Raw genomic sequence first — 135,907 nt, 5'->3', positions numbered from 1 at the left:
ATGCTAAACACATCTAATAAACAGTTATATTCATGAGTTTTCCTTTTCAAGCAAGTAGGGTTCAGTGAACAAATAATATATTTTAAAAACTAATATAAGTTGTAAAACATAATTTACATAAAACAATTTATGGTAGCTCAAAATATAATAAAACTCACCTCAAAATTGATCATTTACTCTTACTTCTGACTTCAGCTCACTCTCTCATATATCCATCGATTGTTAGTCTTGTGATTTTATTACTGTGCAACTCACCTATTTATAAGTAAGAAGACCATTACTATGCAGCACTATACTGCAGTATGCAGCACACCACATGGCACCATACTTCCTATGTGGTTTCTTAAAAACTATTTGCACAAGTTTCACTATGGCCCAAAAAAATACTATTTTTTTTTTCCTTTCAAAGATTAAGTAAATATATTTTGAATGTCACATATATAGCATTCTTTAAAATGATAATAATAAATATATCATGGATGGCATGCCCCAAACAGAATGCTGTAATCATAAAAGATGTATAAATATAATTAATCTCGCTATATATATGTAAAAATTATTAGAGTGTTAATTGTATTTGCATGTGGAGTTCATCCTTCATATGTTGTTTTACTATTGGTTGGTGATATCATATATCAATAATGACGTAATATCCACTATTATACGAAATTTTTATTCAAATTTTGTAAAAATTTGATTTATCTTACCATTATATAATTTATTTTATGACTTAAAATATGAATTTTTTTACATTATCCATGATACACTAGTTACTCGCAATACTTTCATTTCGATTTTACTCGAAATTAATTATAAAATTTTATGTGAAATACTTTTATAACAATTTATTTAATTTTTTGTACTTAATATTAATTTAAAAATTATTATTATCTTTTTATTGTTAATTATGAAAAAAAAATTATAATTATAATTAATAAATGTCTTTCTTGATTTAATTTTTTTTTACTCCACTACTATTTAGCATAATTATATTTAATGCATGTTGCTTTTGGTGCCGGGGAGAGAGAGGAGGGGGTCCACTCTTTTAAGTAGAGAGAGAGAGAGAGGTCTACAGTCTTTTGAGTCCTAACACTAACACTCACTTATAAATATCACAATCTCACTTCTCTTACTTCCAAGTTCCAAGTTCCAAGTTCCAAGTTTAAGCTACCTATACTAAGAAGCTTTCTTTCTCTTTGATATCATAGTTTTCTGTACTGTAGCTTTCCATGGAGTTCCACCTCCCACCTATCCTTGCATTTCTTTCTGTGAGTTTCTCAACTCCCAAATCCTCGTAACATATAAAGCATTTTCTTGGGATTTTGTTTTGTACCCTCCTCCCCTCGCGCGCTCTCTCTCTGTCAATATGTATATATATATATATGTAATTTTTTTTTTCTTTTGCAATTTTGAGCGGTTTAATAAACAAAGATGGGTAGAATTTGAAAATAGTTTATGCTGTATTTGGTTAGGAGATTTAGAAATGAATTTAGAAAGGAAGAAGAAAAAGATGCGTGAAACTAAATGAAATATATGTATATTTTATTTATATATCTATCTTTTCCTTTTTTCTTTTCAAATCTTTTCGCAAATCTCCTAACTAAATACAATTAGAATATTTTCAAAAGCACTTAAAATCGTTGCTAGATATGAAATTTTACAGTTAGAAATTTGAGGAGCATTCTTGAAAAATAGAAAAAGCGTGAGGAAGTTTCGTCTGTTATGTTGTGTGCTTTTAATAATTGAATATATATATGTTGTATATCTATTTTGGATAAATTACATTTTACTTCTTATAGTTTATCTTTTGTGGCAATTTAGTTGTTGTTTATTAATTTTACTTTTGAATTTTTTATATTATATCAATTTAATCTAATTGATAACGCTGTTTACAAATTGAACTAAAATTAAATTGCAAAAATAATTCATTCACACTCCTCAACTAAATGAGGAGTTTGTGTCCAATTTAAAATGGTCTATCTCTTTTAAATGGTGCATTATGCCTTTTATTTTTGTCCAATTTCTTATTAAATGTTATTAATTTAAACTAAACCATCACAAATATGAAAAATTAAAAAGTAAAATTAATACAATTGAATCTATATGGACTAAATTGATATAAGAGACAAATTACAGAAACCACGGATATAATTTGTCCATGTATTTATGTCTCAACAAATGTTGTTTAACTTTTCTTTACTTTAGTTTATGTTTTTGAAAACAAAAAATAATGAAAAGTTTGAAAACAATCATCATTCATATCGTTTCCATTTTTGTATAAAAATAAAGAAAATTTAGTGAAACATTCCTCTCTAACTTTGAGGTCCAAGATGTTTTTTTTATTAACTAAGGTTCCTTGATGAAATTTCTATGTGATCATACCAGAGAAATTTCAAAATTTCTTTATGAAAATTAAAATTTTTCTTTACCGAGATCGAAATTTCTCTGAGTCCAGCGAAATTTCTCTGAGTCGAATGTTTTTTGTGAAAATATTGAAGGACCTTAACTATTATGAAAATATTGTATGTTCTTTATCTTATAAAATATAAATAACATGGATCTTAAAAAAAGATCCCCTAACAATAATTTATCAAAATTTGAAAATAATTTTTTTATTGCTTCCTAAAAACAATTATTTTATATTAAAAAAATCCTTAAGATAGTCTTCAAAAAATAATTCACCTAATAAATAAGTATTTATGTAAGTTAATGCAATTTTTTTGGTATTCAAAGTGAGAAGCTAATTAATAAGATTTTTATTTTTTTTATACAGTTAATGTTGGTGGTAAGTCATGCAACTCTATCTCCTGAAGCATACTGGAACTCGGTTCTGCCAAACTCTCCTATGCCTAAGGTTGTCAAGGATCTTTTACACCCTGGTTAGTCTTCCATTCCAGGCAGTAATGATTTAAAATTTTTTGAGATTGTAGATTAAATATTAAAATGAGATTTTATTTTACTAAAATCTTTGTAAAAATGAAGGCTAAAATAATATATCTATATATAGAAGAGGCTCTTTGGTTACCATGGCTTGTATTTTGACCTGTTTCTTCCACATTTGCCCATAGTTGTCTTTACTACTTGACTTTTTTTTATTGTTCATATAAGGTTTGTTTTGGAATTGGCCCATGTGAGTTGGGCCCAGCAACGCCTACCCATCTATGTACCTTTGTATTATTTATCTATTTAATATAAATTTTGACAAATTATATTTTAACCCCTCAACTATTATTTTAATATCTTAAACTAAAAATTATATCACTAATTAACTCTATCTATTTTTTATTTTTTTTTCAATTTAAACCTTTAACCAAAAGTACCCATCATTTTTTTAAAAAAAATATGAAATAAGTTAATTAAAAATTTAAAAACTCGTAAATAATTTTTTAAAAATCAAACTAAACAAATTGATAATATCATTTAAGGTATTCCATTTAGAATGTATGTGCAAGTGATACATTTAAAAAATTTTAAAAATTAATTAAAAAAAAATTATTTAAAATAAATAAAAATTCGAACAAAAATGTACACATGAATTTGTTCTCATTTGTTTTTAGTGATTTTTTTAATAGTTTAGTCCTTTAATTTTTATTTTTTAGATGTATTATAATCTTAAAAGTTTAAAAAAAATTGAATAAAGTACAAAAACATTTATTAAACAAATGAAATTCCGTCTAAAAATAATTTTAAAAAAATCGAACCACACAAAGTAATTTGTTAGAAGATTTGCATTTTGAAAATTTAAATTAATCACAATAATAGTCCACACCTTGCATAGGTCTAAAAATAATTTAATAAAATCCAAACCAAATGAAAGTGTAATGTTAATACCACATGATCATTGGTGTGTTATATCACCATTCGATTATCCCATCCTAATCAAACTTAATAAAATAAAATAAAAAGTCCACTCATTTGAGCTAAATCTTTGGCTCATCTATTTATTCCATAATTGTACCTTACAATAGAAATAAAAAATTCTATCATTTATTTTATCTAATTTTGTAAGAAAATAATCTTATTTTTGGAGAAAAAATTCAGGTAGTGGAATGGAATGAGATGCAACAAAACGAGGTGCAAGGGAATGAAATGATTATTCTTTTATCTTTTTTATAGAATTATTATTATTTCTTTTATAATGCAATTTTTATTATTTTTTGGAGTGTATAAAACATAAAATAAATTTTTTTTAAAAATTATCATATTGTTCCATTTTATTTAGTAAAAGTTTGGAAAGTTGCTAAATAAGCAGCGTATTTGTTACAAGTTGTCACATCATTTCTCTATTTTTCTTCACATCTTTACGTAAAAAGTCAATAAGTTAAAAAATAAGCAAATCCCAAACATCCACTAATCAATAAAACATTGAAATCAAAGGCCATAGTAGCTAGGGGTGCAGTTTGGGCGGGCTCAACTTAAGCAACTCGAGCCTAGCCCGAAATTTTTTAGGATTTGAACAAAATATTTTTAAATTTGGTACGAGTTTTGACAAAAATTCAAAAGCCTGAATTAAATTTGGTCATGCTTAAATAAAGATATCAAACAACCCGAAACCCGAATTAAATATATAAAAATAGTGAATATACATATAAATTATTAACCATTAGATGATTTTAAAATAATTTAGATTCTTAGATCATATTGAATATACATTATATATATATATATATATAAGTAATACAATACAAATTTTTATTTATTTATTTTTTCTGACTCATAAATTGTAAAGACCCTCATAATGGCATCTCTATTACATTATAAAAATTATTTGTTTTGATGTTATTAATTATTTTATAAGAATAAAAAAAATTGTAAATAGTCTAATTTTAACGAATTAATTAACTTAGATGCAGTAAAATAATAAAATAAAAAATTGAAATTTATGTACAATTCGAGTAATTTGGATAATTCGGATTTAACTCAGGTCGGGATTGGTCAGACAATCTCGAATTACAATTCGGACTTGGCGAGTCTGGACAGCTGTCAACACAACTTGACTTGAGTTTGAACAATCTCTCAATCTACCTCAATCTATCCAAGTTGCACCGCTAATAATAACCCGTGCCTTACACGGCCTTTCATACTAGTACATATACATATAAATTTTCTCGAGAAGCCTTGGACTAGGGCTGAGTGGCCTAATTAATGTTGAGCAAACTCTGGCTATAGACTCCTTTCCTCTTTGTCATTTTATTTTTTTAACTTGGTAACTTTCAACAGTATTTGCTTCCATGTAAAACAAGGGGCAATTGTGAAGGAGGCAGTTGCTCACCAGTTCATGCCGTTGTTTGAGTTCTATTTCACTGATTCGAATAATTTATTTTGATAAATATTTTATGTATTTTATTCATATAAAATATTAAATCGATCCGTTAATCGTAACATATGTAATTTATCACGTTTATCAAAAAAAAAAAAACAAAAAAAACAAGAAAGTGATGATTTGGTGGTCAAGATGCAAGAGTGACTCTTTAGCAGACAAGAGGTCAAGGGTCCAAATTTCACTACTGGCTATTGGGGTGCAAGACTCACGGTCATTAATTTTTGAATCACTAACTCTTTGCTATTATACTTTGACGGTATTAAGGTCACGCGCTGACTTACCTTGTTTTGAGCATTGTTTGTGAATTTTTTGAGTTTATATGTCCTTATTTCTCTGAAATTGGGATTACTGATGTGTATTTAGCACAACAATGACTGTTGTACCTTAATTTAAAGTGTATTATTGGTTTATTTTTATGATCTGAACCGTTCATTTTGAAGGATTTGTTGAGCACTTCATGCTTATCAAAAAACATATTAATCGGATATCAATAACTAATGATCGATAACCAAAAAATAAATAATAAGTTTTTCTTTTGAGAAATAGCATAAAATACGTAATTCGATCATACAGTTATTGATATCCGATTAATATGATTTTTGGTATGCATAAAGTACTCAATAAACCTTACGAAATGAACGATTCAGATCATAAAAATAAGTTCATAATGCACCTCAAATTGAAGCACAACAGTCACTGTTGTGCCTTAGACACAGTAGTGATCCCATTTCCTATTTGTCTTATTGATAAATAGAGATTTTTATAATCACGCTAAAAGATAATTAATTGTCATGCATTGATTTGTCCACTAATTTTTTTACTCAAACAAACAGCAGGGAATCATTAATTGAACGGTGATTGGGCATAGTTAATTTCATCTCAATTTTCACCTAAATAAGAAGAGAACGAAAAAAAAAAAAAAAACAAACAAACAAAGATAGATGAAAAACATATGAGCCACTACCTCCTCCTTCTCCACTCCATCCTCCAATCCTCACAACTTGTTTCTCCACTAAAGAAGTATGTAATGACATCGATGACAATTAATTAAATGACACTACTAAATAAATTCTTTTGACCACAACACTGCCAACAACCCTTCATTTAAATCATGGAGAGAACAAAGAGGTAGGAAAGAGATGAGAGAAATAGATAGAAAGGAAAGAAAACATCACAAACCTCATAATTTTATCTTCTTAATTTGTCGATGCAGGGAAAGGAAAGCCCGTCTATGGCGGCGTAATCAGCGCTGGCCAAGTCAATTACGGTTTCAGTGCTACTGAGGATCAACTCCATTATAATCCCAACGTCGTTCGTTTCTTCTTGGAAAATGACTTGAAAAAATACACACAAATGACATTGCAGTTCACTAAAACCACCACGTCAACTACTTTCTTGCCTCGCCAGGTTGCCGAGAAAATACCCTTTTCATCCAAGAAAATGCCACAAATTCTTGACTACTTCTCGGTGAAACCCAACTCCAAGGAAGCCAAGGCAATCAAGCAAACAATCAAAGAATGCGAAGAGCCTGGAATCAAAGGAGAAGCGAAATATTGCGCGACTTCACTAGAGTCCATGATTGATTTCTGCTGTACCAGGCTTGGGAAAAGTATCCAAGCAATCTCCACAGAAGTCAAAAAAGAAAGCCCTTTGCAAACATACACTATTGAAGGAGTGAAGAAGATGGCAAGCGATGCAGCCGTAGTGTGCCATAAGCAAGACTACGCGCACACGGTGTTTTATTGCCACACGACACAAACCACAATAAAGGCGTACAAGGTTTCGATGGTAGGCGTCGATGGAACGAAAGCAGAAGCAGTTGCAGTGTGCCATACCGACACATCGGATTGGAATCCGAAACACTTGGCCTTTCAACTGCTCAAGGTCAAGCCAGGGACTGTTCCAATTTGCCATTTCCTTCCTGAGGATCATATAGTTTGGGTTCATAACTAAGATTGATCTTTGCAAAAAAGAGTCATCACTACTTGTTTAATTAGTTTTTTATATGTTTGTTTTGGTTGTTTGGATTGTCATCATAGTCTGAAAAACTCTACTCAGACATATATGTCGTCTTTACATGTCTGTATGTACTATAACAACTCTCCCACCCACAGATGCATATGCATATGAGCTTGACATAAAGGTGGCTTGTTTTTCAGTAATAATAGATATGTTGTCCCTGCTGTTTAGCACTACTTAAACTACTCCAAAATGTAATAAATGCTATGCGTTCAAAATTTATATCTTGATAATTATTCTGAAATTGAGGTATGTATAGCCGATTTAGTGATGCTGCTGCGCGGATTGCGCAGCAGCAACTGTTGTGCGTCAAAATGGGCCCATTTCGGGGCCCATTTTGATAATCCAAACCGTTCATATTTTAGAATATATCAAGTAGAACATGCCTGCAAAAAATCAAGTTAATTGGATATCGTTTACTCATTCATCTACACACATTTGTATCTATAAAAATAAGGGTCCTGTTACGTTTCATGAAAACTGTCATGAAAACCATCTGCACCGTTGGATCATGAGACACATACCTGATCTAACGGTGCAGATGATTTTCATGACAGTTTTCATGAAAATTCTTCATGAAACCTAGCATTTCCCTAAAAATAAATAATAACTGTAAATTAAAGCATTAAAATGAATACAAATGTAAGTGGATGAATAGGTAAACGATGTCCGATTAACTTAATTTTTTTCAGGCATGTTCTAGTTAATGTATTCTAAAATGTGAACGGTTCGGATTATCAAAATAGGTCCTAAAATCGACCTATTTTGACGCACAACAGTTGCTGCTGCGCAATCCGCGCAGCAGCATCACTAAATCCATGTATAGCATATTTAAAGTTGGTATGATATGAATTATATATGTGACAATAAAAATGTACCTCATTGATATAAATTTTTAGATACCTTTTTGGATTTTTTTTTTTTTTGTTGATTATGTAGCATTATCATGCTTAAGTGCTAATAATTATAGGTAGCCTATATTTCTTTGGGATATTTATCAATAAATCTCATCTCACAAAAAAGTATTCCAATAGTACAAGTTTTTTTTTAGTGATCTGTTAAGTCCTATTAGTGGAGACTTTCTTTTTGTGTGGTCTTATTTTTTATTTTGATAGTATTTTGGTAGACAACTATACAATTTTATTACTGTGACAGGTAAAATATAATACTCCAATGTGACAGATATTAATGTGACACTCCAATGATGTGACACTCAAAAAAAATTAAAAATTCATTAATATACTCTTCCTAAATGTGACAACGTGACGGGTATAATGTAACATTCCAAAACTTAAAAAATAAATAAAAAAAATCTTTAGTATACTTTTTCTAAATATGACAACGTAAAACATGACAACATAACGGGTTTGATGTGCCCTATAAAAAGAGAGGACTCATGTATATTCCAAGTCTTGCTTGTTTCTTACAGTATCATCTTTCGAAGTTTCAAGCAATTCTGCCACCAAGCTTGGAAATATACATGCCCTTATGGTTCTTACCATATACACTAAGTTGATGTAAAAAGTTGTCACGTCTGTTGGTTTTCCCAAGGACGAAGTGATCTGGAGAGGAGAAGAAATTAGGGAGCATGTTCGTAGATTTACTGACTACTAACTTTTTGATGGCAGTTAAATTATATTGTGCAGGAATATTGCTTGAAATACACAACTTTGTATTTAGTTCCATTGCATAATCACAGACTAATTGCACGAGCCTAAAGCAAATAGAACTCTAATGCTGTGTTTGGTTGGAAGATTTAGGGAGGGATTTGGAAAGGGAAACGGAAAAGGTAGGTGAAATGTGAATAAAATATGCCTATATTTCACCTAGTTTCACACACTTTTTCCCTTTTCTTTTCCAAATACCTCTCCAAATCCCCTAACCAAACACAGCATAAACATATTCTAAATGTTAAAAAGGGACTCGTATTTTTTTTCAAAACGTTGATGCAAATGGCTCTCAAAAGATTGCTGTGCACACTACGTAAAATTCTTATTATTTACATTGCAGATAAATCAAGTGCCATCCATGCCCCCCGTTTAGCAAAAAACTTTAGAAACACATTTGCCCTGCTGGTTGTGTATTGCTTGGAAGGTTGCATGATATTTTGTAGTGTGTAAATCATTCCAGCAATGCTGGCAACTCAATTCAGCCAGTTTTGGATCTTCCCTGCATCCTTGTGGTGTAGTAGGCAAACTTATGTTCATGATAAAAGTTATTCAACATGGAAGTGTGTGCTATATAGTTGATTGCGTTGTTTTATTTATTTATTTGTTTGTTTTTCCTTGTGTTTTTGGCAAGGAAAAACAAACAAATTATGTTTTGTTTGATACATGTTTTCATTGCATTGGTATTGCAATAGTCTATTTGTTGAAATTATGTTTTGTAGTGTGTGCTATTAGTTTCTTGCATTGGTATTGCAATAGTCTATTTGTTGAAATTATGTTTTGTTTCTTACATGTTTTCTTTGTAACATAATTGCTGGAGAGAAGCAAATGGTTTAAGCCACTTGTGAGTGGTCCTTACTCCCTCATATTATATTTTTGTTTTATTATTTCTGTATAATATTTGCTTATGAAATTTGATGTGTTTCAGTTGTTATTATTATTTTCCTGTCCTACATTTTCTAGTAATTAAGAATTTAGTCTCATTTAAAATTTTGACATTAGCTCTCCATTGTGCCATGAATATACATTCTCTATCTTCTCTTTGGCTTCTCCCCAGTTTTTCAAAAAAATCTGACCGAATAGTCCATGTAATGAGATTGTGCCATGCAGCCTTTTTCTCATTTCACGGCTCAGATCATGCTTCAACTCATACAGCTTAAAACATTGTCGTTTGGTCCCATATACAAAACTAACGAAATCCCCTTCTTCCCATTTCGTACCCTTTCCAGTGAGCATGCCCGCCTCCCACCTCCGCTGCCACCCACCCCCGCGACCCCAAAGAAGAACGAAATTCAAGTTTGAGATGGGTGTCCATCCACTTTTCTGGGGTGCATCTAGAGACACCCTACAAATAAGGATGGCTCACTTCTTTCCTAACCATAATTAATTGTTCAAAACCTCTAAGATTGTAGACCTATCTAGAAGCTTTCCATTATATTCATATCTAGGTTTTTTTTTTTTTTTTTTATCACAATTTTTTGGTTAGCTCCAGCATCTATAGCAAAATTTCTGTACTTATGCTAACTTGTAGGAATTAAAGTCGATTTATGCCATTGTTAGTTTATTTTATATTGTGAGCATGTGGTTGTGATTTTTTACCATTTTGTTGTTTTTTAAATCAGTGTAGTGCTGGAAGCACCAGCCAATGTGTTCATATTTTTCTGTGATAATGCTGACATATACTGCAATCTGTCCCTCTCCTTTTTTATATCAAAGACAAAATTGATAATAGTATCCTTTTTCAACCATTGAGAGGGAGGGCTCTGGATACAACCATTGAGGCTGTAAATATAGCATTTTCTTTTTTCTTTCTGTCGCGATTCAGCCTTGGGAGGAAAGAATGAAGCGTGCACATGAGCAAGGAACACTTGTCCACCTTTCAAATTTGGATCCAGAATATACTTCAGGAGAAGTGGAGGTAATGTCCATATTATTTGGCAAGATCGATATATTCTGCATGACTCCTGTGTCAGTTTTCTTTTGCAATTTTTATAGCACATCTAGATTTCTACAATGCTTCAATCTAGGGTGGGTGATTTTATCATCATTATTATTATAATCATATAGTTGGTGTTCTTTTGAAATTTATGGCTACATACTATCCCTAGTTACAGGATAATTCAGACTTTCGTCGGTATGACATCAAGAGAGAGACTCAGAATTTTTTTCAAAGGCTTAGGGCACATTTGACAATGTTGTTAGAAACAATGTTTGGTTAGCTATTTTGTTGCTGCAATGCAAGTGCAAAGGGGCAATAGTTGCCAAAAATTGTGGAAAAAAGGCATGTTCACTTGTTTATTAAACATCCAAATACACAGATGAACAGAGACATGCGTGACTGGTCGATCGTCACTTCAAATCCCATTACGCCAAGGGACAAGGCTTAGTGCGCAATGCAAATTTATGTGTTTTTTTTCGAAACACTCGATCAAGAAACTTCCAATATAATGTGGAAATGCATTCAGATCTGTTTCAAAGATCTAAGAGCATGTGTTTCATAAAGCTTTTGAAAACTTATGAATGCACTAGGTTTCTCCCTCTCAATCAAAAGATGCTGGAACTCATGTTTCCTCTAAAAAGAAAACCTAAACCAAAATCTAATTGGATTGAAATCCATATGATCGTCTTCAAGTGTGCTTAGCAGGATCTCCGATTTGGTCTTCAGGCTAAAATGCGCTTCAGGTGGTGGTTGTAGAACCTCTGCAGAAGACGAATTATCACCTTTGCTCTAGTGGACTTTAAGCACACTTTGAGCAGAACTTACACGTCTTTGTACAACACCCTTGTAGTGTGCTTGAGCAATCCCTAGAACTTGGTTTTCTAGCTTGTTTTTCATTTATTTGCAACACTACAATAACAAGACAATGTAGAACAATGCTTTGAACACCATTGTTTCCACTTAAAAAACAAATGCTTTTAGCTTATGCCGTGCTCTAGTTTTTCGGGTAAAATTTCTATGGTGAAGAGCCTGGTCAAGGTGGCCCTATTAAAGAGAACATTTCAGGACTTCAAAGCTCATGTGATGGTGATCTCGTCCTTAGTTGTAGAGCAATAGATCAAATGGAATTGGCAGGTAATCAGGGCTTCGTAAGAGATGATGGATGGTACTCCTACCATAGTTCTAAATCGCGGTATCGGGTAACGTAACGGTATCGATCGCGGAGTATCGGTATTAGTAGTATCGACCAGTATATATCGGGTATCAGGCGTCGCGGCTGTGAAATTTCAAAAATCATTAGCAATCCCTCTAAAACTCAATTTTATGCATTTTTTGACTCTTTTAACCTTAATTTATCACATTTTAATCAAAATTTTGATATGTAAAGGCACTTTTGACTCATTTTAAACTAAATGATATGTATTTATTTTGGTCTCAAGCTTTTATTTGGCATATATGTTAAACTTTTAATATAAAATTGATGTGGAAATATTTTTTTACTTAATAATATATATAAAAAATTATGTGCATTTAAAATATATTGAGTTTCTGAACTTATATATTGTGCATTTAAAAACAATTGCTCTTGAGTTCTATGCCGATAAAGTTAAGGTACTAATACAATACTAACCTCCACCTCTCATCATAATGTTAGATAATTTTTCAAAGAAAATGATTAAATGGGAAAAATATGATTCAGAATTTGGTGCACATAATGTTAGACTTTGCAAAGAAACTAATCAACACATAGGAGACTGAAATAGAAAAACAAATATAAAGGTTAATAGGGATCTGCAGAGCTTTGCTTCAATATATATAAATGCTCCTAATATATATATATATAAATATTTGAAGAATCATAAATATATATTAAAATATATCTCATTGCCATCCCATACCATAATATAAATAAAAAATAACCACAGAAAAAAAAAAAAAACAAAAAACAAAAAACAAATTATAAACTGAACACAACAACTTAACAAGCAAAACCATAACTTATTCAACCAAAAGAAAAAACAAAGCATGACAAATACAAACAGAGCACGAGAGAACAAACCTTCAACGAAGAAGCTTGAAATCGGTGATGGGTTTGGGTTTGCTTTGCTCAATTATTTTTGCAGGTGCTTTGCTCCATTTTCAGCTGTACCGGACTGTATCGAAACTATATCGCTCACGTATCGGATTCAGGCCGATACGTATCAAGAATCGACCGCTACAGACGCGAAATTCATTCTCACTAGTATACCGGTGAGTATTCGACTCGGCACTCCAATTTTCCGGTACGAACCGGCCGGTACGGTACGAACCGGCCGGTACGGCACGTACCGGCCGATATTTAGAACCTTGACTCGTACTCTAACTTTAGTTGCGATCTCTAAGCGGGATTTTCAGTCATCTATCCCTTTCTTTCCCTAGCAAGTGAAGAACAAGTGTTGAGCAAGTGAAGTGCCCCATAAGGTATAAGGGCGAGCTATATGTATAAATTTTGTGAGTAGCCATTGAACCAAACGTTCCAAGTCAATCCAATTTGCCTCTTGTATAGGTTGGGCGCTTTAACCATTCAGCCATTGATGCAAAGAAACTCAGCAAGTGAACTAGATTTTGGTATTCCTTTTCGACCTTCTATTTCTTTCGTTAAAGGAGATTCGAGAAAAGATGGAATAGGAGGATGTACTTTTAGAATGAACAATATACGGGTTGAGAAGAGGGAGTTAGCGAAGTTAGACAAGATTGGAATGGGCATAGGAACATGAATTAACGTACCAGATTGGCTAATGCTCCCAGGTTGATGCGATGTATTCCACCAGTAAACTAAAGACTTGATTATTCGTATATTGATCGGTCCAACACGGATTGAAATAAAAGTCGATTCAGCCTATTTTATGCATTTTGAGGTGAATACCAATTACGTAGAGCAAACGACCTAACTTTTTTTTGGTTTAACTAGTAAAGCATGCATTTTCAAATTTGAAGTTGAATAAGTTGCAAATAAGTGGAAAGAAACTACAACAAGTTGGGCCTTGAGTGATGAAATTTTTTTGTCTTCAAAGAGCTAATTTCGTCACTATAGATATTTGTGAGGAAATATTTTCGTCACCGGTTTCGTCATTGAATGTTTATCACTAAAAACCAACGTGACGAAAAATAATTTCGTCACCAATGAAATTACTTCAGCGACGAAATTTTTTGTCACCAATAAAATAACATTTTGTCGCCAAAAATTCTCATTTTCGTCACCAAATAGTTTTTCAATACCATATTTATAACTTTAGTTGACGAATAAATTTGTCACGTATGTTGATCATTGATGAGGAAATAATTTCGTCACAATAAGATGTAAAGATGACGAAATTTTTTGTCTTTAAAAGTCATAATTTTGTCACCAATAAAACAATATTTTGTCGCCAAAAATTCTCATTTTCGTCACCAAATAGTTATTCAGTACCATATTTATAACTTTAGTTGACGAATAAATTTGTCACGCATGTTGATCATTGATGAGGAAATAATTTCGTCACAATAAGATGTAAAGGTGACGAAATTTTTCGTCTTCAAAAGTCATACATAGGTGACGAAATATATTTCATCACAAATATATATATACGTGACGAAATTTTTAGTCACCAAACAACAAAATAAATAAAAACTTTCATATATTAACTGCAGTAAATTTTGTCACAAAAAAAGTTTATTGGTGACGAATAATCACTTTGTCATAATAACAAGTACAAATGACGAAACAAATTCATCACTAAACTTGTTCCATATTTTATATTCAATTTAAATTATTATTTCACAAATATCCCTGCTCATATCCCAATAGCTTTTTAATTGTACTAAGAAATCCAGTAGCTATTATACAGCACTCCACAAAAAAATTCACTAAATAATTTATTTTATAAATCAAAATATATCCATCAAACAACCTTAATAATAATCCATTAAGTATCACAAAAAAACCATCAAAGTAAATCCCAAAATAAACTAACGTGGAGTCCACCAAAAAAAATCAACACTCAATCTTAATTTGCAACTACAACTAAGCATCAGTTTAGGAAAAAAATTCAACAGTTGATCTTCATTTGCAAGTATGCTTCCGAACGTCATCAAAACCAACCTACAAAAAAAATAAACAAGGCAAACATTAGCAAAGAATGTATATATATAAAGTTTATTATAATAGCAAAGTTTTATTATAAACTTAAAGCCAAATATCAGAAACTTAACAAATATACAGAACTGTTCTCAAGATCACAAGCTTGAAGTTATTTGAATAGAAATTAACAGAGATTAACTAAAAAGATGAATACCATGCTCATTCCCACCCATGGGCTTTGCAATGATCACCTTAACATGGCAATTCACTGTATCCCTAGAATTATGCTCGGATCAAAAACTGGCTGTGACCCACGGACAGCAGCCAAACCAGTTATAACACTACAACATCTCATGGTAAGAACCAAAGCATGCAGTCAATGAGAATGGGAAGGAACAAATATTGTGGCTGCTGCACAAATGGGATTTAAAAAAATTTTGAAGAGAGAGAGAGAAAGCAACAACCTACAATGCAAAAAATGGAAAACTGGACCATTAGCTTGGTGAGTTGTGACAGCAATGACCAAAATGGATGTAGATAATAAGCTTATTATTTTTAACATTAGCATTAAAATGATCTCATGTACACAGACTAGATGCTTGTATTGGTCTCTCATCATGAACACCAATAGTTGACTTGCAACTATCATACACACCAGAGTGAGCAGATCTCCTATATGCACCTGCAGTAGCTGAAGATATAGCAGAGGCATCAGATGTAGTAGGTGCAGCTGATATAGATGCAGCTAATATAGATGTTGATGAAGCTAGATGATCAACTAAAGCTGGATGAACTTGAGCTAATGTTGATGAAGCTAGATGATCAACTGAAGCTGAAGCTTTATCAGGCCCCTTCAAGCTGAAAGGTGGGAGACCAACTAAAAGCTTGGATTGAAGAAAAAGAAAACGAGACACAGGAAGAGATTTGGTAAAAATATATGACACTTGATCAGAAGAAGACACATGACGAATAAGAAGTTGCTTAGCTGAAACTTTTTCGCGCACAAAATGATAATCGATCTCGATATGCTTTGTCCGAGCATGAAACACAAGATTAGCAGCAAGAGAAAGAGCAGACAAGTTATCACACCAAAGCACAGGAACAGAAGAATGGCATATATGCATATCTTTAAGAAGCATGTGAAGCCAAGCAACTTCAGCACTTGCAAGAGCCATAGCCCTGTATTTGGCTTCAGTAGAAGATATAGCAAAGGCATCAAATGTAGTAGGTGCAGCTGATATAGATGTTGATGAAGCTAGATGATCAACTGAAGATGGATAAAATTGAGCTGATGTTGATGAAGCTAGATGATCAACTGAAGCTGAAGCTTTATCAAAGGTTCCTAACCCTAGCAAGGTAGGGAACTACCGTCCTAAATAATAAAACTTGTGTGGAGCTAGTGAGACTTGTGGGTTGAGTGATGTTGAGCATATAAATATTTTTTTTTTCTAATGTTTGTTATACAAATTGGCAAGCTGATACATATTATGAGGAAATTTTTTGTTTGGTGGGTTGAGATGAATGTGAGCATATATTTTCTTGAGTGTTTTATGTGTGATTTGAGAGTGTGGATTGAGTGGCTAAGGACTATACTGTGTTTGTTCTCAACGTATTTTGTTCTTTCCTTTTGGTCCTAACTGATGGTTGTTATACTACTTAAAATGGGTCTCTCATGTGTTTAACACCCCCATAGCTCTCGTTATGTGGTGGTTGAACATATGTAATCCTATGTTTGAGTTGGTGTATCTGCTGCTTGGGTTTGCTGAAACTGGGCAGTGGTTGGTTCTAGTATACCTACTGCTATTATTGAGGTTCTATGCACCTTTAGCTGAGCTATACTGTAGGGCAGATGCAACTGTGCTATGGTCTAAAATCTGGGACTATTATAGTGAGCTATTTGTTACTGCTGTACATATTGCTACTGTTTGATTGGTTGGATCTGCAAATCCTGATGGAGCCATGTAGTTGGTTGATGCTGCCGTAGTTGGTGTATCTGGTTGCTATTGGCTACTACTGTTACTATTGGTATTACTGCCTTTTCTATTGGAAAATTTTGCTACAGCTAGAATGTTGTTTATTTTTGTCTTGTACAGTTGGTTATTTGTTGGAGTTTTCGGATGCTCCTCCTAAAGCAAAGGCAGATAGGTGTCTTAGATACAAGTATTGTAGTTCAATATCTGGCTTCATTGTGCAGCCAGTATTATTTCACATCTGATTAACTATTTTCCCTTGAATCAAAGGCTTAATCCAAAATCTCTAAAGAGCATTGTACGTAAAATTCTCTCTTCTCAAACACAACAATATATTATTTGATTAAATATTTGTCCTTAAAACTTCTGACACCCCCTTCATGAAGTTCTCTTTTGACATAATTGAGATCCTACATCTATATCTTAAACTTCCACCTCACCACAAATCTCCAGCAGGACAAATACATCAAGGCATGAATTCATTTTTCATGCAACTTGTCCAAGGGTTCAAATATGAGGAATAGGAGCTCAATTATGCGCTAAATTGATGGTCCTTAGTCAACATAAATTTTTACCAAAAAAAAAAGTAAAATCACAATTGATCTAGCAGGCGTATAAACGTCTGACGTTGGAGTGCTATCAGTCTGAAGGGAAAAAAATTTGAAATTCATAGAGGTGTGTTTGATTTACTTACCAATCAAAAAGCCTGGAGTATATTGTCTTTGCCAGGGCATCACGACTTGTGACAGCTGAAGCTGGATCTAGTGGTTTTGTAATATTTCCATCTGGAGTTACTATCACACGCTTGCAAAGTGAGTCTTCAAGTGCTTTCTCATCACACCTGGATATAAGCATATTAAGATGATATAAGTATATAGTTGAAGTCTTGAAGATGTACCAAACAGTATTTAATAGGTCAAGTTGATTAGTGTTCTGACATGAGTAGCTCTGCAGCTGTTTGAAGATGGTAGTGTGCTTTCTCATCTTTCAGTTTTGAAGAATTTGTTTCATTCCTTTTGACGAAGTCAATGTTTCCAAGATGAAGTATTGCAGCTACCACACGGAATATAGCATCCTACAAAAAAAATTAAAATAAAATTCATTATATTAATTTGGATTCATAAAATGGCTCATTTCAATAATTTTCTCTGTTTTTGCACAGTGGATACACACACATACACACACACGCATCTGCTCGTCCTCGCTGACTCCTACAATATCCATGGCATTTCTGGTCTCCAGATATTCCCTTGCATCATCCACATTTGCCACTTCATAACAATTGGTTTGATTTAGATAGTGGTATGTTTTTGGGTCTCCTAGTTTGAATTTCTTTGCATCCTGGAATAAAATATTACTGTTAGCTCACTATATATGGTTATTGTGCGTCATGCCAGCAGTGATTTAGATTCGATTGCATAAGCTCACTTCAGGTGGGGCTGCACAGAGCATGTAAAAGCAGTGGTAGTTCCTCTCTGGGTCAGAGACTTGGCAAACACGCGATCTTTCAAGAAGATATGTTCGAACTGCAGCTCTAGAGATCTTCCCATGCTTGTCGAATTGGATCTCTACAAATTTACCAAAACGACTGGTACAACCATTCAGTCATGTAAATTTTCTTGTAAGTCAAACCATAGAAGTAGATAGAATGAAAAATAGGATATATTTGAAGGAAAAAAAGCATCCAAATTATCTTAGGATATATTTGGAGGAGCAATTAATCATAGAATGGAAACAAATTAGTTACCTCATTTCTAGCAATTGCTTTCTCCGTAGCTTCACATAATCCCTTTGTATCCTGACCACAACATTGCAAAGTCAGCAACATTTGGACTCACCACAGATCCCTGTCATAAAAGAAATATAATCACAATGCTCCTTATTGCAGGGCCTCACTGTCCCGGCATAAGCACAGTTAGTCTACACAACCATCTAGATGAGATGTAATATCAGTAAAATAAGCATTTTTCTTGCTTTCACATACCACCAACAAGGGAACAGAATATTTGCAGAGCAAGCACATAACATTAATTATCATACAACAGGAGAAGTAACAGTGTGTAGGATTCTATTATTTTGATTTCTTCTATCACTTTTTCTCTATGCATTTTTTGAGAGAAAGATTGGGGAAAGAATACACTACAGTGAGAAAAGCAGGTACCATAACAGATAGAGACAGCAATGGCATAAACATTTTTAGAAGTGGAACCAAACTATTTGAATATGGAAAACAGAATAGCACAAAAGCAAAGCAGTATTAGTATAAAGATGTTACAAAAGAATTTAAGAAATACCTCAATTTGCCATCCATAAACCACAAATACATCCAAAGAATAACCATCAGTAGTTGAGAACACGTGTGCCTCACGGATGTTAAGTCCTTTGTTAGAAAGCAAAGCAGAAAGCTAGAACAAAATGGGACAGAGTTAGAAGCCAACAGTTGTGCAAAAAATAAAAAAAGAACAAAAAGAAAAGATAAGTCTACCAAATGGATGCAAGACTTCTGCTTTCTCTTTTCTTTTTTTTTTCCTTTCAAATTTTCATTTGATTGCTTACTTCATTCAGGACGTAACTGCATCTTCAAAATGGGAGGACTGCAAACAACTCGTTGAAGATAGACAAGAGACATGGTATTACTTGTCAAATATTGAAATGTGAATTTAAGTCATTAGAAGAAAATCTAGAACTTGTTCACATCTCTTTCTATATATGTATATATTATTTCTCTTCTTTCAGGAAATTAAAATTGTTGTATAGCCTTAATGGTTTTGTGTTACTTTACATTTCCACAAGAATTCAAACCAGCATTAGTGACATGTACAGACACCTGTTCACCTGAATTTAGTGTTCATGTGTTTGGCACCTATTTAGATATATGGAATCCTGCACCCTGTACTTTCTTTTGAAACATTCAGAAGAATGTACATTTGGTGCCACTATTTCCATTTATTAGGAATTTGCTGCAGCAATACTATTCCTCTCCTTGTACTTTGATCATTCCTGATGCTTTAATGGACCCATGTCCTTTTTTGTTGGTTATGTACAGATGGATGGGGGAAATGATTGACAGTAATGTGTTCTTATTTATCTACCAAAACAACCCGACCATAAACAATCATGCTTGGTAGCAACTACATGTTATGACTTGCTAAGATGCCACATTCTGTGTCTGATGCCCTGTATCCATGTTAAAATGTAACAATTGTGTATATATCAAGAAATTGCACCCAAAAATTAGTTTAATATTGTAGATCAAAGTATTTGCAAGCCTACCCTTTTATTATTATTATTATTATTATTATTATTTTGAACTCCCACAAACTTCTATGAAATAATTTTCTCTCTGCTCTGTTTTTTGTCATGAACTAGCATTATCACATGCCCTTGTGCAAGTTCAATGTGGAAGAGAGCTTCTTCAGGGAGATCTTTGAGAAATACAAAACAGAACTGAAAGAGAAGGCAAAGGAGAAGGAACGAAAGCGAAGGGATGACAAGGTATCCAAAGATTTCTGTCTAATTGTAGTTAAGATTTTTCTTCTCATAAATTATGAGCCTTAGCATTTTTTTTTTCCATTTTCGGCATAGCATTTTGGCACTGTAGATACTAACATTTACTTAAAACTATTTTTGCATGTTTGCGTGAGGCGCAGTTGTGTATAATTCAGTTTTCCATACAGAATCTGATATTATTCAAGTATTTTGCCATTATGACTACAATTCTTTGTTAGAATATGGCAATATGCTCAGTAAAAGTTGTGTTTTGTACCTATTCCTGTGCTACTTCAGTTCGCTTTGTCAAACACAATATTCTAATGTAGAGGTGGGGTGAGGCTTTAACGTTGTGGTGCAAGTGTCTGTTCCTTATATGGATCAAATTTTTTGCTTAAGCCGAGAATTTTAGTCATGCATGATTGATGCTGAAGCAATCTTCCTTGAGGAGAAAAAAGTAGTGCTTATTGTTCATACTGCAGTACTGTTCACAGAATTGCAGCAATTTCTGCTCACATGCACTGTAGCAATACTGTAGCCCAACATTTGATTATCATTGCATCCTCAGCAGCAATACTATTGATCTCCATTCAACAAAGCCTTGTCCCTACTGCTTAGGTCGGCTTCATGAATCCTGTTTCACCATAGTTTGAGCTCATTTTGTAAATTACATTACCAAGAAGTCTCTGAAATTTCTTGACAGTGCACCATACGATGTTAATTGGTTGGTTTGTTTTTAAAAAAATGTTCAACAGTAGATTTGATTGGGGTAATACCATTCCGAGCCTTTTGTTTCAGACATTTTCTTGGTATTGATTCTAATGGTTGCACCTACTTTGCTTGCAATTATTTTCATGTTCTAATATTCCTCAAGAAGTGAAATCTTGGTAATGAAACCACTTCAAACAAACCCATTTCAGAAATGAAAGACAAAATTAAACTGAATGGGTAGAATAAACAACCAGAAAGCAAGAGTTCACAGTTGGGTAAATAGAAGAAGGGGTAGAGAGAGAGAGAGAGAGACCGAGAGTGGGAGCGAGAGAGCAAGAGAGTGAAAGGGAGCGAGCAAGAGAGTGAACCTGTTAGCATCGGTGGCGGTGCTGATTTGCGGCGTATGGGGACCAACGGTGCTGAGGATGCGCAGTCGTGAGGCTTGCAAAGAATTTTAACCTTGAAATAGATGTTGCAAGACAAGGTGACAACATAAATGACAAGCTCCACTGTAATTAAGTGACATTCAACAAACCAATTACATGACTGAAGCAAGTCTATTGCATGCATCTCAGGTGAGGCCAAAGAATAAACAGTTGGATTTTAAACTATTGAGCATAATGGTAAAAGATATATATAATCAGAATTTCAAGTTCCATAGATAAGTACCTCTTCCCCCAACAGTTTGACCTGCTTCCCTGCAATGGTGCAATTTTGTATGAGCAAAACAAGAAAATAATGGGCTAAATTCTAATCACCAAAACTGTATGCGATTGTCATAAAGGTGTATTAAATCAGAATAGGCAAAGTTCAAATAATCTGGACACTAACATGGGCATAGTGATTGTGTCAAAAATTGTGTACTGCTATATGAAAAATAAGTGTACATTGATAAAATAACTGGTAATAATAAGATTGCCAGGCTTGAAGTTAGCTTCTGTTACCAAACAAATTTAAAAGTAAAATCACTTACCGGGTTGGTGATTGCCGACCAACCTGAGATAGAAGAGTTTGCTGTAAAGTCAATCGTTGATAAAATAGAGAAAACAGAAGTTAAGAAAGAGATGGAATGAAGAAATAAAGAAACAACCCAACAATCGAAAATTAAACATTTTAGAAAATTCATTTTAGAAAGATGGTTTTAGAAAATTAATCATTTTACAGATGATAATGAGAATAGAACAACACTCACAAACTAAATCCACAATCGAAGCAGTTTTTTTAATTAAAAAAAAAAACCCCTAACTTTAAGCTAATTCCAACAACCCAACACGCAACGCAACACATGAAAAAAATATTGAAACTCCAATACAAAACCCTAGGACAAACAATCACATTAATCGCGAATTTCGATCGCTAAATGATGGGGAAAAAATTGAAAAAATTAAAAATTCACCTCGAGTTTTTGCAAGGCGACCGACTCAGACGCGCCGGTGATGCTCATGAAGGTCTCGATTGCTTCTTGATTGGGTCTCACCCGAAGTCCACAAATTTGCAGAGAGATTGAGAAAGGGTCTTGATTGTATTCTCCAAACTGATTTGTGTGTTTTTTCAGAGAGAGAGAACAAAAGAGGGGTTTACCTATCCTAGAAAAAAAGAGGAAATTTTGAGAGGTACCATCGCCTCCTCCTCTTTTAGAGGCAGATCACCAAAAAATAAATAAATATATAAAAATATTTTTTTGTTTTTTTTTTCAAAATTAAAATTAATTTGAGAACTATAAAAATTAAAAATATATTTTTAAAATTTTTAAAATTATTTATGACTTCATAAAAGAAAAAATTATACAAAAATAATAAGTATTTTTTTTATTTTTCATCAATTTTTTTTTTTAGTTTTCAAAAAAAAAAAATTCCAAACAAGTTTCTGCAAATAAAACCAAACATATTAAAATTGATAATCTAACATTCTTTAGAAAAGTTTAAATTATCTCAAATTAGCCATCTTAACTTACGAGTGTGTTTGGCTTGGTGAGTTCATTTTGTGATCTAATTCGATGATCACTTTAATTTTACAATTCAATAATTAGAATATTTAAAATTCTTTGAAAGTCATAATAAAAACACAAATCACTAAATCACATTATTTCACTAGCAAAACTTTTACCGACGAATAGTGTTATCGTCGCTAAATGTTTAACTTTTTGCCCACGCCAACTTGTCATTGCCAAAAGTAAGCACACTAATAGCGACACTTATTGTGTTGCTAAAAAATAAGCCTCGTAGCTAAAAAATTTTAAATTTTGGCGCTAGTCAATAATTTTGGCGCCTAGTGAATGTTATACTTTTTTAGCGACGGTAGCAAATTGCGTTGGTAAAGATCTACTTTTGCCAACGAAATTGATCACTGCGTCGCTAAAATATAGTTTTGCCTGTGAGAAATTGACGTCATCGCCAAAAGTAGTCGCCAAAAGTGCAATTTCTTGTAGTGGCAAGACTATGTTTGGTGTTTAGTCACTCTGTTTTGGTGTATGTACCTGTAATACAGATAAATAAAAAAATAATAATACTAAAATTAAGCATAAACGGTGAGAGAGGGCGAGAGCAAATGTTTGGTCTTTGGTCAGTCTGTCTGGTGTATGTACCTGTAATACATATAAATAAAAAATTAATAATACTAAAATCAAATTTTTCAAAAGAAAAATTTTAAATTATTGGTGCCGAAAATATATTCTTCACTAATAATTTTATAATTAGTGACAAATTATTTTTCTTGCCAAAAGTCTCAAAATTTTGGTCCCCACCCAAAAAAATTAGAGAGAAAACCTTTGGTGATGAAATTTAATTTTTCCTCACCCAAAATGAAGTATTTATTAACGAAAGTAAATTTCGTCACCTATTATTTTTACTTTTTTATTATATGTGACAAAATTTTATAATTCGTCACGGATTATTCTTATTTAGTGACGAAATTTATTTTCTTCACTACTTTTTGTCACCGTAGGTTACTTAGAGAGCTAATTAACTTGTGTTTTGTTTTTAAAGAGAGAGAGAAAGAGGGGAGATGAAAACTGATAAACAAAAAATGAGGAGGGGGGAGGGAAAGTTAGTAGTATATATTTTTTTTATTACTGCCCAATATTTCAAAACTTTCCATTCAAAATTAGTGACAAAATAATTTCCTCACTAAAAAGTCTCAAATTATTAAAAATTATCAGTGACAAAAATATATTTATCACTAAATGGTCTTAAAATATTTAAAATCAATTTTTTCAAAAAATATATATATATAAAATTATTGGTGACGAAAATATATTCCTCACTAATAATTTTATAATTTGTGACAAATTTTTTTTCTCACCAAAAGTGTCAAAATTTTGGCGCCACCGAAAAAAATTAGTGGGAAAACCTTCGGTGACGAAACTTAATTTTTTCTCACCTAAAAAGAAGTATTTGTTGATGAAAATAAATTTCGTCACCTATTATTTTTATTTTTTTATTATATGTGACAAAATTTTATAATTCGTCACGAATAATTCTTATTTAGTGACGAAATTTATTTTCTTCACTACTTTTCGTCAGCATAGATTACTTACCTAAAACTAGAAAAATAGAGAAATAATTGAATACTACTCGAAGCGACGCGGACGGCACTGTCGATTGCTCGGAGAAGAACGAGGGAAACGTCGGTAGCGGCACTGAAGGAGGAGAACGAGGTGAATGAGGAAAAGGGGCATTGTGTTTTGCGAGAGAGGGATGGGAGGAAAACTGATGAACAAAAAAAACAAAAAAACGAAAGAAAAAAATGGGTTTTGAAGGGAGGGGGGGTTGGGCGAAATTAGCAGTCTACTTTTTTTTTTATTACCATTTCAATTTGTCAAAATTTTTCCTCTAAAATTAGTGACGAAATAATTTTCTCACTAAAAGGTCTCAAAATATTAAAAATTATTAGTGAGAATTCTCACCAAATGATCTTAAAATATTTAAAATTAAGTTTCTCAAAAAGAAAATATATAAAATTATTTGTGACAAAAATATATTCCTCACTAATAAATATATAATTGGTGACAAAAATTTTTATCACCAAAAGTCTCAAAATTTTGGCGCTACTAAAAAAAATTAGCAGGAAAACCTTCGGTGACGAAATTTAATTTTTCCTCACCTAGAAAGAAGTATTTATTGACGAAAATAAATTTCGTCACCTATTATTTTTATTTTTTTATTATATGTGACAAAATTTTGTAATTCCTCACGGATTATTCTTATTTAGTGACGAAATTTATTTTCTTCACTACTTTTCGTCACAATAGATTACTTTTGTTGTAGTCACAAAGTGTATGAATAATGCAATTATTTGGGGAAGATTTTGTTTCATGCATGTTTATAGTTATTAGCAATGTTACGTGGACTTGGGTACACGACAAATTATTTCTTTCCTAGTATACCTCTTTTATTTTCTAAGGTAAAATGGTGTTCACAAGGTGCCATAGAGTATTTCATGCATACTATGTGGTTTTATGCCTCCCTTTGTGGTCAACTCAAATTACTAAATATGTTTCTTAGGTTACTGTTCAACTAAACATGTCGGGCACACATCTTATACCCTTACTCAAATGTCAAGTGTCCGACACGTGTACTTCATACGTTTAGAACAAGCCATGTAACAAAAGTTATTAGAGGGCCTACTTCTATATATGAATATAATGACCACTGGCAATTCTCATTAAGAACTTACAATGAGTTCTTACACTGGAAGCACAAAGAAGCTTCTAGAGCTAATTTTATACTGTAGGAGAGGGTTCAAGAAAAGAGTTGGAAAATTCGAAGATCTTCGAAGATCCTTGAAGAACAACTTCGAATTCTCTAGAATATGATGAGAGGCTTAGATTCTTCAATGGTCTCAACTCAAGAACACAAAAGTAAAGGAGATGATGGAGATAAGAGATTGGGTGAAGAAGAAGGCAAAATGGCTAGAGAATAGAATAATGGCAAGGCTCTCCCATGGATCTCCCACTTTCACTCTCAAGGTTGATAATGGAGAAGGGAAATTAGTTCTTTCCCAAGAGTTAAAAATCTCCAAAATCCATCCCTTGTAAAGCTATGGGTGGGTGCTAGTTATAGGCACCTCATGATGTAGGATGGAACCCATGTGCAAGGCACATGGGGGATATTCTCTCTAACCACCTTGTCCGAGGAGGTGACTTCTCCGAGGATGAGAAAACCCCGAAGAGGAGATCAATCCCTCGGCGAACCCTTCTTCTTAGCCACACCTAACCAATGATCCCCAATCATCCCAAAGGGTCAGGGGTAGTCCCAGAGAACGTCCTGCCGCAAAGTATTGCCGAGTCTCATGGACCCCCCGAGGTCGTGCCACCTCGACCCGGGTATAGGCTAGTTTAACCGAAGAGTGAATTTGTCTCCACTCACCGTCCTCGGGATCGGGTCCTTTGTTCGAACTCCATTACGCCCATGGTTCTGGTGCGTAGATCCCGGAAAGCTCCGAGCCCGCAAGTGTTCTGGGATTCATTAACGGAGCGACTTCTAGATTGCGTCTGAATCCGTTCGAAGCCAAGTGTTTCGGACCTCTAGGTTCGTGGATCCAAACCCTTTTGAGTCCGAGTGCCTCGGATCTCTAGGCGTTCTTAATTCCCTTTCGAGTCCGGGCTTGAGTAAGTCTCTAGGTTCGTGGATCCGAACCCTTTCGAGGCTTAGAGCCATTCAGCCCGTTTGACGGCGATAAATTCGGGCCCATCAATCTTGGACTTGCGATAAATTCAGGCCCACTAATCTTGGGCTATTGGGCCTAAATAATTTAGTGGGCTCAAATTAGCCCCTCTTGCATATTTTCTAAGGTAAAATGGTGTTCACAAGGTGCCATAGAGTATTTCATGCATACTATGTGGTTTTATGCCTCCTTTTGTGGTCAACTCAAATTACTAAATATGTTTCTTAGGTTACTGTTCAACTAAACATGTCGGGCACACATCTTATACCCTTACTCAAATGTCAAGTGTCCGACACGTGTACTTTATACGTTTAGAACAAGCCATGTAACAAAAGTTATTAGAGGGCCTACTTCTATATATGAATATAATGACCACTGGCAATTCTCATTAAGAACTTACAATGAGTTCTTACACTGGAAGCACAAAGAAGCTTCTAGAGCTAATTTTATACTACCTTCAAGCTTGAGAATAACAAAAACCGTGGTATGGAACCAAATGTGGCTTGTGGGACATAGATTTAACACAAAGCTGATGGATTATTTGCACTTAAGAAGTTGATTATTTTGAGGACTCTTTATGTGTATATATATATATTCAGATAAGAACTTTTTATTTTGATTTCCAACAAAGGATAGTAACACAGTTCAACTAATTTCTCTCATATGCACATAACATATATATACATAGATACATACATATACGGACATAAATAAAAGTTGCCTACTTAAATGTTTGACCTGTGGAGCTAATTTTCATAAGTGAAGTGACACCTCTGTGAGCTTGCAATTGCTTGGGTAGAACTCGAGTGGCTGTTGTTGCTTGAGTGATTAAACAGAGTTGGATTCAGTGGAATGCTATAGATTAAGCAATTTAACAGACCCATTCTTCGAATTTGGGTTTTGACTGTAGTTGTGGCGGATTTGGTGGATTTAGTGGAGGCCTGTGCTTCAATGGGTGGGTGATGTGGTCCATCTGTGACGGTGGGCTATGGAGGAAAGCGAGTTGGGAGGTAACCGTCTTTTCTCTCTCATTATTTATGCTATGTTGTTGGGAGGTGGAGGTAATCGCCATGGAGGTTCACAGTGGTGGTGGGTGGCTGTGGAATAGGTTCTTCATCTCTCTTCTAGTTGGTGTTTAAGCCCCTCTTCCTCCACCACTATCTTCACCACCACCACCACCACCACCATAGTCACCATTACATTTGGCGGTAGGCTGAGAACAGAGATGAGAGGGGGGAAAGGGAAAGAAAAAGAAAAAGAAATCTTTTTGCCAAACAAGGGCAATATAGTAATTTTGTTATTTTGTTAACTGATGGGGGAGGTTAGTGGTATTTTAGATAATAAAGGGGTGACATTGTGATTTCAAAAAAAATCAAGGGGTGTTAGTGTAATTTACCCTAAATATAATTTAAATGCTTGACTAAATAATTAAATTGAAATCATTTTTTAATGATGAGTAAAAAAAAAGAGAGAAATAAAGCTGTTTTGAGTAGTAAAATTTTATCGACTCTCTAATGTGTTCAATATTTATGCACCCCTAAGTTCACATGACAAGCACTGTTATTATACATAAGAAAACTTTATGAACGCAAGTGCTAGAATTATTACAAACATACAATTTGCAGAGATCTTGAATAAAGCAAATCACTTCATGAAACTCAATTTAACAACGTTTAAGTAACAATCAAGTTGTTCATTATACGGAATAATGTTCATGCTCAAACCTATCTGGCACCAAGCAAAGAGGGAATAGGTGATTTGAAAGAAAAGAAAACAGCCGCAGCAGTAGCAGGAAAAAAAGGGCACCAGCAGTAGAGGAAGAAAGCGGCGGCAGAGTAGAAATCAACAATGATAAAGAAGATGTAGAGGAGAAGTAGGAAACAAGAATCAGCAAAGAATAAAGAAGTGAGGATGGAGCAGAGAGGAAAGGTGCAGCTGTAGCAGCAGCGGCAGAGGAAAGGGCAGCCTGCCAAGGAGAAAAAGACGCAGAAAAGAAGAGTGGAAAGGGAAGAAAAGAGACTAGCTATCCGGGGTCTGTTTTGCAAATCAGTTTCTCCCTCCAAAAACGTATTAACGAAACCTTAATTCCTTTGCGTAGGTGTCACAATCCTAGTTGATCATGTGTTTGGTCACTTTAGTGGTCACATGACTAGCAGGTGGGGACAATTACTAAATACATAATTTTTATATATTTATTGTACGTCGTATATAAGGATAAATAATTAACACTAAGGGGTTGGCCTAGTGACAAGGTCTTTGGGAGTGTGATCCCTCCGAGATTCAAAGATCGAAACTTCAAAAGTGCTAACAATTCTTTGGGGTTATCGGACTAGGAGAAAATTCTTAAATTAACCGTGATGCACTTGTGGAAAATTCCTTGTCGAGCACCTATGCACACTTGGAGATTAGTCGGGTTTTGATTTGGACACCCCGGTGTCAATACAATATATATATATATATATATAAAGATAGATAATTATTGTAAATCATATATATGAATATCTAAGTCAAAGGTATAATTTTTGAAGTTTAAAGGAGGAGAATAAGTATACTTCACATTGTTTCTGTTTTATTATTGAATTCTAAGTCATTTTATTTAAACTTGTAATGTGGTTCATGTGTGTTTAAGTGTTGAGAAGTTTTCGGTGAGTGTGGTATCAGTGTTGAACTCAACACGTTACCTTCTTAGAAGTGTATGTTCTTCTTAGAGAGCTTTGTTGCATTTTAGTCCCCAATCTTTAAATTTTGTTGCATTTTTTTTTTTAAATTCTAAAAATACTCTATGTTTCATTATTGATTTTGAACAACATTGACATTAGGGACTAAATTGTGACGGATTGTATACTTTGAGGACCAAAATAAAAAATTAAAAGACGGAGGTTTCTGGCATCAACGCCATTCAAAATCATTAGCAAGAGGGTATTTTTGGATTTTTACATGAAGCCTCAACAAAATCAAAAGGGCCAAATACTCTTGTAGTCCCCAAAGTATGTATTTTGTTTCATTTTGGTGCTTTGTTACATTTTGGTCCCTAATCTATTAACTTGGTTGTATTTTTGTGCAAAATTTTGAAAAATACCCCTTGTCCTGTAATGGATTTGAATGGCACGGACATTAGATACTACAAATCGCATATTTTGGGGACCAAAGTGGAAAAACTAACATATTAAGGAATATAGTGTCACAAGTAGCATACTTTGAGGACCATTAGTGTAATTAGCCTCTAAAAAGTACGTAATGAAATTATTTTATGTTGATACTATTGTTGAATTTTAAAATTTAAGATTTTTGGATAAATATTGTTAAAATTCAAAATTTAATACTTGCATTCTACTAAAGCCACGTTTGTTTCTCAAGATAGGACAAGGGGTATAAATAATACCACGGCCCTCATATTTTTTTTATATAAAAAAGACAAAGATTATTGAGATTATAGTACCAAAGTTTTAAAAGCCTTTATTAAGGCTCGCCTTGAGCCAAGGCTAAGGTAAAACATATTGAAACTTTGATTTTTAGGTGATACTCCCAAAAAGCTTGCACATTACAGTTTGAGGCGTGTGCTTTAGCCATGCCTTGTATGCCTTTTGCACATAAACATTTGAGAAGTACGTATATGGGGAGCTTGTCTTGGGCTATTGCTAAGCATAGTCTAATACATTGTTAATTAAAAAATCAAGTCAATGGCCAACAATGAAAATCCTTCAAGTTAGGGATCGTGTGAGAAGCTCAATAACTTGAGCCAACAATGTTGCTTTCACTTTTGAGGACAATGAGGGCAAGCTTGCCTATAGTAGTTTTTTTTATTTCCTTAGTAAAGTATTTATGCATTTATATTTAAATTTAACATTTTTTTTACAATTTCAAAATATTTTATTTATTTTATTGAACATAAAACTTTATTGTTTAAAATTCTTACGTTTCGATGCCTCATGGCTTGTGCCTTGCCTCATTAGGGATAAAATGCCTTGTGTCACACATTATCCTTTAAAATCTTTGAGAAACATCATTAGATCATTATATAGTTGCACGAAATAGGAGTGGAAGTGTGGGAGTGTGGCCACTTAAAAGAGTCATAGTTTGGGAGCGCTTATGTATTATTTTTATTGATAATAATTTTAATTTATCTATATAAATTATTTTTTAATTTTTAATTGACATATATATATGTTATAAATAAATAAAGTATAGCAAATAAGGAATAGCAAAAATTTTGGTTTAAAAAAAATAACAAATGAAATAACAAATAAAAATTATAAAAATTATTTTAAGCATAAAATAAATGATATTATATATGATAGATTACTGGTTATTAAAAAATAAAAAATAAATTATATTAGATACGATAAATGATAGATGTAAAGGAAAATATAAATATTGATTTTCGAAGAGATGAACTTCTCTCCCCCCTCCCCTCTAAAAAAAATAGATTTATTTTATTTATTTTCTTAAAAAAATAAAATAAAATAATTTTGTTAAAATACCTCATTTCCCTAATTTCTTTTCTCCTACCTAAAACCCTAGCCTCTCTTCTCTTTCGGAGAGAAGAAGAAGACAAAAACAGAGATCTGAGAGAAAGAAGAAGAAGGCAAAGAGGGAGAAATCGAAAGAGAGAAGAAGACAGAGAGATCGAGAGTGAGAATGCGAGATTGTGATCGCGATCGCGATCGCTTCCTTCTTGGACAGATTCGTGTTTTTCTCGTATTAGAACTGTGATTCTTCCTCAGAATCATGATTCTTTCTCAAGTTCGTCTTCATCTTCCACGATTCATGTTGCTAAGGATTATTGTACTATGTTTGGTCAAAGTGGTATAAAGAATGAGAAGATAATCTGGAGGAAGGTTTTAGGTATATCAAGGGATTGTCATTTAAGTTATCTGATATTGCCATGATTAATAATCCTATGTTTGTGGCATTAGTCCTATCTGGCCAAACAAACCTAGAATTGGTAATCTGAAAGAGACTAAACCAGACATGGTGGGCCTCGTGTATTTTTGTTCAATTCCCCTCTCTTATCCCACGAAACACATGCACCCTTATTGTTACTTAAAATTATGATCATTTTCTTGCATTTTTAGCTTTGGATTGTAGCTTACTTGCAAATTTGAGTACTCGTGTGTTTGTAAAACAACACCTAAGACAATTGGTAAAGAACTTGCTTAAAGGTGGAGATTTAGCCCTCTTGAAAGGGTCCCAACGAAGCTTAAGCTATAATCTATATTGAATATTTTATTGAGAAACATCACACGATTTTGGCTAGACAGCTGAAAGGGTGGTTCATGATCCTATAGCTTTATATGCATCTAGTGGAAGAGTATGAATCCCGTTGTTAATTTAGATATGGGTTGACGGATCCTTAACTTTATTAAATTGCATTAGTTAAGTTGGGAAAAGTCAAGGTGGAGTAAATTGGAGGCACATCTACCCTCTTGAAGTGTTCTTCAAAGATTATGCAAGGTGGGAGGGTTTTACCTTCTGGGATGATGTTATTTGTATATTCACCTTTTCATTTGCAAAACCTTTTGCTTTGTTTGTTTATACCTTCTTTGATTAAAGGATTTCTACTCATTGCCCTTTGGCACATTATAATTTGTTTCTTAGCAAAAACGCGAGAAAAATGTTTGATCTATTTTTGTAGACAAGGTTGCAAACTTTTGTAATTCCTTGAATATATGGTATATCTTTGATCACAACAATTTAGCGTGTTATCTTTCAGGATATTATTTGGCACGTTTTTTAAGGAATATTGCACAGCGAAAATGATACAACGCACTGCAATTTCTACTCCGCACTCTGGTATGGAATAAATTGAAGATCTTGTTCATTAATAGGGTCTGTTTCGTAATGTTTATGTTTACAGTTTTCTGTTTATATTTATAAAATAAAATAAAAACTATAAATAAAAACTCTTTTGATGAAATTTACTAAATTTTTGTAATCACACAAAAAATTTGATTTCAGTTGCTTAGGAAAAAAAAAAAGTTTTCATTCCTTCTTCAATCTCCTATTCCTTTTGGCCACCACCACCTATTGCTCATCACCACCAATAACCACCACATTCGGCCCCTACCCAACGGCCATCGTCACTTAAGGCTTCCTTCGACCACCACATTTGGCTACCTCCAACCACCTTCGACCACCAACTCTTGTTAGAATCCACCTTCAGTCACCATCTTCAGTCATCACATCTAACAGCTGGCCACCATCTCTAACATCACAAACCACCTTGGGCCAATAACTCCTGCAATCTTCAACTACATTTGATCACCACCAACCACTGATGACAACCACCTTTGGAGATCGGAACCCACCTCCAATGGCTAACAACCTTTTTTGGCCACCATATCCATTCGTCAACAACCTCCTTCAGCCACCACCTTTCCTTGATCATTGCATTCACTTGTTTTTTAAACACCTTTATTGCAAACATATTTTTTTGTTTTATTTTTTACCAAAAATAAACAAACATATTTAATGTAATCAAATCATGGGTCTTGAATGGTTAGCTTATGCATTTGTTCGTAAAAATAAAAAATAAAGTTTGTGTTTATATTTTAATGTTTGGTTTGTGAATCCAAACCACAATCAAATGATTATCTTTTTCATGTTTGGTGACTGTGACCTAGTCCATTTGTGTTTCCTAGGTCAAGCTTTTGTTATTTTAAAAACAAAGGGAGAGACAGAAAGGATTATCAGGGAATTGGGTGACGGATGCATAATGCTATCAAATGAGAGGTATGTACGTAAGACCATCTCTAAAGAGTGCCTTGTATTAGTGTAATTTCTTTTCAGCAAGTGAAGAAAAGTTGATGGAGAAGTACAAAGGGTAGCATCCCGTAATTATTCAACTTACTTGGAAATTACGAGTGTAGTAAACTCTTCCTAGTTGTCTATATATTCATATGTTATATGGACTTTTCTAACTGTATGAAATAGCCATGTCAGACACTTGTTTCTTCGGTAAAGGTATATGTTTGATGTGTAGTTGGACATTCAACCAACAACCATATATAGAATTTCGAGTTTAGCATATAATAATGCATCAAGCTCTATGTTATGCATGAAATGCTATTTAACATCTTGTACATATATTCCATCCTATAAACTAAAAGCAGTATATTAAGAAATGTAAATAATTTTCAATGCCCATGTCTTCTTGGGCTAAAGAATTAGATGAATTCGAAACTTAAGACACATATTTGCTCCCAACACTCACACCCAACATGAATAAATTTCAAATAGCATAACAAAAGGTTCTCTCTCATAGAATTACTATATGAAGTGTGTGTTAGTATTTGAATACCTATCACTGGTCTTATGATCACTAAGGAGTGGACCTCACAACGTTAAGGCATAAGGCAGGCTCACCTCGATGGTGGTCAACCAAGTACTTCACAATGGCTCATTAAATTTCCCTTGCCTAAGTCATGGATTACCCTCGCACCACCACGTGAACAGATACTCCACTCTGCAAGCATCACTTGCTTTGCAAGAACATTCCTCACTCTGTGAAGAAACTCTCTTCAATACCAAAGTCTCCACTCTACAAGCACATCCCTCACTCTGCAACCATCTACTCGCCTTATTACCACCGCATTCACTTAGCCTTGCGAAGGCTCCAACTTCGAAGTGGCACCTTGATGTTATACAGCCTACCTAAGTTAAGAGTTGGGCCTAGGGACCCTCTTGGGGTCGATGCCTAGTCATGGGATGTCGTAGCAACCCATGACCATGCAAGATCACTAGGGACTTACGAAGACCAAGATTAACCACATCATGTGATACATTGGGAAGTTTATCATACCTACCTGTGCGGGAAATCCCACATCGGTCTGTGAGGAACTACTTTCCCACCTTATAAGCAGGCTGGCTCCTCTTACCTTGCATAGGCCTTTTCCCCCAGTGGGGGAGGAACAAAATCGTGCGGTCAGAATGCCAAAGCGAACAATATGTGCAAGGCACAGGGACCGATGGCTTTATTTGGTGCCGTCTGTGGGAACTCCCTCCGGGGTGACCGGAGCCAGCGCGACTGGGGGCTAATGTGCGGGAAATCCCACATCGGTCTGTGAGGGACTACTTTCCCACCTTATAAGCAGGTTGGCTCCTCTTACCTTACATAGGCCTTTTCCCCCAGTAGGGGAGGAACAAAACCGTGCGGTCGGAATGCCAAAACGGACAATATAAGCAGGCTGGCTCCTCTTACCTTGCATATATTGTCCGCTTTGACATTCCAACCGCACGGTTTTGTTCCTCCCCCACTGGGGGAAAAGGCCTATGCATATTGTCCGCTTTGGCATTCCGACAGCACGGTTTTATTCCTCCCCCACTAGGGGAAAAGGCCTATGCATATTGTCCGCTTTGGCATTCCGACAGCACGGTTTTGTTCCTCCCCCACTGGAGGAAAAGGCCTATGCAAGGTAAGAGGAGTCAGCCTGCTTATAAGGTGGAAAAGTAGTCCCTCACAGACCGATGTGGGATTTCCTGCACACTACCCATTAGTACCTCGTAAGTTGTAGCACACCCACTCAGCAAAACCTAAAAGAGTGAGTTGACCTCTATGGCCCAACTTTTTGGTCTCCCCCTCTATATGCTAATTATAAGCAAGCTAGCAAGCAAATATCATTCAAACAAGGAGCTTCTCCAGGCATCAGAGGCTCTCCTCTCTCTGTGCTATTATTTCCTTCTTTGATGTTCTCTCTCTCTCTCTCTCTCTTTCTCTCTATTTTGAGGTTGTCTTAGCTTTCACTCTCTCCACCTTTGCTAGTTTTATGCCATCTTAGTGCCTATCGTAATTTCTAAAACTCCACAACTAATCACCTCGCATACCATAACCCATAATATACTCTACGCGAGAAGAGTGGTTACTCACTAAGCATGGCTCGTTCGAGTCTTTCTGGAAAAACATGTTCAAACTCAATCTCCCCATATCTTCACTACCCACAATGTGCAAAATACTTATTTCAACTTTTGAGCTATGTTACATGGACTCTTCAAATACCCGTGTTAGATTCCCGACACCTACACAAAGATGTGGGATATGTGTCTAATACTTTTCATCAAACACTTCTTATATGTTTGTATTTAACTCTATTATTATGTGTATAATTGTTATAAAATGAATAAAATGTTTTTTTGATAATGTATGTTATGTATAACATCATTTTATCTCATATTATAGATTAAAAATATTATTATAAAAAAAAGAACCTTTTTTGCCGAGTCTATGTATCTTTAAATTTGAGGTTTGATGGGCCAGACCTCTAAATACGCACCTGTACCCGAGTCCATGTAACATAACTTTTGAGTTGAGCACTCAACCCTTATAAGATATACATGAGTCCTCTCTTTTCAAATATTTCACAAAGGGCATGTTTGATTGGGTGGATTAGAGTATGGGATTGGGATTATTAATCCCAATTATCTTATGTTTGTTTTAACATTTTGGTTTAGGATTATTAATCCAATGGATAATTAATCCAACAAATTTGTAGAATTATTAATAATGGGGTAGGGGTGGGATTATTAATCCAATGAATATTAATCCAATTGGATAGTGAATACCACACTAATTTAATAGGATTATTAATACTTCACTATTAGTTTTGTGAATCAAACATGACCAAAAAGTATTAAGGAGTTGCTTTCTCTATTGCATCTAAGCAACTACTAGGCATTGAACACATCAACGACTACTTTTTTTTTGGCTGGGCGCTATTTGATTTCAAAGAATTTTTGAAAATTGCTCACAAATAAGGCAATGATAAACTATCTCCTCCATTTCCTTGCATATAAATGTTTAATCTAGAAGCAACTTACTTTAGAACTCAAATCAACAAGCCTAAATTACTTTGGATTTTGTGGCTTTTGTCAAAAAACTATGCATTGTTGAGCCTTTGTGTTAACAAATTATACTTTTGGGACTATCGGTGATCTAACATGATATTAGAGTTCAGGTTAAGAGAGATCTTGTCTACAAGTCTTTGCGACTGCATCATGCTTCTATTCGTGTTGGGATGATTGCATCTCCACTTGCAAGTCAGGGTTGCTAAGCGGTTTTACTACTTCCATGGAGACCACTTTTTCAACTTGTCTAGTTTAAAAATTATAATTCATTACCTACATTTTTCGAACATTTTGGTGATGCATCTTGAACCCTACAAACACGGCCTATGTGATAAAATTCCTTATAATAACAATGTTCTATATTCTTTGAAAAGCCACTTGTGCATTCTAAATATGTTTTGTAGCCATCTTGTATAGTTAGTTCTTAGGGGTGTTGAGCTTTTCTTGAATCGATTTTTGAATTTTGTTCAAAATTTTGAATGCGTATAGGAGTTTTGTTTTTGGTTCTTAGAGCATGTTACATAGGTGGCCACCCCTTGGTGTCTTTTAATTTTATATATTCTATACCTATTAATCGAAAAAGACAACTAGATTATTTGCTGTGGTGGACTCTTTTCTACCTCCGCTCCAGGGGCTTAGGCTGAGTGATTAGTTATCTATCCCCCTTCTTGTTTATTGTTGTCATGGAAGTTTTGAGCATAATAATTGTGAGAGTTATGTGTGGGGGGGAATGATATTAGGTTTAAAGGTGGGTAAATCATAAGGGACACTAGTATTGCTTTCTCATTCGTTGTATACTGGTAATACAATAATTTTTTGTGAAGTTCGTGATGAATAGTTGAGGCATCTTTGGTAAGCAAACAAACAACCGTATACTACAAGGATGAAATCATCCTTATAGTGGATTTTGGATATTCAGGGTAGGGGTGTTCAAATAATCGACTACTTGATCAACCCGATCCGGACCGACCAACCTATCTCTATCACGGATGGTTTCGTTGATTTCAATGGTCTGTTGTGGTTTAAATCATTCAATTTTCTTGAGATTCAGTCAAGTATCGATTTTAATACAAACGAAATCGTTTAACCGAACCCGATCGTATTATATATATAGATATATCCACGTGTTGCCATTTGATAGGCTAATAACAGTATCCTTACCTTCCCAAGACATTTACTCTTATCACTCCAACGTTGCCATTTGACAAGCTAGTAATAGTACTCTTACCTTCCCAAGACATTGACTCTTATCACTCCAATGTTGCCATTTGATAGGCTAGTAATAGTGCCCTTACCTTCCCAAGACATTGACTTTTATCACTCCAACTTTGCCGTTTGATAAGCTAGTAATAGTACCCTTACCTTCCCAAGACATAGACTCGTATCACTCCAACTTATCTTCCCAAGACATTGATTGACCCTAATCACTCCAGCTTATTATTTCAGACTCTATATTCAATACATCACCGTCTCTTTCTCTCCCTCATCGTCTCTCATTGTCTCTCTCCAATTCAATTCACTCTATCTATATGCAATTCAATAAATAACTATATTCAATTCTCTCTCTCTCTCTCTCTCTCTCTCTCTCTCTCTCTCTCTCTCTCTCTTGTTCAGCAGATCACTCTCTCTCTAATTTAATATATCACGCTCTCTTTTGTGTATTCAATTCATCATTAATTCTTCCATCCTTCCTATCAAAAACCCTAACAAATCAAGACCTTTGAACTCATAAAATTTCTCTAAACTCTCTTTGTCTCTCAACCCCTCAAGCAAGGAGATCTTAGTTTTAATTTGCATTTTTGAAGATGTTATCAACAAAGGAAAAGAAAGGAAAGCATTATACTTTTGGAAGTTCTCTTAGATCTAGATGAGAGCCATTGTATTATAGGACTTTATCACTTATATTTTTGCTTTTTCTCTACTTTTTTTTTCTTTTCTTTTTTTTTTATAGGCATTTTCTCTACTCTTTTCATAGATCTATGTATGTATATATGTACATATATGTATGCATATGCTAAAGTTTAAAATGGAAGGGAAAAAGGAAAATTGGTCAATCGAAACTATTCAAAACCTACCCGACCGAACGAGAGAGGCAGTTGGCTTCGAATAGAACTGCCGCCGATGTCTGTCGTAGATATCTCCAATCCGATAGGGTCAGTTTGAGTCATGGTTATACTTGTGGACCCAACCCACTCGACCGGCGAACAAGCTCAATTTTAGTGTTTGGACCCATGAACGGCCCTAGTTCAGTGTTTGGGTTTAGTAGCTTCTTCGAGCTTGTGGGTGTATATCTAGGGGTTAGACACTTCAAAACTAAAAATTGAGGATACATGGATATGGATCCAAATTTGGATACGGGTACAAGGATACGTTAAATAGATATTTTTTAAATATATTTATCATTTTTTATCTTATGTATTATTTTTATTGATAATATTTTTAATTTATTTATATAATATTTTTATTTTTCATTGACATATATATATTATAAATAAATATGATTTATATATAGTTATTTTTATTGATATATGACATATATATATTAATTAAATATCTTTTGTGTGAAAGTGAGAGAGAGAGAAAGAGAGCTAGCGAAGATAGACCAAAGCTTGTTTACGGTGGTGCTCGTCGAAGTCGAAGGGGCCACGCTAGTTGAAGTCGAAGGGCGCGGGATCGAAATCGTCGAATAAAGGATCGAAACAGTGACCAAGTTCTCTCCTTGCTCTCTCTTTTGTTTCTTCTGCAATTAGGGCAAAATAGAGCCATATCCATTTGTAAAGAGACATATTCCGGCCGTATCCCACACCTGTACCATGTCGTGTCGACACGGGTACCTCCCAAATTTGAAAGAGTCCATGTAACGTAGATAGTGGATTCCTCCCAACCCTTAATTTGGGTTGCCTTTAGGATCCTCTTTCAACCCTACAACTATTTATGATAGTCTTATTGAGCAAGTGGAGAAAAGATTGGTAGCATGGAGAAGGCCATACCTTTGGAATGAAGGCAAACTCATTCTCATGAAGAGCATTTTAGGTGGCTTTCTTGTATTTTTATGCTTCTATTCGCTTTCCCAGTCTCAGTGATAAGTACTTAGGTGTCGTCTACAATATTAGAAGGGGCCCGTGAATTACGCACTTTAGATACTTCAATCAGGAGCTATAGGAAAAATAACTGTGGAGACATTCTGTAGTGGACAAATGCCTTTGATGTAGGGATATTCAATGTAAATATGGTTATGAAGTGGGAGGGTGAACATCTAAGGATGTTTGGGTGTCCTATGGGATTGGTGTGTGGAAGGGAGTTAGGAAAGGATGTCCAAAGTTTTTATCTCATGTGAAATTTGTAATTGTAAATAGAATGGGGAGTCAAATTTTGGCATGATATGTGGTGCAAGGATATTTCATTATCAGTGACCTTTGCTAATCAGGCTAGTGTTGCGTGGATAGAATGTTTCGGTCTTTAGATTATATATATGAGGATCATTGATGCGATTATTATATGGGACCTCATACAGGATGCAAAATTGGACGAAGTAAATGAATTTTTCAGCTCCTTTATGAAGGAGTTGGCCTAATTACAAGTGAAGATATTTTTGTTTGGAAACCTAATGGTGCGGGTGAAGGTGTTATTTTGCTTACAATGCATTCTTCTACTCTATCTTGACATTGGATAAGTTGGGGAAGAAAGATAAGAATCGAAGAGGGTGGCACTCGTGTTTGATGTGGTGGTGCATTTGGAGTGAACAAAAACGTCATACCTTTGAGGAGATTTTTTTTTTTTTTTGTTTTGATCAGCATCATACCATTGAGGAGATGGCAATACTTAGTCTACTCTTTTGTTGATTTTTTATGAGAATTATCTTTTGTAGTTGGGTTTTTTTGGGTAGTTATGTGCCTTTAATGTATTTTATATACCTATTAAAAAACAAAAAAATGTTTATTTGCATCCTCTAATTAACTTTATGGAAAGTCATATGCTAGTTAAGTCCAATAGAATTTGTCACAACCCCAACCCATACTTTTTGACACCTCCTACTTAGATTAGTTTGTCTCTTTTGTATTTTGGTATGTCAGCCTACATTGCGCATGGCCAAAACATCCCAAATGATTTTAAGTTGGTGTTATTTCTAACAACGAAGCATACATTTTATTTTATGCTTTTGTTGCAAAACCTTTTATTTTTCCCATTTTGGAAACTCTCAATTTCGTAAATGTTGTTTTGAAACAGACCAAACGGTCTTCGATTTGTGAACCGCGCACCATAAGTGGCCTGTATAATTTCTTTACAAGATTTTGCTTTCCATATTTTGGGAATTTTATGGTCACATAACATTTTCTAAGTACCTTACCATTTCATTCATCATGCTTCTTAGTCTATAGGCAATGTCCTGATGGATAATTAACCTAGTATATTGGAAAAGGGTCTCACTCACTCCAGCATCTCGTTTTTTGGCAGGTAAATTTATAAACCCAACACCCCAATTACAAACTGAATATTGGTTGTTCCATTGATTTTTTTGTTTGTTCTATTTCATTCATCGAATGCGATCTAATATAATATTTGTTACCATTCGACCAACCAATTTCTTAATTGGAAGAGATTGGGCTGAAAGAGTAGATAATTCCATTTGAGTCCCGCTCTTTCTTCTTGTCCAATCTAAGTGAATGACAACCACCAATGCAGCAACCTCAAGATTTATTTTACAGAACTAGAAAATCAGTTTTGTGGTATTTTTCTTAATTAATTTGTCATGGATTGTGAGCAAATCTCCATAATTTTCATAATTTTTTTTCATTCATAAAATAATGAGAAAGAAGATAAAGAGAAAATAATTTGAACTTAAAAAAGAAGATAAAGGGACTTGAATATGAAGAATATATATAAGTGATTTGAGTGTACCATAAAAAAATAATATTCTATTTTAGGGTTATTAATAAATTTACATTAGGATATAATAGGAATTAAAATTTCAAATTTTAATGAGTGTTGCTATTAACACCTCATAAATTATTTTAGACCCCCCAATTTTTAGCTTTTTTTTTATTACAATCATAACTTCAAATAAAATTACTGCAAATGACATCATTAATTTTGGGACACCCCATCTCACAATTAAACTTACACACCCACTACATCATGAATTAGGGTTTATGCGAGCACCCACCTTCATCACCACCCATCCATCTTCCTCAAATCTCACCTTCAAAACCTATCCACCCTCAAAACCTTAAAAATCTTTTGGCGGCAATATTCTGCCAATAACGGTGGCAACCATTTGATTACCTATACTTGTCCGACAATATTCAGTTTATTTTATGCATTTTCACTCTCTTGATTTTCAGTTGTCTTACTTGTATTTACTTATTTAATCTATGTTAATTCAAATTTCCAGGATAATACCAAAATTAAGTTGTCATACTTGTATATAAGTGGGGGTTCAAAATTAAGTTGTCTTGTTATCAATTAATAATTTAGGTCTATTTGCACCACTCATTTTAATTAAGGCCAAGTTTGGGTACTTCCAAAAAAGTTAAAAAACCAAAAAGTTACTCAAAAAGTTAAAAAGTTAACACTATTCACCAAAAGTCAACAATTACGGCTGCACAACTCCCAATTCAAATTTTTCCCTACAAATCAATTTTTATAATTTTTTATTACACATTTTTCAATAAAAAGTCAAAAAGTTAACCCAAACATCCATATTTTCAACCTCAACTTTTTAGTCCAAAAAGACAAAAAGTGCACTTTTTTAGTCTTCCCAAACTTGGCCCAAGTGTACTAAATAATTATTTGGATGCAAATAAAATCAACCAAGTAATTTGTGTAACGGTGTGGTCTAAATAACGTGGTATCATTATTTTATTTATTAATTGATAACAAATTAGACCAAGATTTGATATGACGGAATACTCAACATTTTGAATTGAGCAAAAAATAACTTTTCAAGTTCCATTTTAATTATAGGTCAATTAATAAATAAAAATATTATCACATCATGTCAGTCACATATTTATTACATAACATATTTTTTCGTTTCAACAAAGCCTTGATGATCCCTAACCAACCACCTTTCATTGTCATTATTGTTGTTATTTTTTGGTGGAACATTATTTTTGTTTTTTCAGAGTATTGCTCTCATTGTCAGGGAGAAGGATTTCGATTCAATAAAGCCTTGATGATCCCTAACCAACCACCTTTCATTGTCATTATTGTTGTTATTTTTTGGTGGAACATTATTTTTGTTTTTTCAGAGTATTGCTCTCATTGTCAGGGAGAAGGATTTGTACGTTTCATTTAACATTCTATTTATTTGAATGAAAATCGTTTTGGTACCCAAAAATAATAAAATAAAATATATTTTTAAAAAATGATTGCGAATATAAAAACAAATATGCTATTGGTTGTATTAGTAGTGGTATTAGTAATGTGACAGCAGCGGTGACAACATCTATCTGGTGATGAAATGACAATAATGAGGTGGTAATGTAATGGCATTAGGTACAATTTTCGTTCAAAAAAACAATTTTCATCTTTCAAAAGATAAAATATTTTATGTGCAAATAAATTTATTTTTAGTTGATCACCAAAAAAAAATTTTATTAATTTTCATTTTTTGTTACACTACAAGTCAGAAAATACAAAAATTCTATATATATATATAGATAGATTTACATTCTTACATAAACATTCTATTTTACAGAAAATTAAATGACTGATATTACCATTATGTATCTAGTGGAATATAAAAAAGTATGGTAATTGAGTTAAAAATTAGTTTTTTAACTTTTTAGCTTTTTAGCTTTTTTAAGTCTCATCACCACTCTATGTTTTTGTACTTTTTTCAAAAAAAAAAAAATTACAATTAGCTTTTAACCTACTTCTCAAAATAGGTACTCTTTTATGTTGCACCAGTACTAACATTAAGACTTGGGCTTGAGATCATCTGTCCCCAACCCAGTCTCATAAAGAAAAAAATTATTAATTGGTCTTAGGGCATCACGTAGTCATACCCCACACCAATCACATTTGACCATGCCCCTAGATGTTCCTCAATCATCCAATACAAATTCTTAATCCCCACTCTCTCAACAAATCACAACACCATTGGGGCACCACGTGACAGAGCTCCAAGACCAACTAATAACGTCTCCTCATAAAGCCTTTGAGAGTTTGGAAGACCCTTTTCCTTCTTAAGTCTATTAACCAAACACAACCTTATACTATGTTTGAAGTATGAATTTGGGTAAAAATTTGAATAGATAAGTGAAATATGAATGAAATATAATTATATTTCACACTTATTTTTTCTTTTCAATAGTGAGTTTTATATTTATAAATGAAAAATACTTGAAACACCTAATTTATCAACTCTAAAAATTGCTCCTAATAATGTATTTGACAAGTGTCAAATTTTGATTTGTCAAGTATTCCATCATATAGAGCTTAACATCAATGTCACATCATTAGGAGTCATTTAAAAATGATAAATTAAGAAATGTAATATTTTTGTTAATAAATACCCGTAGGACTCATGACTTTATGCTTGGCCCCGTTTGTTTGAAGAGTTAGAGGGGGGAGTGGGATTGGTAATGAGGTGGAACCCACTAACATTGTGTTTGTTTTGAGAGATGGAAAGGGGATTGATAGTGAGCTCTGAATTATGAATCCACTTGAGGAGGGGATTCGAATGAGCTTCCAAAACTTAGTATTAGAAAAATAATCCGCCGGACTAGAAATTTTTTTTTTTTTTTTTTTGTATGTTGGGTATTTTTTTTTTTTTAACATTAATGTTTAATTTTTTATATTTTTTGTTAAGTAAAAATCATTATTTTATTTGTTTTATTTTTTTCTGAAATTTTTTTATTTTTTTACATGTTGGGCATTTTTTTAAAAACATTAATGTTTAATGTTTTTGTATTTTTTTTATTTGTTTTATTATTTTATATAAAAATAATTTAACAATCCTTACACTAACAACTATCATCAAAACAAATACAATTTTACTTAATCCCCTCACTATTAATCATTTTCATTCTACCTCTGAAAACAAACGGGGCCTTAGTGATTATAAAATAAAATAAAAAATTCATTTATGTATAATATTTTTTTCTTATTAAAATTGCGACTCAAATGGTAGAGTTGTAGGTAAAATTGTGTGGGATTGCCTAAAGAATAGTTGGGTTGATGAATTTTTTTAATGTTATTTTTAATGGCCCTTGAGGTTTTTGACAAATACAGGGACCTTCTCTGTGGTTTGAATAATTACAGTAACCTCCCCTGCTTTACCTGATAATATCAAGATTCCCCCTGCTATCAAAAATCACCAAACAGTGTTACTTTTTCCATAAGAAATAACCTTATTGCCCTTCCTTTTAAAATATTAAAAAATGTTTTTGGATTAGAGAACAGGTTTGGAAGAAACAAACAGTATTTGGAACAGTATTTTTAGATTTATTTTTTTTAAATGTTAAAAAATGTTTTTAAAAAATTATTTTCATTTTAAATATATAATTTTATTTAAATATTTTTCAATATTTTATTTTATTTTGTAAATATTTTAATTTTTTAATTTTAATATTTTAAACTCAAAACACAATTTCACACTCAAATCTCTTAACCAAACACATAACTCAAAACTCAATTTAGAAATTGTTTTCAAACCTCATAACCAAACTATAGCGATCCTAATTCTTCCTTCTTTGATTGTTATACCCGGACTTAGGTTCCGTGGAGTTGATTGTTGTATATATCGTGTTGTTATCCTTTAATTCCATATATTTGAGTTTTAAGATGTATTGGGCGTGTTTCGAATAGGTTGGTTGAGCTTTGATCCCATTCCTTGTTGCCCAAATTTTTGGTGGTCCACTTGAGCGGGTCCCTTTGCAGAGTGCCTTGGGCACTAGGTTGACCTTTAGCACGACTTATCATCCTCAGACTGACGGGCAGTCTGAGCGTACCATTCAGATCCTTGAGAATATGCTTCGAGGTTGTGTCCTTGACTTTAGTGGGACATGGGAGAGGCACTTGCCCTTGGTGGAGTTTGCCTACAACAACAGTTTTCAGTCGAGTATCGGTATGGCACCGTTCGAGGCTTTGTATGGCCGACCGTGTAGGTCTCTGGTTTGTTAGGCCGAGGTAGGTGATGCACCTTTATTGGGCCCGGAGTTGGTGAGGGAAACGACGGAAAAAGTTGAGCATATCCGTAGGAGGCTTGTGACAGCCCAGAGTCACCAAAAGAGTTATGCCGACCGTAGGAGGAGGCCTTTAGCATTTGAGACGGGTGATCATGTTTTTCTGAAAATATCACCTAGGCGGGGTTTGATGAGGTTTGGTAAGAGTAAGAAGTTGTCCCCTCGATTTATTGGCCCTTTTGAGATCCTCGAGAGGATTGGCGAGGCTACCTATTGCTTGGCTTTACCGCCGCAGTTGTCCAGAGTGCATGACGCGTTTCATGTCAATATGCTTTGGAAGTATGAGCCGAATCCGTCCCATGTATTAGATTGGACCGACTTAGAGGTTGACGAGGATATCTCGCATGAAGAGAGACCGATACGGGTCTTGGATAGGTGGGATCAAGTCTTGCAAGGCAAGACCATTCCTTGGTGAAGGTTTTGTGGAAACAGCACGGAGTGGAAGAAGCCACTTGGGAACGTAAGGTGGATGTCCGTGAGAAATATCCGGACTTGTTTGTAAATGTTTAACCATGTATTGGGATTTTGTAATATTGATAAACTTTAAAAGCATTAAATATGTCTTAAGTTGTAAAACATTGTGAATGTTTTGGTTTATGGAAATATTGTGGAACTTGCCTTGTAATGGAAGTTTATTTTAACATGGCATATGTTAACTCTGTTTTAGAAATGCAAATATAATATTGGCAGTAAACTTGATTTGTGATGCATGTTGATAATGCATGTTGGAGATTATGTTGGAAGTTTGCCTCTTGAATAGAGATGAAATGACCGGTAATGGGTCAAGTTATCGAATTGTACATTGTAATAATGTTGGTAATTGAGAAATCATGTTTTTGAAAAACTTGTGCTTAATTTCGGGGACGAAATTCCTTAAGGGATGGAGGTTATAGCGATCCTGGTTCTTCCTTCTTTGATTGTTGTACCCTGACTTAGATTCCGTGGAGTTGGTTGTTGTATATATCGTGTTGTTATCCTTTAATTCCATATATTTGAGTTTTAGAATGTATTGGGCGTATTTCGAACAGGTTGGTTGAGCTTTGGTCCCATTCCTTGTTGCCCAGATTTTTGGCGGTTCGCTCGAGCGGGTCCCTTTGCGCTCGAGCGAAGTTTTCACACTTCCAGCATTTTGTGCCTCTGCAAAACTTCTGCAGGTGCGTTTTTCACGCTCGAGCGGATTTCCTTACGCTTGAGCGGCTAGCGCTCGAGTGGGTATTCATGTCTGTAAAAGTACTGGACGAGTGTAATCTACGCTCGAGCAGGTTCTTTTTTACGCTCGAGCAGGTTCTTCTTTGCGCTCGAGCGGGTGTATTTTGGTTATGTGTCTTGGTGCTCGAGCAGGTATTTTTGTTCTCGAGCGGGTCCAGTTTCTTGTGTTTGACGCTCGAGCGTCTTATTCTCTGCTCGAGCGGGATAGTCGTATATCAGATGGCAGCTGGGTGATTTTGAATCACTTATCACTTTTCCTTTCTCTCTCTTACTTTTCTAAACCTCCTTTGGAGAGCTCCTCTCTCTAAAAACCCAACTTCTCTCTAGGTATTGATCTAGTTAGAGTGATCTCCTACCCTTGAGCCTTTACAAAAAGTGTAGGGCATGGTGTGAGCTTCCTATCAATCCAAAAATCTTGGGATTTGGAGCACTTCGAGTTTTTCATCATCTTCTTCCTTGAGCTCCGAATTTAAGATAGGGATAACTACTCATTTCTATGGTCTTTGTCATAAACTATTGGTCATTTTGATGTAATGTTGAGTTGGATGATTTTGGGTGTTAGGGTTTCAAAATGTATAAAAGAGGGGTTTTGTAATTTGAGCCTATACATGTGTATTTAGGTCTAGAAATGAGATTATTGGGTTTGTTGATAATATTTGGACCTTTGGGTCAATATTGAGCTTAAAGGGAAAAATGCCATGTTTGGGTATATTTGGGTCATTAATGTAATTAATGACATTTGTTCTGGAATTATGAAATTGAGTTGGGAATAATGAAATTGGCTCATTATGAGATAGAATGGTGGAGTTAGATTTATTAATCGCTCACTTTTGAAAATGTCAATTATATATATCTGTTAAGGCATTTATTATCTGTTTAGAAATAACTGCTTTGGGCTATCGGTGGAGGATAGTCTTGATTGTTGTAGACACTGCATAATGATTAGGTGAATTAAAACTAATCAAGTTGCGTATTTGAATACATGGGTGCCGAATCCCGCGGATGAAATTTCCGTAAAATGGCCATTTGAAAATAATTATACATGGGTGTCGAATCACACGGATGAAATTTCCGTAAAATGACAATTCGAATATAATTATACATGGGTGTCGAATCCCGCGGACGTAATTTCCGTAAAATGGCAATCCGAAAATATCTATACATGAGTGCCGAGTCCCGTGGATGAAATATCCGTAAAATGGCCATAAGAGAATATAAACACATGGATGCCGAATCCTGCGGACGCAATTTCCGTAAAATGGCAGTTTGAAGTATTGTTGACATGAGATGTAGTCTCATTTAAGTTGTTTGGCCAGGTTCTGAGCCATGTTTATCAGTTAAGTTTTGTTAAGTGAAGGATTATGGAACTGGTTGCACTGTATGTTGATATATGAGTTAAACATTTATCAAGTTCTCATATTATGTTTAACATATCTCTACTGGGCGTTGGCTCACCCTATATGGGACATCATTTTCAGGTACAGGTGTTATGTCACCTCCAAGGATGTAGCTTAGGAGGTTTGAGGCTGTAGACTCTTTTGTTGTTTTGTTGTATTACATGTATATCAAGCCAAGGACTTAATTGTGTAGAGTTAGTACTCTCCTTTTTGTAACCAAGTGTTGACTTGGAAAGTTGTAAGCCTATAGGGCGTTTACTTTTATTGTCAACATGTAATACCTTTTGTAAGAATACTCTGATAATTGTAATATGAAAACTCTTCTATTTATCGTGAACGTATGCTATGATGGGTTTATTTTTTAGGGCGTTACACAAACACATAATTCGACAATTCACACTACTTTCAAAACTCTATACACAAATCGTAACCAAAGACATAACAAAAAAATTAAAATATTTAAAAATATATTATAAAATAAAATAAAATATTTAAAATAAAAACTATATATTTAAAATAAAAAATTTAATTTTAAAAATTTTTAATATTTAAAAATATATTAAAAATATTTAAAAAATACAACACATGGATGTATGAAATATAATGCACATTAAAATAAATAAATAAATGTTTAAAATATAAAATATTTACCCTAAAAAAGTAATTTCAAAAAATTTCAAAATTTATAACCAAACAATTTTTTTTGTTTTCAAAACTCATAACTCAAAATATGACTCAACACTCAAATCATGATTCTAAAAATAATTTTAAAAAATAAAATAAATTTTTTTGAAAAAAAAAATTGTTTTAAAATAGAGTTTTTGAAAAAGTTTGGTTTTGAGTTTTGAAAAAAGTTTTGAGTTTTGAATTGAGTTTTAAGTTTGTGTTTGGTTATGAGTTTTGAAAATAATTTTTAAATTGAGTTTTGAGTAAAAATATGTTCTGAAAAAAGATTTTTTTAAAAACATGTTTGGTTCTCTTTTAGAATCACAAATCCAATTAGAAATTTTTAAAAATCTTTTCAAAACTCATAAAGTCTTAATCAAATACACAACTCAAAACTTTCAAAAATTATTTTCAAAACTCATAACCAAACACAAACTTAAAAAAATACAAATTTATGTTAAATATATTTTTTAAATATTAAAAAAATTTGAAAAATTTTATTTTTTATTTTAAATATATAGTTTTATTTTAAATATTTTATTTTATTTTAAAAATATATTTTTAAATATTTTAATTTTGTTGTTATGCGTTTGGTTACGATTTGAGTGTAGAGTTTTGAAAGTAGTGTTGAGTATCGAGTTATATGTTTGGTTATAAGGTTTGAAAATAATTTTTGAATTGAGTTTTAAGTTATGTGTTTGGTTACGATTTGAGTGTGAAATTGTATTTTGAGTTTAAAATATTAAAATTAAAATATTTACATAATAAAATAAAATATTTAAAATAAAAATTATATAATTAAAATAAAAAATAAAATTTTTTAAACATTTTTTAATATTTTAAAAAAATAAATCTAAAAATACTGTTCCAAACACTGCTTGTTTCTTTCAAACCTCTAATCCAAAAACTTTTTTTAATATTTTAAAAGGAAGGGCAATAAAGTAATTTCTTATGAAAAAAGTAACACCGTTTGGTGATTTTTGACAGCAAGGGGGAATGTTGATATTGTCAGGTAAAACAAAAGAGGTTACTGTAATTATTCAAACCACAAGGGAGGTTCCTGTATTTGTCAGAAACCTCAAGGGAGGTAAATGTAATTTACCCTTTTTAATATGCATCACCTATATTAGTGATTTTGCAATAATTATTATGGAAAATAACCTACGTTCAATCTTTGGTAGTGTTATATGCACCAATTAATGTACACAATAGTATACCAATTAGTGTTATATCATTATTATGGACCCCACCTATTATACAAATTACAAATACCTAAAATTTCTAAAATTGTGTTACGTCATCTATTAGTATACTAATTAATATATAATTGGTACATATAACATTATTCTTCAATCTTATGATCGGATACATGTGACTCCCTTACCAATTTCATTAGGATCTCAATTTTAACTTTTGTTAACAATAGAGAAATTTTTTGAAATATAATTCTTGTTTCACTCACCGCCCCATGTGCATAATATTTGAAATAATTTTTTCAAAATTCTTTATAAAACCTTCATACCAGTCAGCTTAGATTGGGTGACTTAGAGGAAAACGAAAAGAAATAGAAATTTTTGGGCGCAACTAAGAAAATAAACATCCAAGTGAGCTTTGGAAAAAAATAAATAAAATAAATATTGAAATTTAATTCAGAGTGATTATATGTAAAGCATAGGAAAAATTGCAACTAAGTTGAAAAACCAAAAATAAATTACAAATCAATTATAAAACTTATCAATTTAATCATTAAAGTGATAAATGATTTTGCAATTTTTTTGCGGACTTTTCATAGATTTGTAATTTTTCCTAGAACATATAATCATATGCCCTCATTCATGGTATAAAAGAATGTCAGCACTAAAGTAACCGACCAATTAACATTCATTCACATATGATCACTTTGGAAAATGAATTAAAAGTTTATTTTTGTATTTTTTTTTATAAAAACGTGTAAAAAAAATAGAGAGTTTATATGATTCAAAATAAATTAAAAATCAAAATTTAACTTTTAATCAAATTTTCAAATCAAGCCTAATAATCCTAACAGCTAGAGCAATAAAATTGACTTTAGCGAGTGGATGACTCCTATCTCCATTAGAGATTTTGGAGATACAACAAAAGGGTATTAATAAAAAGATTTAAAAAAAAAATCATTTAGTGAAAGAAAAAAAAGAAAAGAAGTTAGTTTTTAGATGCACCTGAAACTGGTTTAATTGTGAACGAGAAAAGATTAGTGCTCCTTCCATTCCCATCAGGGGATGGGACTCATTGACATGATTTGGGTCCTTAAATTGGCATAGTTATTCTAATATTTTGAAGTCAACCAAAAAAATTAAAAAAAATTATATTTTTAAATATTTTACCAAATATCTTATATGGGTGTGAGATTCACACCGTGTAGGTCTCATGTGGATCTCACACCTATGTAAATCATTTAGTAAAACATTTAGTAAAATATTTGAGATCCCTAACATTATTCTTAAATGTAAGGCCAAAATTTCCTACCCAATTTTATATAGTTGCACCTACCAATTTCATGGCACCATTAGGTCATGATCATGTCTTCGTAATTTAACTTATATCTCATTATATATATTATATGTGTTTTTTTATATATGTATTTGCACAAATGAATGTAACATTAGGTATTATTGTAAGATTGCATTGTGACTTTGATGTCACGAGTTTAAACTTCTGTTACTATTTATAAATCTAATCGTTAGAAAACCTCTCTGGTTGGGAAGATGGTTTATGGGTTTTTTTTTACTATTTTAGTTACACAAGACAAAATAGGCTATTTTAGCCACAACAAACAAAACATCACATCCAACCCATAATCATTACACTTTTCTCTCACAAAAAAAGTCAAAAAAGTCAAAAAAGTCAAAAAGTCCTTCTCAAACCAAGCTTTTTAGCCCAGACTAAAAAAGCTAAAAAGCTAAATAGTTAACACACTTCCCAAACGACACCACACATTCTATTTAACCGAAAATTAAAAGACTGGTATTATCATTATGTGTCTAGTGGAATATGAAAAAGTAGACTACTTTGTTGTACTCTTTTATATTGCACGAGTACTAACATTAATACCTAGCCTTGAGGAGGTAGGTTAAAAATTAATTTTTTGATTTTTTTTTTTAAAAAAAAAACGTATAAAAAAATAGAGAGCTAATATAACTAAAAAAAAAATTTAAAAATGGTTTTTAGTTGCCAAAACAAGCAAAGCCTTTGAGAGTTTGGAAAGGATCAGGTTTGTCTCTAGCTCACTTTGTAAATTAGACGGTACTGTTGGACCCGTGGGGCCGACTACGAGTTCTGTTTCGATAATCTGAACAGTTCAATGTGTAGAACTTATCGAGTACTTTATCTTTAATAAAAATTACGTTGATCGGATATCGATAGCTACTTGATTGGATAATATTTTTGTCAATAATTTATTTTGAAAATTATATTTACCATTGATAGAAATCTGATCTGATCAAATAGCTATCGATATTTTATCAACGTGATTTTTTGTAGAAATAAATTATTTGACGAGTTCTACACATTAAACGGCTTGGATTATCGAGATAGAACCTGTGGTGGGCTCCTACGGGCCCAATAGCACACCTCAGTCCGATCTCGAATTAGAGAGAAGCCTGGCCTTTTGGAAAACCTTTTCTTTTTCTAAATTTATTAACCAAACACAACCTTATGGTGTGTTTGAATTATGAATTTGGCTAAAAAAAATTTAAAAATAAATAAAATATGAATAAAATATAATTATACTTCACACACATTTTTCTTTTTTAATAGTGAGTTCTATATTTGTAAACGAAAATTGTTTGAAATATTTAATTTATTACTCTTAAAAATCACCTCTAATGATGTGTCTAACAAGTGTCAAATTTTTATTTGTCAAACATTTTACCATGTAGCGTCTAATCTCAATGTCACATCATTAAATATCATTTAGGAGTGATAAATTAAAAAATATAATATTGTTGTTAATAAATATAACTAGGACTCATGACTTTACGCTAGGTAATAATAAAATAAAATAAGAAATTCATTTATGTACAATATTTTTTCTTATTAAAATTGCCATTCAAAATGGTGGGATTGTAGGTACGATTGTGTGGGTGGGATTTGCCTAAAGAGTAGTCGGGTTGATGAATTTTTTTAATGTTATTTTTAAGGGTTATTTAGAGTATCTTAAATAAGTGTACTTTTTGTCTTTTTAAACTAAAAAATTAAGGAAAAAAATATTAATATTTGGGTTAATTTTGACTTTTTATGAAAAAATGTATATTAAAAAATTGTATAAAGAAGTGTATAAGAGAAGATAGTGTAGTACGCCGTACGGATTGGCAGTGCAGTGGCTTGGTGAATACATGAGAAAAGATTGCCTCCTTTTCGGGCTTTGATTGGACGGTATTGTTCGACCCGCGAGAGCCCACCACGGGTCCCGTTTCTCTAATCGAAACCGTTCAATGTATAGAACTTGTCGAATACTATATATTTGTAAAAAATCACGTTAATTGGATATCGATAGTTATCTGCTCGTGTTAGTTTCTTTTGTCAACTGTTAATTACAATATCATCTAATTTTTATACAAAGCAAATTTGATCATGTAGTTAGTAATATCCGATAGACGTGATTTTTTATGGGCATATAGTACTAGACGAGTTCTACATCTTCAACAGTTCGGATTATCAAAACGAGACTCATAGTAGACCCCACAGGCCCAACTTTACTATCTAACTTAGTAAATATACACATAATATGCATCACCAATATTAGTGATTTTACATTAATTATTATGGAAAGTAACCCACATTCAATCTCATGATTGGATACACCTGACTCTATCAGCAACTCAATTTTAACTTTTTTTTTAAGAGTAGACAAGTTTTTTGAGATATAATTATTGTTACTACAAAAATTAAGATTTTAACAATCAAAATTTTAAAATAAAATTTTTTTTGAGAATCACATATTTTTGTTATAAAAATTATCGTTATTATATTTTTAGTAACAGAAATTAGATATTAGTAATGAATTATTATCCTTTTAGGACCAAATTTTTGTCTCAAAAAATAAACTATTTTGAAATTGAATTATTTTATCCTTAAAAGTCTATTTATTAGTGACATTTTCAAATTTTTGTCACTAAAAAATTTATTTTTGGCTTTTCGGGACAACCTTTTAACGATTATCCTTATAACGATAAAAATTAATTTCTAAATTTTTTTGCAACAAAATTTTCACTTTTAAAAACCAAAATATTTGATCTCTAAAACTCTTATATGTTGTAGTATGTTTCGATCGTCGCCCCATGTGAATAATATTTGAAATAACTTTTTCAAAATTTCTTACAAAACATTCATACTAGTCCGTTTAGATTGGGTGATTTAGAGGAAAAAGAAAAGAAAAGAAAATAAATACAAATTTTTGGACGTTAATCACTTATTTGAATTATTTAAAAGATAAGAAATTAAATGAAATAGAAAAAATATATATACAAAAATACGTTACTCTTAAAACTCACTTATTGAACCTCTCTAAAAATGAAGAAAAATAAGTCATCTACTGTTGACTTCTCTTAGCACTAAAGTCACTTTGTCTACATAGAAAAGAAATGAAATAATGAGAGATTATTTTAGTAAGACAATAGAAGTCATTTTCTTTTCTTTTTTGGGTTAATTATATTTTTTACTTTTATAATTTGATTCAAATTTCACGTTAATCTTTATAATTTCAATTTGAATAATTTGATTTTTATACTTTAAATCTAGTTTTAATTTGATCATTTTATCTAAATTTTTGTTAATTTTGTCTACATGTACACTTTAAAAAGTGACAAGTGTTCTAAAATTGTTAATATTAATCACTAATTTAAACGGAAGAACCAAATTAAAATCTTAGCAAGTGTTCTAAAATTATTAATTTAGCCTCCAATTTAAATGAAAGAATCAAATTGAAACTAAACTTAAAGTGAAGAGATCCAATCATTCAAATTAAAATTATAACGACTAAAATAAAATATAAGTCAAATTACATAGGTAAAAAGTCACTACAACATATAAGGGTTTTAGAGATTAAATGTTTTTGGTCTCTAAAAGTAAAAAAATTGTTGTAAATGACATTTAGAAACCAATTTTTATCGTCACAAGGATAGTAGTTAAAAGGTAGTCTCGAATAATCAAAAACAAGGCTTTTAGCGATAAAATTTTAAAAATGTCACTAATAAATAGACTTTTAGGGACAAAATAATTTGGTCTTAAAATGGTTTATTTTTTTAGACAAAAAATTTGGTCTCAAAAGGATAATAATTCATCACTAATATCTAATTTTCGTTGCTAAAAATATAATAACAACACTTTTCATAACAAAAATATTTGATACTAAAAAAATAATTTTATCTCTAAATTTTAATTTTTAAAATCTTAATTTTTTATAGTGAGTGTAATAAACCCTTCTTTTCTCTTACCTAGTCTAACCAAACAAAATTGAAGAGCAAGTTCTGTCCACGATATTTGCTCTCTTGCTCAAGATGGGAAAGTACTATCTTTTCACTCCTACTTACCCAAACCAAAAAGGAGAAGAATAGAAACCCAAAAAAAATCTTTTTTTTTTTCTTTTCTCTCTTTCAATTTAAATAAATATATATATATATATATATATATATATATTTCTCTTCTCGATTCTCAAACAGACTTTAATTTCCAATTACATCTACCATGCTGTTCTCATGCCTTGCTTGCAAAATTGGCCAACATTCAAAAGCTTCACACTTTAATTTCCACTTCCATCTGCCCTGATGTCCCATGCCTTGCTTACAACAATGATAATGGATTTGTTTGGTATATTTTATTTGATTGTTTATAATTTTATTTTTTTTTAATTTGTGCGAGATTATTTGGTGTGGTTTCGTTTAGAACTTATTAGATAAAAATAGCTGAAAAATATAATTATCTTGAAACTGACAAATGGATGTTTTTGGAATACATTGAATATATTTGTAAAAACTTACGCCAAACAGGTCCAATATTTAGTTGTGCTTTCAGAGATAGATGAGAATAATAGTTATGTTTCTTAAATAGTTGGCAACGGAATACACTGAATATTTGCAGATTATGCAACACTGTTTATTTACTATAATAGGGCTCGAAATGTTGGTATATTGTAAGCAAATTAATGCATGGACTTTGTTAAATATATGAGACTGATAAGTAGGCAATCTAATGATGTAGTACCCTTCAAAAATTAAAACATACAAACAAATAACAATCAAAATTATTCTGAAACAAATCCCAAGGCAAGTGGCCGAATGGTAAAGTCTGGAAGATAAAATCCACAGGTCTCGAGTTCAAGTCACCCCTTGGGGCCACTGAAGGTTTGCCCGGTCGTTAACTCTAGGGCCCTCAGGATTAGTCCTGACTTCCCTTAAAATCAGCGGGTTGGGATACCTGAGTTATCAAAAAAAAAATTATTCTGAAACAAGTGACAAAATTATCTAAAATTTTTAAATGTGACTGTGATTGAATTAGTGCATTGTGGAATTATGTATAAAATGAATCTGAATCACATGTCGATAATTATAAATAAAATTGGATATGTAGTATTAGTGAACAAATGGATTAGGGTTAGTTAAGTTAATTAGAATCTTTACATCTCATTAGAAGGGTCAAGGGTAAATCTTTCCATGCATAAGCATGCAAGACTCCCGACTAATTCTCTCAAATCAAGCTCTTCAACATACTAAAAAGTAGAATTAAAAAAATACTATAATTCAGAAAGAAAGAAAAAACTAAAAAAATTGTTGAGAATTTGAATATTTGTGTGACTCACAACATACTAAATTTAAATTATATCATGTATTTAATTTGGAACCACTTTCTTAAATATATATATATATATATATAAGTACATAGCATTTTTTAAAATAATAATAATAAGTATATCATGCATGGCATGCCCAAAACAGAATGCTATAATCATAAAAGATGTTTACTCTCAACCCCCCGCTAAATCCTAATAAATTTGGTGGTTGTTTGTTATGGAACTTGAGCCAAAAAGTCCAAAGAGAGCTACATACCAAATTTTCATAGATTCACTTCTTCAGTCTAAGAACATAGTCATTACTTTGCTTGGCCTGTAATGCACCATGCATCACTTTTCTCTCTCTCTCTCTCTCTCTCTCTCTCTCTCTCTCTCTCTCTCTCTCTTATGTGCCCCAGGTAACCTCCCACAGTACCATTTGGCATAATTATATTTAATGCATGTTAGCAAGGGGCAGTTGAAAGCAATAAAACCAGTCGTAAAATATGGATGGATGATATGTTGCTTTTGGTGCCAGAGAGAGAGATGTCCACACTCTTTTAAGTCCTAAGACTAACACTCACTTATAAATATCACAAACTCACTTCTCTTACTTGCAAGTGTAAGCTAGCTATACTAATAAGCTTTCTTTCTCTTTCATATCATAGTTTTCTGTTCTGCAGCTTTCCATGGAGTTCCACTTCCTACCCATCCTTGCATTTCTTTCTGTGAATTTCTCAGCTCCCTAAACCTCATTACATATAAAGCATTTTCTTGGGATTTTGTTTTGTAACAACCCGCCCCCCCCCCCCCCCCCCCTCTCTCTAATTTTAATTTTAATTTTTTGCAATTTTGAGCAGTTTAATAAAAAAAGATGGGTTGAATTTGAAAATGGTTTACGTTGTATTTGGTTGTAAGATTTAGAAAGTGATTTGAAAAATGAAAGAAAAAAATGTGTAAAATGAGATGAAATATAGGTATATTTCATTTATAATTTATTTATCTTTTTCTTTTTCTTTTTTCTTTTTAAATCTCTTTGTAAATCTCTCAACCACACACAGCATTAGAATATTTTCAAAATGACTTGTCGTTGCTTAGATATGAAATTTTACAGTTAGCAATTTGAGGAGCATTCTTGAAAAATAGAAAGAGCCGGAGGAAGTTTGTCTTATATTTTGTGTGCTTTTAATAATTGAATAAATATATGTGCTTGTATGTGTATATCTATTTTGGATAAATTACATTCGTACTTCTTATAGTTTATTTTTTGTGTCAATTTAATTATTGTAGTTTTAATTTTGTTAGCAGTTTTAATTTTGTTAATTTTACTTTTGAATTTTTTATATTATATCAATTTAATCTAGTTGATAACACTTTTTAGAAATTGGACTAAAATCAAATAACAAAAATTATCCATTCACACTCAAGTGAATGAGGAGTTTGTGTCTAATTTGAAATGGCCTATTCTCTTTTAAATGGACCATTATGTCTTTTATTTTTGTCCAATTTCTTATTAAATGTTATTAATTTAACTAAACTAACAGAAATATGAAAAATTAAAAAGCAAAATTAATACAATTGAATCTATATGGACTAAATTGATATAAGAGACAAATTACAAAAACCATGGATATAATTTGTCCATGTATTTATGTCCTCAACAAATGTTGTTTAACTTTTCTTTACTTTAGTTTTATGATTTTGAAAACAAAAAATAATGAAAAGTTCGAAAACATTCATCCTTCGTATCGTTCCCATTTTTGTATAAAAATAAAGAAAAATTAGTAAAATATCTCTCCCCAACTTGGAGATTCAAGATTTTTTTTATTAACTAAGGTCTCTCGATAACAATTTTCAGTGATCATACCAGAGAAATTTTAAAATTTTTCTATGAAAATTAAAAAATTTCTGTGTCGAGGTTGAAATTTCTTTAAGTCAAATTTTTTTTGTGAAAATATTAAGAGACCTTAACTACTATGAAAATATTGTATGTCCTTTATATTACAAAATCTTAATATCATGGACCTTAAAAAAAATTCCCTAAAAATAATTCATGAAAATTTGAAAATAATTTTTTTTATTGCTTCCTAAAAACAATTATTTTATATTAAAAAATCATTAAAACATTCTTCAAAAAATAATTCACCTAATAAATAAGTATTTATGTAAGTTAATGCAATTTTTTCGATATTCAAAATTAATGAGATTTTTATTTTTTTTAATACAGTTGACATTGGTAGCAAGTCATGCAACTCTATCTCCTGAAGCGTACTGGAACTCGGTTCTGCCAAACTCTCCTATGCCTACGGCTGTCAAGGATCTTTTACACCCTGGTTAGTCTTCTACTCTAGGCAGTAATGATTTAAGATTTTTTGAGATCTTAGATTCAATGTTAAAATGAGATTTTATTTTATTAAAGTCTTTAAAAAAATTGAAGACTTCAATAATATATATATATATATATATAAATTTTCTCGAGAAGCCTTGGACTAGGGCAAAGCGGCCTAATTAATGTTGAGCCACCCCTGGCTATAGACTCCTTTCCTCTTTGTTATTTTATTTTTTATTTGTATCTTTTATTTTTTTAACTTGGTAACTTTCAACGCTATTTGCTTCCATATAAAAACAAAGGGTAATTGTGAAGGAGGCAGTTGCTCTCCAGTCCATGGCGTTGTTTGAATTTCATTTTGATAATTCAAATCGTTTATTTTGACAGATATTTTATATATTTTATTCATATAAAATATTTATATAAAATGTCTGATAATCATAACATTTTTAATTTATTACGTTTGTAAAAAAAAAAAAAAGATATAGTTTGGTGGTGAAGATACAAAAGTGACTCTTTAGTAGTGGCTATTGGGTTGCAAGACTCAGCTCATTAATTTTTGAATCATTAACTCTTTGCCATTATATTTTGATAGTATTAAGGTTAGGCTTTGACTTAACTTGTTTTGAGGGATTGCTTATGAATTTATCGAGTTTACATGTCATTCTTGTTTCTCTTATTGACAAATAGAGATTCATATAATTATAGGGGTTGTTTGGGATGTCGTAAATAAGTGTACTTTTTATCTTTTTAAATTAAAAAGTTGAAGAAAAAAATATGAGTATTTGGATTAACTTTTTAACTTTTTGACTTTTTACAAAAAAAAATATGTGTTAAAAAATTATATAAATAAGTGTATAAGAGAAGTGATTGAGTAGCCCATACAGTACCTAGGCAGTGTAGTCGACTGTTAGGAGATGGAAAATGGTTGCCTCCTTTTTTGGACTTGAATTGGACGGTGTTGTTCGGCCCGTGTGGGCTCACCACAGGTCCCGTTTTGCTAATCGGAACTGTTCAATATGTAGAACTCGTCGAGTACTATATATTTATAAAAAATCATGTTGATCGGATATCGATAACTATCTAATCGTGTTAGTTTTTTGTCAACCGTTAACTATAACACCATCTATTGTTTATACAAAACTGATTTAATCATGTAGCTATCCATATCCGATTAATATGATTGTTCAAAGCTATATAATACTCGACAGATTCTACACATTGAACGGTTCAGATTATCAAAACAGGACTTGTGGTGGCCCCACTGGCCCAACATTACCCTCAAATTTAATAAATATATATACCTTTTTTTTTTCCCCTTTGACAGTCTTTCCATCAATTCTCAGTACCAGTCACATCTTTGTATTAAAATATGTAATAAATTAATTTTTTTACATTTTTAATTTATGAATAGTGATAACTTTTTAATTTTTTTAGTAACTTTTTGAATTTTTAAATTTTTTTAAATATGCTAAACTAGGCGTAAAAGAGAATTAATTATCACGCATTGATTTCTCCATTAACTTTTTTACTCAAACAAAAAGTAAGGGATCATTATTTGGATGTTGATTCGGTAAAATTAATTTTATCTCAATTTTCACCTAAATCAGAAGAGAACGAAGGAGAAAAAAAACCAAAGATGAAAAACATATGAGCCACTACCTCCTCCTTCTCGACCTCATCCTCTAATCCTCACAACTTGTTTCTTCACTAAAGAAGTATGTGATGACATGGATAATAATTAATTAAATGACACTACTAAATAAATTTTTTGGCCACACCACTGCCAACAACCCTTTCATTTAAATCATGGAGAGAACAAAGAGGTAGAAAAGAGGAGAGAAATAGATACATAGGAGAGAAAACATCACAAACCTCATACTTAATTTTATCTTCTTAATTTGCAGAATGGATGGAAGATAAGAGCACCGCAGTCGGGGTAGGAAAGGGCGGCGTAGGCGTCGATGCAGGGCAAGGAAAGCCCGGTGGCACTAGTGTTGGTGTCGGGAAAGGAGGTGTCTCTGTGAACACCGGAAAAAAAGGAAAGCCCGTCTCTGTCGGAGTATCAAAGGGACCGAATCCATTCCTTTACAAGTACGCTGCCACTGCGGATCAACTCCATGATAATCCCAACATCGCTCTTTTCTTCTTGGAAAATGACTTGAAAAAATACACAAAAATGACATTGCACTTCACTAAAACCACCACACCGACTACTTTCTTGCCTCGCCAGGTTGCTGAGAAAATACCCTTTTCATCCAAGAAAATTCCACAAATTCTTGACTACTTCTCGGTGAAACCCAACTCCATGGAAGCCAAGACAATCAAGCAAACAATCAAAGAATGCGAAGAGCCTGGAATCAAAGGAGAAGAGAAATATTGCGCGACTTCACTAGAGTCCATGGTCGATTTCTGCAGTACCAGGCTTGGGAAAAGTATCCAAGCAATCTCCACAGAAGTCAAAAAAGAAACCCCTTTGCAAACATACACTATCGAAGGAGTGAAGAAGATGGCAAGCGATGCAGCCGTAGTGTGCCATAAGCAAAACTACGCGTACACAGTGTTTTATTGCCACAAGACACAGACCACAAAGGCATACTCGGTTTCAATGGTACGCCTCGATGGAACGAAGGCAGAAGCAGTTGCAGTGTGCCATACCGACACATCGGGTTGGAATCCAAAACACTTGGCCTTTCAACTGCTCAAGGTCAAGCCAGGGACTGTTCCAATTTGCCATTTCCTTCCTGAGGATCATATAGTTTGGGTTCATAACTGATATTGATCTTTGCAAAAAAGAGTCATCACTACTTGTTTAATTAGTTTTTTATATGTTCGTTTAGCTTGGTTTGGCATGTCATCATAATCTGAAAAACTCTACTTATGTTGTCTTTACATATATGTGTGTACTATAACAACTCTCCCACCCACATATGCATATGCATATGAGCTCGACATAGAGGTGGCTTGTTTTTCAATAATAATAGATATGTTGTCCCTGGTGTTTGGCACTACTTAAAACTACTCCAAAATGTTATACAATACCAGAAAAATGCTATGCGTTCAAAATTTGTATCTTGATAATTATTCTGAAATCGAGGTTTATATAGCATATTTAAAGTTGGTATTATATGAGTTATATATGTGACAATAAATGTAGCCCATTGATTTAAATTTTTGGATACCTTTTTGGAATTTTTTTTTTTTTTTTTTTGGTTGAGTATATAGCATTGTTGATAAGACCACCATGCTTAATTGCTAACAATTATTGGTAGCCTATATTTCTTTCGCAAGTAACAATTTATAAAGGGCAAATTATACCCAAGGCCCATGTAACTTGTTTTTTGTTTTTTTAATGTTTATCAATTTGGTCTTTATAGTTTTAATTACATCTCACATTATGTCAATTTAATAAAATTGATGATGATACTTTAGAAATTGAACTAAAATTAAAGGCAAAATTATTCATTCAAAACAAAATGAATATTTCAAATTGGACACCAGAAGAGCAAAATTGGATACAAATCAAGGGCAAAATTATTCAGGAAAAGGACCATTTCAAATTAGACGTCAATCTCTCAATCACTTTGAAGAGAGTAAATAAACTATTTTGCTCTTAATTTCAATCTAAATTTTAAAGGGATATTATTAATTACATTAAATTGACACAACATAAAAAAAAAAATAAGTATACAAATTGATACAACAAAAATGATTTGGACCTCCAGGGGAGGCACCCCCACGACCCCCTCTAGCTGTGATTGGCCAGTTTTCATTTTTTTTTTTTTTTTTTCTTCTCCTCCAATCACCAGCCCCCACATGTATGTGGGGGTGGTGATTGGAGGGGTCTCAATCACTTCTCTTGATACGAATAGAACTAAAATAACTAAATTAACACAATAAACAAACTACAAAAATTATTGATATAATTTGCCCTTCTATAAACTATTGCACATTGAATTGACAGAGCAATAGGGAGACCTTGAAGGATTCTTGAAATGAACATATGCTTTGACCAACATGGTTGGGAAAAAATGTAAAATTATGTGGTATTTTGAGAAGTTGGTAAAAAGTTGACTTTTTAATTTTTTTTAATCTCTTTTGCCTTTTAATAGATAAAAAATATGAGAGATGACATGACTCAAAATGGATAAAAAGCCAAAAGCTGACTATTTACCTCCTTGCCAAAGCACCCTATACAAACAACTTTAATTCATAACTGCAGTAAAAAATCTATCGCACGAGTCGAGAGCTTTTGATGTAGAGATTATAAACGTTAATGTTATGTTTTTTTATGTATTCTTACAAAAAATTTAAGAAATATAAAGAAAACTTTTTTTAGGAGCTATTTGATAATTTGTTTATTTTTTTTTAAAAAAAAATTTACAAAAAATTTTAAAATTATAAACAAAAACTCATTTGGTATTTAATTTCTTTTTAAAAATATTATAAATATTTTATAAAATTTATTAAATTCTTGTAACAAAAAAAATCAATTGTTTTAAAAATAAATTTTCATTCATTTATCTCTTTCCCACCCCACTGCTCATGATCACCACATTCGGCCATTCCTAACTGCAACCATCGTCGCAAGCAATCTCTTCTAACCACCACCTTCCATCAAGGTTGGTCCATGTCTTAGATGAGAAAGGTGCTTGCCTAAGGCCTTATCCAAAAAGAAAGACCTTATCCAAATATCTATTTAAAAGTAAAAATAAAAATTCTGCCATATATCACCTAAAATTTTAACAATTATCCACTTTTTTATGTTCTTTCTTATATAGCATAATAAGTTTCACTATTTGTTAAATATAATAAATCATACACATACACATGATTTCTATTACATTAATACACATAGAAAGCAAATTAAAATGGTAAAATAAAGTTGGTATAAAATAGCATTTCTATTTAAAAAATAAAATTATCCCAAGGCCCACTTAAATAAAAAGAGAAATATTAGTTATTATCATATAGATACACCACTTTATTTTACCTTTTATGTGTATTCATACAACAAAAAGACATGTACATATGTATAGTCCATCTATAAAATATTAGTAATACTGCGGATCCAGACATAAAAATGTATAAATTATCCAAAATTTCACATCAATGGCTCAGATTCATTTCATTTGTGGATCTCACACTTCATTAATTCAATTTCTACCACACGCACCCATTTTTGAGTAAATTCTGATTCCCAAATTCTGGACCCTAATTTTTTGATAAAATATTAGAAACCCCCATATCACTTAAGATGTAAAATGCCAAGTATAATATTTTGATTATATATCCTCAAATAAAACTCGTTAATAATAAAGGTTTGAACAAAACACTTCTTATTCAAAGATTGATAAATAAATAAATAAAATGTTTATTGAAAGGCCTAACGAAACAAAATTAATTGTTCAATGGCCCTTCAAAAGTAAACACAACAAATCTCATCTTAATTACAATAAATGATATACCAAAAAAATATGTTAAATAAATTAATATATAAATATATAAAGGCCCACTTTCAAATTTCGCCTAAAGGCCCAAAAAATGTTTGGCCGTCTCATGCCTCCCATGGCTAAGAACTATCTCCAACCCACCCCTCTCATCTATTTTTAAAACAAAATTTAAAAATACATATGCCTACTAAACATATTTTTTGTTTTCTTATAAAAAAAAATAAACATAAATACGTTTAAGAAAAAATTTAAAATTGACTAAACCACTCCTTAGTATGTATTTTTTTTAAAAAAAAAAGGTTATTACATTTATTTTCATTTCCAAGAAAAAAGTATATGTGCCATTTTTGTGATTTTAACAATTTAAAAAATTTAAAAACAGGTAGTGGGTCGGGCCACTAGGATTGGACAAGCATTTATTTGACTCATCAAAATCAAATGGCCCAAACTAATCTATTACATAATGGATGATTTCAATGATCCAAGTAGACACATGTGATGCATTTTTTTAATCCATCTAAGTTTGGATGGATGATAGATATGAAGCCAGTCTATCCGCCAACACTCCTAGAAAATGATATTATGCTTTTTATGTATTGTGTGTTAAACTAATCAGCTTTTATTTATTAATTATATTAGTTATTTATGAAATATGAAAGTTAGGCTTTTATTTTTATTATAAAAAAAAATGAAGAATTAAAAATTTTGAGCCCAAAATAGTAAAGTCTAATCGCTAAGACGATTCACATTCGCTCGGCAATCCATATTGCTCGCTTAATTTGCATTGGGTAATTAAGCAGATGGATGTGAACTGATTTTTTTAATCTGCTTAAGTTTGGACGGATGACGAATGGGAGACTATTCGACCCAATCTGATCCGCGAACACTCATAAAGGGCCACATAAGACAAAAGATGGAGGATGGAATGAAAATTAAATAAATGATTTTTTTTTATTACAAGAATTTAACAATTTTGTAAGACTATTAGATAGACCTTAAATTTTTTTATAAATGTTCTACACACTATAGTCTAAAAAGCAAACAGATTCAATCATTGAGGTAGGGCCTATGGTGGGTTCCACATGCTCGAACAATACAATCTAATTCCTTCATCGAACTGGAGAGAAACTAAGGGCCTGTTTGATTTTGTAGAGTAATGGTGGTAGGATTAATAATCCATGGAATTAACCATTGGATTGACTGTCCAACTCAATTAGTAGGATAAATATGAATGGGATTACTAATACTTACCTATATATGGTATTAGAATATCTCATGATTTTGTGAAATTAAAAGTCCTACGTATTTCTAACCCAATCACCATTTGTGCCATCCAAATGTAAGAATGTGTGTATCACTGGATTAACAATCCAATCCTATGCTCTAATACTATAATCAAACAAACACTAAAATCCTTATTTAGAGGGATTAAAGGGTAGGATGGGACTTCCAATATCTCATCTAGTCCGTTGTTTGATTGAAAAATTGTAAGCTGAGCTAATAGTCTGATTGGACTATTAGTCTCCCATATATGGGACTATACAAAACTGTTGGACTACCTCTCATTTCGATTAGCTAATAAAAAGATAATTTCTACAAGTATTTAGGCCATGTTGGGTTTGGTATTTAAAATATTGTTTTAGATTTTTTTTGAAACTAAAAATTAGTTTCATAAAGAAAATAAAAAAAATATATTTTTAAAAATTCAAAAATATATTTTTTGTGTTTATTTTTGCCAAACAAGTTTCTATTTTTAGAAAAAAAATCAAAAAAAAGTTTGAAAAATGATTTGTGCCTCGAAACTTTTTTGCACCGAATGCCCCTAATGCCCAAAACGACGTCGTTTTGGGCATTAGTTGTTTTTTTTTGCCTTTTTTTCTGCCATTTTTCCAATCGTTTTTCTATTTTCCATTTTCGTTGCAGAGAGGAAGAGAGAGAGAAAAAGAGAAGAGGGAGATGGAGAGAAAGAGAAAAGAGAAAGAGAAGAGGAGGAGAAGAGAGAAGGGCCCCCTCCTGTGCCTCGCCGCCGTCGATCGTCGATCGTCGCAGCACCGCGATCGTCGCAGCCCACCGCCGTCGCCTCCGGCCCCGCATCCGCCTCGCCTCGCCTCCGCCTCTGCCTCCGCCCGGTTGATATGGCCCCCTCCAGTCCTTCCTTTTTCTTCCTTCTTCTTCCTTCTTCTTCTTCTTCTCATCTTTTTCATTTTCGGGGCATTCGGGGGAGCTATTTTCGGGCTCCATATCGGAACTCAAAAAGTTTATTGTGATAATCCACTTGAATTTGTATTGTTAATTCTAATTTATATCAGCACATTTGATGCATCCGTTGTGTCAGAAAGTTTTGATTTTCTAATTCATATTTAGTTCAAATTTTAACACTTATATGCTCTGTTTGTAATGATTTCCAAACTATATTTCTACCCCACATTTCAACATGATGTTTGAATACCACACTCAAATCACATTTTCACAAATATTTACAAAACTCTTCACAAAACTCTGTCTGAGGCGCGATTTTCAATTTTTTTTTTTCAAACTTGGCCTAACGGTCGTCCCACCGGATGCCCTACCGGTTGACTGGAACGGCGCAAATTTTTTATTTTTTTTTTTGCAATTGGCATATGTTAATTTTTATATATTCGAAAAAAATATTTTCTGAATTTTTTTAAAAAAATTATGTGCTTTAATAGAATTTTGAGTTGTATGTTTTGGTTATGAGTTGTAAGTTTTTATATCAAATATCATATGTCACATCAAAAATTCCTCACTCAATTCAAAACTCTTTTCAAAACTCTTTTACTAAACAAAATTTTCATACTCAAATCATAATTCCAAAACTCACAAGCTCAAAATACAACTCATACTCTCAAATCATATTTACAAAACTCTACCAAACGCAACCATAATTTTTATTAATGTTGTTTTTAATGATATGTATTGCACTTAGTAAAATGAAATAAAATATAAAAGTCTCAGACAAAAAATAAAATAAATTTATTTAATTTGTATTAATATTTTATTTATTTAATTTTTTAGAAGTTGAAGCCAAGAAATAACATAAAATTTATACGTTAGTTTTAATATTGCTATTACTTCGTAAATAATTTAAAAGAATGAAATAGTTTTTTGAGTATATATCTTTCTCCATAATATTTCAACCACATATAGAATTCAATAAAATAGTTATTTACTGACATCTAATCTAATGACTTAACATGTTTTTTTAATAATTTTTTGACTTTTTAACTAAAATATAATGTAAAAAAACTAATATATTTTGGATGATTTCTTATTTTTTTACCAAAAAGATGTGTAAAAAATAGAAAAAAAATAAAATCTTTGACTCTTTAGTATAGACTATTGGTTTTTTGAATTTTTTAGTGACTTTTTGGCCAAAAAAATTCACTGCCAAACCAAGCCGTAACATGCATGAAATACACATAATTTTTAATCAAATAATCCAAAAACTATGTATCTAAAAATTAACAATCAAATGAATTACAATGTCTTTATTCAGTCCATTCAAATACACGTGCCATTTTATTATTGTAGATCTTTAAAAGTAATTTTACAAACATGTAAAATCTTAATTAATAATAAAATAAAACTTAAAATTAAGGGTGTAAGAGCAACTCCAATGGTGGATTTTTTTTAATCTTTTTTCTCACTAAATTTGAGTAAAAATTCTATTTGATACCAAGCGTTCAAACACGGAAGATTTTGAACTTGCAACAAAATACCGGTCGACTGAGAAGACGATCGAACGAATGTCTGGCTGTATTTTTTTTACAAATTTTTGCAAAGAAGTGGTCATTTGAGACATGTAGTGGTGAAAATCTAATGTTTATAAACAGTAATTTGATAAAAACTCCCAAGAATCTTCAATTTAGTGAAAGATTTTTGATATTCTTAATTTGAGACTCATTTGATAAAATTAGTTAAGAGCAGCTCCAATGATGGATTGTATCTATAATTATTTGTATGAGGGGATTTTAAATATTAATAAGGGAATTTTGACCAAATTAATAAATGCAGGTATGTGAAAAGACAAGTGGATTGAAAAGAAGTTAATAAACGCTGATAAAGAGATTTTGACAAAATCAATAAATATTGACTTTTTTTTTAAATCAAAAAATTTAGATTGGAATATTAGAACTCTCACAAGATTTGGGATTATAAACCCCTTTTTCCTTTTATATATACTAGCATATCACCCGTGCTATGCACGGATTGTGTTTACAATTATCTATATATGTGAATTGTGATTTTTAATTTTTTTTTTAAATGTCTTCTTTTTTTTCCTTTTTTATATTATATTAAAGTTTAATATTTTGATAATAATCATATGTGTCGAACTTTTCAAGGAATTAAATGTGTTTTTTTTATTATATTATATTAAACTTTAATATTTTGATAATAATCATATGTGTTCGATTTTTCAATTTTTTTTTTTATGCTTGTTCTTAATGCATTAAAGTGTTATTATGAGGGATAATAATCATATGTGTTAAGACTTTTCAAGGAATTCATATGTGTTGGATTTTAAAAATTTTTTTATGTTTTTTCTTAATGCATTAAAGTGTTATTATGATGGTAAGACTTGGGAGTTGGGAGAAATTAATAAATGTTAAGATTTTTTTTTTAAATCAAAAAAATTAGGAAATTTAGTTTGGGAGATTAGAGCTCTCACAAGACTTGAGGTTAAAAACCCCATTTTGCTTAATATATAGTATAGAAGTATAGATATGGATAGATATATGGATAGTGGTAACCCGTGCTATATACGAAACTTTATAAATTAAAAAATATATATATATATTATAATTATTAGACAAGCTTTAAATATTGTTTTTTAGTTTTTTTTTAGTTTTTTTTTTATGTTATAATATAATATATAAGATATAGATAGATATCTACAATTTTAATAAAAATATTATGTGATTTTTTGGGAAAGAGAAAATGAATGACGTTTTAATTTATTTTTTTTTTGAAATTGGGGAGAGAGATTAGGAGGGAGAGATTATGAAATATTTTTGTTATTAAATAAATAAATCAGTTAATATTTTTTTAATATATTTTGTAAATTAAAAAATGAATAATTTTAGAAAATTGATTAATTTGTTACATTAAGTGATTTAAAATTTTGATAGATATATATGTATATAAAAAATACATAATTATATTACTAAATCATAATTCAAATTTGATGTTATATTTTTTTGAGATCTATAGCTAAATTCTTATATTTTTTATTTTTGTGTGTAACCATAGTGTATGAGATAAATTGAAAATGATGCTATAGTAATTATGAGAGAAGTCAAAAGGGATTGTGGGTTGGGAGAAGTTAATAAGTGTTGGGGTTGAGTTAGGAGAAACAATAAATGCTGAGGTTTTTTTTGTTTGTTAAATCAAAAAATTAGAAAATTATGATTAGGATATTGGAGCTCTCACAAGGCCTGTGAGTTAAAAAACCCCATTTGCTTAATAAATAAGCATAAGTATAGATATCTATCTATACTATATATTAAGCAAAAGGGATTTTTTAACCCCAAACCTTGTGGGAGCTCCAATCTCTCAATCTAAATTTTCATATTTTTTGATTTAAAAAAAAAAAACCTTAGCATTTATTAACTTCTCCCAACCCCCAAGTCTTATCCTCATAATAACATTTTAATGTATTAAGGACAAGCATAAAAAAAAATCTTTAAAATCCAACACATATGAATTCTTTGAAAAATCTCAACACATCTATACTATATATTAAGCAAAAGGGGGTTTTTAACCCCAAGCCTTGTGGGAGCTCCAATCTCTCAATTTAAATTTCTTGATTTTTTGATTTAAAAAAAAAACCTTAGCATTTATTGACTTCTCCCCCCAAGTCTTATCCTCATAATAACACTTTAATGTATTAAGAACAAGCATAAAAAAAAAATTCTTTAAAATCCAACACATATGATTATTATCAAAATATTAAACTTTAATACAATATAATAAAAAAAAGAAGACATTTAATTCATTGAAAAGTCAAACACATATGATTATTGTCAAAATATTAAATTTTAATATAATATATGATTATTATCAAAATATTAAACTTTAATATAATATAATAAAAAAAAAAAAGATATTTAATTTGTTGAAAAGTCCAACACATATGATTATTAACAAAATATTAAACTTTAATATAATATAATAATAAAAAGAAGACATTTAATTCTTTGAAAAGTCCAACACATATGATTATTATCAAAATATTAAACTTTAATATAATATAAAAAAGGAAAAAAAAAAGACATTTAAAAATCACAATTCACATATATAGATAATTGTAAATACATTAAAGAAAAGGGGGTTTCTAAACCCCAAGTCTTGTGGGAGCTCTAATCTCTCAATCTTAATTTTTAAAATTTTTGATTTAAAAAAAAATCTCAGCATTTATTAATTTGGTCAAAATTCCCTGATTAGTATTTATTAACTTTTTCCAATCCACATGCCTGCATTTATTGATTTGGTCAAAATCCCTAATCAGCATTTAAAATCCCCCCATATAAATAATTATAGATACAACCTGTGCATAGTTACTGCAGTAACTTTTTTAATTTCTCCTGTACACTATGATTAGTAATAAAATTGTTAAATTATTTTTATAGAAAATTTTAAAAAACATAATTTATATATTAAAAAAAAATTAAAACAAATATAAATATCTATAATTATCCCGTGCATAGCACGGGTCCCAATATGAATTTTCTAAATTTTTTATTTAAAAAAAAAACCCAGCATTTATTGATTTGGTCAAAATCCCCTTGTTAACATTTATTAACTTTTTTCAATCCACATGTCTTTCCACATGCCTGCATTTATTGATTTGGTCAAAATCTCTGATTAAAATTTAAAGTCCCCTCATACAAATAATTATAGATATAATCCGTATATAATTACTGCAGTACTCTTTTAAACTTCTTATATACACTATGATTAGTGATAATATTCTTAAATTATTTTTATAAAAAATATTAAAAAACATAATTTATATATTAAAAAAAATCTAAATATCTATAATTATCACGTGTATAGCATGGGTGATAGGCTAATATATATTAAGTAAAAGGGAGTTTTAAACTAATTCAAATGGTCTTATGAACCATTTGAATTTTTAAAATTTTTTATTAAAAAAAGAAAACTCAACATTTATTGATTTGGTCAAAATTTCCTTATTAGCATTTATTAACTTTTTTCAATCCACATGTTTGCATTTATTGATTTGGTCAAAATCTTCTCATCAGCATTTAAAATCTCCTCATACAAATAATTATTGATACAATCTGTGTATAGTTATTGCAGTATCCTTTTTCAACTTCTCTCATATACTATAGTTAGTAATAAAATTGTTAAATTATTTTTATAAAAAATATTAAAAAACATAATTTAATTTATAATTATCTGGTGCATATATAGATAGATATAGATAGATAGATAGATAGATTTTTTTTTTTTTTGATCGGGATAGATAGATTGATAATTGTTGATCCAATGGTCTAAAATAGAATCACCCATTTGTTTTGAAGGACGATGATCAAATCCCTACCTATATAATCAGACCCAACCCTGTCTATCTCAAGCACAATTTATGCCTTTCCGTCTTTCCCTCCACTCTCATTGCACTTCTTCTCTGTTGTCACCTACTTCGAATGCTTCAAAACCGCCGGTGACGGCGACGGGAACGGCGTGAATCAAAGGCTCGACGCAAAAACCACGGCGAAAACTCTTCGAACAAAATCAACGCAAACCCTAACGACGTCAAACGAGGTTGTTAACGGTTCCCTATTTCGCCCCCCCTAGGGTTTCGAGCACAAAGAAACCCAACACCTGTAACTTTCTCTTCTCCAATTTGTTCATCACGTATATATATATTTGTTTTAATCATCTGAAATTTGTTGGTTTAGAGTATTTACCCGAAATTTCTGAAAATTTTGTTCGCGAGATTGCAAAAAGGTAGTATTTTCTTTTGAAGTTTTAATGTGGATAGATGTTTTGTTTTTGTTTTTGTTTTGTTTTGTTTTGTTTTGTTTTTGTTTTTTTTTTTTGTGGGTTGTAGGGGTAGATCAATAAAACCCTAGTCAGAGTGAATTAGAGCTTGAAAGATTACACTAATTATTGAAACATGCACAAGATTTATTGAAAACCCAAATAATGCTTTATGTCAATTGTGTGCTAATATGGTGAACCGGTTGAAAGATTGTGACATGCTTAGAACTTGTAAATAACCCACAAATGTTTGTTTTGTTATCTTTCATGGTGTTAATTTGTTATACAACAGATGCTTGAAGCGAGGCATGATTTTATTTTAAAGGGCCAATAACAGTCAATAGAAAATTGAATGCAAAAGTATAATTAGGAAATAAAAATAAACCTTAGTATGTAAGTTAAATTATAAATATGAATTTATGTCAAGTGTACATTGTTGGGAATTTGTCTAAAGGTTAAAGCTTTCCTTAAAAACTATATCCATCAAAGCATGAATAGTGAAATGCCATTAGTTATAATGTAAGAGAGTCATTATATTAAACTAGTTGTAAAGTCTTTGCACTACACTATATAATTTTTGTTTTTCAAAATAATGTCTTTGCACTATACCATATAAATTTGTTTTCCAAAATCAAGGGGGCCAAGCCAAGGGGAAATATTATTGATTATAATGTATGAGAGTAGGTCCTATGCACAACATTACTTACATGCTTTTCAAAAATCAAGGGGGGGCCATGGCACCCCCTGCCACCCCCTAGCTTTGCCCCTGACTTGAAGTCTCTTTTGTCACCATCACACAATGAGTACTGGATTGCTAGGCTTGGGTTGATATTATATTGCTATTAGGGATTGTTCGTTGTGGTTTGTTTAACATGTTGCCTTATTCTTTTTCTTTTTTTAATAAATTCTTTCTATAGTAATCCTCATATTTATATTGAATTCTTACCATGGTATTATTTTAGGTCTTATTAAGAGAATCTAACTTGCATGATACAAACAATAGTATTGGGTCTATGTATCTGAATTATTTGAATTGTGTGGGTGGTTATTGCAAGTTATTTTTCAATAAGAAATGTGTTTTTTCAGTGAAAAATATATTTCCATTTTTCAGGTTATAGGACACTTGATTTGTAGCTATTTGGCTTTGGTTGCAGGATTGCAGTTATGTCCCTTTCAGCTGAAGCAGACAAAGTTGAGAACCTTGAGTTTAAGTGGGGTAAAAAGAGAGGAGTTGGTGGAAAAAAGAAAGAGGTCCAGTTTTATGATTCTTTTACTTATGATGGTGTTGACTATATTCTTCATGACTGCGTATATATGTACAAGGAAGGCGAACCTAAGCCTTATATTGGTAAGCTGATAAAGATATGGGAGAATGGAGATAAGACAAAAAAAGTAAAGGTTCAATGGTTCTTCCACCCTTCAGAGATTTTGAATTGGCTTCGAGGTGAAGAGGCACTTCCGAACGAAATTTTTTTGGCTTCGGGTGAAGGTGCTGGTGTGGCGAATGTTAATCCTTTGGTAATTGAACTTTTGTAAATTGTTTTAGTATCGTATCTCTCTTATGCTCTTTCTCTTCGTTTTTAATTGTATTCTGCAGTTCATATTTTGTACATGGATGGGTCCAACCCAATTGATGACTTCTAGTACTTTGGATTAGTAATTTTCTATTAGAATGTTATTTTTCATGTCATTTGGTCCCATTTGGCATTTATTTTTGGTATTCTATGTGAGATCAAGATTTGATATATGGGTTGAAAAATCGGATATGCATGAAAATTCTAGTGTTGTTCTATCTCTTCTTTGGTTTACACAGTAATTCAAGCCTTTCATTTTGGATTCTATTTTTGTGCATGGTTGTTATAGACAATTGCTGTAGTTGTGAAGGAATAGACAGGAGTATGCGAAGAGTTAAATTAGGATCAGTTACTTGTTATTATTAAATTAAATTTAAGTTTCAATGAGACTTCTTAGATTGTTGTTGAAATTTGACAGATCAATTGGGTCCAATTATGATTTATGAGTAGTTCAATCTGGAAGGTCTAGATGTTTTTGTTTGACACAAAAAGGTTTTCAGTGTCATGCTACAGACTGAAAGTCAGTGTTTGACTCCGAGTTTGTTCGTTGTTGTTTTATTTTATTTATTGCTAGGATATGTCTGAACAAGTATTCAATTCCTTTTATACAAAAGGCTGAATTTTGCTGTACTCAAAGGCACCTGTGGTATATTTTGCTTTAAAAAAAAAAACGAGCCTCATACCTCGAAGTGTAAGAGTGTTTTTTGCGGGTGAATAAAGTATAAGAGTTCTATTGCACTTGTCTCTTATGTACGAGGTTTGCACGTTACTGGTGAAATATCTTGTTATATGAAGTGATATTTGAGGACTATATTTTTTTTTATGGCCACGACTTATCACTTAAATTATTCTTAACACAATGAGATGCTTTTGAAGTCCATCACATCAAAGATTATTATAATGAATAAATTCTACAATTTTCCTGTTCTTCCTAATCGTTGTGAAAATCCTTTGATATGAAGTTCTAAGTGGATGTGAGATTTTCACTGGGGGTGCAAGTGAGCTGGTTTGTTGTGGTTTTTGCCACACTAGAACTGAATCATCCTAAATGGTTTGTTGAGTTCTGAGAAGTGGGGGCTTGTTTTATAGGTAGCACAACCAGGCTTTCATTGTGATCCAGTTACCATCTTAGTGCATAAACCATTTGTTCAACCAGTTTGAAGCCTGTGGCTAGAGACTTTCTTCAGTCCAGGTTTAAGGATCCTATAGTAACTAATCCGCTAGGTGCAGCTTTCTGCTGGTTCTTTTTTTTGTTTTGTTTTTTTTGTGTGTGTGCATGTATGTGGTGAGAAAAACTGTTTTTGAAACGAGCTTTTAGGTTTAAACTTAGCCAAAAGCCTCATTTTTAGGCTCCTTTTACCCAGCCAAAAGCTTTTTAGGATTTTAGCTTCCAGCATTTAGAAGCTAGCCAATGATGGCTTATTGTATGCAAAATTGGAATCATCCTAAGAAGCACGGACACTTCTATACAGGAGGTGTGTCGCGTTGGACAAGACACTCTGCGGACACTCTTAAAAAGCGTGTCCGACACTTAGACACTCTGGCGACAATTTTTGAACCATCTGAACAAGAGCTATGTGAAGAAGCTCAATGTTTTGTATTCTTTGGAATGCATCTTATTCTTTCTAAATTTGTTTTGAAATACTAAGATGAATACATCATGTGTATTTCTAAATTGTATAATTGTTTTGCATTATTGAGATTGTAACTGTTATGTGGATGATATTTTGATGTCTAAGATATGGAATATGACTTTTTAATTGTAATTGGTGTTATTTTATTTTATTTTTTTTTTCAATTACCTTTGAATAAACTATTCATATATTTTACATATAATAAATTTATGCAAATATAAAATTTTAACATGTCTTGCATTTTTTTCGGAAATCTATTTGTCGGTGTATTAGTGTTGTCCGTGTCTGTTTCTACTTAGGAATTATCAGTAGACATGCTTTTGTAAATATAGATTGGTAATGTTCACATCTCATATGTATGGATGAGCCTAGTTGCCTATAGTTTGACAGTGTCCTCGCAAATGAAATAAAGGACAACTAATTATAAAATTATTTTGCATTGATATCAGTGCATGTCTGTATATTGATTGTGTAATGTACTTCTGGACGATTGCTCCCGAGGCTCTACTTTGGTGGTAATTTGAGCAACTTTAGTTTATGAATTGTTACAATATATTGAGTTCCTATTTTGGTGACTGGTACAAGTTTATTTTAAGTGAATTGACTATTCTGCTCACTGAGTTTCCATTTATTTAATCAGGAAGCAATTGCTGGAAAATGCAATGTTGTCTGCATTTCAAAGGACAGTCGAAACCCGCAACCTTCTGAGCAAGAAATTCGAATGGCTGACTACATATTTTACCGTACTTTCGATGTTAGACACTGCACAATATCCGATAAGATGGACGATAAAGTTGGTGGGCTTGAAGGTTGTCTTTATATCCTGAATTCTTCTGTTATAGCTTGGTTTCTACATTCTCAATATCATTCTGCTAGTTCAAACTCTGACATGTTTTTGGTTTCTGAATTTGTTACAGTTAAGTTTGTATTTAATAGTAAAGAGAGTGAAATGATCAGTGGTGCTCCTCTTGATTGTGTAAAGAAAGAGGAAGCTGTAGCATGTAATCAAACACTCCAGCTTCCAAGGCAAAACCCTCCTGAAGAGTTCAAAACTCCAGGGAAAGGGATTGAAAAGATCAGTGGTGTTCCTCTTGCTTCTGAAAAGAAAGAGGAAGCTGTAGCATGTAATCAAACACTCCAGCCTTCAGGGAAAAACCCTCCTGAAGAGTTCAAAACAACAAAGACAGATGGACATTCAAATCATTTGGTGGCAAAAGGATGTGCAGATTTGAAAGATTCATTGGTTAAAGGAAAGCCTGCTTCTTGTGCTGCAATGGATTCTGATGATGTGCCTACAACCAGTGGTCAACGGGGAACTGTTTCAGGAGATAAAACCACTAGGTATAGAATTATTTCTGATAAGGTTGTGATTAAAATGAGTAAGGTTCATGTCAATCACATTGAAGTTCAAGATAAAATAAATTTTTCCAAAGATTTTGCTGCTTTGCAGAGCAGGCTGTCTAAGACCCATTTGGTAGAACTTATTCGCAGTTTATTTAGTTTAAAATTTGAAATTTCATGCTTAAACAGTTGTACTTTGAACTGTTAGGATGTGTGGTAAAACTTTTCTGGTTTTCATCTTATTCTTTTCAGCTCAAAAGGGCCTAAATAAACTAAAAAGCTCACTTCTTTAAAGCTGGGTTTAAGAAATCAATGGCTAATGGTTCTGTTAAACTATCTGATTACAGGAATATGAACAGCATTCATAAATTGACAGTTCATGAGAATGATGTGAAGGCCTTGGTAACAACTATTACTTATCCTGAAGGGAAAGCAAAAACTGGACCTGGAAGTGGAAGTGGAAGTGGAAGTGGTTTTTTGGGTCCGGACAGGGGTATAAAATCTGTTAAAGATACTGGTGCTTCGGAAGATAGACCTTCTAAGAAAGCAAGGGTTGATAGTTCTATTAAATTAAGTGAGAACAAGAACAATAATGGTGTTCGGAAGGCGAGCATCAATTCTGATGGGAATAATGCAAAGGACTTGGCAGATACTCTTCCTTCTGGAGGAAAAACAAAATCTAAAGTTGCTTCTCTTGGGTGGGACAAGGACCTTCAGCCGAAGACTGATGAGAAGATGATGAAACTCACAAAATCTAAAGTTTCTTCTTTTGGGCCTGACAAGGATCTTCAGCAGAAGACTGATGAGAAGATGGCGAAGCTTTCCAATGGGAAGCTGCTTAAGGTATCTGCCAGGGAGACTCCTGGTGACAGGAAAACTGAAGGTGAAGTCACCCGAAGACCTGATGATGTAAGTTGTATTACAATTTTCATTTGGAATATTTTGTAATGATATCATAACATTGAATTAGATTAATGTAATCACTTATTGTTAAAATCTTATATCTTAGACTTAGACAAACTACATTTCTGAGTGATGGGTTAAATTATATTGTGCAGGAATATTACTTGAAATACACAACTTTGTATTTTAGTTCCATTGCTTAATTACTAACTAATTGCATGAGCATAAAGCAAATAGAACTCTAAACAAATTCTAAATGTTAAAAAGGGACTTACTTATCAAAAAAAAAAAATAATGTTAAAAAGGGACTTGTATTTTTTTTCAAAACGTTAATGCCGATGGCTCTCAAAAGATTGCTGTGCACACTACATAAAAATTCTTCTTATTTACATTGCAGATAACTCAATAGTGCTAAAGGATTTTAAATCAAGTGCCATCCATGCCCCCCGCTTAGAAAAAAAAGTGGTAGGCCGCCACCACAGGGCAATTTGCAAAAAACTTTAGAAACACATTTGCCCTGCTGACAACCAAATGCATTGGTTAACTACATTTTGCATTTCACTTCATGACACATTTCCCTTCTGGCATCTATTACATGTTGCCCTGCTGGTTATCTGTTGCTTGGAAGGTTGCATGATATTTTGTATTGTGTAAATCATTCCAGCAATGCTGGCAATTCAATTCAGCCAGTTTTGGATCTTCCCTACATCCTTGTGGTGTAGTAGGCAAACTTATGTTCATGATAAAAGTGATTCCACATGGAAGTGTGTGCTATATAGTTGATAGCGTTGTTTTATTTATTTATTTATTTGTTTTTCCTTGTGTTTTTTGCAATAGTTTCTTGCATTGGTATTGCAATAGTCTATTTGTTGAAATTATGTTTTGTTTCTTACATGTTTTCTTTTTAACATGATTGCAGGAGAGAAGCAAATGGTTTAAGGCACTTGTGAGTGGTCCTTACTCCCTCATATTATATTTTTGTTTTATTATTTATGTATAATATTTGCTTATGAAATTTGATGTGTTTCAATTGTTATTATTATTTTCCTGTCCTACATTTTCTAGTAATTAAGAATTTAGTCTCATTTAAAATTTTGACATTAGCTCTCCATTGTGCCACGAATATACATTCTCTATCTGCTCTTTGGTTTCTGCCCAATTTTACAAAAAAATCTGACCCAATAGTCCATGTAATGAGATTGTGCCATGCAGCCTTTTTCTCATTTCACGGCTCAGATCATGCCACATGTGTGCTTCAACTCATAAAGCTTAAAACACTGTCGTTTGGTCCCATATACAAAACTAACAAAATCCCCTTCTTCCCTTTTCATAGTCGACAGCCGTGTCTCCCTCCTACCTGTTAAAACCTATCACCTACTTCACCCACTAAACCTAACCCACTACACCACTACCACCTCACCTATTCCACTAAACCTAACCCACTACACCACTACCACCTCACCTACTCCACTAAACCCACTACACCACTACCACCTCCACTTCACCTACTCCACCTACCACCTCCACTTTACCTACTCCATCTACCACCTACTACCACCTACTCTTTTATATATAGGAATCATTGTAGCATTCAATAATTCAAACAATTACAAACATCAATCAATATATCAATCAATAATAATACATACAATTTATTTTCTCTATTTCTCTTTATACATTAAATTTTCTACATGGTATCAGAGCAAGGTTAAGCACTTAGTATTTTTCGCTTCACCGGCGGGCGGCAACCTTGCCTTGGCCGCCCGCCGGACCTCAACCTAATCTGCTAGAATTTTCTACACATACCTTGAAATTTCTTCGAGTCCACCACCACTGCCCCTCCTCTCACTGTTGTCCTCCCATACACCACCGTCTCGGTCGTCTTCATCTACAATGTTGCAGTGAAGGATCTCAAGCGTGGTTTTGTTGCATCCAACTCAAAGGATGATCCAGCCAAGGAAGCTGCAAATTTCACCTCCCAGGTTATTATTATGAATCACCCGGGTCAGATTGGTAATGGGTATGCTCCAGTTCTTGACTGCCACACCTCCCACATTGCTGTCAAGTTTGCTGAGATTGATCGTCGATCTGGCAAGGAGATTGAGAAGGAGCCCAAGTTCTTCCGTGAACATGCTCTCCTTCCTTTTACTCTTGGAGTGAGGCAGATGATTTGCTGCTGTAACAAGATGGATGCTACCACTCCTAAGTACTCAAAAGCAAGGTATGATGAAATTGTGCAGGAAGTCTCTTCCTATCTGAAGAAGGTTGGTTACAACCCTGACAAAATTCCTTTTGTCCCCATCTCTGGTTTTGAGGGTGACAACATGATTGAGAGGTCCACCAACCTCGATATGATTACACAGCCCAAGAGGCCATCAGACAAGCCTCCTCTTCTCCACATTCTTGATAACACCAACAGCAACAGTTTGACGCATTTATTAGAGAAAAGGTCCAAAGGCAGCTCCTGTCAAAGCTGATGCTCAGCAGGCTGTACCACCTATTGAAGTGCCAGCACTATCCTTGCACATGGGGGGCACCCACTCATTTCTTTATTGTTTTCTTTTACTCACCCATATGACCCACGATGCAACCTATACTTTGTCTTTTCTTTACACTCTTGTTCCCCACTTTCTTTATTATATATATATATATATCTCTTTTTATTATATTATATTAAAAAAAAAAAAAAAAAACTTCATCTCTCCTCCGTTTGATTTCCAACTCCATTATTTTTATTTTTATTTATTTTCTCAAAACCACTTTCCTTATTTCCTCCATCTTTCATTTTTTGATTTCAAATATATTTTTATTATTTTTTCTTTATTTTTCTTTCACATTCTTTTTAATCTTTTTCCAATTCCCTTCATACCATATAGCTTTGCACACCAAATCATATTTTATTCATCTCAGGGATCAACCCCGATCACAATTTTACACAAAAAAAAAAAAAAAAAAAAACCAACAAACAAACAAACCACCACAACACACTCGCACCCACAGTGGGATTTTTCTTTTCTACTCTGCTGCAGGTCTCTTCTTCTTGCTTTTCTCTTGGGTGTCCCTTACCGGCGCTGCCTCCATACTACCCACTCCACCGAGCACGTTCACTCCACCCTGCTCCTCCACTACAGCATATGGTGGACCTCCAAATCGGAACATCACGGTAGCCTTCCGCTTCAGCTCCTTGTTTTCCGCCTTCAGCACACTTATCTCTGCTCGCGCATCCTTATACATGCGCTGGAGCAGAGCCAATTGGCCGTTTAAATGCTGCACCTCATTTGTTCTACTCTGCAGCCGGTGCGACAAGTTTGTGACTGCCGTCATCGTCTCCACACAGGACTTCAAAGTATACTGATTGGCTTCAATGTCAGTTTGCACTGCCATTTTTTGCTCCACAGACCGCATAGGAAAGTTCAACGGAGCAAACCCTGGGGCGCTTGGTTGAGGTTCACTGGCCCCCGCACCAGTTATCTCTCTTGTTGACTCGTTAAGGTCTGGAAAGAGAGTGAGCAGACCACGGGAAGACGAAGCCATTTTCTCAGACAACAGAGTGTTACAGAGTATCTCTCTCAGAAATCTCTCTCAGAAAACAGAGTGTTACAGAGTATCTCTCTCAGAAATCTCTCTCAGAAAACGAAGAGTTTTTCAGAGTTTTTCTAGCAGGTTTTTGTCTCTGCTTCCAAGCCTCAGCCTCCGCTTCGGTTTATAAAGACCATGACAAAGAGGCCGACACGCGTTCTGTCGATCACGTGCATCGCCGCGTGTCTGGCGCACCTTTTGATGGCACGCCTTTTTATGGATTGGGCACGCCTTTTGATGGCACGCCTTTTGAAAGATTGGGCACGCCTTTTGGGGGTACGACTTTATATGGGTTCGACAAGACTCTGTAAACTGTCCCGACATTGATTCCGGTTAGCTCCTTTATGGGTCCGACAAGACTCTGTAAACTGTCCCGACATAGATTCCGGTTAGTTTCTACAAGGGTCCGACAAGACTCTGTAAACTGTCCCGACATTGATTCCGGTTAGTTTCTACAAGGGTCCAGCAAGACTCCGTAAACTGTCACAACAACTGTCACAACATTGTCTGCTACAACGGTCCGACATGACCCCATAAACTGTCTTCTACATCGGTCTGACACCACCATACAGTGTCCTCTACCACGTTATGACACCCCCATACAGTGTCATCTACAACGTTATGACACCACCATACAGTGTCCTCTACAACGTTATGACACCACCATACAGTGTCTTCTACAACGGTCTGACACGACCATACAGTGTCTCCTATCCTCTTTTATTTTTTATGTATTTTCTTGTTTTGTTACTCTCTCCAAACTCAAGTTGGTTAGTTCCAATCCCCCTTGAGTTTGCGGGGGCTGTTAAAACCTATCACCTACTTCACCCACTAAACCTAACCCACTACACCACTACCACCTCACCTACTCCACTAAACCTAACCCACTACACCACTACCACCTCACCTACTCCACTAAACCCACTACACCACTACCACCTCCACTTCACCTACTCCACCTACCACCTCCACTTTACCTACTCCATCTACCACCTACTACCACCTACTCTTCTATATATAGGAATCATTGTAGCATTCAATAATTCAAACAATTACAAACATCAATCAATATATCAATCAATAATAATACATACAATTTATTCTCTCTATTTCTCTTTATACATTAAATTTTCTACACTACCCTTTCCAGTGAGCATGCCCCCCTCCCACCTCCGCTGCCACCCACCCCCGCAACCCCAAAGAAGGAAATTCAAATTTGAGATGGGGTGTCCATCCATTTTTCTGGGGTGCATTTAGAGACACCCTACAAATAAGGATGGCTCACTTCTTTCCTAACCATAATAATTGTTCATAACCTCTAAGATTGTAGACCTATCTAGAAGCTTTCCTTGATTTTTATTTCAAGGTTTTTTTTGTTGTTGTTTATCGCAATTTTTTTGTTAGCTCCAGCATCTACAGCAAAATTTCTGTACTTACGCTAACTTGTACAAATTAAAGTCGATTTATTCCATTGTTGGTTTATTTTATATTGTGAGCATGTGGTTGTGAACTTTTACCATTTTGTTCTTTTTTTTAAAATCAGTTTAGTGTTATAAGCACCAGATAATGTGTACATATTTTTCTGTGATAATGCTGACATATACTGCAATCTGTCCTACTCCTTTTTTATATCAAAGATAAAATTGATAATAGTATCTTTTTTCTTAGGAAATTGCTAAATTTTCAGCCATTGTGGTTGTATCCCAAACCTCTCTCTCACATTGTGGCACCAACATATGAGAGGGAGGGCTGTGGATACAACCATTAAGGCTGTAAATATAGCATTTTCTTTTTTCTTTCTGTCGCTATTCAGCCTTGGGAGGAAAGATTGAAGAGCACACATGAGCAAGGAACACTTGTCCACCTTTCAAATTTGGATCCAGAATATACTTCAGGAGAAGTGGAGGTAATGTCCATATTATTTGGCAAGATTGATATATTCTGCATGACTCCTGTGTCAGTTTTCTTTTGCAATTTTTATTGCACATCTAGATTTCTACAATGCTTCAATCTAGGGTGGGTGATTTTATCATCATTATTATTGTAATCATATAGTAGGTGTTCTTTTGAAATTTATGGCTACATACTATCCCTAGTTACAGGATAATTCAGACTTTTGCCGGTATGACATCAAGAGAGAGACTCAGAATTTTTTTGCAAATGCTTAGGGCACATTTGACAATGTTGTTAGAAACATTGTTTGGTTAGCTGTTTTGTTGCTGCAATGCAAGTGCAAAGTGGCAATAGTTGCCAAAAAAGGTGGAAAAAAGGCATGTTCACTTGTTTATTAAACATCCAATACACAGATGAACGGAGACATGGGTGACTGGTCGTCACTTCGAATCCCGTTACGCCAAGGGACAAGGCTTAGTGCGCAATTCAAATTTATGTGTTTTTTTTCAAAACACTAGATCAAGAAACTCCCAATATAATGTGGAAATGCATTCAGATCTGTTTCAAAGATCTAGGAGCATGTGTTTCATAAAGCTTTTGAAAACTTATGAATGCACTAGGTTATCTCTCTCAATCAAAAGATGCTGGAACTCATGTTTTCTCTAAAAACAAAACCTAAACCAAAATCTAATTGGATTGAAATCCATATGATCGTCTTCAAGTGTGCTTAGCAGGATCTCCGATTTGGTCTTCAGGCTAAAATGTGCTTCAGGTGGTGGATGTAGAACCTCTGCAGAAGATGAATTATCACCTTTGCTCTAGCGGACTTTAAGCACACTTTGAGCAGAACTTACCCGTCTTTGTAGAACACCCTTGTAGTGTGCTTGAGCGACCTCCCTATAACTTGGTTTTCTAGCTTGTTTTTCATTTATTTGCAACACTACAATAACAAGACAATGTAGAACAATGCTTTGAACACCATTGTTTCCACTTAAAAAAAAAAAAGATGCTTTTAGCTTATGCCGTGCTCTAGTTTTTTGGGTAAAAGTTCTACATTGAAGAGCCTGGTCAAGGCGGCCCTATTAAAGAGAACATTTCAGAAGTTCAAAACTCATGTGATGGTGATCTCGTCCTTAGTTGCAGAGCAACAAATCAAATGGAATTGGTAGGTAACCAAGGCCTCGATAGGAGATGATGGATGATACTCCTACTCTAACTTTAGTTGCGATCTCTAAGCGGGATTTTCAGCCATCTATCCCTTTTCTTTCCCTAGCAAGTGAAGAACAAGTGTTGAGAGAGTGAAGTGCCCCATAAGGTATAAGGGCAAGCTATATGCATAAATTCCGTGAGCAGCGATTGAACTAAACGTTCCAAGTCCATCCAATAGGAATCGGACCTACGAATTTGCCTCTTGTATAGGTTGGGCTCTTTAACCATTCAGCCATTGATGCAAAAAGACTCAGCGAGTGAACTAGATTTTGGTATTCTTTCTCGAGCTTCTATTTCTTTCGTTAAAGGAGATTCGAGAAAAGATGGAATAGGAAGATTTGTTTTTAGAACGAACAAGATACGGGTTGAGAAGAGGGAGTTAGCTAAGTTAGACAAGATTGGAATGGGCATAGTGTCACGCCCTGAGAATTTCTGTGACACGAGGAGCAGCAGTTGAAGTGGCCAAATGCGCTGGAAGGTTTCGGAAGGTGCAAGAACGGGCTAGAGTATGCTGGAAGGCTCTAGAACGTGATGGAAGGGTCTAGAGTGGCCTGGAAGATTCCGGAATGTGGAAGAACCTTGGAGTGTCCAGAGGAGTCTGGATGGGTCTGGAACATTCTAGAATATCTTGGAGAGGCCTACCATGTACTACACTTGTGTAGAAAGTTCTAGAATGTAGTAGGAGGGTAGTTGTCCTAGATAGTTCTATGGAGAGTTCTAGATGAGAGTTTGTAGCCCTTGGATCAAAATGATCCTAGCCGTCCATTGGGGAGGAGGATGGCTATATAAGGGTGAGGGGTTTCATTTGCTAGGCATCGAATGCTGGAGATCCAAGAGAGCTCTAAGAGTGAAGCACTTGTGAGTGTGAGTGTGAGTGTGAGAGCCTTGTAAAGCTTTGTACACGACTATACTTATAAAGTTAACTTGTATAGTGAAGGCATTCTTCCACCTAAACTTTGTGTTCAAGTTAGTGTGGTTGAGTGGGTAAGGCTGACTTAGGTGCAACCAAGAGGGTTGAAAAGCATCTAAGGCCGCACGGTTGGCTTGCGAAGTCCAAGGCCGTGATAGTTGGTATCAGAGCCAGGTTACGTGAGAAAGTAACTGAGAGAGATGTACATGGCTACGTCGGGTGACGAAGGTGCTAACGTCCCCAGGGTGAAGAAGCTCTCAACGAAGGACTCGATGGCAGCATTGGAGGCACGACTCGAGGGGATGATGGAGAGTGTGGAAGAGCGGTTCACTAGACTTGAGGAAGCTCTAGTTGGCCCTGGTAAGCCCACATCCCATATAAGAGAATTTTTCGCTCACTTTGCTAGTCTTATTGCTAGGGTGGAAGAGGAGGAGAAGGTCAACTCCTTCGAAGAAAGGGGGTGAACTCGTCTCTCACTGAGGCAGCTGGAGGCAAGGGTAGCTAGCTTAGAAGTGGAGTTGGAGTTGTGCAAGAAGGCCATCGTCGCTGGCAATGGAGGGAATTTGACTCCAACCAGGAGGAAGGTTCGTGCGCCAGAACCTGAGAGCTATGATGGTGCAAGGGATGCCCGGGAGATCAATAACTTCATTTGGAACATGGAGCGGTACTTTGAGAACGTCAACATCGCGGATGAAGACGAGAAGGTGCAAACCGCTACCTTGTATCTGAAGGACACTGCAATGCTATGGTAAAGGAGGCGGTACGCCGACCTAGAGAAGGGGTTGTGCAAGATAAGGACTTGGGCAGAGCTCAAAAGAGAGTTGAAGAAGCACTTCTACCCTGTCAATGTCGAGTTTCAGGCATACAGGAAGCTACGCAAGCTAAGACATGTGGGGACATTGCGAGACTATGTGAAGGAGTATTCCGCGCTACTATTGGAGATCCCCGACATGCGGAGAAAGAGGCGTTGTATGGCTTCCTGGATGGGTTGCAGCCTTGGGCAGCAAGAGAGTTGCAGAGTCAGGTAGTAAAAGACCTTGCAATTGCACTAGCAGAGGCGGAGAAGCTGGATGACATCAAAGTGCTAGGGAAACCCAAGGGCAAAGACGGGAGACAGTCTCCACCAACCACCGATGATGAGCGCAGTGATGGAGAGTCCCAAAAGAGACGGGAACGGCGCAAGGCTGGGCAATGCACCGGATCTCCAAGGAAGAGGCACGAAGGAAAAGGGCGGCTTGAGTGTTTCCTGTGCAACGGACATCACATGGTGAGGAATTGCCCAAAGAAGGCGCTGAGTGCCATGAAGAAGAAAGTGGCGAAGGGCTCCGATAGTGAAAACATTTAGAGAAGGAAGCACAGCTAGGGAGAGCGTCCAACTTCTTGGGTCAATAACCAAGAAGAATGGGAAGATGGAAGCGCCGAGGAGCATCCAGAAGAAGGATGTGCTCTACGCGGAGGTGAAGGTTAATGGGACAACCTCACACGCGTTGGTGGATACAGGTGCCACACATAACTTTGTAAGCACCGAAGAGGCTAAGAGGCTGGGCTTAAAGGTAAAAGAGGACAAGGGTTGGTCCAAGCCAGTGAATGCGAAGGCGAAGCCAATCCAAGGTCTGGTGAGGAGTGCTGACATGACCATTGGGAGTTGGACTGGGCAGGTGGAGTTCACGGTCATTGAGATGGATGACCACCCCATAATCCTAGGGATGGATTTTATGAGGAAGAACAATGTGATGCCAGTCCCGCACGCTGCAACCATGTTGTTGTTTGCAGGTGATCGACCATGTGAGGTCCCATTGGTGGCAAGGAGTCAGCTACTCAAGGACAAGGGGAAAGCACTTGCGGCAATGCAGCAGACTGAGCAGCATGGCAAGGGCAAGGGCGAAGAGGCAAGCACCAGCAGCAGCGGACACAGATCATATCGAGACGTGGTGGCTCGGTATGCTTCTGCGTGACGAGGGCGTCACGGAATCGGGTGGGGGAGAGTGTCACGCCCCGAGAATTTCTGTGACACGAGGAGCAGCATTTGAAGTGGCCAAATGCGCTGGAAGGTTCCGGAAGGTGCAAGAACGGGCTAGAGTATGCTGGAAGGCTCTAGAACGTGATGGAAGGGTCTAGAGTGGCTTGGAAGATTTCGGAATGTGGAAGAACCTTGGAGTGTTCAGAGGAGTTTGGATGGGTCTGGAACATCCTAGAATATCTTGGAGAGGCATACCATGTACTACACTAGTGTAGAGAGTTCTAGAATGTAGTAGGAGGGTAGTTGTCCTAGATAGTTCTATGGAGAGTTCTAGATGAGAGTTTGTAGCCCTTGGATCAAAATGATCCTAGCCGTCCAATGGGGAGGAGGATGGCTATATAAGGGTGAGGGGTCTCATTTGCTAGGCATCGAATGCTGGAGATCCAAGAGAGCTCTAAGAGTGAAGCACTTGTGAGTGTGAGTGTGAGAGCCTTGTAAAGCTTTGTACACGACTATACTTGTAAAGTTAACTTGTATAGTGAAGGCATTCTTCCACCTAAACTTTGTGTTCAAGTTAGTGTGGTTGAGTGGGTAAGGCTGACTTAGGTGCAACCAAGAGGGTTGAAAAGCATCTAAGGCTGCACGGTTGGCTTGCGAAGTCCAAGGCCGTGACAATAGGAACATGTATTGATGTACCAGATTGGCTAATGCTCCCAGGTTGATGTGATGTATTCCACCAGTAGACTGAGGACTTGATTATTGGTATATTGATCGGTCCAACACGTATTGAAATAGGAGCCGATTCAGCCTATTTTATGCATTTTAAGGTGAAAACCAATTAAGTGGAGCAAACGACCTAACCTTTTTTAGTTAAACTAGTAAAGCATTCGTTTTCAAATTTTAAGTTGAATAAGTTGCAAATAAGTGGAAAGAAACATGCAAAGTGTATGAATAATGCTATTATTTGGGGAAGATTTTGTTTCATGCATGTTTATAGTCATTAGCAATGTTACGTGGACTTGGGTACACGACAAATTATTTCTCTCTCAGAATACCTCTTTTATTTTCTAAGGTAAAATGGTGTTCACAAGGTGCCATACAGTATTTCATGCATACTATGTGGTTTTATGCCTACCTTTATGGTCAACTCAAGTTACTTAATATGTTTCTTAGGTTAATGTTCAACTAAACATGTTGGGCACACATCTCATGCCCTTACTCAAATGTCAAGTGTCCGACACGTGTACTTCATACATTTAGAACAAGCCATGTAATAAGTCATTAGAGGGCCTACTTCTGTATATGAATATGATGACAACTGACAATTCTCATTAAGAACTTGCAATGAGTTCTTACACTAGCACAAAGAAGCTTCTAGAGCTAGTTTTATACTTACCTTCAAGTCTGAGAATAACCAAAACCATGGAATGGAACCAAATGTGGCTTGTGGGACATAGATTTAACACAAAGCTGATGGATTATTTGCACTTAACAAGTTGACTTTCCTCGGAAGGGGATTTGGTTGTCAAAGGTTCCCCCAAAGTGGCTTTCTTTACTTGGGTAGTGATTCAAGAGGATGTATTGACAAGAAATTACTTAGGGGCAAATTTGTGTTGGATTGGTGATGCATGTGCAAGAAAAAAAGGGGAGAGTGTTAGTTATCTACTTCCACATTAGACATGTTTGGAGCATTGTGTTCTCTGGCTTTGGAGTGGAGTGTGTGGTGCCGTGCTCAGTTAGATATTATTTTCTCATGGAATAGATGTTGTCCAAGGGGAAGATTTTGGAAGGCATGGGAGTCTATTCCGTGGTGTTCTTATGTGGTGTTTGTGGAGTGAGAAGAACAGGAGATATTTTTAAAATATTGAGTTCGATTGTTTGCTTGAAATGGACTATACTTGTCTCTTTGTATTATCTATACCTCTTGATTTGAATGTATTTGCATACATGCATATATGGTCAATCTTTTCCTCTTCTTACTCCATTGCATCCTTTGATTGAATGTCCTATTATTTTCACATTTCTGTTCTTAAAAAGGTCTAGTAACTAGAAGAAGAATGATGACAGTGGTAGTATTGTTATTGTAGCTGTAATAATTATTGTTGCTGAAACTAGTATCATCACATTATCTATTGCCATAACAATGGTGGTTGCTTTAGGTTTTCTTCTTCAGTAACGTTTTTGGTTCCTGACTTTATCCGTATTTAAAAACACCACTAATGTATGTGAACGTCTTTATCAAAATGCCTCACACATCAGAGTGGGGCCCATTAATTTTTTGTTATCCCACTCATGATCATGCCTCCCCCCAAAAAAACTGAAATCATGAATGCATTGTCTCATTATATTTATTTGGCAATGTAGAACATTAAAAATTATGATCGCTAGATTGAAGTAAACAATATATTTTTTTGAGTTTTGATTTAATATTGGTGTTGTTTGTTGTATCTTAAATTGGTTGCTAATGAATTTTTATTTATTATTTTTGGATTTTGTGCCATATTGTTTGCTTCAGCTTCAGCTTACAGATTATGTGATAAAAATAGCTTAAATAGGCTTGAAAAACCACGATTCTCCTAAAGCTGGGGGTGGAATGCTTGTAGATTCTGCATTAGGGTGTTGACTTTCAGCTAAATGCACTTAAGATGCTAATTGGTTCCTACAATCAGAGACGAGTTGGACTATATCCTCTTATAAAATGTGATGTTAAAAATAAGGATAAATTACACTAACACCCTTTTGATTCCTCTAAAATAACACTGTCACCCTCTTGTTCTTCGAAATATCACTGCCCTCCGTTGCTTTACAAAATTTTGTAACACTTTAGTCCTTTTGGTTGTCAACTATTAGTTGACAAAACAGAAAATGATGATGAAAGCAAAATTAAGGAATGAAATGCCAACCCTTACAAATTTCTTTCTCTTCCGTTCACCTCTTCTTCTTTTAATCGCATACCCTTTCTCCAGTGCTTCTCTTAACCAAAACCTCTCACAATCTAACCACCCAACCAACTGGGATCTTCTAATTTGATTTCCAGCAAATAAAACAAAACTTAATTCAATTGATTTTGCAGAACTCATGTAAAACAAATATATATATATATACAAACGTGGGAACTTCTTATTTTGATTTCCAATAAAGAAAAGAAATTTCAAAACAATTATTTTCTAAATATTTTGAGAACTCTTTATATATATATATATATATATATTCAGATAAGAACTTTTTATTTTGATTTTCAACGGAGGATAGTTACACAGTTCAACCAATTTCTCTCATATGCACATAACATATATATACATAGATACATACATATACGTACATAAATAAAAGTTGCCTACTTAAATGTTTGACCTGTGGAGCTAATTTTCATTTAACCGTCTTTTCTCTCTCATTATTTATGCTATGTTGTTGGGAGGTGGAGGTAATCGCCATGGAGGTTCACAGTGGCGGGTGGCTGTGGAATAGGTGCTTCATCTCTCTTCTAGTTGGTGTTTAACCCCCTCCTCTTCCACCACTACCTTCACCACCACCACCACCACCACCACCACCATAGTCACCATTGCATTTGGTGGCAGGCTGAGAACAGAGATGAGAGGGGGGAAAGGGAAAGGGAAAGGGAAAGGGAAAGGGAAAGGGAAAGGGAAAGAAAAAGAAAAAGAAATTGCTTTTACAAACAAGGGCAATACAGTAATTTCATTATTTAGTTACCAATGGTGAAAGATAAATTGATAGAGAGAGAATAAATTGTATGTATTATTGATTGATATATATTATATTTTACAAATGGTGAGGGGCTCCTTATATAGGAGATGTAGTGGAGTAGGTGGTAGTAGGTGGTAGTGGTAGGTGTGTAGTAGGTGGTAGTAGGTGGTGGTAGGTGTAGTAGGTGGAGTAGGTGATGGTAGGTTTTAACGGCCCCCCGCAAACTCAAGGGGGATAGGAACTAACCAACTTGAGTTTGGAGAGAGTAACAAAACAAGAAAATAATCTGAAAAATAAAAAATGGATAGGAGACACTGTATGGTCGTGTCAGACCATTGTAGAAGACTGTATGGTTATGGCAGACCGATGTAGAAGACAGTTTATGGGGTCATGTCGAACCGTTGTAGCAGACAATGTTGTGACAGTTGTTGTGACAGTTTACGGAGTCTTGCTGGACCCTTGTAGAAACTAACCGGAATCAATGTCGGGACAGTTTACAGAGTCTTGTTGGACCCATGAAGGAGCTAACCGGAATCAATGTCGGGACAGTTTACAGAGTCTTGTCGGACCCCTAAAAAGTCGCACCCTCAAAAGGTGTGCCCAATCTGTCAAAAGGCGTGCCATCAAAAGGCGTGCCCAATCTATAAAAAGGCGTGCCATCAAAAGGAGCGCCCATGTTGTCGTCGAGCGCCGAGCGACGCATGATGCGCGTGTCTGCCTTGGCTATTTAACCAAGGTTGAGGCGGAGGCTGTGCAAACCAGTCTGAAACCGCCGAACATTTGCATTCTGAAATACTCTGTAAACACTCTGTAACCAATCCTTCTCTGAAAGTACCAGTCGGAAATCGCTGCTTCGCTGAAACACTCAGCAACCCAAAAACTTGGCCTCTTCTTCCCGTCCAGCTACCTAGAACATGGCCTCCTCTTCCCGTGGTCTGCTCACGCTCTTTCCAGACCTGAACGAGTCCACAAGAGAAATAATTGGTGCGGTGGCCAGTGAACCTCAACCAAACACCTCTGGTTTTGCTCCGTTGAACTTTCCGATGCGGTCTGTGGAGCAAAAAATGGCGGTGCAAACTGATATTGAGGCCAATCAGTATACTTTGAAGTCATGTATGGAGACCATGACGGCGGTCACAAACTTGTCGCACCGGCTTCAGAGTAGAACAAATGAGGTGCAATAGTTAAACGCCCAACTGGCTCTGCTCCAACGCATGTATAAGGATGCGCGAGCAGAGATAAGTGTGCTAAAGGCGGAAAATAAGGAGCTGAAGCGGAAGGCCACCGTGATGTTCCGATTTGGAGGTCCACCGTATGCTGTAGTGGAGGAGCAGGGAGGAGGCAACTTGCTTGGTGGTCTAGGAAGCACGGAGGCAACACCGTCAAGGGCTGCGCAGGACGGAGGCAAGAAGAAGAGACCGGTGGCAGAGTAGATAAGAAAAAATCCCGCCTATGGATGTGTTGTTTGTTTTTGTTGTTGTTGTTTTTTTTGTAAAATTGTGATCGGGGTTGATCCCTGAGATGAATAAAATATGGTTTGGTGTACAAATTGGTAAATTTTTTTTTATGTTTTTTTTTTTTTGTAAAATTGTGATCGGGGTTGATCCCTGAGATGAATAAAATATGGGTTGTTGTGCAAATTGGTAAATTGTGTTTTTTTTTTTTTTTTTTTATTAATATAATATAATAAAAAGAGATATATATATGTATAAAATAAAAAAAGTGGGGAACAACATGATGTCTTCGGGGATCGTGTTGAATGATGGTGTGCATTGGGTGACCTTTCACAGTGGGTGGGTCACATGGGAGAGAGAAAAACAACACACATATGCATGTGCTCTCTGCTCTCTCTTGCCAGGATGGGTTCTCTCTTTGGTGGAAGGAGGAGATTAATAAAAAATAATCAAGATGAGGAGAAGGCACGGATCAGTGGCTAAGAGGGATACGCACACAAGGGGTCTTGGAAGAGAGAGAACCCGAGAGAGAGAGAGAGTCCTTCGTGAAGATGCTGCTGCTGCTGCCATTTAACAAAAGACCACGCTCATCATGGAAACAAGTACCCGAAGAAGGTGATGCGCAAGGATTCGGCCAAGAAAACCTCCTCGGTGGTAGTCGTCTGAGTCATTATGTTCTTTCGGTATGACCTAACTGGTGGCCAACCAACAACCTGTGCCTTGGCAGGTGGCTTTGCAGGGTCTTTCTTCTCATTGGATTGGGTGTTCATCGTCTCCTTCAGATCCACAGCTGATTCCATTCTATCATGGTCACTGTAAAAATTACCACAATCTGTCCAGACTTTATCTGCTACAACGGTCTGCCACAAGGTTGTTTCTGTGTGATATCCAAGAGAGAGGTTTGTCCGAGAGGCCAAGAAGATGATCCAAGGTGGTGTGGCGGTGCACGGCGACGATGCGGGTGCCGCCGACATAGCGGAGTTGGTTGTCGTGGTGGCTCAACTCAGGTCAGAGATCGGAGATGGTGATAAAGGTGGTTGAGTTTGCCGAACATAAAACCAGCAAGAGAGAGGAAGCTTGTGTGTGTTTTTGTTTTCAGCTCAGATGCTTTGTGTCTTCAAGGTGAAGTTCTGCCATGGAATTTGTTAGCTGCAGAGTGAATGTATGTGTAGAGGTCCGGCGGGCGGCCAAGGCGAGGCTGCCGCCCGCCGGTGAAGCGGAATTACTAGGTTGTCAACCTTGCTCTGATACCATGAAAGATAAATTGATAGAGAGAGAATAAATTGTATGTATTATTGATTGATATATATTATATTTTACAAATGGTGAGGGGCTCCTTATATAGGAGATGCAGTGGAGTAGGTGGTAGTGGTAGGTGTGTAGTAGGTGGTGGTAGGTGGTGGTAGGTGGAGTAGGTGATGGTAGGTTTTAACAAATGGTAACTGACGGTGGAGGTTAGTGGTATTTTAGATAATAAAGGGGGTGACAGTGTAATTTCAAAAAAAAAATCAAGGGGTGTTAAGTGTAATTTACCCTAAATATAATTTAAATGCATTTTACCCTAAATAATTAAATTGAAATCATTTTTTTAATGACGAGTAAAAAAGAAGAGAGAAATAAAGCTGTTTTGAGTAGTAAAATTTTATTGAGACTCTGATGTGTTCAATATTTATGCACCCCTAAGTTTACAAGACGAGCACTGTTATTATACATAGGAGAACTCTATGAACATAAGTGCTAGACAACGAAAATCTAGCTAGTATACCTACCCAAAAGGAAAAAAGGACTGTAACTAGAATTATTACAACCATAAAATTTGCAGAGGTCTTGAAAAAAGAAAATCACTTCGTGAAACTCAATTTAACCATGTTTAAGTAACAATCAAGTTCATTATATGGAATAATGTTCATGTTCAAACCTATCTGGCACCAAGCAAAGAGGGAATAAGTGACTTGAAAGGAAAGAAAACATTCGCAGCAGTAGCAGGAAAAAAAGGGCACCAGCAGTAGAGGAAAAAAGCAGCAGCAGAGTAGAAATCAACAATGATAAAGAAGATGTAGAGGAGCAGCAGAGGAAACAAGAATCAGCAAAGAATAAAGAAGTGAGGATGGAGCAGAGAGGGAAGGTGCAGCTGTAGCAGCAGCGGCAGAGGAAAGGGCAGCCTGCCAAGGAGAAAAAGATGCAGAAAAAAAGAGAGGAAAGTGGAGGAGAGAAACTAGCTATCTGGGGTGTTTGTTTTGCAAATCAGCCTCTCCCAAAACATGTTAAGTTAGGGTTTTATAACAAAACCTTGATTCCTTTGCTTAGGTGTCGCAATCCTAGTTGATCATGTGTTTGGTCACATTACTAGTCACATGACTAGCGCGTGGGAGACACTTGCAAAATACATAATTTTTATATATTTATTGTACGTCATATATAAGGATAAATAATTAACACCAAGGGGTTAGCCTAGTGGCAAGGTCTTGAGGGTGTGCTCCCTCTAATGTTCAGGGATCGAAACCTCTTAAGTGCTAACAATTCCTTAGGGCCATTGGACTAGGTGAAAACTCTTAAATTAACCATGATGCACTTGTGGAAAACTCTTTGCCGAGCGCCTATGCACCCTTGGAGATTAGTTGAGCTTTGATTTGGACACTCCGGCGTCAATAAAAAAAATATATATATAAGGATAGATAATTATTATATATCATATATATGAATATTTAAGTCAAAGAAGTCTAAAGGAGGAGAATAGGTATACTTCACATTGTTTTTGTTTAATTATTGAATTCTAAGTTATTTTTATCTAAACTTGTAATATAGTTCATGTGTGTTTAAGTGTTGAGAAGTTTCCGCTGGGTGGTATCAGTGTTGAACTCAACAAGTTACCTTCTTAGAAGTGTATGTGCATCTTAGAGGGCTTCGTTGCATTTTAGTCCCCAATCTTTTAATTTGGCTGCAATTTTTTTTTTTTTTTTTTTTTTTTTTTTTTTTGTAAAATTCTAAAAGTACTCCTTGTTTCGTTGTTATTGATTTTGAACAACATTGACATCAGGGACTAAAGTGTAACAGGATTGTATACTTTGAGGACCAAAATGAAAAATTAAAAGATGGAGGTTTCTGGCATCAACGCCATTCAAAATCATTAGAAAGAGGGTATTTTTGGAATTTTACATGAAGCCTCAACAAAATCAAAAGGGCCAAATACTCTTGTAGTCCCCAAAGTACGTATTTTGTTTCATTTTGGCCTCAAAGTATGTGCTTTGTTGCATTTTGGCCCCTAATCTATTAACTTGGTTGTATTTTTGTGCAAAATTTTGAAAAATACCCCTTGTCTTGTAATTGATTTTGAATGGCACTGACATTAGACACTACAAATCGCATATTTTCGGGACCAAAGTGGAAAAATTAATAGATTAAGGAATATAGCGTCACAAGTAGCATACTGCAAGGACCATTGGTGTAATTAGCCTCTGAAAAGTACGTAACGACATTATTTTATGTTGATACTACCGTTGAATTTTAAAATTTAAGATTTTTGAATATATATTGTTAAAATTCAAATTTAATACCTGTATTCTACTAAAGCCGCGTTTGTGTCTCAAGATAGGACAAGGGGTATAAATAATACCACAATCCTCATATTATTTTACATAAAAAAAAACAAAGATTATTGAGATTATAGTACCAAAGTTTTAAAAAGCCTTTATTAAGGCTCCCCTTGAGCCAAGGCTAAGGCAAGACATATCGAAACTTTGATTTTTAGGTGATACTCCCAAAAGGCTTGCACATTACAGACTGAGGTGTGTGGTTTAGCCTTGCCTTGTATGCCTTTTGTGCATTAGCATTTGAGAAGTACGTATATGGGGAGCTTGTCTTGGGCTATTGCCAAACATAGTCTAATACATGGTTTAATTAGAAAAATCAAGTCAATGACCAGCAATGAAAATCCTTAGGGTTGGGGATCGTGTGAAGAAGCTCAATAACTTGAGCCAATAATGTTGTTTTCACTTTTGATGATGATGAGGGCAAGCTTGTCTGTAGTAGTTTTTTTTTTTTTATTTCCTTAGTAAAGTATTTATGCATTTATATTTAAATTTAACATTTTTTTTTACTATTTTAAAATATTTTATTTATTTTATTAACCATAAAACTTTATAGTTTAAAATTCTTATGTTTCGATCCCTCGAGGCTTATGCGTTGCCCCCATTAGGGATAAAATGCCTTCTGTCACACATCCTTTAAAAACTTTGAGAAACACCATGAGATTATTGCATAGTTGCACGAAACAAGAATGGGAGCATAGGAGCATGGCTACTTGGAAGAGTCATAGGTTGGGAGCGCTTATGTATTATTTTTATTGATATAATTTTAATTTATCTACATAAATTATTTCTTAAATTTTTAATTGACATATATATATGTTATAAATAAAAAAAGTATAGCAAATGAGGAATAGTAGATTTTGGTAAAAATAAATAAAAAAGGAAATAACAAATAAAATTTATAAAAATTATTTTAGGCATAAAATAAATTATATTATATATGATAGATTACCGGTTATTAAAAAATAAAAAATAAATTATATTGCATATGATAAATGATAGATGTAGAGGAAAATATAAATATTAATTTTAGAAGAGATAAACTTCTCTCCCCCCCCCCCTCCCCCTCCCCCTCCCCCTCCAAAACAAATAGATGATTTATTTTATTTATTTTCTTAAAAAAATGAAATACAATTATTCTGTTAAAATACCTCATTTCCCTAATTTCTTTTCTCCTACCTAAAACCCTAGCCTCCCTTCTCTCTTAGAGAGAGAAGAAGACGACAAGATAGAGATCTGAGAGAAAGAAGAAGACAAAGAGAGAGAGAGAGAGAGAGAGAGAGAGAGAGATCGAAAGAGAGAAGAAGACAGAGATCGAGAGTGAGAATGACAGATTACGATCGCGATTGCTTCCTTCTTTGACAGATTCGCGTTTCTCTCACATTAGAACTGCGATTCTTCCTCAAAATCACGGTTCTTCCTCACGTTCGTCTTCATCTTCCACGATTCTTGTTACTAAGGATTATTGTACCATGGTCAATGGGGTATAAAGAATGAGAAGATAAACCGGAGGAAGGTTTTAGGTATATCAAGGGGGTGTCATTTAAGTTATCTGATATTGCCATGATTAATATTTCTATGTTTGTGGCATTAGTCCTATGTTTGGTAATCTGAAAGAGATTATACTAGACATGGTGGGCCTCATAGGTATTTTTGTTCAATTCCCCTCCCTTATCCCGCGAAACATATGCCCCCTTATTGTTACTTAAAGTTATGATCATTTTCTTGCATTTTTAGCTTTGGATTGTAGCTTACTTGCAAATTTGAGTACTAGTGTGGTTATAAAGCAACACCTAAGACAATTGGTAAAGTACTTGCTTAAAGGTGGAGATTCTAGCCCTCTTGAAAGGGTCTCAATGAAGCTTAAGCTATAATCTATATTGAAATATTTGATTGAGGAGCATCACGCGATTTTGGTTAGACGGGTGAAAGGGTGGTTCATGATGCTATAGCTTTATATGCATCTAGTGGAAGAGTATGAAACACTTTATTAATTTGGATATGGGATGATGGATCCTTAAGTTTATTAAATTGCATTAGTTAAGTTGGGAAAAGTCAAGGTGGAGTAAATTGGAGGCACATTTACCCTCCTGAAGTGTTCTTCAAAGATTATGCAGGGTGGGAGGGTTCCACCTTCTTGGATGATGTTAATTGTATAGTCGCTTTTTCATTTGCAATACCTTTTGCTCAGTTTGTTTGTACCTTCTTTGATTAAAGGATTTCTACTCTTTGCCCTTTTGACACGTTATAATTTGTTTCTTAGCAAAAAGGGGAGAAAAATGCTTGATCTATTTTTGTAGACGAGGTTGCAAACTTTTGTAATTCCTTGAATATATGGTATATCTTTGATCACAACAATTTAGCGTGTTATCTTTCAGGATATTATTTGGCACGCTTTTAAGGAATATTGCACAGCGAAAATGGTACAACGCACTGCAATTTCTAGTCCGCACTCTGGTATGGAATAAATTGAAGATCTTGTTCGTTACTAATTTTTTAGGGTCTATTTCGTAATGTTTATGATTACAGCTTTCTGTTTATATTTATAAAAAAATTTAAAACTATAAATAAAAACTCTTTTGATGTCTATTTTCATTTTTAACTTGTGTAGTTTACAAAATTTACTAAATTTTTGTAATAACAAAAAAGTTGGTTTCAGTTGCTTAGAAAAAAAAGTTTTCATTCCTTTCTCAGTCTCCTATCCCCTTTGGCCACCACCCATTGCTCATCACCACAACTAACCACTACATTCGGCCCCTGCCCTACGACCATCGTCGCCTAAGGCTTTCTTCAACTACCGCCTTTGGCCGCCTCTAACCACCTTCGGCCACCAACTCTTGTCAGAATCCACCTTCGGTCACCATCTTCAGTCGTCACGTCTAGCAGCCGACAACCATCTCTAACATCGCAAACCACCTTGGGCCAACAACTCCCGCAATCCGCAACTACATCTGATCACCGCCAACCACTGATGACAACCACCTTTGGAGATTGGAACCCACCTCCAATGGCCGACAACCTCTTTCGGCCACCATATCCGTTCGTCGACAACCTCTTTCAGCCACCACCTCTCCTTGATCATTGCATTCACTTGTTTTTTAAACACCTTTATTGCAGACACATTTTTTTGTTTTATTTTTTTACCAAAAATAAACAAACATATTTAATGTTTTTTGTAAACAAATAAGCAAATTGTAAATGTTACCAAATGGCACCTAGGCATATTTATTTTCTTTTACAAGCTTAGTTTTCTAATACAATAGAATCATGAGTCTTGAATGGTTAGCTTATGCATTTGTTCGTAAAAAGAAAAAATAAAGTTCGTGTTTTTATTGTCATGTTTGGTGACTATGACGTAGTCCATTTGTGTTTCCTAGGTCAAGCTTTTGTTATTTTAAAAACAAAAGGAGCGGCAGAAAAGATTATCAAAGAATTGGGTGACGGATGCTTAATGCTATCAAATGGGAGGTATGTACATAAGACCATCTCTAAAGAGTGCCTTGTATTAGTATAATTACTTTTTGGCAAGTGAAGAAAAGCTCATGGAGAAGTACAAGGGGTAGCATCCTGTAATTATTCAACTTGAAAATTACGAGTGTAGTAAACTCTTCCTAGTTGTCTATATATTCATATGTTATATGGACTCTTCTAACTGTATGAAATACCTATGTTAAACACTTGATTCTTCGGTAAAGGTATATGTCTGTCGTGTAGTTGGACATTCAACCAACAAGCATATATAGTATTTCGAGTTTAGCATATAATAATGCATCAAGCTCTATGTTATGCATGAAATGCTATTACGACATCTTGTACATATATTCCATCCTACAAACTAGAAGCAATATATTAAGAAATGTGAATAATTTCCAATGCCTATGTCTTCTTGGATTGAAGAATTAGATGAATTCGAAACTTAAACACATATTTGCACCCAACACTCACACCCATCATGGATAAATTTCAAATAACATAACAAAAGGTCTCTCTCATAGAATTACTATACGAAGTATGTGTTGGTATTTAAATACCTATCATTGGTCTTATGATCACTAAGGAGTGGACCTCACAACCTTAAGGCATAAGGCAGGCTCACCTCGATGGTGGTCAACTAAGTACTTCACATTGGCTCATTAAATTTCCCTTGCCTAAGTCATGGATTACCCTCGCACCACCACGCGAATAGATACTCCACTCTGCAAGCATCACCTGCTTTGAAAGAACATTCCTCGCTCTGTGAAGAAATTGTCTTCAAGACCAAATTCTCCGCTCTACAAGCACATCCCTCACTCTGCAACCATCTGCTCGCCTTATTTCCACCCCATTCACTTAGCTGTGTGGAGGCTCCAACTTTGAAATGGCACCTTGATGTTGTATAGCCTGCCTAAGTTAAGAGCTGGGCCTCGGTGGTAGTTGCGAAGCGGATAGAGAAGTTGCAGCGGGATTTTCCATGGGACAATAAGGGGGAGGGTTCTAATTCTCATTTGGTGGCATGGGATCGCATTTGTCGTCCTAAGGAGCAAGGGGGTTTGGGAGTTAGGCGGTTGGGTATGTTTAATTTGGTGTTACTGGGTAAGTGGTTGTGGCGTTTTGTAGGGGAAAGGGAGCATTTATGGTTGTAGCCAACTTTGGTCTGGGCAGAGGGGGGTGGTGTTCGGGTAAGGTGGGGCTGCCTCACGGTTATGGTGTCCGGAAAGGAGTTTGGTTGGGTTGGGAGGAGTTTTGGCGGAGGAGTCAGCTCAAGGTAGGGTTAGGAGATCAAGTCCATTTTTGGCGTGATAGGTGGTGTGGGGATATTTCTTTGGTGCAGTTGTTCCCTCAGATTTTTGGTATTGCGGAAGATTGTGCGGTTTTGGTGGGGGCGGTTAGAATGGGACAAGGTCTGGTGGTGGTTTGGAGTGTGCGGTTGCATCGTGAGGTTCAGGATTAGGAGGTGGATCAGTTAGTGAAGATGTTGGGTTTCTTATATAGGCTGAAAGTTGGGAGTGCAAGGGAAGATTCTATGGTTTAGGTCTGTCCCAGCTCTGAGGGGCTTTTTGTTTGTATCTTCCTACTATGGTGTGCTTGTTCATGTTGATGCGGTTTTGTTTCCTTGGAAATGTGTTTGGGTGTCAGGCACACCATCTAAGGTAGCTTTCTTTGTATGGACGGCGGCCTTAGGACGTATTCTGACAATCGATAATTTGATGTGCCGTGGGCATGTTTTGGGGAATTGGTGGTGTTTATGTTGTGGTAATGCTGAATCGGTGGACCATGTGCTCGTGCATTGCCTCGTTACATATCGGCTTTGGATGCTTATTGTGGCGACTTTTGGTGTGGTTTGGGTGCAGCTAGGTTCCATGTTGGTAGTTTTGCAAAGTTGGGTTGGTGGTAGGTTTGGGAGGAGATGTCGGAAGGCATGGATTATTGCCTCTCATTGTTTAATGTGGCTTATCTGGTTGGAGCACAACAGGCGTGTTTTCCAATGGGTGACTCACTTGATTTCTTAGCTGGAGAGGCGGATGCTTATGGTGTTATGCAATTGGGTTACGGGGTTGGTTGATCTAGATGTGTTAGCTTATGTCGATTTTGTAGAGGATTTGATAGCTTAATTTTTTTCCTTCAGGGTTGGAAGTTTGTATTCTTTGCATTATCTTGATGCTTTTCTAATAAAATTGCTTATATATCAAAAAAAAAAAAAAAGTTAAGAGCTGAGCCTAGGGACCCCCTCGGGTTTGGTGCCTAGTCATGGGATGTCGTAGCAACCCATGACCATGCAAGATCACTAGGGACTTACGATGACCAAAATTGACCAAGTCATGTGATACCTTGGGAAGTCTATCATACCTACACATTGCTACCTCGAAAGCTGTAGCACACCTACTCAGCAGAACCTACACGAGTGAGTTGGCCTCTATGGCCTAACTTTTTGGTCTCCCTCTCTATATGCTAATTATAAGCAAGCTAGCAAGCATCATTCAAACAAGGAGCTTCTCCATGCATCAGAGGCTCTCCTCTCTCTCTCTCTCTCTGCTCTAAGGTTGTCTTAGCTCTCTCCTTCCATGTTTGCTGGTCTTGTGCCATCTTAGTGCCTATCGTGATTCTCAAAAGTCCACAACTGATCACCTCACATACCATTACCCATAATATACTCCACTCGAGAAGAGTGGTTACTCACTAAGCATGACTCATTCAAGTCTTTCTGGTGAAAAATGTTCGAACTCAATCTCCCCATATCTTCACTACCCATAATGTGCAAAATACTTATTCCAACTTTTCAACTATGTTATATGGACTCTTCAAAATTAATCAAATACCCGTGTTAGATACCTAACACCTGGACAAGGGTGTGGGATATGTGTTTGATATTTTTCATTGAACACTCTTATATATTTGTATTTAACTCTATTATTATGTGTATAATTGCTATAAAATGAGTAAAATATCTTTTTGATGCCGTGTGTTATGTATTACATCATTTTATCTCATATTATAGATTAAAAATATAAGAAAATCAACATTTTTTTGCCGAGTCTGTGTATCTTTAAATTTGAGGTTTGACGGGCCCGACCTCGAAATACACACCTGTACCCGACACTTGTACCCAAGTCCATATAACATAACTTCTGAGTTGAGCACTCAACCCTTATAAGATATACATGAGTCCTCTCTTTTCAAATATTTCACAAAAAGTATTAAAGAGTTGCTTTCCAAATCTTATGCCTTCTCTATTGCATCTAAGCAACCACTAGCCATTGAACATATCAACAACTACTCTTCTTTTTTCGGCTGGGCACTAGATTTCAAAGAATTTTTGAAAATTGCTCACAAATAAGTCAATGATAAACTATCTCGACCATTTCCTTGCATATAAATGTTTAATCTAGAAGCAACTTACTTTAGAACTCAATTCAACAAGCCTAAGTTACTTGCGATTATGTGGCTTTTGTCGAAGAACTGTGCATTGTAGAGCCTCTTTGTTAACAAATTAAACTTTTGGGACTATCAGTGATCTAACATGATATTAGAGTTCAGGTTAAGAGAGATCTTGTCTACAAGTCTTTGTGATTGCATCATGCTTCTGTTCGTGTTGGGATGTTTGCATCTCCACTTGCAAGACAGGGTTGCTAAGCGGTTTGAACACTTCTATTTAGACCACTTCTTCAATTTGTCTTATTTAAAAATTATAATTCATTACATACATTTTTCGGACATTTTGGCCATGCATCTTGAACCCTGCAAACACGACCTATGTGATAAAGTTCCTTATAATAACAATGCTCTATATTCCTCGAAAAGCCACTTTTGCATTCTAAATATGATTTGTGTAGCCATCTTGCATGGTTGGTTCCTAGAGGTGTTGAGTTTTCCTTGAATCAATTTTTGGATTTTGTTCAAAATTTTGAATGCGTATAGGAGTTTTGTTTTTGGTTCTTAGAGCATTTTACATAGGTGGCCACCCCTTGGTGTCTTTCAATTTTATATATTTTATACCTGATGATCGAAAAAGACAACTAGATTATCTGCTGTAGTGGTTTTTTTTTCTACCTCCGCTTCAGGGGCTTAGGCTGACTGATTAGTTATTTATCCCCCTTGTTTGTTGTTGTCATGGAAGTTTTGAGCATAATAATTGTGAGAGTTGTGTATGGGGAGAATGATATTCGGTTTAAAGGTGGGTAAATTGTAAGGGACACTAGTATTGCTTTCTCATTCGTTGTATACTAGTAATACTATAATTTTTTTGTGGAGTTCGTGATGAATAGTTGAGGCATCTTTGGTAAGCAAACGAACGAACGTATACTACAAGGATGAAATCATCCTTTTAGTGGATTTAGGATATTCAGGGTAAGGGTGCTCATATAATCAAGTACTCAATCAACCCCAATCTAGACCCAACCAACCTATCTCTATCACTGATGGTTTCGTTGATTTCAATGGTCGACTGCGGTTTAAATCATTTAATTTTTCTTGAGATTCAGTGAAGTATCGGTTTTAATACAAACGAAATCATTTAACACAATCTGACTGTATTATATATATAGATATACCCATGTGTTGCCATTTGATAGGCTAGTAATAGTACCCTTACCTTCCCAAGACTTTGACTCTTATCACTCCAACGTTGCCATTTGATAGGCTAGTAATTGTACTCTTACCTTCCCAAGACATTGACTCTTATCACTCCAACATTGCCATTTGATAGACTAGTAATAGTGCCCTTACCTTCCCAAGACATTGACTATTATCACTTCAACTTTGCCATTTGATAGGCTAGTAATAGTACCCTTACCTTCCCATGACAAACTCTTATCACTCCTACTCATTATTTCAAACTATATTCAATACATCACCATCTCTTTCTCTCCCTCATCGTGTCTCACTATCTCTCTCCAATTCAATTCATGCTCTATATTCAATTCAATAAATAACTGCATTCAATTCACTCTCTCTCTCTCTCTCTCTCTCTCTCTCTTTCTCTAATTTAATACATAACTCTCTCTTTTGTGTATTCAATTCATCATTAACTCTTCCATCATCTCTATCAAAAACCCTAACAAATCAAGACCTTTGAACTCCTAAAATTTCTCTAAACTCTATTCGTCTCTCAACCTCTCAAGCATGGAGATCGTAGTTTTAATTTGCATCCTTGAAGATGTTATCAGCAGAGGAAAAGAAAGGAAAGCATTATGCTTTTGGAAGATCTGTTAGATCTAGATGAGAGCCATTGTATTATAGGTTTTTATCACTCATATTTTTGTTTTTTCTCTACCTTTTTTTTTTTGGATAGGCATTTTCTCTACTCTTTTCATAGATCCATGTGTGTAAATATATGTATGCATATGCTAAAGTTTAAAATGGAAGGGAAAGAGGAAAATGGCTCAATCAAAACTATTCGAAACCTACCCGCCGACCGAATGAGAGAGGCAATTGGCTTTGAATAGAACTGTCGTTGACGCCTGTCGCAGATATCTCCAATCTAATAGGGTTAGTTTGAGTCACGGTCCGACCTATGAGCAACCCCAATTCAATGTTTGGACCGCGTGAACAGCCCTAATTTAGTGTTTGGGTTTAGTAGCTTCTTCGAGCTTGCGGGCGTGTATCTAAGGGTCGTACACTTTAAAACTAAAAATTGAGGATACATGGAGATGGATCCAAATTTGGATACGGGTACGAGAATATGTTAAATAGTAATTTTTTAAATATATTTTCTATATGAAGATGAGTTAAATAGTTATTTTTAAAATATATTTATTATTTTTAATCTTATGTATTATTTTTATTGATAATATTTTTAAATTTAATTGACATGTACATATTATAAATAAATATGATTTAGAATAGTTATTTTTTTTGATATATGACATATATATTAATTAAATAGCTTTTGAGAGAGAGAGAGAAGATAGTTCGAAGCTCATCGAAGAAAAAGCCAGCGAAGATAGATCGAAGCTCGTCTGCGGTGGTGCTCGTCGAAGTCGAAAGGGCCACGCTAGTCAAAGTCGAAGGGGAAGTCAAAGGGTGCGAGATCGAAGTGGTCAAACAGAGGATCGAAGCAGTGACTAGGTTCTCTTCTTGCTCTCTCTTTTGTTTCTTCTGCATTTAGGGCAAAATAGAGTCGTATCCATTTGTAAAGAGCCATATCCCAGCCGTATCCCGCACCCTTGTCGTATCGTGTCGTGTCGTATTCTGTCGTGTCGACACAGGTACCTCCCAAATTTCAAAAAGTCCATGTAACATAGCTAGTGGATTCCTCTCAATCCTTAATTTGGGTTGCCTTTAGGATCCTCTTTCAACCCCACAATTATTTGTGATAGTCTTATTGAGCAAGTGGAGAAAAGATTGGTAGCATGGAGAAGGCAATACCTTTTGAATGAAGGCAATCTCATGAAGAGCACTTTAGGTAGCTTGCTCGTATTTTTATGCTTGGGCAAATTACACCAATAGTCCCTATAGTTTGGGATTCGTGTCACTTTGGTCCCTAACTTGTCAATTGTGACACATTTGACCTTGAATTTTGAATCTTGAATCTTGAATCTATTTCCAAATAAGGACAATTGAAGATAACATTGCTTAATTTCAAGGGTAAAATTGTCAATTTGATAAAATATAAACTAATTTGATAAAAATAAATGTCAAAAAAATATTTTTAAATATTTTAAAATTATTTCTACACTCCAAAGAGAAAATTATGTAACATTGATAAATTTTTTAAACATTTATTTATTTATTTATTTTACCAAATTAATTTTTATTATATGTTTAGATGATGATTATGTAATGGGTAGTTGTTAAACTTTTAATGTGTAATCAATACATTTAATATATGAAATATTTTTAGTTTTGGATTTTTTTTTTTTGATTTAATGAATTGGTTTAATAATGATATCAAAGTTGTCGCCATATTTGACTTTTGAAAAAATATAAACTAATTTAATGAAAACAAAAACAACCACCCATTACATGATTATCATCCAAACACATAATAAAAATTAATTTGGTAAAATAAATAAATGTTTGAAAGATTTTTCTATTTTACATAATTTTATCTTTAGTGGGTAGAAATAATTTTTAAAAATTTCAAAATATTTTTTTGATATTTATTTTTGTCAAATTAGTTATATTTTATCAAATTGACGGTTTTGCCCTTAAAAAATCAAATGGTATCTTTAATTGTCTTTATTTTGGAACAAGATTCAAAATTCATGGTCAAATGTCTTACAATTGAAAAGTTAGGGACCAAAAGGACACAAGCCTCAAACTATAGGCACCGTTAGCGTAATTTACCCTTTTATGCTTATATTCGCTTTCCCAGTCTCAGCGATAGTGGTTGAAGAAGCTTCGAAGGGTTGTGGATTAGTACTTAGGTGTCGTATACAATATTAGAAGGGGCATGTGGATTAAGCATTTTAGATACTTCAATCAGGAGTTGTAGGAAAAATAACTGTGGAGACATTCTTTAGTGGACAAATGCCTTTGATGTAGGGATATTCAATGTAAATATGGTTATCAAGTGGGAGGGTGAACATCTAAGGATGCTTTGGTGTCCTATGGGATTGGTGTGTGGAAGGGAATTAGGAAAGGATGTCCAGAGTTTTTATCTCATGTGAAATTTGTAATTGTAGATACAATGGGGAGTCAAATTTTGGCATGATATGTGGTGCAAGGATATTTCATTATCAGTGACCTTTGCTAATCAGGTTAGTGTTGCGTGGATAGAATGCTTCAGTCTTTAGATTATATATATGAGGATCATTGATGCGATTATTATATGGGACCTCATACAGGATGGAAATTAGATGAAGTGAATGAATTTTTCAGCTCCTTTATGATGGAGTTGGCCTAATTGCAAGTGAAGATATTTTTGTTTGGAAACCTAATGGTGCGGGCAAAGGTGTTATTTTGCTTACAGTGCATTCTTCTACTCTATCTTGACATTGGATAATTTGGGGAAGAAAGATAAGAATTGAAGAGGGTGGCACTCGTGTTTGATGTGGTGGTGCATTTGGAGTGAACAAAAACGTCATACCTTTAAGGATGTGTAGATGGCAATACTTAGGTCAACTCTTTTACAGTGCCTTCATTTTTGGCATGAAGCAAATTTTAATCACTCTTCTTTCTTTTGTTAATTTTTTTATGAGAATTATCTTTTGTAGTTGGGTTTTTTTGGGTAGTTTCCTAGTGTATTGATGTGCCTTTAATGTATTTTATATACCTATTAAAAAACAAAACAATTGTTTATTTGTATCCTCTAATTAACTTTATGGAAAGCCATATCGCCAGTTAAGTTCAACAGAATCATGTCATTTGTCACAACCCTAACCCATACTTTTTGACACCTCCAACTTAGATTAGTTTGTCTCTTTTGTATTTTGGTGTGTCAGCCTACATTGCGCATGGCCAAAACATCTCAAATGATTTTAAGTTGGTGTTATTTGTAACAACGAAACATACATTGTATTTTATGCTTTTCTTGCAAAACCTTTTATTTATCTTAACGGCCCCATTTTGGAAACTCTCAATTTTGTAAATGTTGTTTTGAAACAGACCAAACAGTCTTCGATTTGTGAACTGCACACCATAAGTGACCTTTATAAATTCTTTACAAGATTTTGCTTTCCACATTTCGGGAATTTTATGGTCACATAACAGTTCCAAAGTACTTTTCCATTTCATTCATCATGCTTTTTAGTATATAGGCAATGTCCTGATGGATAATTAATCTAATATATCGGAAAAGGGTCTTACTCACTTCAGCATCTCGTTTTTTGGTAGGTAAATTTATAAACCCAACGACCCAATTACAAGCAAGAACATCTACCCTGCTACTAAAAAGCATCAAAACTTCGCCATTTTTACAAAAGGTGCTTTTGCATCTTCTGACATTGATTTCCACTTATCCCCTCTGGCCATATCAATAGCAACAACAAATATAACTTTGGGATGCATTTCCTTCAATTCTTTCTGGAACTCATCTATGAAAACAAAAGAGGCACTGACATGCTTTTTTGGTGCAATCCCACCACCATAAGGGTGATGCTTCGACCATTTAGAACTCTTTGTCGCCTACTATTCTCCCCCAATCTGCATCCTTGTTCTTCTTAAAGCACCTTTCCCTTCTGGTTGCAATATTTAATGATTTCTTACCCATTCATCTATCTTTCTATCAAGATCAACCAACTCATTATCCCTTTGAATCACTTCCAAGAAAAGCAAACAAAAAGAGAGTAAAAAATAAAAATAAAAATAAAAATAAATGAAAATTTGTTTAATTTGACCAGCCTGAATTGAACTAAATCAGTTAATTTGGACACGATTTACGAACTTGGCTCATTCACCACAAGAAGTATTCTAGTTGAGTCTATCAGTTTTAATAACTATGCAGGTGTCTAGTACACACATGGAATGCATTAAGGGAAGTTGATGTATAGCCCTTGTAATTTGGAAATAATCACTTAATCCCATTGGTTGATGGACTAAAATGCACCACAAACTTTTGTTAATGACACTTGTGAATTGACTTGAATACCCTCATCTTCTTTCTCTATTCTAAACTAAAGCCCTCGCTTAGGTTATGTGCACATAACCACCATGTCATTTGGCACGTGTAATGCACTTCCATTAATTAGGATGGAAGATGTGATGGTGCGTTTTAGTTCACAAACCACTTGGGTCAAGTGGTTATTTTCAAATGCCAATGAGTTATTTACACATGGCCTACAAGGTGTAAAGTGAAGTTTTGCCAAGGGAGAATTACTTGTCAATGGGACTAGAAAAAATAAAATTGCCAAAACATGGAGGGTGCAAGTTGTTTTGTGGTGGGGTGCAAGTGAAAAGCACTGAGGGTGCAAGTCTCACTTGCACCCCTCCATGTTTGTGTATATTTTTTTGTTTGTTTCACTGTAAAGTAAATCCCCCTATATTCAATGCCCACTTTTTGAACCCTGCCATTGATTTGAACTAGAAAAGTGACTGGGTTAAGGGTTAATAGTTTACCATTGGATCAACCATAATTGAACTCTGAAGTCATGATTAAAAATTCTAATAAGCTTGAGGAACTTGAAGGGAAAAATAATATAATTAAGAAATTTTAAACTTTTTATTGCACAGCCCAGAGAAGTAGGAATCAACCATGTCAGTCTGCACATTAAAAAAAAATTAAATCAAACGATTTAAACCATTTGATGGTTTGATAACTGAAGTATCTGGATGTTAGCCTTGGTTGGTGATCCCGCAAATACATTTACTGTATGTTTGAAAAAAGTTTTTGTGCTTCTAAAGTTTCCTATTACCGCCGAATGTTTGCTGCTGTATGTTTCCCACTTCCCATGGTTTTTTTTTTTAAATTTTATTTGCAGGCCTCTTGTTGGTAGCATGGCACCTCCTCCTAGTTTTCTGGGAAAGCAGTCCACATTCACTGGCCATCTGTTCGTTGATAAATCAAAACACCAAATGCAAAGGGAGATGGTATGATATGATTCATTAGACCTCTCTGTTTTACTGAAGACGACTACCACATTCGTGCGGCGCAATTGCATTTCTATTTTTTGTTTAGACATTTTATGTCTTTTCTGTTTCTCTGGGTAACATTGGTGGGCCTTCTTTTTGTGCAGAAAGAAGCTGTATCTACGTCACATTGTTCTCAGCCTAACACAATTGAATATGAGATGGCAATGGAATGGCGCTTACTACAGTCGAGATCTGACCGTTGGTGGAAGCTGTTGTACAAGGTATGAAACGATATCCCCTTACATTCAAAACATATTGCCAATAGTATTTCCATCATGATATCCTTCATGATGTTGAACCTGATTATTTTAAATTGATTTTAGCGTCAAGGTGAGGAGCTGAGAAAACTCAAGTCCAATCTCAAGTTGAAGTGAGCATCCATTATAATATATACATCGAGCTCCTCTTGGTGAGTACCTTCTCAATAGATTTCTCTACTTTCAATCATGTTGTGAAGAAATGTTAGATCTTCAAACTTTTGGTTGCCATTCATGTGCACATCATTTCAACTTTTCAGTTGTGATTGTGTTGAACTCATTAAGAGGCTCAGCTACTGACCCACCTTTTGCCATCTCAAGGTTAACCGGCCTACACATTAGATACACTTTATTCGAGGCAAAGGGTTCTCATACATGTTCAATAGGGCTTTGAAAAACCTGTTGTCGTTGTCCCTTCACTATGTTGAATGCAACATTATGAGCCAACGTTAACTGAACCTGTCTGTCAGGGAGATTCCACTGTCTTTCATCCCTTCAGGCATATGTTCTTGAAGAGGCTGATATAGTTTCTTCTGATATAGATAATCTTCAAATTACATCTTCCAGAAACCAAAATATACATGAGTGACTTCAGCGATTCTAACTTTTCCTTCGGCTGTGGCTGTCAGTTCCACTCAAACCTAGAGCTCTAATACCAGTTGTTAGGAATTGATACACCTACCAGGATCGGTGAGACACGAATTACAAAGATTTATGTGGTTAACACTAGAATAGGGCTATGTCCATGTTAATTGCAAGTTCACTATGATTTGAAAGAGTTATAATACAATACAAAGAGATGCAAACAATAAATACATAATAGTAGGATAACAGACAACTATGAATACAAAAAATACCCTTGTCAAAGTCCGCACTACCCAACATATATGATTGGTAGCCGAGTCATATTATCTTTATTTCTGTTGTAAAAAATATTGAACAGTGAAATTTGGGAGTTGTTTTTCCACATTTTATCTTAACTTTAAGGAAGGTGCATGAATTGTCATAAAATAATGCTACAACCAAGAATTTTCAGCCGGAATTGATGCTAATTTAACCACAAACATGGAATTATTAAGTTCCTACATCTGATGGATTTTGGTGTTTGCTTTTCAGAAGATGCAATCCCTTAAGCTTACCTGTATTCCCGTCCAAAGGAAGGAAAATATTTGTTGTGCATGTTTAAGGCGGTATGAGAATCAGTTTTTTGGGTGTTGCTAGGGAGAAAAATGTATGTTAGTAACGGCAAGTAGCTGTGGAGCTGGTTCTTTTTTGTAAATTACATCTTTGCACTTTCAGTCATTAATCTTGTGTAAATTTTTAATCTTTGATTTATACCTTCTCCTTTTTTGGGAGATGTGTTTTTCTATGCTAATGCACTGATTCTGATTCTAATTCTGATTCTTATTCCGTCTTTGATGTATGAGAATCAGACTCTACTAAACTAACCAGATCACTCCAGCTTCGAAATTGGTATCTTTTGGGTTGTTTAGTCCTTCTCTTTAATAAGATAAACCGAGAAAAAGAAAATGTGAAAATAACAAAAATTATCTTGAAATGAAACTCGTTGAACATGCCATCCTGTTCTCCACATTGGGGTGTCACCACCCAAACTACGCAAAGATTGATTTGGAATTGAAAAATATTGTCGGTTAACTGGATTAAAGGTGCCAAAAGCACGTTCAGTTGAGATTTAAAATGAAGATTGTAGTAGTGTAGATTGATTGCGTCAAAGACTTGAAATCTTGAGATTGATCAAATGAACTGTAAATTACTAGGAATTGAGCTAGTGATACAATTTTTTGTTGCCATTTAAGCTTTTTCTTCAACCTTTCTCAATCTTCAAGTAACCATGTTAGTATAAAAATATCTATTGGTTAAATCTGATAGATGTTACAAATTTTTTTGGCCCAAAAGAAAAAATAAAAAATAAAAAATAAAAAATTGTAAAACCATAAAATAGTAGAGTTTGGGCATGTTTTGATTGAGTTTGTAGGATTGAAATTATTAGTTCATAGGGTTCACATTTCATGAACATTTCAGTGATTAGTTTTAATTTTTGTTATTCAAATTGGATTCTAATGGACATTCTATCTAATAAAGTTAATGATTTTTTAATCTTAAACTTAATGTTGCAAAATAAATATATAATTAGTATTATATTTTTTTATATCTATCTATTGCAAAAATAAACATAACTAAGAGATGATTATTTATTTCACTAATTGAGTTCAATAATCAATTTTATACTAATCATATAAATGGTTAATTAAACATTGCCTTAGATCCATGGTTTGATTGGGGGCTATTATTTTAAAATTTTTAGAGTATCATTTTAATTGTCAAAAAGTCTTATGAGTATTTAGTGTGTTTTTATTAAGCACCGTCAAACTTTTGTTCGAACAATATTTTTTATAGGTCTATATTAACATTTCATTTGTTTTGTTGTAAAATATTTTTTTAATAATATTTTATCTATTTTTATTATTTGGTTAGCTAAAAAGTAGGTAAAATATTTTCTAACAAATTGAAGGAAATTGACTTGCGAATTTGATTTCTGAAAGTTAATTTACTACCCATGCTTTCATCAATGTGTTGTTGTTCAAGCCAGTTGAGTTGTTAGGCTTGCAATGAAGGATCAATTTATCATTATTTGCACAGTGAGCCTTGTAATGAATTATTTTTTCTCCTTTGTTGAATTTTTTATTAGGTTCATTGCCAAACATCAGAAAAAAAGATTTCTAAAATTATTTTACAAAAGTTTTACATGGAAAATATTTTGTGTAAAATATTTTATATTGAAACAAACGGAACCTAATTCTCTTAAAAAATATTGGAAGAATTATGAGTCAGTTATACTTTTAGAAAATAATTACAATTCATGAAAAAATTTAAAATTTTATTTATTAATAATTATAAAATTTATCATTTATCTAAATTTATTTTTTAAAATTTACACTAAATTGTAATTTTTCAAAAATATTTAAGTAACTTCAATTTTAAGAATATTTTCAGTCATTCATAAAAAAATAAAAATTAAAAGGTAAAAATCAACTCTCTTAAAGTTTGAGAAAAATAATACTAGTCCTACATTTTTTTATATAATTATACTAATTATTTTTTGAGATTTTAATTTATATAACAGTTAAATCATTTTTTATTTGTGAAAAAAAATATTGACATCTCTTTTCAATTAAAATATATATTTATTTTTATTTATTTCAATATCTACTTACTATTTACATTATTTTTGACTGCTATAACTTTATTATAATTATGTTTAAAGTATAAAATTCACTGTATTTTATTGAAAATTCAAAGGAGATGGGGGTAAATCACCATTAAAAAATAACCAAAATAAGAATTACATGACAACAAAGAATCCTTGTTCTGTTTAAAAAATAAAATAAAATAAAATAAATTAAATAAAAACCCTTGTTGTCAAAGTGTGGACATAGGACGAGCTCTATGTAAAGTCAACAAGATTCTTGGTACAAATGTCACAGATTTGATATATTTCTATATTATTTTTTTAATTTTTTTGACTTTTGTAAAAAAAAAATAAAATGATTATAATTTGGATGTGTCATTTTGTCTTATTAAACTAAAAAATTTATTTTATCTTTTTGTGACTATTTTAGCTAATGCGTATTTAAGAGGAGAAAGATTGGTTGCACACCTAATTTTTAGCATAGTGCACAAAGTAGTTTTTCGAGATTTAAACTCATAACCTCAAGGTTATTATTGATACAACTCAATAATAATTTTCAAAACAAAGCAAAACTTTTTGATAAATTTTTTATTGTGATTTATGATTTTTTTAATACAATATCATAATTTTTACAATTAACAAATATTATTTTACTTAGAGCAAAAGTATTTTCATATTAAATGAGGGGTAAAATTGAGATAACATCTACCATTATGGAGCAATGAACTTTTTGAAAATATGTTATGAAATATAGAATTTAGTTATCCATATTAAAACTTAATAGAATTTAATAGTAATCTTAAAAGTAAAATATAATTTAGGGGCATTTACATACAAGTCCCATTTTGTGAACTTATAATCCATTAAGTCCTAGATAAAATTATTTTCTCCTTCAAGTCTCATTAATTTTTAACAGACCAATTTACCCATCCAAGACCTCCTCCATAGCTGCCAAACATCCATTGTTGTCTTCATTCTCTCTCTCCCCACAGTTGCAATTCGAAGTTCTATGCAACTTCAGTTCGACGGACATAGGTGATTCGAGTTCACAAGGGTAATCTGGGTCTTGATTCGTCATTGATTGAAGCTCAACTTGGTTGAGTATTGTTTTCGCTTGTTTGTCACCGGCGCTTCCTTTGCTCTCTTCGTCGGCCTCTCTTGCCGGTGCTTAATCGGAGCCACTCAAGCCGGCTTTAGCCGCCGTTTCGAGTGGACTCTTTGTGGTTACTGTCGCTATTGTTATGATGTATCTGGGTTGGGTTTATGTGGGCAATCAATTGCTCAGTGCCACTGTTGAATGTGTGCTCTCTCTCTCTCTCTCTGAGTTCGTTTTTGTTTGATTATTTTGTTTTTGAGTTTTGGGTTTTTGATTGATTGAGTAAATTCTCTCTGTGTTTCTGTTCTTGCAGATGAAGAGACCGGGTGGTATGATGGTTAGGTAATTCCATCTTTCAGGAAGCTTCAATGGATTCACATTGGTTTTTTTATTTTTTTATTTTTTATGTCTCATACTTTGTTGATTGTTATAGTTGTCTTGCTTATTTTGGTTAATTTGTGACTAGTACGGTTGTGTTTGGATTCCAAATTTAACAAGGGAAAGGTAAATAGAATTACTTTTCATCTCTGTTCCCAAATTCCCCTATCCTATTCCCTATACCTGTGCATCTCCAACCATTGGAGCAGTGGAGAAGGTAAATGTAAGAGAGAGAGAGTAGATTGATAATATTCTCAATTTTAATCATGAAAAAAATTGAGAAATTTCTCAAAACTAATAATATTCCTAGTTAATACTAGAAAAAAATTTGGAAAATTTCTTAGTTTTGATAATTATAAAAAGAAATCATTATTTGTTCTGAAATTGAGAACATTCTCAGTTTTGAAATTAAGAACATTATCAGTTTTGGGATTAAAGGGCAAAGTGTCTTTTTACCTATAAATGAGACTTATTGGTTCAAAAACTTTTTGACAGGACCTAAGCTACCACCAAATATGTAGACAGGACTTTTTGGTAATTGATAATACAGTTCGTGATGGTAGAACGGGTCGGACTGATCCATGCTCTGTAAGCCTATGTCCGAATGACCAAGCCCACCTGAAGACCTGTACAAGAGTTCAACGGGGAACGGGGAGTCCCCCAGCAAACCCTCCGACAAGCAAGTTAGAGAGAGAGAAGTGGAGTGTAGAGATGGAGTAGAGATAGAAAAGTTTAACCTTCTTCCTGTCTTCGACGTCTGCTTATATCCTCTGGTAATCATTTCGTTGTCCCTTCTGACCTGTCACCTTGGCCGAAAGTCTATGTTGTAGTTTACCTTGTTCAGGGTGAGGGCGTGCCGTCCCAACGGAGAGGGGTTATCGTAATAAATGCTGTAAGGAGCCTCATTAATGGCGATGTGCCGTGGCAATAACTTTGTAGATCTTTATCTGCTGATGTGGCTTGCCCTTCTCTTGCCATGTGTCTTGATGCCATTGGCTCTTATTGCTGTGTGGGGCTTCAGCAGTGCTGGGCTTCATTAATTGAATTATGTATTAGGCCCTAAGTGGTAGGCTTGGGTTGTTCATAATGGGCTATAGCCTTTGTGGGCCTGCCCATGTCAGTAGTCCCCTATTTCCAAGTGCAGCTCTAGTCCAACGAAGAGAATAATGAAGAAAATAAGGGTTGTGAAAGGGTTGACCAACCATGAGGAGGGCCGACCGCGCAAGGCGGCCGAGTGGAAGAACCGACCATGAAGAGGACCGACCATGAGGAGGGCCGACTGCGAAGGGTGGCCGAGTGGAGGGACTGACCATGAGAAGGACCGATCGCGAAGGGTGGCCGAGTGGAGGGACCGACCATGAGGGGTGGCCGAGTGAAGGGACCGACCATGAGGAGGGCCGACCACGAGGGTGGTGAAGCAGCGTGGGGCTCGAGAGGCGGCGTGGTACGTGTTGAAGTGAAGTGGAATAGACAGGGAATGAGAATGGGAATGGGGCAGTGTATCGTGGTCGTATACGTGGCAGAATCTCGTAGTGGGGGAGGTTAGGCGTTGGGTAATAAGTGAAACGATAGGGCATTTTAGGGTGTTGAAAAGCCAGTTTTGGCAGACTGTTGAAAATTTTTCAAAATGGCGGAAATTAATTGTGACCCTTGGAATACGGGCAAGCCTTGGGCTTTTGGTATTATCCGTTTTACCTAGCTTTTTGCAAAAAAATCAAAACGTTCCAAGTGTTAACTCCTTCGTTGCTAGTGATACACCCTTGCGACATTTTGTAGACTATCTCACACCAGCATTTGAAGCTATTTGCCAACATACAAGAGGGATGACCCAAGAAGAAGGAATAGTCGCGAGGGTTGATCCATTGGGAGATGACGATGCTGTGGATTTGGCAGAACAATACCGAACAGAGAGGCGAGTGGGAAGCGAGGGGGAGCCGGTAGGGCGACCTCGTTCGTCCACGGTGATAGCGGCTGTGCAGCCAATCAGCCAGGTTAAACCAGATCACTGGCATAGGAAAGCTGACAAGTCGACCGTCACCGCGAAAGAGTTGGTGAGTATACGCGAGAGGTACCAGATTCCCGCAGAAATAGAGTTGAAGCTGCCGTCTACGAATGAGAGGCCATCCGACGCCTGACCGGGGGAGTTTGTCCTCTACGAGGAGGCGTTGAAGGGAGGGTTGAGGTTGCCGATTCCGGAGGTAGTAGTGGGTGTCCTAAACCGGTTGGAAGTGGCGCCGGGTCAACTAATGCCCAACGCATGGAATATTGTGCTGGCTTGTGCGAGTGCGTGGCCAAGGGCGAACGAGGGGGCGTCTATGACGGTGGACGAGTTTTTTGCGTGCTACAAGGCGTCGGGGTAGCAAGAGACTTGGGTCACTTTGCAGGCGGCGGCAAGGAAGGGGCTGGTGGCGAGGTTGCCGTCATTGATAAAGGGGTAGAGGCTGCGGTGGTTCTATGTGTCCACCAACAGAGGGGTTAGAGTGCGCACAGTTTGGAAAGTGCCCACCAAGTCTGTGGAGCCAAAACTGGGGGCAGCAGCTGAGGAGAGAGTGAAGAAAGTAAAGGAAAGGAGGGAGAAGGTGGGCGCCAGATGGGACGAGCTCGTGCAGCCGTCGGCCTTGTTTGTCGCAAGGTTGGGTCCTCAACTGATCGGTGGAGACCTCGAACCGGCGGAATTAGAGGCGAGAAGGGAGGCACAAGAGGCGGAGGATTGGACCATTCTCGCCAAGGCTAGTAAATTCAAAGAGTCATAAGCAGCCGCTGAAACCCTATGCGAGAGAGAGGATCCGACCACGCCCCAAACCTCTGGAGGAGAAGGACTTAGGTGGATTTGAGCCACGATCGCCCCCAATTGATCCTTTGAAGGAAAGGGCCTACAGGGAGATGGGGGGTGTGGTGAAGAAAAAGAGAGTGAGGAGGAGCCTGCCTTGAAGAGGATGAATGAGGTGACGGCGGAGGAGACCCCCATGACGAAAGAGGCAGAGGAGAGGGAGTGGGGGTGACTCTAGAAGGGGTGGTTGTCCCAGAGGTGCAAGGGGACAAAGGTGAAGGGGCCCAAGAGGGAGAAGAGCACATGACTGCCATGGGCCCCAAGATGCAAGTAGAGAGTGGGTCAGCTGGCCCTGAGGTGCCCCAAGGAGAGGGAGAGGAGGCCAGGTTGAAGACCACTTTTTACCATGTCCCAGCCGTGTTTGGGGTGTTAGGAGGAGTAGGAGTAGAGGCTAGAGCCGCTGCAGATCACCTCTTGCGAGTAGTGAAGGAAGCAGCCGTGAGCTCCGTGGCAAATTTTACTGAGGCTGAGCTGCTGAAGGGGTTGTGTTCTGCCCAAATGGAGGCAACCTCCTTAGCCCGGGCCCTTTTGAGAAAGGTGGTGGCTGCAAAAGGTGAAGTGAGGTCGTTGAAGGCAAAGTTGGAGGGGGTGGTGGCCCAACTTGAGAACTTAAGGAGGGAGACTGCAGGTTGGCAAAAGGCCGCGCGAAGTGCGTGTGCTAGAGGGTTGGAAGAGGCTCAGAAGGTGAAGACAATGGAAGTGTTGGTGATCGTGCAGCGCAATGTTGCCGCTCGAGCCCATGCTGAGCTACTCACGACCAAGTTGCAGCTAGAGGACGAACGCCGCAAGGTAGTGTCGCTCGAGTTCCAGCTGGCTGGCGAGCAAAAGAAGCTGAAAGATGCTAAAAATGCCAGCACGGTCGCCAACGAGCGGTTGGAAGAGACCATGACCAACAATGAAGATCTGCGCGCCCAGTGGGTCAAAAAAAAGGAGAAAGCAGACCTAAAGATCACTGGGCTAGAGAAGGAGCTGGAAGATGTGCGTGCGAAAACAATGGAGGAGAAGGCGAGGTTGGAGAAGGAGTTGGAGGAAGAAAAAATCAAGGCAGCCTCTGAAAGGGCGGCATACCCCGACCTGGACGTCGCAGCAGTGGAGCAGTTCAATGGGTCTGCTGACTTCCAGATGGCGATCGATGCCGCGGTCGCCAGCAACTTGGCGAGAGAGGGGGCTGCGGGGGCTGGCTTGTCAGGAGCGACCGCTGGGGGCAGGAGTGAAGATGAAGTGATCCAGATCTTCCAGCGGTCGGACTTCTACAAGCACGAGATGGCTGTGTACTAGGACAGCGGCTGTAAGATGTTTAAACACAAAGTAGAAGAGCTGTTCCCAGACTTGGACCTCAGCAGTGTAAAGATTGATGAAGACGACGTGGCCCAGACCCCCCTAGATGAGGGCGTTGAAGAAGAAGACCTCGTGTCAAGTGAGGAGGAATGACGGAAGTGGACAAAATTATACTCAGAATTTTGGTTGTTTTGTTTTGTTTTGTTTTTTTTTTTTTTTTGAATTGCTGTAATAAACTTGTGTATAAGTTTGTGAATGAATAAAATTATAAGGTTGTGTTTGTCACACTGCTGTCTTTATGTTTATGAGTTCGAAATGAATAAGAATGGTTTATTCAAATTAGGCTTGACTTGTAAGGAAAGAGGCTGACTTGTAAAAGTTGATAAGTAAGGAAACAATCTGAGTTATAAAGGAAGCATGTAAGAATGTCAAAAAATGTAAAGTTTCAAATCACGCTAAAAAATGAAGTTGTAAATCGTGTTGTAAGGGTGTTGATAAATGAAAAATTAAGTTGGGAAATGAAAGCCAAAAAATGTAAAGAGTGTTGAGAGGTGTAAAAGCATGGACCTGGAATTTGACTAAGTATGGCCACTATGCCACAACCATGAAGTTGGCATGAATGACCTTAACTGAGCTCTTTATTCGTGCTCAGTTTAGGTTAAGCTACGATTAACTGGCTCTTTAAGTAACTCAGTGGCTTTAAGTAACTCAGTCTGGCTGAGCTCTCTACGCTCAGTCTGGCTGAGGCTTTTCATGCTCAGTCGGGCTGGGTTCTTCATGCTCAGTCTCGCTGAGACACTTTTCATGCTCAGTCTGGCTGAGGCTTTTTATGCTTAGTCTGGCTGAGGCTTTAAGTAACTCGGTCTGGCCGGGGTCTGCGTGCTCAGTCTGGCTGAGGCTTCAAATAACTCGGTCTGGCCGAGGTCTTCGTGCTCAGTCTGGCTGAGGCTTTAAGTAACTCGGTCTGGCCGAGGTCTTCGTGCTCAGTCTGGCTGAGGCTTTTTATGCTCAAACTGGCTGAGGCTTTTCATGCTTAGTCTGGCTGAGGTTGCAATAAAAGCGTTATTGGAATATCACACTAATAACTGAGATATAAGCTAGCTGTCATTAAAATGTAGCCCATTTCATCAGAAATTTACATCATGTGAGAGAAGAATAAGAACATTCAAGTGTGTAGATTGCCCAAAAGAAAATACAATAACTGATCAGTACAAGAATGAGAAATTATTGAAAATAACGCTTCAAGTGTTTGGCGTTCCACGGATGGGGGAGGTCTCGACCTTCCATGTCCTGAAGTCGGTATGTACCCGGACGAGGTCTGGCTTTAACAACGTAAGGTTCTTCCCACTTGGCTGCCAGTTTCCCTTCAGTCGGATTTTTGGTGGCAAGGGTTGCTTCTCGTAAAACAAGGTCTCCCACGACGAACTCCCTCGGTCGGACTTTGCGGTTGTAGTGAGTTCTCATTTTCTGTTGGTATGAGGCCCGTCTAACTACAGTGGTTTCTCGAAGCTTTTTAATTAGGTCTAGGTCTGCCCGATGCAGCTCTTCAGTCAGTTCTGGATTCGGATGTAGAACCGTTGGGGTAGGAAGACCGACTTCCACTAGGATGACCACCTCAGCGCCGTATGTTAAGCGAAAGGGGGTCTCCCCAGTGGGAGTTCGAGCGGTAGTGCGATAGGCCTAAAGTACATTCGGTAGTTCCTCAGCCCAGAGTCCTTTAGCAGCTTCCAACTTGGTTTTGATGATTTTTAGAAGAGAACGGTTGGTGACCTCAACTTGACTATTGGCTTGGGGATGACCTGGGGAAGAGAAACATGGCTGGATTTGAAGCTCTGCACAGAATTTCCTGAACTTGGCATTGTTGAATTGTTTGCCGTTGTCGGAGACGATGGCTTAAGGGATGCCAAATCTGCATACGATCGACTGCCAAATGAATTTGGTTGCGTTCCGCTCGATAATTGTGGCAAGGGGTTTTGCCTCCACCCATTTAGTGAAGTAATCAATGGCGACAATGGCAAATTTGGTTTGGCCTCGGCCAGTGGGTAATGGCCCGACTAGGTCGATCTCTCATTTGGCGAATGGGTAGGGGACTGCAAAGCGTGATTAATTCTATAGGAGGAGCATAGGGGATGTTGGCAAAACGCTGGCACTTATCACATTTGAGCACGAAGTCTGTTGCATCCTGATTAAGAGTAGGCTAGAAATAACCAGTGCGAAGTATTTTATGGGCTAGAGACGGGGCGCCCGAATGATTACCACAGATACCCTCATGGATTTCCTTCATCACGTAGGTTGCTTGAGCAGGATTGAGGCATCTGAGGTATAGGCGTGAAAAATCACGTTTGTATAAGAGGTCGCCAACAAGAATATAGTTGGACGACTGGGCCCAGACTTTGGCGGCCTGCTGTTTGTTAGCTGGCAGTTCCCCCGTTGTCAAGAAGAGAGAGATATTGGTCGCCCAGTGAATAGGTTCGTTTTGGAGAAAGTAGACTTGTTGTTGGTTTGGGGAAATGGCAGGGTAAGTCAGGTACTCGAGGCGAACGCCGTGGCTGAGGTCTGACTGGTCTGCCGAAGCCAACTGAGCCATTTCATCTACCTTGGAGTTTGCTGTCCGAGGGATGTGCTTGATGTGGAAATTACTGAAGAGGCGAACGAGAGGGAGTGCAATGTCCCTGTAAGCCCGCATTGTGTCGTCCTTGGCATCGAATTCCCCCGTTATTTGGCCGACAATGAGCTGGGAATCGCTGAACACTTGGATATAGCTGACACCAATGTCTCTGGTTTGGCGGAGACCTGCTCTCAATGCCTCATACTCGGTCTCATTATAGTTTGCATCGAACAAGAAGTGGAGAGCACACTTGAAATAACCAACCTCAGGGGCGGTGAGGATAAGACCAGCCCCGCTGTCTTCTTTGCGGGATGATCCGTCGGCGTTGAGGGTCCAAGAGTGGGGGTCTTCTAGCTCGGTTGGGGGTGGTAGAGGCGGAGGAGCTGTGGTTGGAGTAGGATTAGTGAATTCCAAGATGAAATCGACAACAGCTTGCCCCTTAACTACTGTCCGAGGTCGGTAGGAGATGTCAAACTGGCCGAGTTCGACCGACCACTGCATAAGCTTACCAGAAAGCTCTGGTTGTTGCATTATCTTTTTCAATGGCTGGTCAGTGAGGACCACAATGGAATGGGCTTGAAAGTAGGGACGGAGCCGTCTAGAGGCGATGACCAAGGCCAAGGACATTTTTTCTAACAATGGGTAATTCTATTCCGCTCCCCTAAGATCCCGACTGATGTAGTAGACTGGCCGTTGAATCGAGCTGTCTTCCCTGATAAGAGTTGCACTGCCTGCGGTATTCGATACGGCTAAATAAAGGAAGCGGGGTTCGCCCATGATTGTCTGAGAAATGAGGGGGGGTTGGCCATGCACTACTTCAACTGCTGATAAGCCTCTTCGGACTCGGCCGTCCACTCAAAAGTTTGCCGAAGCACTTTGAAGAAGGGGAGGCACTTATCCGTTGCGCGTGAAATGAAGCGGTTGAGGGTGGCAACTCGGCCAATAAGTCTCTGAACTTCCTTAACCGTTCCGGGAGACTGCATTTCAATCAAGGCCTTGATCTTTTTAGGGTTAGCTTCAATGCCCCGCTGACTGACCGTGAAACCCAAGAACTTCCCAGATTCTACGCCGAAGGCGCATTTCTCCGGATTTAGCTTCATTTGGTACTTTCGTAGGTGGTGAAGGTCTCTCGCAGGTCGGTCAGATGATCTATGGAGAGCTTACTCTTGACTAGCATATCGTCAACATATACTTCCATGTTCCGGCCTATCTGGTGATGGAAGACAGCATTGACCAACCGTTGGTAGATGGCCCCAGCATTTTTCAACCCAAATGGCATCACACGGTAATGGTAGGTACCTCGGTCGGTGATGAATGAGGTGTGTTCCCGATCAGTCGCGTGCATCAGAATTTGGTTGTACCTAGAGAAGACATCCATGAAGCTGAGCATTTGATAACCGGCCGTGGCATCAACCAGCAGATCTATGCGAGGAAGAGGGTAGCTGTCTTTGGGGCAAGCTCGGTTGAGGTCAGAGAAGTCAACACAAAGTCGCCATTTGCCATTGTTCTTACGGACCAGGACCACGTTTGACAACCATTTAGGGTAGTCCACGTTCTTGATGAATTGTGCCTCAAGGAGCTTATTTACCTCTACAGCTATGAGAGTATTGCGCTTCGGATGAAAGATGCGCTGCTTCTGGCGGAAGGAACGGAAGTGAGGCTCAATGCTGAGGCCATGAGTTATGAAGGAGGAATCAATACCCGGCATGTCTGAGTGGGTCCAGGTAAATACATCGTTATGTTCGATCAAGAGGGCAGTAAAGTCGGCCTTAGCCTGGGTAAAAAGTTGGCTACCAATCTTGGCAGTTTTTGCTAGGTTAGTGGGATCGATGGGGACCTCGACAAGTTCTTCAATTGGTTCCCCCCTAACCAGCTCGTCCTCATCTCTAACGTCAAGTCCTTCAATGATCATAGCCTCCTTCAGCTTGACTTCTTTAAGTGAGGCGACATAACGTTCTCTGGCCACAGTCTGTTTTCCCCTCACTGTGCCGACTCCAAGATCGGTGGGGAACTTGATGGCAAGGTGGAAGGTGGATGTAATAGCTTGGAAAGCATTGAGGGCAGTGCGGCCAAGGATGATGTTGTAGACAGAGGGGCAGTCGACAACAAGGAAGGTGAACAACTTTGTCGTCTGTCGCGGGTACTCGCCGATTGTGATGGGAAGGTCGATGGAGCCAATGGAGGTCACCTAGTCGCCAGTGAAACCGACCAAAGGGGTTTGGAGGGGAGACAAACTTTCTTCCCCGATCTTGAGCTAGCAAAAGCAGTTGAGGAAGATGATGTCTGAAGAACTGCCATTGTCGACGAGAACCTATCTAACCTTGTAGTTGGAGAGAAGCGCCGAGATGACGAGAGGGTCGTCATGAGGGTAATGGACGCCTGTGCAGTTAGCGTTCGTAAAGGTAATGGGCTCGGTCCACTGCCTGGGCTGTTTAGAGGGTCGGTCCAGAGTGGCAACTTCTTTGTCTGAGCCATGCCTTATCTTTTTGAGTTCTGCCCGCTGAGCCGAGCGGGATGGTCCTCTACAAGCAAGACCGCCGAAAATAACTATGATTTCTCTAACAGGTGGGGTGGGTTGACCTTGTGCCCGAGGTTGCTGTGGAGGGCCGTCATGACCTTGGTTAGGTTGTGCTGGTTGTCGGGGAGGGGTGCGCCGGCGGTTGTTTCTGATGGGTTCAGTCTATTGTCTCTGCTGAGGGCGAGCTTCTGTGAATCGACTGAGACGACCTTGACGAATCAAGCCTTCAACCTAATGTTTGAGGTTAACACACTCCTCGGTATTATGGTCGTTGTCCTGGTGAAAACGACAGTATTTGGACTGGTCTTTTCGATTGGAAGGAGTTCATGATGGTTGATGCCATTTTAGGGAGTAGTCACGCTAGATCTGATTGAGACTTGTTCCATGGGTGAATTGAGGGGTGTGTACTCTCGAACCAAACGAGCGGTCGGGCGCTGGTGCCGACCGGTCGGCTCGGAGGGGTCGGTCGGTATAATAGGGTGTTTGGTTATTGTACTGGGTGTTTCTGGTTTTTGAATCCTTTCTCTTCTCCCTGGTGGTGGGGTTTTTGGCAGTAGGGTCTTGGCGAGCGGTTAGGGAATCTTCTGCGTTCATGTATTTTTGGGCTTTGGAGAGTAGGGGTGCCATGGAGGTCGGAGGGTTTTTTGAGAGGGAGAAAAGGAAGTCAGATGACCGTAGACCGGCCATAAAAGCTGTAAGGATGACCTTGTCGTCGTTTTCCGCTACCTGCAAGGCTTCGGTGTTGAAGCGGGTAACGAAACTGCGCGGCGATTCCCCCTCGGTCTGACGAATGTTAAGGAGTTGGGTCGCCGGACGTCGCTAGCACTGAGCTCCAATGAAGTGGCTGAGGAAGGAGTCACTGAGGTGCTGGAAAGTGGAGACAGAGTCCGCTGGCAATTGACTAAACTGAAGTCGAGCTGACCCTTTGAGTGTCACGGGGAAGGCTCGACACATGATTTCGTCAGGGAATGCATGGAGGATCATGAGGGTTCTGCAGGTCTCCAAGTGGTCGACTGGGTCCGTCGTACTGTCAAAAGAGTCAATGGTGGGCATTTTGAACTTGGGGGGTAGAGGTTTGTCCCGGATGGAAGCAACAAATGGTGAGTTGGCTGTGGTAGATGGTTTGTGCTGTATGTTCTGCATGACTCCTTGAAGTTGGAGCTTCGTGGCTTGGAGTTCTGCATCCCAGTAAGGGACGTTGTCACCACCAGAAGGGAACGGAGGCTGGACGCTGCTGGCCTCTCCCTCAGGGGTGGGTGCCTGGACCGACTAATGTGGGACTTGGGAGGGTAGGTTTATATCTGGGGGAGGTGGTCGCAAACCCTCCAAGTTGGGCGGATAGGGCTGCTGGATAGTGTGGGTCGGGGCTCGTTCCTGGTTTGGCGGAATATCTGGAGGTGGTGGATGAGACATAGGAGCGTTTCTTTGAAGTAGGGCATTAATCAAAGCTTGGTTTTGCTCGGCCAAGCGGTTAATGCTGTTGGTGAGCTCGGTAAAGTACTGTGGCGGGTGGTTTGGGTTGGGAGGGTCGGTTTGGTGATCGGGAACATTGGGGTGGAAGCCATGGATCTAGTTGTGACCATCCACCTTCGCAGGTGGTAAGAAAGGGTTATCGGGAAAGGGCCTCCGACGACAATGAGCACAACTGGCGCGCGGAGTAAGAAATTTCCCACAGACAGCGCCAACTGATGATACAATTCGTGATGGTAGAATGGGTCGGACTGATCCACGCTCCTTAAGCCTATGTCCGAATGACCAAGCCCACCTGAAGACCTGCACAAGAGTTCAACGGGGAACGGGGAGTCCCCCAGCAAACCCTCCGACGAGCAAGTTAGAGAGAGAGAAATGGAGTGTAGAGATGGAGGCGAAATAGAAAAGCTTAACCTTCTTCCTGTCTTCGACGTCTGCTTATATCCTCTGGTAATCATTTCGTCGTCCCTTCCGACCTGTCACATTGGCCGAAAGTCTATGTTGTAGCTTACCTTGTTCAGGGTGAGGGCGTGCCATCCCAACGGAGAGGGGTTATCGCAATAAATGCTGTAAGGGGCTTCATTAATGGCGATGTGCCGTGGCAATAACTTTGCAGATCTTTGTCTGCTGATGTGGCTTGCCCTTCTCTTACCATGTGTCTTGATGCCATTGGCTCTTATTGCTGTGTGGGGCTTCAGCAGTGCTGAGCTTCATTAATTGAATTATGTATTGGGCCCTAAGTGGTAGACTTGGGTTGTTCATAATGGGCTATAGCCTTTGTGGGCATGCCCATGTCAGTAATTAATCCTATAATTTATTGGTTATTTTTCCTAAATTATTTGGGTTGAGCCCAATCTTGTTATCCCCTAGTTCAAATAAGTGAATACAATAAAAAGTTGATAATTGGTAGCTTATTGACTTCATCTTAAATAAAAATGCAAGATCTAGAATTAAATTCTTGTAATGGTCACATACATATAAATTATATTAGGAGCACTTACGGGCTGGTCCTATTAACCAGACTATTTTTACCTACAAGTTATGACTGATAAATTCATCACTATAAATTTATTTACCAAAGTGATAAATTTATCACTGTAAATTTATTTATTAATATCCATCATCTTTACACATATTCACTCACTTATTTATAAGAATCTACCATCCTCTTCCACATTAAAGAATAAGAAAGACTGATAAATTTATCACTGAAAAATAAATTTAAATGTAAAACAAACGGTGGTGATATAGTAGTTATGTAAATCGGTGACGGTGGAGTGTAAATCTACAACGGTAAAGTGTAGGTCATTGACGATAGAGTGTAAATCTGTGACGATTGTAGAGATAGTTGGTTAACGGTGGTAACATCCGAATAATGGTGATAGTGATGGTGATGGTGATGGTGATGGTGATGGTGGATGGATGACGATGACGGTGGTAGTGGGTGCATGGCGACTACGATGGTGGTAGACAATGGTGGTGTGAAACGTTTGAAAAAATAGTAGAGAGAGAGAGAGAGAGAAAGAGAGATGAGAAGATGATGGGTGGACGACAGCGATGGTGGTGGGTAAATGTCGACTACGGTGGTAGTGGGTAGACGACGACGGCAATAGTGGTGTGAAACTTTTAGAAAAATGAAAGAGAGAGAGCGAGGGGTGAAGATAAAAAAAACTTGATTGCTATATATATTGTAGGATATTAATACGTTAAAAAAGTCAATAGAATAATATTCAAGTTTACTTAATGAGACTAGTTAATAATTAACATATAAAAGATATTATTCTTTTGTCCTTGTTTATATTTGTTGGTGCAATCCCACATCGCCTGGGGAGACGGACCAACTCCACTTTATAAGCGTACTAACCCCTCAACCTGTTACAACACATTTTTTCCCAAAGAGAAACAAAGCCGTGAACCCGACAGGGCTCTGTGCCCACCTCGCCAAAGTAGACAATATTGTGGCAGACACGTGCATTTGGCGCTAGAAAAAGGGCTCCACAATATTGTCTGCTTTGGCGAGGTGGGCGCGGAGCTCCATTGGCCTCACGGCTCTTTGTCTCCTCGGGGGAAAATGCGTTGTAACAGATTGAGGGGCCAGTACACTTATAAGGTAAAGTCAGTTCGTCTCCCCAGGCGATGTGAGATTGCCCCAACAACATACACTTGATCAAACTTAAGTACTCATCTTAAATCCAACTTCAAAAATAATTGAGCCTTAAAATTTACCTAACCAAATTACAAGTGCAATAACTCAACTGAAAGGGCTATTATTAGAGTATTTTCAATGCATTAGGTATATAATGTTTGTTAGTCAAAATTTATAGTATGACTCACTTTTTTCAACTAAAATGCACTAGGCATATGATTAGGCATTTTAGATCAACTCACATTCACTAGAGCATCTCCAACGGTAGTAGGCATTTTACCTATCTGAATATTACTATAAAGTATATATTTTATTTTGCCTATCAACTGTTTTATGTTTTTACTCCAACCATGCTCTTTATTTTAGCTATTTATCCAAATACTAGTAATTTTATAAAATTCCACGTCAACAACAAAGATGGAGGGAAATGATCCTAATGATTGAATACATTTTGCCTAGCGTTGAAGGCTAGCTACATGTAGCTAGTGAAAATGAGTTGAGCCAAAATGCCTAATCATATGCCTAGTGCATTGGAATTGAAAAAAGTGAATCATACTAGGTATTTTAACTAACAAGTATTATATGCCTAGTGCATTGGAGATGCTCCTTCAAAAGTTAGGCAAAATGTATTTAATCATTAGGGTTATTTCCCTCCATCTTTGTTGCTGATATGACATTCTATAAAGTTAATTAGTGTGTTTGGCTTCAATTTTCTAGATTCAATATTCTGGAAATTAAGTTTTTTGTTGTTTTTTTTTAGTGAATATTTTTTAAAATTTTAAGCAATTTTTTTTAATTTTTTTTAGATGCATCTTAATTAGATGTATCTAAAAAGTAAAATATTTGTAAATTTTTTTAAAAAAAAAATCAATAAATACACAAGAATACAAAAAAAATATACTTAATTCTTGTATTTTTTTAAAATTTTTGGTATTAGTGAATTTTCTAAAGATTTTTTTCACAAGTATTATACTTTTTAAGTGTATTTATATTAGGTTTATCTAAAGATTAAAAAATTGCTTAGAATATTTAAAAAATTTAGTAAAAACAAACAAAAAAACGAATAACAAAAAATTTTAATTTTCTAAAAAGTGAATCCTGAAAATCTAAACCAAATAAGCTGAAAGTACTTAGATGAATAGCTAAAATTACTTAGATGAATAGCTAAAATAACAAGTATGATTGGAGAATAAACATAAAATAGTTAATAGGCAACATAAAATATAGAGTTAATTACCAAAATGTCCTGTCTACATATTTGGTGGTAGCTTAGGTCCTGTCAAAAAGTTTTTGAACCAATAAGTCCCATTCATAGATAAAAAGACGTTTTGCCCTTTAATCCCAAAACTGAGAATGTTTTCAATTTTCAAAACAAAGAATGATTTCAGTATATAATTATCAAAATTAAAATTTTTTTGTTTGGCTTCTGAGAAAAGTATGGGATTGAAAAGAAAGATAATTCTACGAACCTGACACATTAGATTGCTGAGTTGAATTTTTTTTCATGATTAAAATTAAAAATATTATAAACTGAAAATATTCTCAATTTCAAAAAAGAGACTCAGCATATCTGAAAATTCAGCGTTCTACGAAAACACAAACTATATCTATACATCTATCTATCTATACTATTATAAAGTGAACACATAACTCTTATGGTGTCCTGAAGCTTTACTCTGCTCATGCCATATGGCAGTATTTTTTATTTTTTAAAAAAAAGTTAAACAAAGAGAAAAGAGATGGGCAAGGTGCTTTACTCTGCTCATGCCATATGACAGTATTTTTTATTTTTTAAAAAAAAGTTAAACAAAGAGAAAAGAGATGGGCAAGGTTTGAACCCATGACCATGGGTTTAAGTACGAAGACTCATACCACTTAAGCTAAATACACATTATAATATTAATTTCATTATTATTTTGTTTTATTCCTACTTATTTAAATTGCACACACATCGTGTGTGCCACCCACTAGTATATATATATATATATATATATATACTTGTATGGATTGCAGGCAAGCAGCGAGTCCAGTGTACACTAGGCAGTGGAGTGGGAGCAGCACAGGGTCATCTTCTCCGGGCACCGGCCTCTCCACCATCAAGAGGAATCAGAACTTCGCCACCAAGGTCGTTGCCCAGCGTCTCGCTCAGGTAATGGCTTCTCAGACCGCCGCCGACGACGGATATGGAAGGTTCTGAACGACGGACGGTTTCGAATGGCCGTTGCTCGAGCCCTGTCTCCGATCGTGTTTTGGCTTCTTGTTGCTCGAGTAATGCATCGAGCGAGTTCACGAAGGAGAACTTGAAAATTCTGGATCTGGAATGAATTTCAATTTCATTCCGTGCCTTAATTGCTTTGGATTTGACTTTCATTCCGTGCCTTAATTGCTTTGTAGATCTTGAAAATTGTAGATCTGTAATGAAAATTGTAGTCACAGAATCAGAATTCAAGTTGATTCATGAATCATTATTATTCTCTGGAATGAATCTTCGGTTTTCATGCCTTAATTGCTTTGGATTTTTTTTTTTTGATTTCAATTTGTTTTTGCACGAGGATCTGAATTGTGGAAGAAGATGATCTGATTCCCAAATTCAAAGGGTAAATTTGCCTATTAAAAATTAATAGGACTTGAAGGAATAAATAATTTTATTTAGGACCTAATGAATTATAAGTTCACAAAATTAGACTTGTATGCAAATGTCCCTAAAATATATATACTTTATAGTAATGTTTAGATAGGTAAAACCGCTGTCACTTGGTCAAGGTGAGCCAAATTATTTTTATCCTTTTGTCACTTATAATTTTTAAAGAGTAAACTATATTTTATTTATTTAGGATTAGGCTGAGAAACACTATTCTTTTCAAATTTAATTTGTGACACTAAATTTTCCGAGATCAATACTGAAGTAAAAAAAATAAAATAAAAAAATAATTTATGGTTGTAATCAAAAATAAAAATAAAAATTGAAAAAAGAAAAATAACCCTCTTATTTTTTCTGTTCTACATTTTTTTTTTCTCTTTTCTTTTGTAATCTTTCTTATTCTACAACCATCAATCCCCATTAGCACTACTTATCATCACTCAAAGCCACTATTACCCTCATCACCACAATCCAAAATCACACCTAAAAGCACCCTCCACCACCACTATCACCACAAAACATCACTCAAAACCACCACCACCACCACCACCACCACCCAAACTGTTATCACCATCACAATACCACCCAACAAATATGATCACTTTCATAAGGAGCAAATTTGGATTTTCAATAGAAATACATTCACATGGGAATAAAATTTTAAAGAGAAATACAAAAAGAGAAACGTTATTTAATACTAAGGAGTCTTTTGAAAAGTTGGTAAAAAATTAATTTGCAGCTTTTTACCTATTTTGGGTCACATCACCCATCACATAACTTATCTATAAAAAGATAAAATAAGCTAAAAAATTAAAAAATTAACTTTTTACCAACTTTTTAAAACACTCCTAAATTTATTTTATCATTTTATTTTCACTTCTTATGAGTATTTATTCATATAATAAAAATCATGTGCATATATGTGTATAATGTTTCCATCAACTCGATAGATCCTTTGTAAAATTACTTTTCGGTAGTTGTTTGGTCTGTAATAAAAAAATGGTAGTACTACTTATTTTTATTGTTTTAGATAGGGGATGGTAGTACTACTTGTTTGGTCAAAACAAGGTCTCATTTTAATCACACAACAAAAATTGCATTCTTTATCTTGGTCCCTAGCATAATATACACAAGCAATGTTCTTCCATATTTAGGTTGAGTTTGGAATCAGTATAAAAAAATTATATATATTTTCAATATTTTTGTCTTTAGTAACTTTTTTGTTTAAATTTGTATCAAAATTTTGCACTTTTTAGATTTGTCTATGTAGAAGTATTTAAAAATTAAAAAATCTAAACCAAAGTTCACTATAAATTAAAAAAAAAAAAACTAAGAAATGGTCCAAAAAAGTCAATTTTTTTCATTTTTTGTTGTCTTTAATGGATTTTCTTGCAATTTTTATTTATTTTTACTTTTCTAGTTTGTTTAGCTGAGTGAAATTTAGGGATAATTACATTTTACCTCTATGGTTTCACGCATTTTTACATTACCTCCCTGACATTGATAAATTTACTCATAAACCCCTGTAGTTTTGATTGAAGTGTAGAAGTGACGGGACGTGACGGGATTATTGAAAAATCTAAAATACCCTTTTTTTTTTCAATTTTCTTATGAATGCCATTTTACTTGCATTTCTCTCTCTCTCTCTCTCTCTCTCTCTCTCTCTCTCTTTCTCTGTATATATATATGAAATGCATCCAACTCATGAAATGCATCCAAACCCATCTCCTCCATGTATATATATGAAATGCATCCAATCCACAACTCATAAATCCATATATATGTATATATATATAAGTGAAAGGGCAATTTGGTCACTCAAAATTTCAAATTTGATATATGTATATATATAAGTGAAAGGGCAATTTGGTCACTCAAAATTTCAAATTTGATATATGTATATATATAAGTGAAAGGGCAATTTGGTCACTCAAAATTTCAAATTTGATGCCAAAATCCTTAATTTCAGTGCAAACACGCTTCTTTGGTGCATCTGCCCCACGCACTGTTAAGTCTATCAGATTCCGTCACTTTTGCACTTCAGTCAAAACTATAGGGGATTTATGAGTACATTGACCAACATCAGGGAAATAATGTGAAAACGCATGAAACCACAAGGGGCAAGATGTAATTATTCCTAAAATTTAAAAGTAATTTTTTAAAAATGTTTTTTAAAAAAATCCATTAAAATAAAAAAATTAAAAAGTCCAATCACAGACACATTCAACTTTGTTGAGCACTCGTTTGGCATAAAGTTGCTGGACTAAAATAGTCACAAAAAAATAAAAGAGATTAAAAAGTTAATAAAATAAAATGTCACATCCAAATTGTAATCATTTCATTTTTTTCTTACAAAAGTTAAAAAGTCAAAAAATCAATCCCAAAGTAAACTTTTTAGCCTTAAAGGCCTCATTTGTCAATTTTATATTTTAGTCAAAAAATTAAAAAGTCATTATAAATTGTCACATCATTCTCTCTATTTTTTTACATATCTTTTCGTAAAAAAATAAAAAAATTACAAAGAATTCGTTTGGGAAGAAGGATTGGGTTTAGCCACACAAAAAAAAAAAAGTCTAACAAGACAAAATATTACATCTAATTTATAATCATTAAATTATTTTTTTCACCAAAAATCAAAAAAGTAAAAAAAAAACCCTTCCCATATAAAACTTTTTAACTCTAGATTAAATTAATTAAAAAGTGAAAAAAACTAAAAAAACAATTCACTTTCCAAACAAATCCTAAAATAATATATTTCCAAACAAAATTAGAATATAATTAAAAAAACTGAAAAGTCGACCCATGTCCCAAAGCAACCCTCTATTTTCTTTTCTAAGCAAATGCCTGCCACTCTGCTAGGTCACCTTCGTTATTTGGACCAGGAGAAAATCTTTAAGCGGCTTTATTTCGTTGCTCGAAATTTAGTGGCCCTAATGGCCCTAAATTTCCATATAAGGCAAAAAAAAAAAAAAAAAAAACAAGGCAAAAAAAAAAAGAAAAAAAAAATAAACTTATCCAGAAAAGGAAATTAGGGCCATTAGGGCCACTGTTTTTAGGGCCACAATTCATTTTCCATCTTTAAGTGTGATTTGAGAATAATTATTTTAATTAAAATTAATTCAATTATAATTGATTTTAATTTTTTTATATTTATAATCAAATCAATTACCATATGACAACCAATCCAAACCAAACGGTTCTACTATATTAAAAATAAATAAATTAATTAATAATAAATAATTAAAATAAGTAAATTTTTAATATTTAAATCTAACACAAATAAAAAAGTAAAATATTATTTAATACAATTTAATAATTTAAACTTAAACATAATTAGTACAAATTAAATTCATTGATACAATCTATACAAATTAAATTAATTGTGAAATCCAATTAAAGTTTAATACTAGCTTTGTTCATATAATAATTCTTTTATATGAAAAATTGTTAGATGCAATTAAATTCATTATAATATGCTAATTAAATGCAAACATGTCAATATAAATAATTTTAATATATATATATATATATATGGGTTTAGTGAGCAGGACCTAAAGTAAAGACGATCTCAATTCTATCAATTTGATGATTTGAAACTTAAAATCAAACTAATATACTAAAAATCAAACCAACCTAACTCAAAAAAATTCAATTTGATTAGGTTCATCAGTTAAAATAATTTTCAAAAAAAATTAAGAAAAAAACTTTATCGCTAAGCGAAACAATGGATCAACCTTAAAATAAGAGTAAATATTTTCGTTATTTATAATTGATTATCACAATAGTAGAAGAGATTAGAATTAATGTAATTCATAGAATTAAGGCAATGTAACTTATGTGGAGGAGCGCATATGGGATATTGTGTGATAAACGAGTGTCCATTAAAATAAAATAAAAGTTCTATAGAACGGCTATTAAACCTAATGTTATATGGGATGAAATGTTGGACAACTAATAAATAACATATAAATAAGAAGAGTGTTTCTGAAATGAGGATGCTAAGGTGGATGTATGGTAAGACTAGAAAAGATAGAATTAAGAATGAGTTTATTCATGAATGAATAAAAATAGTATCGATAAAAGATAAGTTGAAAGAAAGCAGATTGAGATGATTTGGTCATATCAGTAGTGAAGAGATGCGATATAGTAACAATAATAAAAATATTAAAAGAAGAAGCATACTTGGGTTGGTTTGGGATGTCCTAAAAAAGTGCACTTTTTGACTTATTGGTGGGTTTGGGTTGGGTTTGATGTGATGTGTTAGAGAGGTGATGTGATTTAAATAAGATGATGTGACTTAAATAAGATAGTGACTTTTTAACTTTTTGACTTATTTAATACATGCCAAACTAGCCCTTAAATTTGCGTGGACAAGTATAATAAATAAAAATATAAATTTCATTAATTTAACTAATTAAATGATCGAGTTGAATGAAAAAAAAAAAATTTCATGTAATCAATTACATTCGACAAGATTTAATGATTGATTTGATTTTATGGTTAAAAATTAATCATGTAAAAGTAACCAGTAACAATTAGACAAAAAAAATCGTCATATTAATTTGAAAAAGAAAATTATTTTGGAGCTCTAAAACAGTGGCTCTAAATAAGCATTAAATTGTCCTTTTCCTTCCTTTATTTTGTCTTTTTTTGTTTTCTTTTTTTTTTTAATAAAGTGGTTGCCAGCTCAGTAGAGCTGCTGTTAGAGCAGCTCTACTTAGAGCCCTCAATCAGAGCCCTTTGAAAAAAGAAAAATGCTTGGGAGCACTAATTAGTGCTTCCACTAATTAGGTGGCAGTGGGTCCCGTCATTAATGATATGATGTTTTAGTCTTGGAGTTGTATTTTTTTTTTTTTTTTAATGTATTAGTGCTATTAGTAGTGATATTTTTAGTGGGATGAATCATTGTCGTTGAAAAAAATACTAGCAAGAGTGGCACAT

General features: G+C 35.1%; 4 protein-coding genes and 1 pseudogene across 23 annotated transcripts; 3 read left to right on the top strand and 2 right to left on the bottom strand.

Annotated features, from left to right (window-relative positions):
- Positions 1-972: 972 nt before the first annotated feature.
- On the top strand, positions 973-7,524 carry LOC114274932 (BURP domain-containing protein 3). The gene is made up of 3 exons (XM_082894763.1): positions 973-1,268; positions 2,774-2,879; positions 6,537-7,524. Exons 1-3 carry the CDS (start codon positions 1,230-1,232, stop codon positions 7,274-7,276), a joined length of 885 nt encoding a protein of 294 aa, XP_082750889.1. The 5' UTR covers positions 973-1,229; the 3' UTR covers positions 7,277-7,524.
- Positions 7,525-14,763: 7,239 nt separating this feature from the next.
- LOC145802128 (myosin-12-like) lies at positions 14,764-22,836 on the bottom strand. Of its 16 annotated transcripts, XR_014344511.1 has the most exons (13): positions 22,614-22,836; positions 22,191-22,231; positions 21,887-21,915; positions 21,586-21,676; positions 19,574-19,611; positions 19,312-19,422; positions 18,765-18,815; positions 18,446-18,605; positions 18,191-18,358; positions 17,956-18,092; positions 17,712-17,858; positions 15,262-15,511; positions 14,830-15,068 (listed from the first exon to the last, which is right to left on the bottom strand). XR_014344511.1 is itself a non-coding variant. In XM_082894756.1 (12 exons), the coding sequence occupies exons 6-12, from the start codon at positions 19,356-19,358 to the stop codon at positions 14,936-14,938; spliced, it is 843 nt and encodes a 280-aa protein (XP_082750882.1). In that variant the 5' UTR covers positions 19,359-19,422; positions 19,503-19,611; positions 21,586-21,726; positions 21,887-21,915; positions 22,191-22,231; positions 22,614-22,836; the 3' UTR covers positions 14,764-14,935. The 16 variants fall into 16 exon arrangements, 15 of the variants coding, with proteins under 15 accessions (XP_082750882.1, XP_082750876.1, XP_082750887.1 ...); XM_082894756.1 differs by lacking the exon at positions 15,262-15,511 and having other exon boundaries at positions 14,764-15,068; positions 19,503-19,611; positions 21,586-21,726; XM_082894750.1 differs by lacking the exon at positions 15,262-15,511 and having other exon boundaries at positions 14,764-15,068; positions 21,586-21,726.
- A 34,726-nt stretch (positions 22,837-57,562) lies between these two features.
- LOC114319489 (BURP domain-containing protein 3) lies at positions 57,563-62,338 on the top strand. Its single transcript, XM_028266516.2, has 3 exons — positions 57,563-57,716; positions 59,216-59,321; positions 61,225-62,338. Exons 1-3 carry the CDS (start codon positions 57,678-57,680, stop codon positions 62,091-62,093), a joined length of 1,014 nt encoding a protein of 337 aa, XP_028122317.2. The 5' UTR covers positions 57,563-57,677; the 3' UTR covers positions 62,094-62,338.
- A 9,935-nt stretch (positions 62,339-72,273) lies between these two features.
- On the top strand, positions 72,274-112,185 carry LOC114319487 (bromo-adjacent homology (BAH) domain-containing protein). 5 transcript variants are annotated; one of them, XM_028266512.2, is made up of 13 exons: positions 72,274-72,641; positions 73,953-74,316; positions 76,647-76,815; positions 76,924-77,347; positions 77,695-78,256; positions 79,170-79,196; positions 83,643-83,735; positions 98,926-99,004; positions 99,925-100,015; positions 110,383-110,491; positions 110,638-110,754; positions 110,857-110,942; positions 111,907-112,185. In XM_028266512.2, the coding sequence occupies exons 2-12, from the start codon at positions 73,963-73,965 to the stop codon at positions 110,905-110,907; spliced, it is 2,076 nt and encodes a 691-aa protein (XP_028122313.2). In that variant the 5' UTR covers positions 72,274-72,641; positions 73,953-73,962; the 3' UTR covers positions 110,908-110,942; positions 111,907-112,185. The 5 variants fall into 5 exon arrangements, 3 of the variants coding, with proteins under 3 accessions (XP_028122313.2, XP_028122314.2, XP_082750873.1); XM_028266513.2 differs by having other exon boundaries at positions 72,276-72,579; XM_082894747.1 differs by having other exon boundaries at positions 72,390-72,765.
- LOC145803263 (putative cytochrome c biosynthesis ccmC-like mitochondrial protein) lies at positions 85,084-93,760 on the bottom strand (annotated as a pseudogene).
- Positions 112,186-135,907: the final 23,722 nt, after the last annotated feature.

The sequence above is a fragment of the Camellia sinensis genome, chromosome 11 (genome assembly GCF_055761805.1).
Source record: "Camellia sinensis isolate YWXY chromosome 11, ASM5576180v1, whole genome shotgun sequence".
NCBI classification, from domain to species: Eukaryota; Viridiplantae; Streptophyta; class Magnoliopsida; order Ericales; family Theaceae; genus Camellia; species Camellia sinensis.
This window is presented reverse-complemented; position numbering and strand designations above follow the sequence as displayed.

Bases quoted from the DNA above. Each gene is read 5' to 3' on its own strand.
- LOC114274932 (XM_082894763.1), top strand. From the start codon at position 1,230: ATGGAGTTCCACCTCCCACCTATCCTTGCATTTCTTTCT. The intron at 1,269-2,773 runs GTGAGTTTCTCA...TTTTTTATACAG, and splicing joins CTATCCTTGCATTTCTTTCT to TTAATGTTGGTGGTAAGTCA. The intron at 2,880-6,536 runs GTTAGTCTTCCA...TTGTCGATGCAG, and splicing joins CAAGGATCTTTTACACCCTG to GGAAAGGAAAGCCCGTCTAT.
- LOC145802128 (XM_082894750.1), bottom strand. The intron at 18,816-19,311 runs GTATTTCTTAAA...TGTTGTGGTCAG, and splicing joins TTTATGGATGGCAAATTGAG to GATACAAAGGGATTATGTGA. The intron at 18,359-18,445 runs GTGAGCTTATGC...ATTTTATTCCAG, and splicing joins TCTGTGCAGCCCCACCTGAA to GATGCAAAGAAATTCAAACT.
- LOC114319489 (XM_028266516.2), top strand. From the start codon at position 57,678: ATGGAGTTCCACTTCCTACCCATCCTTGCATTTCTTTCT. The intron at 57,717-59,215 runs GTGAATTTCTCA...TTTTTAATACAG, and splicing joins CCATCCTTGCATTTCTTTCT to TTGACATTGGTAGCAAGTCA. The intron at 59,322-61,224 runs GTTAGTCTTCTA...CTTAATTTGCAG, and splicing joins CAAGGATCTTTTACACCCTG to AATGGATGGAAGATAAGAGC.
- LOC114319487 (XM_028266512.2), top strand. From the start codon at position 73,963: ATGTCCCTTTCAGCTGAAGCAGACAAAGTTGAGAACCTTGAGTTTAAG. The intron at 99,005-99,924 runs GTATGGAATAAA...TGTGTTTCCTAG, and splicing joins AATTTCTAGTCCGCACTCTG to GTCAAGCTTTTGTTATTTTA. The intron at 110,492-110,637 runs GTATGATATGAT...CTTTTTGTGCAG, and splicing joins ACCAAATGCAAAGGGAGATG to AAAGAAGCTGTATCTACGTC.